Source organism: Myotis myotis, unplaced genomic scaffold, assembly GCF_014108235.1.
Source record: "Myotis myotis isolate mMyoMyo1 unplaced genomic scaffold, mMyoMyo1.p scaffold_m19_p_3, whole genome shotgun sequence".
Classification (NCBI taxonomy): Eukaryota; Metazoa; Chordata; class Mammalia; order Chiroptera; family Vespertilionidae; genus Myotis; species Myotis myotis.
Window position 1 is genome coordinate 5,926,539 of NW_023416335.1, and position 144,179 is coordinate 6,070,717.

General features: G+C 50.3%; 1 protein-coding gene across 1 annotated transcript; it reads right to left on the reverse strand.

The window, feature by feature from the left end:
- Nucleotides 1-6,687: 6,687 nt before the first annotated feature.
- ENPP6 (ectonucleotide pyrophosphatase/phosphodiesterase 6) lies at nt 6,688-80,373 on the reverse strand. The gene is made up of 8 exons (XM_036301576.1): nt 80,050-80,373; nt 46,147-46,326; nt 31,815-31,926; nt 22,735-22,876; nt 21,478-21,657; nt 18,450-18,587; nt 11,902-12,025; nt 6,688-7,533 (listed from the first exon to the last, which is right to left on the reverse strand). The coding sequence occupies exons 1-8, from the start codon at nt 80,288-80,290 to the stop codon at nt 7,328-7,330; spliced, it is 1,323 nt and encodes a 440-aa protein (XP_036157469.1). The 5' UTR covers nt 80,291-80,373; the 3' UTR covers nt 6,688-7,327.
- Nucleotides 80,374-144,179: the final 63,806 nt, after the last annotated feature.

Genomic DNA, 144,179 nt, shown 5'->3' on the forward strand with positions numbered 1-144,179 from the left:
GTGATGAACTTCCAGAATTCCTTCTGCTCTTTTCCTCTAAGTCAGAGCAGGCAGAACCACCTCCTTGTCCCCTGCTCTTGCCCCCCCCCCCCCCAGCCCTGTCCCTCCGGCCCTCACCTCCTGCTGTGGGAGTGCAGGGGCGTGGCTTTGGTGAAGTTCGGTTCCTGCTTTTCCCCCCAACTCCACTGAGACCAGATTTTCTGAAGCAGCAGGAAGGTGGAGGAGAGAGGAGAGGCATAGACAAGGCTTTTCCAGGAAGAGGACTCCTCCCTCTGAAAGCTCCTCTCCACATCCCCCTGCCACCAACTCCAAACCCTTCCAAGCCATAGGGAAATGACAGTGCAGGCTGGTAGTGGAGTCCTGTTGAGAGTCACAGGAAACATGGTGAAGACAGAGCTCATTTATCTTCTCTTCTGTCTCCCCATCTGCTCCACTTCCCCTTGTTCATGGCTAACGAGGGGGCCTGCTGAAATTCTGGGAAAGAAATCCTTGCCCCCTGAATCTCGTGTCACACAGCTAGTCATTTGTCAAATCCTGCTGCTTTCCACAGAAACGCTTCCTGCCTCAGGCTTTTCCAACCCATCGCTAGTATAGGAAGCTCTGTCCAAGCTCAGAGCTTCTGATCAGTGTCCTGATCTTTTCACTTTATTCATCCATTAATCCATCTATTCATTCATTCATTCATTCATTCATTTATTCAGTAATTCATTCATTTATTCACCAGATAATTACCCACTGGTTTGTGGCAGATGTCATTGCTGCTCCAGACTTTGTTTGGAGACTCCAAAAATGAGAAGACACAATCACAGCATTCTGTTTTGCTTATAGCCTATTTGGAGATACTTGAGAAAAAAAGTATTGCAATCCAGTGTCAGGGGGAGAGGGTTGGGGGCAGGGGAGGCGGGCATGGGGGACATAAATAGTTTGGAGACTTGACTTGGGGGACACAATACAGTGTACAGATGATGTGTTAAAGGACTGTGCACCTACCCGAAACCTGCGTGATTTTGTTAACCAGTGTCACCAATAAATTCAATAAAAACAAAAAAACAAAGCACTGTGATCTGGTTTGTAATAAACAAAACAATAAAAGAATATGGAGGGGTTTGCAGACAATCCAGGCTAGGGGGAAAGTAAAAGTGAGTTAGACAGAGTGGGATGGGGCTCCCGGACGTGGGGACCATGCTAGAGCAGAGAACGGCACATGGGGCCTCGGCAGGATGTGGAACTTAATTCCACAGGAATGAGAGACCAGGGTGGTGTTTACTCAGGTGAGTAATGCGATCATTTTTTGCTTTTACTGCGAGATAATTATACAGACAAAGAGCAGAGGGTGGAGGGCGGACATCCAATGGCCAAGAGCAAGATCCCAAAGGAGGCGGTGGGCGGTGGGTGGTGGGCGGTGGACTAGGTGCCATCAGAGCACAAGCGGGTGAGCTTTTGCCTCCAGCTCCTCTGCTCTAGGGGGCGCCCTCTCTCATCCTGCGGCTCCTGTTTTCTGACACTCTCTCCAGGCATTGCCTGGAGCAACCAGAACATTTCATTGCACAGAAATGAGAATTCAGTTCTGCTCATAAATGGAAGAAAGGGAATGAGCACCTTGTGAGTTCTGTGAGGAGGTACAGTGTCTTCCTTTCTCTATTTCCCCCAAACACGGTACAGCACCTGGTATGGAGGAGGAGCTCAAGCAATCGTGGCTGAATGAGACTGACTCCGAAAGCAATTGGAATGGCGTATTCGTTTCCTGTGGCTGCTCTAGCAAATTTCCGCAAACTGGGTAGCTTAAAGCAACAGAAAGGTGTGTTCTCACCATCCTGGAAGCTAGGATTCTGAAAGCAAGGTGTCAGCAGGGCCATGCTCCCTCCGAAGGCTGTGGGGAGGCTCCCCCTTGCCTCTTCCAGCTCCTGGTGGTGCCACTGATCCTTACAGATGCATCACTCCCAGCTCTGCCTCCATCACCTGTTCCCCGTGTTTCCGGGTCAAATGTCCCTCTCCTTATAAGGACGCCAGTCATTGGCGCAGGGTCTACCCTACTACAGCATGACCTCATCTTTACTTGATTACATCTCCGAAACCCAGTTTCCAAACAAGGTCCCATTCATGGGGACCAGGGCGTTGGTGGTATAGTGGTGAGCATAGCTGCCTTCCATTCATAGGGACCAGGGACCAGGACTTGGACATATCTTTTTGGAAGGAACAATTCAACCCCTACAAAGGGTGTGACGTGTGCTATTCTTCCGTCCCTGTCAGCCTGAGCCTTCTCTGGAGGGACTCATTCCACATGGGCAGGTGTCCCAGAGGCAGCTCCGTGATGTCAGACAATTGCATCACACAGTCAGCATGCTCTTTCAAAACATTAGCATCCGTTTCTCAAGTATTTGAGGGCCTCCTCTGTGCCCAGCTCTGCTCCAGGATCTGGATACACAGAGATGAATAAGCCAGACCTGGGCTCTGACCTGATCCAATTAAACTTACTTGACTGTGTTTTCAACTTGACGAGACTATAACAAACTGTTGGCAATTACATGACAGGTTTCTTTCCTTTAAGAGGAAAGAAAATGAATCATTCTTTTGCTTAGAGTTAAATAAGACTCATAATTGGGAGAACCTTAGTTCACAGAATTATGCCTTATTTATGAGGGCTTCTGGCAAAAAATAGTGAAACCCAATTTGGAGTGCCCTGCACCTGAGCTCAACAGGGAGACCAGGGCAGCCAGCAGTGCTGGAGGCGGGGGGAGGGGGAGGCTGGGGATGGGGCACAGGGAAGTGAGCTGTATGGGGCTCCTTTCCAAGGACCAGATGATGGGTGGTCCCATGTGGCCCCATGTGGACCAGGCCATGCCGGGTCCTCCTAAGTCACCTTGGTGACCCTGGAACCACCACAGTGATGCTCCTAAGAGCTTGCCCTGGCCCAGGGAGTGTGCTGGGTGGCTCAGGAAAGAAAGGCCCTCACAGGCATTCAGCACCCAGCATCTGAAACTCGTGGGGGTTGGTCTTTGCACCTTCCGACTTGGTCCACCAGTCATCTCCCTTCCTATTGGCTGAGGAGCACTTCCAGGTGCAAGACCCGCGATGAGAAGACAGGGATTGGCAAATGATGTCTCTGAAGGACTTGTATCAGAACATATAAAGAACGGTTACAACTTAGTAAAAACGGACAGACATTCAAGTAAAAAATGTGGACAAAGGACTTGAACAGACATTTCTCCAGCAAAGATAGACAAATGGCCAATAGACACATGAAGATACTCAGTAAACCACCATGAGAGATCATATCACACCTACCAGGATGGCTGTAATTTAAACAATAACAAGTGTGGGTGAAGATGTGCAAAGTCCGGAAGCCTGCTGGTAAATTCCAAAAGGGTGCAGCCAATTTGGAAAACAATCTGACAAGTTCCTCAACAGTTTAACATAGAGATACCATGAGACCCAGCAATTCCACTCCAGGCATATTCCCAAGAGAAACGAAAGCATATACCCACAAAAACTCACCCATGAATGTTCAGAGCAGCAGTACTCATAATATCCAAAAAGGTGTGTCCATCAACTAGTGAACAGATAAATAAAATGCAGGATACCTGCACAATGGAATAGTATTTGGAAATAAAAAGAATAATGATTCATGCTAATAATGAAGACATTATGCTGTGTGAAAGACGCCGGCCACAAAGGACCAGATTGCATGGTTCCATTTTTATGAAATATCCCGAAGAGGCAAATCTGTTAGCACAGAGCCGAGTTGAGTGGTTGCCGGGGTGGGGGTGGGAGGAGATGGGAGTGACAGCGAATGGACATGGCGTTGCTTTGAGGCTGATAAAAAGGTTCTGAACCTGATGGTGGTGATGGCTGCAGAGTTCTATGAGCATGCTAACTGGGAGTTTTTTATGGCATGTGAATTAAATCTCGATAAAGCTGTTACATTTTTTAAAAGTAAATATGCTCAGTATATTTAAAACCTAATTTCCTTCCTTCTCTCCTTCTTCCCTCTCCCCTTCCTTTTTTCCTTCCATTCTTTTTTCCTTCCTTCTTTCTGTCAAATGTGTAAGGCTGGGCTGGAATATGTCTAGCTTATGGAATGAAGTATAATTACCGGTTGGGTGATAAGGAATCAAGCCCAATGTGTAAAGTTTATTTAATTTGAGGTACTAAAGACAGAGAATATCTGAGGTGTAAGCAAATCATTTTAATGACATTTATTCTTTTTCCTCATTCAACACATATTTATGGGACATTTATTAAACATTTGAGGCACTGCACTCAATGCTATTTTATGATTTCAAAGCAACACAGAAGTGGTATTTCCATGGCATGTACCTGAGACCAAGTTCCCCATGTCTATAACCCGTCTGCCAAGACTACGCCCACCCTCCCGCGCTGACTTGGTCTGTCACGAATTGCTTAAAAAGAGTAAACATGCAATCATATTTGGAAATCCCCTGATATTTACAGAAATGCAAACCACTTAGAAAATCCATAAAATAGTTGTGTCTTGAACAAGAGCTGGTCTGATAGCACCGCTGGGAATCGTAGACCCACAGGGAGGAGGGGGTGTGGGGAGGCCCACGCTGCCTTTTCGCTCCTCTCCCCTCACCGGGGTGAACAGATCGGCTTTGGTTTAAGGAGGGCTGGAGGCCCCAGGAGAAACGGGTGGGTTATGAAGGACTGTCGGGAGACTCAGGTCTACCAGGGTCATTGCAGCACCATTTCTGCTGAGAGCAAACCCAGACCTTCCATCAGTGTGACTGCAGTAACACGCGCGGGGCCCCACCCAGGTCCTGCCAGCCTATGTCTCTGAGGGTGGGTCAGGGGATGCTTACAATCCCAGCACATATGCAAGCTGGTGGCTGGGTCTGAACTGAGACCTGACATGGATTTCCCAGATCACTTTAAGAGTAAAGAGAGCTGGAACTTTATCATTCAGAACTCTTCAAGGTGATAAAGAATTTTTCGGGCCTGTTCTAACTTATGCTTACATCTTCAGAACGTAATTGGATTGGGTTCTGGAGATGGTGCCTATAGACAGGGAAAGTGGCCATTCATCTCTTCGATTTAAGGATCTTCCTTCCCTTTATCTTTGTTATTGGCAGGGCAATCCGATTATCGCTATCATCCTCCTGGAATTAGCCACGGAGTAGTAAAATAATCCAGAAAAGGTTGTCTGTATGTAGTCCTCACAGATTTTACTTCTGTGGAACAAAACCATTTAGAGAAAGTAAAATTTTCCTGGGGGAAAGAATATACCTTTAAAACAAAAATTAAAGGGGGCAGGGAGGACGTTAGCCAAAGAATCTAGCCGCTAAAATGCATGCATTCTTTTAGGCACAAAGCTTTTTCTCCATTTAGGGGCTGAATTCTCTTAACTAGTTACCAATAGTCATGATTCCAAAAGTTCCTTATTCTCATTCATTGCTTCGGGAGTATTTACTGAGTAACTACACTTTGTCAGACAACTATCTGAAATCTGATTACGTAACTTGAAGGTTTTAGGCATGAGTGTGTGTGTGGGGGCGGATGAGGGGTGGGTGGGTAGAATAGAGCATGAAAGACAAATGCAAGACGGTATACATGTGTAGACCCCTCTTCATTTGATGACCCACTTTTCAGGGTCCTTGCTTCACAGGAAGGTGGGCCGGGCGGTATTCCTCAGCGCTCCGTCCTTTAAGGAGAGAGGAACCTGGAACAAGAGGTGCGCACTTCACAGCCGCTGCCAGTGTTGAGGGCACTGATTTGCTTTCAGCCAGACAAAGGCTGGTTTGCCTGCGTTCCCTTGGATCCGACGCTGCATTCTAAAAACACGTTACGTAAGCCCTTAGAAAGCTTGTGTGGAGAGGAAGTGGACGTTTTGAAGCAGGGACCCTCTGCTCCCACGATTCAAGGCACAGAGGCGGCTGGCTTCGCCTTCCGGAGTCAGGGTGAGCATTGAGATTAACAGCCTGGAAGGGCTTCATCGTCCCGAGGAGACGCGAGGTTGTTTTCCTGACACGAACGTTGCACCGGCAGATCCGCCTCGCTTAGCGCAAAGTCATTTTTAATGCCACGACGTGTGTCTATGACTCCGATCACTTAAAGATGCAGCTGTCCCTTGTGTGTGCAAGATCCCCTGCACCCGGCTTGATGATTAACTGAAAACATTTCAACCAGGCTCAGCGGCTCCTCTCGGGGCTCTAAGACCGCAGGTCTGGCAGGTGGCGGTTGCACCACTTTCCTAACAAATGGCCTTTTGGTGAGTGACGGGGGTTTGATTCCATCAGGTTCTCTCCCCCACCCCACCCCGATTTTCCTTGGAATTCTGGGTCACTCAGGGATCCACTTTGCTGTTGTTGTTTAACAAGCAAAGCTCCAGCACACGGACGCATAAATCTTATGCTTAATGCATCGCCATTCCAAGCAATGGACTGAGATTTCTGCACATGTGTCCACTCGCTCATCAGCCAGATATCTTTCCCAGCTGTAATGTGTGCCGGGTGTTGCTATAGTCTATGCTGTGTGTGGTGACCCAAAGAGTGTAGTCTCTGAGAAGGCCTTCACCCTGGCAGGCGGTGGGCCATCCATCCATCCCCCCCACAGCACCCAGGGGCTGCTACGGGCGGGGCCACAGGCCGTGATACCCCGTGAGAAGTCACGCAGAAGCCCCGTCCTACGCTAAGCCCTTCTGCTCCTCAAGGCGAGGGGGCCATTTCTATGCATCCCGACTTTGGGAGGGAAGTCATGCCTGCCGCCTTATTCTGAGTTCTCCAATCCTTCGTGATTTTGATTGACGGGTGGCCCAAGCTAAGATAACACGCTTTTGGGGTTTTTGTAGAAGATGGAAAAACTCCATGAGCTGGGACAGGCGCAGATGGTGGCCACAGCTGTCATGGGGAGCCTCCTTTCCCTGGGAAGGAAGGCACCGTCCAGGACCTGTGGCCATAGAGCCCCAGGCGGGCTCCTGGGTGTGCACGGGGCACAGGCGAGGGGCCGCTCTGTGCAGAGCGGGGCAGAGTGGGGTCCAGGACTCTCACACAATATTCTCTACAAGGCTGTTTGCTAGCGACAGGCCCTTGCTCAGACAGTTCAGCTGCATTTCCAAATGAAAAAGAAGGGACACACTGACATACAGTCGAACAAGTTTAAGAGCAAGATTTTCCTTATCTTCCGAAAAAAAATAAAGTTCAGATATTTGTTTTTAAGAAGTAGGGATTTTTATGTATAGAATCATCCAAGAATAAAATAGTTTCAATGTGTGTGGCCTTGATTGTGTTAAAGAAGCTATTATTCAACTAGGACATAAAACCTTCCCCCCGTGAAGGCCCCCTTGTCTGAGTGTTTGGGACACAAGGAGCAGCTACTGAAGGAGCAAGAGCAGCGTCAAGGCCAGGGCCAAGCCCCCGGGCAGGTGCCGCGGGGCCGCGCTGGCCGGGCCCTTCAGCATGCACACCACCCGGGACCAGGACCCGTTATTGGGCAGCGGGGCGATGCCTGCGGCGTGGCACATGACGTTGTAGACATCCACGGAGCGGATCGGGGCGGCCCTGAAGTTGGATTTGAAATCTGAAAGACACAGGCAAGCAAATAAGTTATCACAGTCCGTGACCGGGCAGAGGGGGGTGAGTCCCCATGTGGAGCAATCACAACTGGGCTCCCGGTGGCTTTGGGATTGCAACGCCAGCTCTGCCGTGGGGCGTGGAGTGTGCGGAAGGCCACGGGTTGTGAAAGGAAGTAACTTTCTATGGCTCCTGGAGCTGAGTTCCTTTAAGAGACAAATCCCCGCCCAGGCTGACCTTGAGCATAACTGTGCTCCGTGTGCCCTCTGTCTTCCTGGGAGGCAGAGGGCCACCTGCAGCTGCTCCTTCCTGCAGAGCGCTGAGCGCAGCTGTGGCCAGAAGCTCAGCTGTCCTGCTGGGCTTGCCAAACCCCGCTAAAGGTATTCTTATCTTTCCCGACACCTATCGAGCAGGCACTGGTTGGCCAGGGCGCCAATTTCTACAGCAGAGATCCCATGGCAACTCAACGATATTTCTTGCCCTGGCTGGTTTGCTCAGTGGTTACAGCCCATGGACCAAAGGGCTGTGGCGTCAATTCCCGGTCAAGGGCACATACCTTGGTTGGGGGTTTGATCCCCAGTCCCAGTCAGGGCACCCGGGGGAGGCAACCAATCGATGTGTCTCTCTCATGTCACTATTTCTCTCCCTCTCTTCCCCTCATCTCTCCCTTCCACTCTGTCTGAAAAATCAATGGAAAAAATACCCTTGGGTGAGGATTTAAAAAAAGAAGAATGTCTCTCCACTTTCCAGAGGGCCCAGGGCTGGCTGGAACGTGGACCATACAGCCTCCTGGAGCTGGCACTCAGAGCAACAGCGATGGCTTCCTGATCATGTCTGGAGGACCACGGGAGCCTTCCCTGGAGCCTTTCGCTGGCAGATAAAATAGCTCGGCCTCGTGAGGAAAAGCAACCTGAGGCTGGGGTTACAGAGCCGGGAAGGGGCCGGGGGTCTGATGGCAGGCTGTGCTTCCAGAAACCCAGACGCTGCCCCGAACTCCAGCGGGGACACAGGCCTGTGAAGGTGGGGCTGGCCACTCCTAGCTGGGTGACCTCGGGGAATGGGCAGGGAAATGGTACCTCATCGTAGCTCCAGGCACGTTGTATGTGCTCAATACGTGGTAGCTGGTGCTATTAGCAGGCATGTGGAATTTGCGAGGGCAAATGATGGATAGAAAGCAGTCCATACAGCCTCTGGAGGGCTCACTTTACTTTTGAGCAGGGAAGCTAAAAGTCAGCATCGTCTCGGGGGACAAATAGTTTTTAAAAAAATCCAGAACCTCCCGGGAGAGGCAAGCGTAAGGCTGCCCCGGGATGCCACCCTTCTTACTATCAAGGCAAGTCGTACACGTAAACAAAGGTGGTGGCTGTACTTCCCCAGAGGTGATCCCTCTGCAGCCAAAGAAATCAATGGAAAGGTCGCCCCAGTGATGGGAAAGCAAGTCCTCTCCCTCCTGCTGACCTGCCGTGAGCCTGGGTGTGCTGATCACACTGCCCCATCCCGTGGGGGCCACACCCCTGCCGTGTGTGTGGGCGGGAGGCTGTGGGAGGTGGCAGACGCTGGTAAATCCAAAGTGGGCCTTCCCAACACCCACTTCTTTAACTCTTGACGGAAACATTGAGATAAACTCTGCAGACAGAAGTGTTGGAGATAGAGCATCCTTTTATGTTCAAAGTACAAAATCAAATCCTGTGCCCATAAGCAGGAAGGAGAACTCGGTTGTCTTTCCATTTCCACCGGGGTCATGGCTTCCTGTTCTGCAGGGCTGGGACGTGGGGCCCAATGATTCAGGCTGGAACGGGAGCTTCTGGAAAATTCCTGAAGAGCAAAACCATACCCCACCCAATTTGTGAGGACTCCGTCCGCCAAAGCTCTGCTAGCTCCAGGTGGCATTCTGAACCGGCCTGGGAATCTGAGGCATTCCCAGGGGTTGACATTTTTCAGATATAAAGACTGTTTCTCTCAAAGCAAGGAGGTTCTCAGGCTCCAGAGGTGCCTGCAACCTAGGGCTGTTCTCTGAGTCCGCTCACAGCTCACTCAATCATAGGCCTGCTGTCTTGGAGTTCTTTGGGGCCGGATTAGGTGGTTCAGATTAGAAGCTGGGATTAACCAGAGACAGGCTACCTTCCTGAATGATTTCCCTCTCTCTTAGCTGGGCCAGACTCCCTGACTTCCAACCCTGCGTGCGGGCAGCCACAAGGATACCCGGCCTCCTCCCTAAGCGAGAGGCACCTACAATTAATCAGCAAGGATGTGCCTTTATCTCAAAGTGCAGCGAGAGAGCTATTAATGGCCTTGCTCTTAAATTGTCTTCTGAGTAAACAGCCCGTGTGTAAAGCTGTTCAATCTTTCATGAGAAGCGGAGATGGGACGGTTGGCGGGGGCTCTCCCGGCTCTATCTGCCTGGGAACATTTTTGCAACGAGCCCCGGCGGTTTGCATCAGGGGTCGTCTTTCGGTCTATAAAAGACTCAGGCTTTTAGTAGTCAAGGAGCCCGGGATGGAGGCCTTTGCTAATGGACAGAATCTCCCCCACCGAACTCAACCCGAAGCTAATGCAGCTTTTGGTATTTTGTTTAACATTTTTGGTTTGCTTCTGCTTTAAAATATGCCCGGGCCTTGCTCATAAACACTCCTTCAACTGACAACTGTTTTGCATTCGTGATCTTTTTTTCTCTCTGGGGAAGGGGGAGGTGGTGGTTTTGAACGAAAGCCCGGCTGTCTGGTGCTCTCCCGTATAAAGGCTGTGGCCCTGGAGTGTCTCCAGCCTAATCCAGCCGTTGACCTCCAAGGAGTCCTCGGGGTCTCATCACTCACTCATCCAGCTCTGAGCTGCCTGGATCTGGCAGGGGCCGGGCTGACAGGGAGCACCTGAGAGCTATTACTTGGTTGATGGCAACATGCTGGACACCCTCTGCACGCCCCCGCCCCCCAACCCCGGGCCCAGGTCCTGACCCAGTCAGGGCTCCATAAATGCTTGCTGCTACTGTTTCTGATTCTCCTTTCAGCATCGGGAACTTGGATCCCACGTGGGAAAGGATTCGGACCCACGTGTTCCCTAAGCTCAGGTTGCCAGAGGGCCCTCAGAGGGTGCAGACACTGACACTTCGGGTTCTCAGCAACTGTGTGGGGGGTAAGGGGAGTGAGCCACGGCAGGGGGTTGATACTCGTCTTTGTCTTGCTGCATCGGGAAGAAGAGCGGGGCTTCCAGGAGTAACCTCTAGCTTATACTTTAAAAGGAAAGCGTGGATTTCATGGATGGAAGCATTTTGATCAACATCCAGAAAGGGGCATTTGGAATGTGGGTATGAGGGTCGGTTGGGTGTATTTAACCGGGAAGGGAGGGGGGGCAGTAGCGGGAAAGAGAATAGCTCAGGAGCCAGTCAACTGACTGGTAGGGGCTGTTGAATGCTCTTTATCATTATTATTATTATTATTATTATTATTTTAATCTTCACCAGAGGATATTTTTCATTAATTTTTAGAGAGAGTGGAAGAGGGAGGGAAAGACAGAGAAACACTGATGTGAGAGGGACACATTGATTGGTTGCCTCCTGTACGGCAGGGCCTGGGCCAGGGAGGAGCTTGCAACCATGGTACATGCCCTTGACCAGAATCGAACCAGGGGCCCTTCAGTCTGAAGGCCAACACTCTATCCACTGAGCCAAACTGGCTAGGCTATCCTAATTTTTTTTTTTTTTTAAAGAAGGGGGTGTCAGGTAGTAGTATGATCCTCAGAGTGTTGATAAACTTTTGCAAAATGTGAATTTTCGGTGCTCTGAATAATTAAAGCAAATGCCCAAATAGGCCCTCTTCACCCCTGCTCTCTGCCCGCCTTAGAATTCATCTGGTCGAGGAAGACACAGTACATTTGCTTTCATCCAAGACCCCCCTCGTCATCCTGGCTGACTCTCAAAGTCAGCCTCTGGGTCATTTCCGAGGCTGCCCTGGAGCGCAGGTTGGCTTCTGGTTGCCCTAAACGAGTGACCCCCGCAGAGCTGGGTGCCCTCGACAAGGAAGAAGTGTGGAGAGCCAGGCCGGGGAGCAACCACGCCAGCGCTGAAACTCGCAGCTGTCAGCACCCGGGCGTCCGGTAAGCGTTCCCGGACATCGGATGGCTGTGAAATCACATTCTGATGAATTAAGTGAAAAATGAATCGCAAACATGTGGAACACATTTTCCGGGCTGCACTCAAGGTTTAAAATTTACAAGGAAAACTATTCGGCCACATTTGCCAAACCCAAGAAGCATTTGAAAGCGAGCCAGCAAGAGATGTTTCACGGAGACCGGCTGGGTTTGCTCAACGTGGCTCATAAAGCAATCGGCCAGCCTGCCCTCCGCCACGAGCCCCCGGGGACGCGGCCTGGGGAACGCCTACCGGGTCCGAAGGCCAGGAAGATGCCCCTCATGTCCATGAGCTCATTGTCGTATCCGTGCCATCCGCGCTGCCAGCCTGCCCTCTTGCCAGTGCTGTTCATCCAGAACGGAAGCAGCTCTCGACTCTGAAACCAACAAGGCAGTTACTTCCCGGGTCCCGACACTGTGGTCAGCGAGCACCTGGCAGCCGTGGGACTGCCTTCTCAGCATCGGGCCATCCTACCCCGGGAGCTCAGTCCCCTGGAGGCCGCCCACACCCGCTCTAGCCATGCAGGTGTTCTCTCCCTCAGAGCTGAACTGTACCCTGCACCTCGTAATCAGATTTTGTTGTTGTGTTTTTTTGTTTTGTTTTGTTTTTATTAATCCTCCCCCGGGGATATTTTTCCATTGATTTTTAGAGAGAGTAGAAGGGAGGGGGAGAGTCACAGAGAGAGGCACATGGATTGGTTGCCTCCCACAGGAGCCCTGACCAGAGCCGGGATCCAGCCTGCAACCGAGGTATGTGCCCTTGACCAGAATAGAACCCGGGACCCTTCAGTCTGCGGGCCAACGCTCCATCCCCTGAGCCAAACCGGCCAGGGCCATAATCAGTTTCAGAATCACTAAATATAGCACGTTTGTGACCGAGGAGATGATCACGTGTTCCTGCGGGATAATAGAAAGTACATTTGGCCCTCACCCCCGGTCCCTGGCGCAGAGCTCCTGACACCCCTGGACGTTCCTGAGTGACAGGATCTTTGTGTTATTCACAGGCAGCCTTTTGCTCCCTCACCTGAGTTTGGGCTAATGGCCTGACCTTGGGGGAGGGACTGGTTGCTTCAGGAGGGACCAGCCCTGTGCGGAAAGGGTTAGACTTGTCAGCCTTCCTCTGACCTCTCAGGTGGAGGTCAGGCCCGTGGCCACTGCTTTCATCACCCCTGCCAACACAGCGACACCCCGTATGAAACCCGGGTACCACATGGCCCAGGAGCTTCTGACTGACGAACTCATTGGTGTGCTGGGAGGGTTCCCCCAACAGGGCCGAGCATGCTCTGCACCCCTCCCCCCAGGAGGCGTATTTTCACGGGGCTGGTTCTGAGTTGTATCCTTTAGAACAAAACTGTAATCATAAGTGCAGCGCCTTTCTGAGTTCTGAGCTTCATTCCAGTGACTTATCAAACCGGAAGCGGGTTGTGAGAAGCCTCACATTGTAGCCAATCAAATACAAGTATGTGTAGGCTGGGGACCCCGGACTCTGGCTGCCATCTGAAGGAGGACAGGCTGTGGGATCGAGCCCTTCACGTGAGGGGGCTGCTCTTAACTCGGGACAGTGAGTAGCAGCATTGAACGGAATTGCAGGACACCCAGTTGCTGTCAGAATTACTGGGAAACACGGCATCTAATCTAATCATCTCGCTTTTCTCGCAAAGCCCTTGGAGCCCAGAGGTGGTCCACTCTGACCATCTGGTGCGCCTTCCGCCACGCGCACAGCCCTGTCCTGCCTTCCTCTGGCCCGCCCTCCGGAGCAGCTCAGAATCTCAGCCCCTCCTCTCCATGCAGGGACACGTTTGAAGGGGGCACTCACGCTCCTCTTACCCAGGCATCGTAATCTTCATTTCCCCCATGGGGATGGGTTCCAGGACCACCCTCCCCTGAAACCCTTCTTCCCTCCAGAACTACATCTTCTTCTCCTGCAGGTGCTTTCTTATGAGACAGAAGGCGTGAAGGTGAGTCCTGAGGAGGCCAGAGCCAGGCGGACACACTGAGCCCTTCATGGCCCACTGGACACTCATTCCTGGGAGCCCAGCCATCCTCTTACTAAGCAGGTACAATATCCCAGAAAGTTCAAACGCAGTAGGTAGAATTGGCTGGTTGTGGTGAAGGAGTAGAAGTAAAACAGCTCACATACCAGCAATGCACAGGCCGGCGCACAAGACTATTAAGAGTCCCATGTAGTCAGCGTGCCATGCGGTTCACCAAGAACCAACACTGCCATTCGCCACATCGCCACAGCATCCCAGCAGGGATGGTATGTCCCTACTCTGTAGTTGAAGAAACCAAGGCACACAGGGCAAGGGGAACTGCTGTTCTTAAAGCCGCGAGAGGCAGGGCTGGGACTGAAACCCAGGTCACCTGTCTCCCGTCCTCACGCACCGTACACTGACCACGGCCAGAGGTCCCTGAGCGCTCCTGCAGGCCCTGGACATGAGGCCCTCCCTGTCCCTTGCCTCCTCACTCCCCGGAGTGGCGGCCAGTTATAAAGTAGAGAGAGAGAGACTTTGGAACTGGTGGCCGTGGGCTAAGTCTCACCTTGCCACTTCCTAGCCCCGTGATCCACCTGAGGCTCAGGTTCCCTGCGGAGCCACACACCTGCCTCGAGAGTGTTTGGAGGATGACATGGCCGCGTGCTCAGTGCCTGACACACGGCAGGTGCTCAGTGAATGGCTGTGGCCGGTCCCAGATGCACGGGCAGTGGGGCAAGGCGCTCTGGCCATGCCGGCCGGGCAGGGATCGGGTGAGGCCTGAGCTCGCCTCTGCGTATTTAGCTGTCAGATCGCATTGCACACCATCCCCTCTCAGCCCATAAATCGCCCCTGGCATGACTGCTTGCCAAATGGCACTACTTCACTGCCTCTCCGTTTCCTGAATCTCCGTCACCCCTGTCCCCCCTCCTCCAGCTGCAGCTCGTGTTTTTCCATGGGAATACTTTCCTCACATCTTGCATTTCTGACTTGCTAGACTGTTGCTGTTCCTTATCTGTCAGATCCTGATCTGATGATCAGGATGTGCCCCAGTTTAGTTTCGTCGCAGTCAGGGGGCCGCGATTCCTGGACGCCAGGTAGGACACTGGGTTGCTAGCGACTTCCCCGGTTATGAGCCCCACAGGACACGAGGACGCCGAGACAGAGGCACGGGGGAAAGGGAGACGGAGACCAATGACCCGATTAAAAAATTCCAGTCGAAATTCCACAAATACAAACACACCGGGTCACAGGGAAACGCACTAGTTTCTATGACAGTGACAATCCGTTCCAGGGACCACTGTTCTCACTGACTTTCAAACGTGGTGATATAACCCGGCTGCTTCTGCAAGAAGCTGGCCATTCCTGTAAGTGACCTGATGGAATGTGTGACGTGTAGAGCATTGAAGGAAGGATTGTTGCTCCTCCTTCCCACCGAGCGGCTTTCCCCATCGTCCCACGGTTCCTACATCCCCCTCCCGGTGCTTGCGTGGGAGGCAGCGCTAGCAAGGTGTGGCTCATAGACCTGCTCCAGAGCGCGAACCCCCGGGCTGCCCATCCGCCAGCTGCCGGTCAAGGAGCCTGACCCCCAGCTGGTGACATCCTAGGGAAGTGCCCAGACTCTTCCGATTTGGCCAAACGTGAGATGGGGTAGGACTGGGGTGTGTGTCTGTGTGTAGCCATGGGAACTCAGAGGCCACACGGGAAGCTCTTATAAAAAAATAATTGTTGGGTACGGAGGTCCCCCAGCATTGGGATCCTTGGGAACAGTTGGGTTGAGGCTCCTCGAGGCAGGGAGGGCTGTGTGAGCTCACCTGGGAAAAGCCACAGATGAAGGCAGCCAATAAACCAGGCTGCTGGAAGGAGCGAGAGCAATGGAGAGTCATCTGCTCTCGGTGCCGGCCTGAGGTCATGCCAATCAAATTCGGTGACCCGAATCCGGTCAGGTTAGAATAAATAAAAAGGTGAGCACTGACCTCGGTGTGTGAGGGGTCTGGGGAGTGTGGTTTCCCTTACGGACCACTGTCGCTCAGAGTCTGTGGCATCGCCATTCTACGTGCTCTCCCGAGAGGCCCCCTGTTGGCGAGGCTCCTGGGGCCCTGTGGGTGGTGGCTATGAGCCTTCAGATGTGTGTTTGCCACAGGCCACTGCAAGGAGATGTCCCTCTGCCTGTCTCTCTGCCCCTGTCTCAGACGGCGCCCTCTTTCTAAAGCAGAACAAATGGTACAGGCTCTGGCCCTGGTCTGTCCTGGGAAGCCCATGGCCACACACAGCCTAATCCTGGAAATGAGAAATGCCAGACAGGGAAGCCAGCGGGTGGAGAGGAACCAAGCTCCCTGGGGGAGGGGGGAGGGAGGGTGTGGATGGGGTTTCTCTCCGCACGCCCCCTGCCCCCATCATGTTTATTGACGTGTGCCAGGGGTGCAGAGGGCAGGCCTGTGTGCTCAGACGGCTGACACAGACGACCCTCGTCACCACCAGAAAGCCAGCAGCTCCCAGCACTCAACACCCGCTTCTGGGAGCTCAATTAGCCAGGCCTGCACAACGCCACTCCGGCTGCCACTGCCTCCCAGATCGTCTTGATTTCCCCCATGTTCTGAGCCTAACTGCCCTTCATCCTTGGGCCTTAGAATTGAACCTGGCATTGCATACTCTTTGCCAGTTTTCAAAGTAAATCCTTCCTCTGGTGACACGTCCTGGCCTCCCTGAGACGCTTGGCCTGAATTCACTGCATTTCCCTTGCCTCCGAGGGTCAACCATGAGACACTGTGTTTCATGGTCTTTCGCCAGGTTCTGGCCACATCTGGCCCCTTCTTACACCTGCCAGGCGGGGAAGGGGGGTGTGAAGAGGCCGCAGGAATCAGCCCGGGGAGCTGGGAGGGACCGGATAGGCGCCCTGCTAACGGGAGCAGGGGAGTTCCCGTGGCGCTTTCAACGCCTGCTCCCCATTGCAGTCTCGCTGGGCTACGAACAGTAATCTAAGTCAAAGGCCTGACTTAACTCCTCAGTTTACTTGGCTTCGGATTTACAAGCCACCAGGTGAACATCCTGCCGACCCAAGAACCAACCGTCTCCACATTCAATTCATCGCCTTCGGATTGAGGAAGTCAGTCCTCGGCCTTGGCCATGTTCTCATTCCCGTGGAGGAAAACGGAACGTCAAGGTGCCACAGACCTGACCTCAAGGAGCTTCCACTCCAGGAGGCCAGAGAACAAAAGCTGGCAAACCCACCTAGCAGCTGGGGTGTGGCCAGGGCTTCACGGGAACTCCAGGGAGAGGACGTTAGGGACGAGCTGGTGCTTCATGGAAGAGATGGAATCTGAGTTGGGCTAAAGGACAGGTGGGACTCAGGAGAGGGCCCTCCAGGGACTGTACTGACTGTTCATTGGGATGATGATGTTACCAGGACCTCTGAGGGCAGGCCTGGGGGTGGGGGGTCGGGGGTGGGGGCAGGAAGCAAGCTGTGGGGGGGCTGTGTGGGGTGGAGCTAGGTCAGCAGTCGCACTGAGAAGCTGTGCGGTGCTGAGGGACAAATTAAACCTGCTTCCCCATCTGTATCTTTTTCAGTGACAGCACTCTAAGCCAGCGCTCGCCAACCTTTCGGACCTCACAGACCACCCGTGGTCCAGACCACTGGTTGGCAACCACTGCTCTAAGAGACCATTAAAAAAACCTGACTCCGTTAAGTCTTCCTGTTAGAGCAGCCACCTGCTTCGAGTCTGCAAAACTTAAGCTGGTGGCAAAAAGTTGGTATTTATACGGGAAAGGCGTTTGTGCCAAGGAAGCAAAACCATGCATGTTTGCGGCATGCGGCTGCAGGGAGGAAGGGGGAGGGATTCTATTTTACTGGCCCCCAACCAGCATCGATTTGTCCTGGCTCAGCCGTTTTCCCGATTGTGGCTAAACCAGCAAGAAGATTCCCCTGCCACGGACGCTGGACCCACAGGCCTGAGAAGCCGGGCTAAGGAATGAGAGGGGGCGAGCTGTGCATTAACCCTCCTTGATTACTTGCTTTTAAACACTCAAACGAAATTCTAGAGTTTTCTAACTTGGAAAGTGTCCAGCCCAAGGCCTTTTGCGTGACTCGGGAAGCTGGCTCCATGGGGTCAATGGGCTAGGCACCTACGAGACGGCATGTGTGTTCGACGCGCAGCCCTGGGAAACCCACTCCAGTGAGGCTGCTGGGGCCTCGGGCAATCGCACTCCAGGGAGCTCCAAACGGTGAGCAAGCGGAGAGAAGCACTTGGCTCTTAGAGGAGAGAGCGGGAGGGGCGGTGGGACCCCCTCGGCGGCATTTGAAACGACAAGACGTGGGAAGGCCAGTCTGTGGAGGGCCCCGCTTGGCCTGGGACCGCACCGCTGGCATGTGGGACCAGGTCTGCTCCGTTTCCTGGTGACCAGCCGCTTTCTGTCTGCGAGCGCACAGGGATGACTCAGTCCTCTGGGTGACAGCTCCCTGTCCGGGAACCCCACTGTTCCACACCCAGGCCCCACGTCTGCTCATCTGCATGGTCGATATTGCTGACCACCACACGAGGTCTTTCCGGCAGCTAAAATACTAGTCGTAGGCCTGCCCCTTCAGTGGCCTCCCTTCCGCTCCCTCTAAAAGTCAACAGGAAAAATATCCTCAGGTGAGGATTAACAAAAAATAAATAAACAAATAGAAGTCACCCAACCAAGCCTCTGAGTCTCTAAAGAAGGAAATAGTGTTATGAACGACACCTAAGTGAAAACAAAATCTCTTCCGTGTAAAGGCTGAAGAGCTAGTACCTGTCGTTGTTTGGCAGCATTTGTCTGATGCATAAGTTGTCGGATATTTTCTAATTACCTCAGTTATGAACCATCCTTCATCCGCCAGTAAGGTCAGCGGAGAGACAAACTTCCCTTTCTTGTAGTAGAACCTGCTGGGAATGGCTTCCTTCTCGTAGACAGTCATGTGCTCCACCGTCCGCAGCTTGTTGTAAATCTGCAGAGAAAACCAGGGGTGACTGGGGTTGCATCCTTTGTCGCACGAATGTGAATATTTAATGCACCTGGAGGAGACGGAGGACTTTATAAGACTAAAAAGAAAAAGAAAAAAGAAATTCCTCAAACAGCTGATAGACTTGACTCTGTCAAAAAGAGAAACTTCTATATGTCTCAGAAGACAAGGGGGTTTACCTTGTAAGGCTGGAGATCCACATGCCCATGACCTAGGGGTAAGTGAGAACCCTGGTACATGTGCGCCTGCAGGTCGGTGGAGGGATACGTGCTGCAAACGGGAGCAGCCCAAAAGCCTAGCAACAGTGAGATACCTGGATCGAGGGGTAAATGGCAGTGAAATATTATATAGCAACGAAGAGGAGCGGATTACAGCTACACAGAACACCTGAATTTCAGTCTGAGACACACACACACACACACAAAGCACGTTGCAGAAGAACACAGACAAGAGTTTTCCTATTATAGAAAGTTCAAGTAACTACAAAAACTAATGACCATATTTGGTAAAACTATAAAGAGAATCAGGGAAACGAGCACTCGGAATTGAGGACAGTGGCTTTCTCTGAGGAGGCTGCACGGGTGATGGGGTCTGAGAAGGGCACACAGGAGTCAGTCACGACAGGTAACCATACTGTGCTGTTTCTCAGTGTATTGAATACAAGGTGCCGTCGTAATAGTGTCCTTCACACCTTACACATATTTTATAATAATTTTTGGCATCTACTGAATAACAAGTGAACAAACTACAAAAGCTTATTTATGTCAAAAGGGCTAAAATAAAATTAAAGAGAGAATGAGAAATTGGATCCCACCACGACCAAAGGAAGAGGATTTGTTCTTTGACTTGACCTAGAGCACGTCCTACCTCCACTCGCATCTGAAAAGTGCCAGTTGTCCGCCACTAATTACACTGCGAGTTCCCTGATGACGTGTAAACTCTGTACGCAGGCCCCACATCTAGCAGCAGCTTAACATGCTCCTGGCTAAAACGAAAACCCACTGGCTGACGCTGAGGAACTGACCGCAAACTGGAGTTTATCCACTCGCCTCTGAAATGAATTAGTCCTCGGGCTGTTTGGCAGAGGGTTTCCGATGGCCCCCGTGCGTCGTGATTTCCTTCTTAAGAAAGCCCACGCTTTGGGGAAGTGGATGCATGTGCAGGAAGCGTTTGGAGAAGGGAAACGTCCAAGGACACATCGCGGGCCTCACACACGGTCGTGTGCATCACATGACAGACTGTCACCCAAACATGGCCCCCCCTTGTGAATAATCTACCAACTACGTGAGGCAGCTGCCTCCGCCTAAGCATCCTGGAAGCGGCGCCTCCCTAAGCACCAAGTTGGAGGTGCAGGGAGGGCCGTCTCCGCAAGAAGCAGTCACTGTGGCGCCTGCCCCTGCGTGAGATATTCTCCCCGTTTTGTGTTGAGGGAGCTCATGGGACATTGTGCAAACACGTCTTCCCCTCCTGAGAAAAAGGCCTGTCCGCCGGGGGAGGGGCAGCGCTGGGGAGGGGGGGCTGTGGGCCACTGGTCCCTCAGCCCCACACTTACAGCTCTCAGACTCCGATGGGGTGGGCGGGTGGGGAGAGGGGTCTCTGGGCCAAAGAGAAGAGGCCGCAGTCCACCCCTGCGCTCCATCAATTCCAACAACCCCCCAGCACCCGTTGGCTAGTGTCTCGCTGCTGTGAGCATGGGGGAGGCACCAGGCCCGCCACGGCCTACTCCTGGCACCCACGGCGGGCTCCCCCCTAGGCCGCAGCTGGGCCTCCCCAGGAAGGCGCTCGTCCTGGCCCAGAGCAGCTTCTCTGGGAGCCAGCAGGAGCCCGAAGCTTACGCTGGGAGGCGGCCAGGCCACGTGGGGCCGAGCGGTCACCCGATGGTGCCACCTGCTCCTCCTCATTTTCTCAGGGTGCCTCAGCACCAGGTTCTCCAGATGTAATCGGTGTTGGGGAGAAGGGTAGGCAGAGGCCTGTTATCTCAGGGTGCCAGGTCCCTGGAGGGCAGTGACGGGGGAGCGAGAGGGTGCCACACCTGCACATGTGGAAGCTCAGCCTCACCCTCGCGGGAGCACCCCCTTGGATGGTGGTGATCACAGCCACACTCTTGCGGGAGCACCCCTGGATGGTGGTGATCACAGCCACACTCTTGCGGGAGCACCCCTGGATGGTGGTGATCACAGCCTCACCCTCGCGGGAGCACCCCCTGGATGGTGGTGATCACAGCCTCACCCTCGCGGGAGCACCCCCTGGATGGTGGTGATCACAGCCTCACCCTCGTGGGAGCACCCCCTGGATGGTGGTGATCACAGTGAGTGACACGTGTATTGTCCTTGCAGCGGCCAGCATGCCCCGTGCTTCCAGCAGCCCCGGGCGGAAGCTGAGCTGCGTGGACAGAGGGGCCTGGCTGGGAAGATGCCGGGTTATGACGGAGCTGGATGGGACCCAGCAGAGTGGATCCTGCACTGAGGAGCTGACGCACAGCGCACCCGGCCTCAGCGGCTCATTCGCCTGCTTGTCTCCAGTTCCCTGAGGGACAGTCCGACGGGACTGCCCCCAGAGAAAGAACATCTGCGTGTGCCTCTGACCCTGCCCGGCAGGTGAGCACCGGGCTGGTACAGCAGGCCCGTTGAGGGCTAAACACTCAGCCCGCGAAGCACTGGGCACCCCTTCTCGCCTCCGGTTGCCACTGAAGGTCAGTGCGGTAGGTCCCCGCACGCCCATTTTAGAGAAGAGAAAACAGAGGCAGGGGAGGCTGAAACCGCGATGGAGGTCACCAGCTGCTGCAGGACAAAGATCAAGCAGGAGTGGTGGCCGGACTCTATCCCCTCCCCTCCCTCGTCCACCTCCCTCCCCGTCTTGTGTCTTGTGCTCTTGCCTCAGCGTGTTTCCCGGGAGCTGGCCAGAGGCTCACGAGGGGCCCGCGGTCCTTCACTTGCTGCAGGTCCGCCAGGCTGATGTGCTGCTTCAGCTCAATCACTTTGTCCTTCCAGAAGATGTCGGTCATCCCATGGTCGGAGAAGATGATGACATTGAGCTTGTCCTGCAGCTCCCGCTCCTGTGGGTGGACAAAGGTGGTCATCACAGCAGGGAGAGGGAGAGGGACAGAGAGAGAGAGGGAGGGGAGGGAAGAGAGGGAGTGGGGAGGGAGAGGGAGAGCAAGAGAGGGAAAGGGAGAGAGAGGGAGGGAAAGGGGAGAGGGGGAGAGGGGAAGGGGAGAGGGGGAGGGAAGAGGAGGAGGAGGAGGGAGAGAAAGAGAGGGAAAGGGAGGAGAGTAAGAGAGGGAGAGGGGGAAAGGGAGAGGGAGAGAGGGAAGGGGAGGGGAGGGAGAGGGACAGGTAGAGAGAGAGAGAGGGAGGGGAAGGGGGGAGAGGGAGATGGGAGAGGGGAAGGGAGAGGGAGAGAAAGAGAGGGAAAGGGAGAGGGGAGAAGGGGAGGGAGAAGGGGAGGGGAGGAGGAGGGGGAGAAAGAGAGGGAAAAGGAGAGGGAGCGGGGAGAAGGGGAGGGGGAGGGGAGGGAGGTATTTTAAGCTACACATTGTAGAAGAAAGGACACGTAACCAAGTCTGAATTTCATCATCTAGCCTCCCTCCCTGAAGATAGTTCACACTGGGCAGAAGCACTCTGGGGAGGGGTGGCACCTGAGCCCCATTCCAATGGTGCTAAAGACGGCACATATGGCCTTTCACCCAGCAAAGTGCCCTCACTGCTGTCATCTGTGGCTCTTTCAACTTGCATGGTAACAGAACTGTCCCTCCCCCCTTCACAGATGTGCAAACTACAGCCCAGCCAAGTTCTGAAAAATAATGCCTTGCCTAAAGTCATTCAGCCAGGCCGTGGCAAACGAGGGGCAGAGCCCAGCCGGGCTCCCAGACATCGGCTTTCATGCAGAATAGGCCATCTCACCAGCTGAGCAGGCTGACAATGCCAGTCATTTCCCGCCCCCGGGCCTGGCTGTAAAACAAGGGGTCTCTCGGTCCCAAGGAGGGGTGTGTGAGGAAGATGGACTTCCCACAGCCTGGGGCTGGCCTGTCAGCTTCAACAGCAGGAGAGAAGATGCTGAGGGGTGTGATCGTCAAGGAGACAGATGGAGAGTGACAGGAGGGAGGGCAGCCAGGGGCCTTGCTCTCGGTCACCTGGATCCACTGGGCCATGTACTTGAAGACAGTGTCCACGGCCTTCAGGGCGTCTTTCCTCTGCGGCGACGAGGGGCCGTAGTGGTGGCCCTCCACGTCGATGCGCTCGTGGTATATGGCGGCCAGGTCGGCGCGGCCGTTCCTGGGGGCAGCAGGGGGAGAGTCAGCGCTGAGAGAGGCCCCACCATCTCCACTCTCACCCAGCTCCCAGCCCCTGGGCAGGCATCGGCATTCCCAAACCCGCCCTGAGGGCCGGCAAGGCAGTTGGCTCTAAATGACAAGGCGATATGGGACATGGGAGTACTTGGAATATGGGGGGGGGGGGGGACTCTCTAAAGGACATGATTGTCTAAGCTGTGCTGTGCCTCTGAAACAGGTACAGAATAATATGCAACATAAAAAATAAACAAAAGAATGCAGAATCTATGGTGAAAAATGAACAGGGTGGGATCTGCGGGGAGAAGCAGGAATTCAGCTCCAAGACACACCGGTCCAGCACCTTGGTGACAAGGGTCAGAGGGCATGTGGATGGGCCACTCGTCTCTGGCTGCTGTGGCATTGCCCGTCATGTCCAAAGGGTGGTAGGCGTGGTCACAGGCAGGGATGCTCTGATAGCGCCGCCCCCGCCACCTGCTGGCATGGGGTCGAGGGGGGCAGAAAAATGAGAAGCAACCCTTTAATTAAGGGGGGTCCCATCACTGCTGGGCGGTCGGGAAGCCTCTAACTAAAACCCCAGACTGTGTTTTCACTGATGGGCCAGAGCAAACTTCACCACGGCCCATGTTCAGGGCCTGACATCAGCAGACACTCCGGGACCCTTGTCCTGTGGGGACGCAGGAGGGGTCAGCTCCAGTGGACAAAGAGGGAATCCTGCAGTGACCACACCTCTGTGGGTCCCAGGAAAAATCCCCCCTCTTGGCCAGAGTACTCAGGTAAAACCAAAGCTAGTTAGCCCTCGAGGCTGGGCCAGGAATGACCAGGAACTGGTGATGGAAACTGGAGTCAGGGAGGGAAGAAAAAAGCCTTTACGTGGCGTGTGCCACCCGAGTTTCCTCCTCAGCCCTGGCTCTGCCCAGTACCTCAGAACAACGACGATGGTGCTGATGGTGGTAATAGTAGTAACTGATACAAACTGAAGCAATGGAGAGGAAATGAGAGCTAATTGGTTCGCTTGGACTCTACAAGGGTTAATAATTAACACTCTGGTGGAATGCCTAATTTCTCTTGAAAAGCAGCTTTATTAAATGCACACCACACACACACACACACACACACACACGCACTGTGGCCTGGTCTCTCCTGGTGTGGCCTCTCCACCCTTGGGACATGAGGAATGAAAGGCTAGGTGTCCTCAGAGCCTGCTGTGCCCGGGTCTAGCATCCACAGGGGAAGCTAGTGGCCTCACAGCAGTCCAGACAGAGTGGTTTACGTGACCAGCCCCAGGTCTCAGGGGAGGTGCTGCCTCTTCGGGAAGCTGACCGTGATGCCCGGGCCCCGCCGGGTGGCCCTTCGGGCGCTGACAGGGCACTCCAGGTTCATCTCTGGTTATGATTTTTCATGTTGACTGTAGTTGCCCAAGTATGTGTGTCCTTCTCACTCTCTAAATCGTGAAATTCTTTTGCCCTAGGGGTGGTGACTCACTCTCCTAGCTCTAGCCTAGTATCCAGCACACAGTAGGTGCTTTAAAACTGTCAGTTGAGTGTATAATAATAGTAATTGCTCTATGAATGACAGTTTTCTCTGGGTCAGGTGCTATGTTGAGGGCTTTTATAGACATTATCTTATGTAATCCTCACAACAGCCCTCTAAGGTAGGTATGTATTGAACAAAGAGTTCAATACAGTTGCCAGCATCACACAGCTAGTGAGAGGTGTATGGGACCCAAACCCAGGCGGGACCAACCCCGTCACCCTGAACACAATCACTGAAAACTCTGAAAAATCTCAACAGCCCACAGCACATTCTGCTTAATCCAACTGATCTTGGGGAAACGGTTCTTGTTCTCTTATAAGAATCCCACCAAACCCAAGAAAGCTGATGTGAGACACGGCAAAGGCAGCACCGTGAAACGGAGGCGTTTTCACTTCTCCACGTACAGACTCCAGGCTGCGGCCGGCCACGCCTTCAAAGTCTGGAGCTCCGGTGAGGAGCGTCCCGACCGAAAAGCATGTGGCTACTTTGCAGATGAAGAAACGGACCAAAGAGGATGCTGGGAGTTAGGCAAAGCCTCCCAGATCTGAGACTGGCCCAACCGGGCCTTCTGAGTGTCCACATCCACTTTGTTCACTGCACCGTCCCAGAGAAGGTTCTGGTCCTGTAACCTCGCTGAAGCGCCATTTCTTTGCCATGACCATGCCTCCTTTCTGCCCGTCCACCCCCTTCCTTAGTCATCAAGCCCTTCGGACGTCGGGTTCTGGTCAGCATCACACTGTCTTAAGGACAAAGCCTCAGGCCTGTTGGCCACGCAGAGTTTCCATCAAGCTACAGGTGACATCTGGACTTCCGTTGTGTCCGCCCCAGGCCCACGAGAGCGGAAAGACCCTAGGGACCACCCCTTCATGAAACCAGACAGCACAACGCCATGGCTGACCTCAGGACCTGCTGCAGTGATCAGCTGCCCTGGCCCCACCCGTCAGTAGAGCCCACGACCCTGCCTCCTTCAGCCACCCCGATGAGTGACTCCCCTTCTATACAGCCCTCCCCTGGACGCCGTCGGGGAGCCAGGCCTCTGAGCACGAGGTCACCTGTGAGTCTGGGTGGGCACCATCTCTCAACTAGTAAACTGTAATTTTCTGGGTTGTTCACTTCTGTTCGCATTTGCTTTGGCTTTTATGCACACAAGTGAACGGACCCCTTCTGGTTGGTAACAGTCTCTCTCTTTCTTGTGGTCGGACTTGCCAAGGGGGCCCCACTTAAGGACGCTGTGATGCTCTCCTGCCTGCCCTGAGCTGGGCGTCACAGTTCTGCTTTCAAGGTAAGTGGAATGTTGCTTTCTCTTTTTATTTTTATTTTATATAAAAAAAAATTTATTGATTTTTGAGAGAGAGAGAGAGAAATGTCGGTTTGCTGTTCTACTCATTTATGCATTCATTGGTTGATCTTTGTATTTGCCCTGACCAAGGATCGAACACGCAACCTTAGCACATTGGGACGATGCTCTAACCGACTGACTACCCAGCCGGGGCCACTTTTCTCTTTTTCGAACAAAAATAAATGGGCCCTTCTTTACAAATGCCATGACCACCGTCCTACACAACGGGGACTGGGTTAGGTTGTTATTTAGGTGTTTCCCACAAGTGATGTTGTCACTAGTCACACTCACTAACGTGCGAATGACCAACCCTCACTCCTGCAGCACCTAAGACAGCAGAGAACAAGTCACTGAGATCTCCAAGCGTGTCGGTGGCGGGGGGACTTCTTGCTGGCCCTGATGCATTTTCACTTATTCCTAAATTTGAGGTCCAAGGTCACGACACTGAAGGGCGATGGTGCTTCCTCCACCACCATGCTTGAACGTATGGAACCTTCCAGAAAAGTCATGCCCTCAGATAAGCCTCAGCATGTAGCTGTGCTGTGCACTTGTATAGGCAGCATCCCAGATGTGCGACCTGCACGGTGTGTCCTGTGTGTAGGTGTGCACCCTTCCAAGGTGGGGCTTGTATGAGGGGAACAGTTCCCAACCAGGACACTGTTGCAGTCAAGTTCAATGAAATGCTTTTAGGTCATTTCGTCTTCGACACCTCGCTTCGCCGCAGCAGCCAGGGGGCTGGTTTCTTTTAGGCTATTTGCCATATCCACAAATCTCCATGTGATCAGAAAGCCAGGGCTTCCCTCAGAGGCACCTGATGGCTCTGTGTCAGGAAGCTGTCAACTCCAGATGCCGGCAACACCGGCTGCGGGATGCTTGCGAGTCAGGGATTTATGCACGTGCCTTGCGTGAAGGCTTCGATGCTGGGGTCTCCCTGATTCATTAGGGACCCACGTCTTCCAGGCTGAAGCTCTCGCCTGCTTGCAGTCTAGCTGACAAATTCTTGGTCGCCAGCTGTGTCCCACCTGGGCCTGGGTTCCATCACAGGCCAGCTCATTTGTAACGGAGTGTCGGGTGAGGAGAGATGGGTGGGAATGTCTGCAGGTCCGTTAGTGGCTATTTATGGCTTGAAGGTCCGGGAACGGTGCCAGAGGACATGTGGCCGTCAGCCCAGTTACCTGAGAGCTAAAGGGGCCCCTAGTCCCGGGGTTTCAGGGACACTCAGGTCCCCCATCACCTCAGGATTCTGTCCAGATTTTTTTTCAATGTAAAAAGTTCATAATGTCACATCCATTTTCCTTACTGATGAGGGTCGGAAAGAGAAAGAATTAGGGCGAGAGAAACGGGGGAATTTCAAGGAATGGTGGACGTTACTGACTGTTCACAACAGCAATCCGAAACTTAGAAATAAGGCCAGAAAAGCAGCTGCCTGTCCTTGCGGTGCGGCACAAGGCAGCGTCCGGTAAGCTGGCTCTCGCTCCCCAGACTTAACTATGGATGAGTGCCGACTCCAGAAACGCAGCTGCTAACCTGCTGGAAACTGACGAGATGAAAGTACTTTTGTCTGGTAGAGATTATGGTCTGAAGATCCTCGAAGTTATTAAGCATTTCTGCATCTTACAATAATTGTATCCCATAATTCTCGACCATCCTTTTCCTCGTCCGTGTTTCTTCTGTTCTCCTTTCAACCCGTCTTGTCATCTCCTGGGTCCCTCAGAAAGAAATTAACTTGACCTGCTGCATAATTCTCATACACTCGTGTAGTGAGCACATGGCGAAGTTTCATTAGGAAAATTATGCTTTGATGGGCACCCAGAACTAGACACATCTGGGGTCACATGCAAACCTCCTTCTCACTAACCCGGAGGTCTCTAAACCGCTCTACGCCTCAATTTCCCATCTGAAAAGCCTCCTCAGAGCCTCCTACCTGGGTACTGAGTGAGCTGGTGTTTGTAACGTGCTTGCCACACAGTAAGGGGGAGGCAAAGGGGAGAAACACCCCCATTTCTGTTCCACGCAGACATGTGTCCGGCTGGCATTGCCCTGTGTGTCGAGCAGGGAGGGGACACCAGTGTCTACTGAGCCTGTGTCCCTGCCCCTCTTCCTGGGGCCCCTGGGGAGGAGGGACAATGACCAGGACACTGGAGCTGTCGCCACAGCCTGCCCTCACTGCACCCACGGCCCCTCGTTGTTGATCAACATTTTGAGAGGTCACAGCGGTCAGTCTTCCCAGCCCAGTGGGAGTGTCCAGGCCCCTGCGGGCCTCCAGGCTGGCCTGCCCGCTCACCTGGCTGCTGCCTGCCCGCACCCCGCCCAGCTCCTGGGGCTTGCTGGGCTCCGCATCATACACCTTCCCCCGCCACTAAAGCACGGACATGCTGCAAACAGGACTCCGGCGGATGGATGAAGCAACGTGGATCTCGCCTGCTTTCTTTTTAGACAGGGACGTGGCCATGGGCAGGAGGTGCCCGGGTGTCCCCTTGAGCGGTGTCAAGGCACCAAAGTACCAGCGACCGGGGCTGCGTGTCGCTGAGCGCAGGAGACAGCGAGGAGACCGCCAGGCCCCTGTGCCACCGCCACCCGCACGAGCCCAGGCTAGCAGCGGTGCGTGTGGACGGAGGGCTGAGAAATGCCTGGGAAGCAGATGTCACTCACTCCACACTCAGGAGAGGCCCCGAAAGACAGGGTCCCACACCCCATGGGGAGGACTGGGCTCTGGTCCCAGCGAGTCGAGGAGGCACGCGTTCAGCTGTCAGGAGCAGGCTCCCTTGTAAGGCGTGGGGTGAGGGGGAACACCCAGAGTGCCCACCCGCACGTAGAGCGAGGGTCGCTGGCAATTGAGCTTTGACACAACCCTAGCAGGTGGGTGTTGATGACATCAGTGCTACACGTGCCCCCCCACCCCCACCCCCATGCCGAAGCTGTCCACGTGCAAAGGCAGAACGACAAGAGCATGACTCGGGTCGGTAAAGGGCGATGAGCACTGGAGGTGATGCCCAGGCCAGAAAAGGAAGCCGGGCCAGTGCTTCTACACAGTCACGCAGTGTCTTGGCTGACGTGGGCCCTTCGCTGACAGGCTGTCCCTGGCGGGAGCCCACCTTTAGGACCTTGACCATTTCTCCTGCCTTCTGTCAAGGCCTTATCTCTCCTGTGTCTGTTCCTGCTGCCCCTCAAACTAATAGCAGAGGGAACAGACACTAAATAAGCAGCACTGACCACTGACCGGGAGGCGTGTGTGTGTGTGTGTTTGCACACTCATGTGTGAGAGCTCTAAGTGCTCTTCATATTACAGCTAGGATTTGAGACAAAGCCGGAAAAAAACAGAGGGGAGTATGGGGCTCTAAACACGCTTCGTCATTTGGGGCTGATGGCAAGGTAAATACTTATACATTTTGCCTGAACACACGCACCAAGAGAATTGATGATTCCTTTGAGTCACACTCTCGCATGAATGAGCTGCAACTTGCGAAGTCATCTTGATTGTTCTAGACCAGTGGTTCTCAACTTTCCTAACGCCGCGACCCTTTAATACAGTTCCTCATGTTGTGGTGACCCCCAACCATAAAATTATTTTCGCTGCTACTTCATAACTGTAATTTTGCTACTGTTATGAATCGTCATGTAAATATCTGATATGCAGGATGTATTTTCATTGTTACAAATTCAACATAATGAAAGCATAATGATTAATCACAAAAACAATATGTAATTATATATGTGTTTTCCGATGGTCTTAGGCGACCCCTGTGAAAGGGTGGTTCGACCCCCAAAGGGGTCGCGACCCACAGGTTGAGAACCGCTGTTCTAGCTGGGACAAATGTTGGCTCACCACTGTCGGTCCTTTGTTCTGCTTTGTGAGCAGGAAACGAGATGTGTCCTAGTAGTGCGGAGACTGGTTGAAAGAGGTTTCCCCTTTTTCTTTGGGGGGGAGACTAAGTCATCCTACTGTCTTCCGAGGGCAGTAAGCATCACCTGGCCGATTACCCCTCTCCCCCGCCCCCTGCTTTTGTTTCCTCTCTCTCAGGTCAAGTCCTGACTAGTTTGGGGACAGTAGATCCCACTCTCCACCCCTATACAGGGGGCCATTTCGGTGGCCCTGTTCGATGCTGCAGTATGAGGAGCCCACATGGCAATTGCACTGGCCTGGCCCCATCCTGCTCTGGCCTTCGCCACCCGGCGCCAGGGCATCCTTCACGCGGCGGCCATGGGAACGCCATGCCCTGGAGGCCAAGGCCGTCTACAGAGACGCCTGCAGTGCTGGGCAATGTGTTAGCCCAGAATCACCATGTGGAGGCCTCGCTTGGGGCCACTTTCCTGGGCCTCCAGTTCTTTGCAGTGTTTTCTCTCTACAGGAGCCCAGCGCCTTTCTAAACACACGCACACACACACACACGTGCACACACATCACTGCCACCGCCAGCACCACCACTACCCACAACAACAAAACACCATCCTCCCCATCGCCGAACGCTGTGCTCCACGGTAAAGCTGTGCCTCCCGGGTGCCATAGCTGTGCCATGATGCCTGGAAACGAAAAAAGGAAAACTTCCCTAGAAACAGGAAGCGGAAACACACTTCTCTAGGAACAGAGCACTGTCCCTCCAGCAGCAGGTGGGCCTCGGGCCAGCGTGCAGGCCAGCGCTGAGCTGGGATTCCCGTAGCTGTGTGTGCGGCGCTTCTCTACCTGTGAGTCCCTGGGCGGTGTACAGTGGGACACCATTCAGCTGTCAAGACAAGATAGATGCAAAAAAGATCCCACTGCCAAACAGTGTTGCATAACTGGGAGGTGTTTGTGTGACAACTATGTTCCACATTTTCATATTTGGCAAGGTGGCAGGCTGTAGGGAGCGCTAGCATTTGTGCGTGCTGGAAACAGCCTCATGCAGACATAGACCCATCGAAAGTTCCAGCTCATCTGCTACGCCTGCCGCGCCGTTCTGCTTTGTTTGCACAAACGAGGCTGCCACACAACATTCCAGTTCGTCGTGCGGGTGGTGTTCCAGCACTTGTGGGCAAGGAAAGACCGCAGAGTAGGCAGGAGGCAGATCACAGAGCACATCCCAGTTACAAATCATGTGGAGAATATTGACTTACAGGGGACTTCCTCCAAACCCTGTCTCCACTCCCCTCCACCACCACCCCCTCAAATACCCTAAAATTTTAATTTGTTCCTTCTCAGCTTTTAAGTATTTTAAATCTATTTTCTCTCCAACCTGTCAATCAGAGCCTAAACCCTTATGTGCCCAGAGTTCCCTCTTGATAGACTTTCGTGGAAGTGGAATCACTCTAAGAGACAGCAAAGGCTAGCCTGTTGTCTCCTCCTTTCAGCTCCGTGGGGGTCACTGCTGCTCCCCATGATGCCTGCGGTGCAGGTGGCAAGAATGGGATTCATGCTTGGCCAACGCTATCTGAGGCCCGTTCATGTGGCCAGTGCCTATGGCTTGAAGGCTCTTGGGAGCTGCCCTGCATGGAAGTCCTTCCATGGTCTCCACTCTGAATACTATGGGTCTTGTGCCTTGACCTGCCCAGGAGGCCCCCTCAGTAGCCACGGTGACCCCAGGTCCAGCCCTAGAAACATAAGAGCCCCAACATCCTCAGCTTCTTGGTGGCTAATTTTTCATGGAGATCACCCCACCTGGCTACCCATCTTGATGTCACATCCAGGGATTTCTGAGACTGACTTGAGGCTTTGTCCTGACTTGCCTTGTAGGTCACATTCCCTGACAGACTCGCATGTGCTATTACTAATTTTTGCATTTTCCAAACTGCGTGTTATGGTTTCATGGGAGAGAAGAAAATAAAGCTCTATCTTCTGATGTGCTCATTGCTTTGTACATTTCCAAGAAGAGGGTAGGGCCATTTTCCAGACCTATTTCACGACAGATCCTCCCTTTTGGCCGAATACATGTTGATATCTTCTGAGATACAAGCATTCACCAAATCACGGCCTACATTCCACCTACACCAAGCCTTCTGAATTCACGTTAGCATTTATCTTTGGTCCCGGAAACCAGGAAGAACAAGGGTATGGCTAAGAACCTGGGGCACTTACTTGAAGGAGTCGAGAGCATCGCTGACTGCGTTGGCAAAATTGATATCCGTCGGGGAAGTTTTATATTCCAGGCAGTAGGTGGGTCTGACACCAAGAATCTCCACCTCACAGCCTAAGAAGGAAAGAGATGGTAAATGGTTACTTTCTTCAATGGCTGAGGTAGGGTGATGAGCCTATTTCAGGACGGAGGCTCCATTAGTTAAAAAAAAAAAAAATTGTTGTTGTTCATTTTCAAGAAATAAAAGAACTTATTGCTGATAAGTGGCATAGTTAACTGTAATTTTGTTTAACTGGAGCAAAAATTCTCAAATGTCATTCCCATGCAACACCAGTGTCCCCTGACAGGGACTAGCAAAAATTGGTTAATAACTGTCTTTCTCAATTCCCACATTTGAAACAAAAAATTAATTAGTACATAGAAATGTCTCCATTAAAACATTTTTCCTGTAGAGTTTTTCATAACCACTAATTCTTCTCTTGTACTATTGCCTATTCTAGAATCAGGTATTAGGTACTATCTGATTAGTCCAGGAATAATAAAATAAGCATTCCACTAGTCTGACTGGACTTAGAGGGACTGCACTAGATTAGCAAGCCTAAAAATCACTGAGCGATAGCAAGGACTCGGAGCCGTGACCTTGCCTCTCCCCAAATGAAGCAAAAGAATAAAAGGCATTCAGATGGTAGGGGCTGCTGTGGCCTTAGCTTCTCTGCCCTAGCCCCCTGGGAGGTAGGAGCAGTTGCCCTGAGGAAGAGTCACCCAACCTTCTCAGGACATAAGGCAGGAGAGGGCTGAGCCATTTCAGTTTGAGTTAGTTGGGTACATTCATTGAGCACCTACTATGAACTAGTTGCCATGTTCAGGCGAGGTGGAAACAGGCATTTATCAGCCGGAGTCTCCAACCCGGAGCATCCCGGAGAGGAGTCCAGTGGGAGGAGACATACAGGAAAACAGTGTACTGCGTGAAGGCTGAGTGAAATGCACACTTACTGGGTGGTGAGGGGCACCTCCTCCTGGAAGCCTTCCTTGAATGCCCATGTTGGGCTCAGTCGCACAGACTGCATCTAGCCAATGCGTCGGGGGCTGGGAGTGAAGGTGGGAAAGAAAGGGACATCCCCAGCAAAGAGCGCAGCAGAAGCAAAAGTTCAAAGTTAGACACAATAAGGTGTGTGTGGAGAACTGTCAGCACAACACAGCCCCAGACAGGGGGTGTCAGGAGACCAGATGGCGAGCTTTCCTGTAGCCCAGGGAGAATGATTTCCAAGGTGGAAGTGAGTCAAAGTGGGACAAGTTGGGAATGTAGGGAGAAGGGAGTGTCTCTGTCAAGAATCACATTAACTCCACTCCTGGGTACGTCTGGTTACAGCTGGTAGCCATCTGGTCTGTAGCTGGTTACAGCTGATTTATTAGCAGGTGGGGCAGCCCCCAAGAAGAATTCCTTCATCCGGCATACCGGAGCAAGCTTGGAGTGCTCCGTGGAGACGCCATCCCGCCCTGGCTGATATCATGGGTGCAGGGAGAGCAAGCCTATCTAAGGGAGGCCCAGAAGCCAGGAAGCTGCCTGCCCAAGACTCGTTTGTTGGTATCTGCTTCTGGCACATCTGACATATAGTTATGTGAGTTTGCAAGCAATGGAACAGGCTAGAGGCCCTAAGAGTAAATCCTGCCTGTGGGCTCTTGGAAAATATTCCTCATTGGAAGAAATGCCAGTGGGATCTTGGCCAGTTATAGCACTTAAGATACCTGTGTTTCATCAGTTGAAGGTTAATTTGTGAATGTTTATTCTTCTCTCAAAGATAATTTAGTCAGCCAGGTATGAGTGGGCCCACACTTTGTATCTACTCTGTGCTCAGGGTCAACAACCCAAATGCAAGCAAGACACCGCCTATCCTACAAAAGATTACCAGCCTTACACAGTGTGGCCAGGTATCTGCGTCTGGCACATCTGACATATAGTTATGTGAGTTTGCAAGCAATGGAATTTTGACCAGGCTTTTGCAGGTAAAGCAAACTGCATTGAGAAGTTTTAACTTTGGGTGGCGGGCACACTCTGCAATATTTAGATCCTATACGATCATGCTGACCAAAAGCACTCAATACATTTCATATATAAAAAGCTGCACACTTTTTTGTGTTTGTACATTAATATCAAACCATAAGTGTTTTGTATAATAATTATGTTTGTTAATATTATCAATCATATATTCTTTTAATGCTTTGTTGGATTAAAATGAATCTGGATTTAATATTGGCATAGCTATACAGTTCACCTGAGAAATGTAAACTTGCCTGGGTTAAAGGATGATGTAAAAAAGTTTTATTGATTACACATAGAATTATATAGTAAAGTTAGACACTATGTGTGGCAATGTAGACCTGTAGTAACACTGTTATGGATGTTTCTATTTTTAAAAATTACAATGAATTTTAACTTAAGAACCATGGCAGCATCCTTCCAGAATTGCATTAGTGTCTTCGTGTCTTTCTCAGTTGCATAGTAGCCTGAGCAAAAGTCTCCCTCAGATAATAGGCCTTAAATGCTGTGATAGCCCTAGCTGGTTTGGCTCAGTGGATAGAGCATTGGCCTGCAGAATGAAAGGTCACAGGTTCGATTCCAGTCAAGGGCACATGCCTGAGTTATGGGCTTGGTCCCAGTAGGTGGCGTGCAGGAGGCAGCCGATCAATGATTTTCTCTCATCACTGATGTTTCTATCTCTCTCTCGCTCTCCCTTCCTCTCTGAAATCAATAAAAATAAAATAATTTTTAAAAAGCTGCTATAATTCCTTGATCCATTGGTTGACTCAAAGAGGTAGTGGTTCGAGGGAGAATATCCACTCTGATATTGGGAAGAAGATAACCAGTAAAAGCCAGATGTTCAGGGGCATGACCAACAATACGTAAAATCTTGAAAGGTATATTATTCTCCAAACCTACTTCTCTCCCTTTCACTGGCTTAACAAACCAGCAGGGCACCCAGGAAGAGGAGTGGGGTCATCGGTGACTTCTCCTGGCCCCTGCAGTGTACGGGCATGTGTACTTACTGATATGCTTGAAGGCCCTGGGGTTCCCGCTGTGCCAGATCACAAAGGGTTTCAATTTGCATCCTGCAACATTGCCCCCAAGCAAGACTGTTATCCTGTCCTTAAAAGCCCTGAAACCTGATACTAACTTGGCCTCCTTATGGATGAAAGTCATTTCTGGCATTCATTTCCAGATTAGGGGAGTTTTATCAACTTGAATATTTGCTTTGGCAAGTAATTATCCTCCACAGTCAGCTTATCTAGAGTTTCCCAAAATTCTTCAGCTGCCTTCACATCAGTACTCCAGACTAACCCCTCACGTTCACACTACGTAATTAATAACGATTCTTGAATCATTTAAGCCACCCAGCGCTAGCAGTCAATTCAGCATTGTAGGTGGGTCCAGCCTTTTCTCTCAGAACTGCAGGCGCTTTGCCTTGGCCATGGTCGTCACAGTGCTGAGAGGAAAATGGTCCTGTGGCTGGTCTTTGATCCGGGTCATTAGAAGTTTCTCTGTCTGATATGCGCCCTTCTCACCTTGGTCTCATGGCCTTCAGACCCTTTAATGAAGCAAACCCTTTAACAGCTTCCATCGCTATCTTATTCTTCAAGTTCGTAGCTATGGTGGAAGGGACATGTGTGGCTGAAGAGCAATAACCATCACTGATTTTCCACCTTTGTAGTCATTAATCACTTTTACTTCATTTCCAGGCCAATCACTCAGCATGGCCTCTTATTAGCAACACTAGTGGCCCGGTGCATGAAATTCGTGCATGGGGGGAGGGGCGTCCCTCAGCCCGGCCTGCACCCTCTCGCAATCTGGGACTGCTGGCTCCTAACTGCTGACCTGCCTGCCTGCCTGATCGCCCCTAACCACTCTGCCTGCCGGCCTGCTCGCCCCCAACTCCTGCCCCCCGCCAGCCTGCTCACCCCCAACTGGCCCCCCCCTGCTGGCCTGATCACCCCCAACTGCCCTCCCCTCCTGGCCTGATCACCCTAGTCACCTCTGCCTTGGCCCCACCACCATGGTTTTGTCCGGAAGGACGTCCGGAAGGTCTCGTGGTCTAATTAGCACATTACCCTTTTATTAGTATAGATTAGCAGTGAATTTTGTATACTTAGGGGCCTTGATAAATTTTAAAACATGAGATTAAATCAAGCACAAGAGAAAATAATGCAATCAAGAGACTCAATGAACCCACGATGTATGAGCCTGCTGCCAACCAAATACAAACGTTGTCAGTAGGAAGATGTAAAGAATAACAGATATAGAAGATGTATCTATATAAAATGTAATAGTTATATAAAGATATGAAGGATTTGAATATTAGTATCAATAAGCTGAATGCAAGTCCTGCAGACATGGTTACTTTGAATATAAGCTATACTTCCATGTGCCCTGAGACAGAACTAGACTCCTACCCAAGTGGACAGAAACAGGGGCAAATGCAATCCTTCTGCTCCCTTGTCCTGTCCAATGGCTTCTCCTTGGTGAAGTCTCAAAAGGAGAAGCAGCCCTAGCTGGTTTGGCTCGGTGGATAGAACGTCAGTCTATGGACTGAAGGGTCCCAGGTTCCACTCCAGTCAAGGCCACATGCCCGGGTTGCGGGTTTGATCCCCAGTAGGGGGCGTGCAGGAGGCCGCCAATCAATGATTCTCCTTCATCATTGATATTTCTATCTTTCTCTCCCTCTCCCTTCCACTCTGATATCAATAAAAAAATATTATTTTTTTTTTTAAAAAAAGGAGACGCATTTCCCTTACCTCGAATCTCCTAACCCAGAATGAATAAATGACAAGGAAAGCAGCCAGCAAGAAGTGACAGCCACGATGCAATAATGTGATGGGAACATGAGCTAGTGAACGGGTGGTTTTAGAGAGAGCAAGGCTAGTTTTGCTTCGTGAATTAGCGCGGGTGCTTGGTCTTGTTCTCCTTGGTGTTTATCTGATGGAAATCAGCAGACTGGAGGGGGTGCTGTATGGATCCCACCAGACAGTTCTCTGCCCAGGAGTCTGTGGGCCCCTTTCTGGAACTACCACAGGGGTCATCTGTGGATGTGGGTGCATGACTCACCCTCGGGGCTGCTGCCTCCAGGCCATTGCTGGGCTTCCCCAGGAGCATGGAGTCTGCTTAGAGGGGGTCATTGCAGGTCACTCCAAGGTGCCTGCCTCTCTGTGCGGGGATCTGTGGGGAGACAGAGGCGATGGCCTGGACCTCTCGGTTTCACAGAACAAATAGGAGCTTCGGAGTGAGATTCCGGTTTCACAACCACTCCAAGGGCATGTCTGCCTTCGCTCCACCTTGTTCCCTCCTGGCTCCCAGGGAAACTGGATGGGAATTACCCTTAATTAGGGTTCATTTTTAGGACATCGTCTCATCTCTGTCTAGAGTCCACCTTCCCACTGATATTTCCACCTGAGGCTGGGTGAGTAACCTCTCCTACAACCTCATGAATATGCCCTGAGGAGAAGACAGAGTTACAGGGAACTTACAGACAACCAGAGGGCCACCTTTGTGCAAAATGAATGAATGAATGAATGAATTAGACATTTTTTCAGCCCAGCCAGTGTAGCTCAGTGGTTGAGCATCAACCTATGAACCAGGAGGTCATGGTTTGACTCCTGGTCAGGGCACATACCTGGATTGCCGGCTTGATCCCCAGTAGGGGTTGTGCAGGAGGCAGCCGATCAATGATTCTCATCATTGATGTTTCTTTTTTTAAATATATTGATTTCTGAGGAAGAGAGAGACAGATTGGCTGCCTCCCACATGCCCCACAATGGGGACCGAGCCCACAACCCAGGCATGTGCCCTTGACCGGAATCGAACCTGGGACCCTTCAGTCCACAGGCTAATGCTCTATCCATTGAGCCAAACAGGCTAGGACTCATCATTGATGTTTCTGTCTCTCTCTCCCTCTCCCTTCCTCTCTGAAATCAATAAAAAAATATATTTATAAAAAGGCATTTCTGCAAAACACTTAACTTCCATCATCAGAAAATTATTTTAATATACCCATTTTATCACAACATCACTTGACTGCCATGGGCCACACTGTCCAAATAAATATGCAAATCAATGATGTCTACAAGGCAAGCGATGCCCTATGGATGCCTCACATCAAATCTTTTTATTTTACAGGTGAGGGCGGAAAAGCCACGGATGGGAGAAGTGAACGTCCCAATGTCTCCCTCCCTGCCGGCTGGTGGCCAGCTCTCCCAGCCCTGGGACATTCTCGCCGTGCCCACAGCTTCCCCACAGGAGCCTGGCTTCCTGGCAACTCTCTCCAAGGACCACCAAGGGGATCCCATAAAACTCACATTCCCCCAACTTCCTAGAGCACAGGTCTCACCTTCCAAGCGCTTGCCAGCTTTGATACATCTTGTAACAATAAGCCCCGAGAGCTGCATTTTCTGTGATGGGAGGCAGGTGTACAATTGTTGAATCCATGTCTCAAGAGAGCTTATTAAAGCAGCTAAGCCAATTAACTCACTTAGAAACATGGAACCTTTTCCAGGAAAACGCAGGAGCTTGTGGGAACAGGTCCGGGGCGACAGGGGGGCCTTTGATCCCCAGGGTCAGGAGGGCCCACGGGGCTGGGAGACCTCTGGCGGCGTCTCTCTTCTGATGGAGAAGAGGGTGGTGGGCGGGCCCCAGCACAGGATGCCGCTGAAGACCGGCCTTGTGTGCAGGGGCAGGGAGCCAGCCCAGGCAACAAAGGAGATGAGAAGCAACGCGTCCATTACAGCAGATTCCAAAGCCTCAACGAACGTGCCTCAGTGGCACCAGAGGTGACTAACGGGGAGCCGGGGTGAGAAGAAGCATGTGCCTCCCCCCCGCCGAGTCTCCGCTTAGAAGTCGGTGGTGACGCTACAGCAAAGCATGATGAGGGCCAAGGTGGGGTTTCCCCTCTGCACCTGCTGGTTGGCTTTCGGTGGGAAAGTCTCCGTGCCGGGATAGGGCCTGCCCTCCCAGGTGGAACCAGGTGAGGAATGATGCCCCTGGGGGCCCTCAGATAGGCTATTGGGGCTGAGGCAGGTGCTGTGCTTCCGATCACCCAAATCTTACAACTGATCACATGAGTGCAGCGAGCTCATGCTGGCCCACGGGAAGCCGTCTTGACCTCTGCCCCAGAAGGTATTCCCAACCAAAGCCTCCTTCTCCAAACGGGTGCTTTCCTGGGGTTTGGACCACAACAGACCGGGCCAACTCAGGATGCAACATGCTGTCGATTCCTCTGCTGCAGAGCTGAGCCCTGCAGCTGGCTGCTGAGCTCTGGCACCTGTCCAGGGACTCCCCACCCCCAGCCCCTCAAATCCGAGCCTGTGATCTCCAAGTCTGACAAATGGCCCTTTCCCATGTGTCTGAGGAGACCTTGGACCTGACCTGTGAGGTGGTTCTGGGTTACTTCCAGGAACCCTGGGACCAGGAGTGAGTGCTGTGTGTGGGGGCCCCGCAACGTCACCCCTCTGCCGCCCTGGGGCCAATAGCCAGAGGCCAGTCTAGTGCCCACACTGCCCAATGGCGAGTGCCACCTCTGCGTGTGGTCGTGTGTATGACGTACCCTGTCCGTGGTCTCTGCCTCCCAACCCTGACACATGAAAAAGCCAGGCTTTGGCCTCCTTTCCTTCTCCGATGACAAAGTGACCAGCTCCAGCTGCCCACCCCTTTTCTGGAAACACCCCCTCCTATCCCTTAGTTGCCCTGAATTTTCTTGGCGAGTTAAAATAGGGCTTGTGCTCACTCTGTGCTCTTTGCTGCAGGGTATGTTTGAATTCCTGATGTGAATTCAAGAATTTTTCTTTGGGGCTAAGAGTGAGCTGGGGGGGCGGGGGGGCGCACTCCCCTGTGTCTCATGAAAACGGACATAGGCTAAGCTCTCGTTCTGGAATCTGGGGCAGAGGATGGACTGAGCATCTACTCTGGTCAAATACTCTACATATCTTGTCTCATTCACATGCCCAGCAAGCCTGCGAGGTGCATCTGGTCATCCCTGTCGGACAAATGATGAAACTGGAGCACAGGTCAAGTGGCGGTCCCAGTGAGGAGGTGGCTGAATTGGTCCAGGAGGCACGTTCCGGCTCTTTTCTCTAAATTCCCCGGGGTTCCCCCAGTGCCCCAGCGACGTGCTGAAACACAGCAGGAGAACAGGAGGGGGCAGAGCTCTCTGCACACAAAGGGCTTGGTGGGGGAAGTGCCACCTCGGTCCCAACACGCGGAATCAGACAGCCGCCGGCCCCCACCCGGCTAGGAGAGGCACGGCAGAGGGCACCGACCAGGAGGTGTTTGGCACCAGCCGAGACTGTGGCACAGCCTGGGAGGAGTGGGTGCCGGTAACGGCCCTCAGCCACCAAAAGCCAAGACTCCAGCATTCTCTACGAGGACAGGTTCACTACAGGAAGTACCAACTTTGGGCCCTTTTCTCCATCCTGTCAGGACCTCTTCCTCTGGATCCCCCTCCCCTGCTCTGGGGAGTTGCTGGCAAATGTGGGGAGGCCATTGGTGCCACAGGAGCACAAGACCCTCCCCAGCCTTGGCTCAATTTCTTAATCCCCAATCCAATCCATCAGCAGGTCCTGGAGATCCACCGATTTCTCACCACTTCTGTGGTCCTGGTCCTAGCTAACCTCTCCTCTTTCCTGGGTCCGAGCAATAACATCCTAACTGGTTGGTCACCCCTTGTCCATCCATGGTGGATGTCTACATTCCATTGTCCATGCTACAGAGCAGTCTTGTCAACATGCCAGTGTGATACTGTCACCTTCCTTCTTAAAGATTTCCAATGACTTCTTATTCCTCCCACGATGAGAACAAATTCTTCAGCTCCAACCAGAGAGCTTGGCCTGGCCTCAGCTTCTCTCCGCCTCACCCACACTCCATCCTCCCTCCCTTCTCAGTTTCCTCCGTGTGTCTCCCATCCCATCCAGGACTTCAGCACATGCTGTCCCCTCAGTCTGGATGCTCTGTCCCACCCAACACCCTCACTCTCGCTTCCCCACCTTAGCCACCCTCTCAGGTGTTGAGTCACGCTCCCAGATGAAACCAGATCCCTTATAGATGATGCCATGATGCAATATGCTTTCCATGATCATGCCTTGAACAAATGCACCTTTACATTTACGTGGGCTAATGTGAGATTATCATCTGTCTCTTTGACTGGATGGTAAATTCTCAGGGGCTGAGAAAAGCCTGTAGCTGGTTTTGTTCATAGTTGTCTCCTGAGAGCCTGTTCCCGGGCCTTGAGTCACACCCTTGTAAGATGTTTTATGAAGAAACACATTTTCTGTGATTTGTGAAGAAGGCAAGTTCATCCCTGGATTTCTCTTTAAGGTTTTCCAATTCCATCTGGATGCCGCTGAGAGACTCTGAGCTCTATTGGCCAACATAAGATCATCTTACAAAAGAAGGTTGGATGTGGCTGGGTAGCTATGAAAACTTTCCAACGCTGCAGGAATTGCTTCTGCAGACAGCAGTGCAGAGAGGCAATGCCTCCTCAACTTCCCTGCAGCAGAAATGGTTGCTGTTCATAGCAGCACTATTTACAATAGCCAAGATCTGGAAACAGCCCACGTGCCCATCAGTAGATGAGTGAATAAAAAAGCTGTGGCACATTTACACAATGGAATACTACGCAGCTGTGAAAAAGGAAGGGTCTCTTACCCTTTGCAACAGCAGGTATGGACCTGGAGATTAACATGTTAAGCGAAATAAGCCAGTCAGAGAAAGACAAATATCACATGATCTCACTTATATGTGAAATCTAACACAATAAACCGACAAAATAGGTCCAGAGACATGGATGCATGGAACAGACGGATAGCAGATCTCAGAGGAAGAGATTAACCAAAGAACATATATGCATCTAAGCATAGCATATGGACACAGACAATAATGTAGCAAGGGCTTGGGGAAGGGGAATATCAATAAAAAAACAAGACTATTAAATGGTTGACGCCTAGAAATCCTGCTTCTGAAACTCACTTCTTTGGGAAGACCTCAACTCGAAATGCGAATTTGTCATCTTTTTCTTGCTGACACAGACAACCTTAGTGATGAAGTTTTACCAAAGTTACCCACACACAAAGGGAGTAATTCAAGGCGAATTCAACCCGAAGAGTCTTAGAGAATTTTGACCCACGCCTACTTTTGCCAGACATCATTAATGACAACAGCTTGTGTTTCATTGGATAATTTGGTGAGTTTTTAACGCATGTTTGCATCGCATTTAAAATATCAAATCAATTAGATATTATAGAGACATATGTTGCCATGGAAAACCATTCGGAATCCTCATCATTGTGGTCTCTTGTATTCCATGAGCACAAAGTTGTGAGTGTAGTATGTATGGGTGTGTTGATCTGGAAAGGGAATCATAGTTTTTATCCGTTTCCTAAAGAGTGTAGGAACCAGCAAACTACATACTCTCCTGGTTCTAAAATTACATACATCGTAAACTCTAATGACAAATTGGGGATGTTATTGGAACATTTAGTGAAAATTTGGATCCCTTGTCTTTGCAATGTCAAATATTGCCTGAAAAAAATTCCACTTGTTACCCAAGTGTTTGAAGTCACATACACAGAGTCAAACGGCTGGGCCATAATGGTAACGCACACATCTGTGTGATTGATGCTGGCTCCTGCTATTCCCTGAGCCTAAGTGTCTGCATCTAAGCACAGCCCAGCTGAAGGTTGTCAGGGATCCACCACAGCAGACAAGGAGAGGATGCTGTGAGCAATCCACAATTCCTGATCAATAGCCAATATGTGCCTCCTTACGTATCCTGATGAAATCACCTTGCTTTTAACAACTAGAACTTGATAGAAGCGGAGTCAGATACCCATGGTTAACTCCCCACCCAGCTCACCTCTGGCAAGTGGGTGAGGGGAAGCGAGGTGGAAGTGTGTCTTTCACCCACATAGAAGGTGTCTTGTTCATCTGAACACCTGCTCAGGACAGGAAGAGGCCAGTAGAAGGGTCCAGACAGCACCCAGCACCATCCCAGAGCCACACGGAGGATTGCCCTCACGTCCTCCTGATTGCGAGGCTGTAGGGAGTTAACATTGCAAAATGCATGTGGAACGAAGTGGAACTTAGATTCTTTAGGCTCTCACTCCAAAGAGTCTGAGCCACAGGCTCCTAAAAGCTTTCTATTTTTTGTTCCTTTTTTGTATTTCATGAGAGCCATACGAATGAGCTTAAAAACCACCACCACTGTGTAAGGTAGTACTGATGGTCCGGAAAAAGCGCCCTTCTGCTTTGGGTTACTCTCCACGTGAAGTGAATACGGAGCCTCTTCCTTCTCCCCCTCAATGAAATTCCTTGGACCTCAGAGCACAAGGACAGGGCAGGGGAATAAAATCCGTGAGGGAACCCGGCTGGCGTGGCTCAGTGGTTGAGCGTCAAGCTATGAACCAAGATGTCACAGTTCGATTCCCGGTCAGGGCACATGCTCAGGGTGTGGCCCAATTCCCAGTGTGGGGTGTGCAGGAGGCAGCCGATCAATGATGCTCTCTCATCATTGATGATTCTATCTCTCTCTCCGTCTCCCCTTCTCTCTAAAATATATTTAAAAAAATAAAAATAAAATCAGTGAGGGACACACCGTCAGCTCTTACCCTTTGCAAAACATTACTAGGCCCTAGTCATGCAGTTCCTGGCCAGTTTCTTTGGACCTTCCCAAAGGAATATTCCATTTCGGGCCTGGGATCATGTCCCGAGGCACATTTCTCCCTGCGCAGCTCAATGGCACCACTGGGTGGGGTAATAAAGGGTCTGTTTACAATATTCTCTTTCTCAGGACTGGAGGTGCGGTGTTTTGGACTCCCCACCACTGATCAATTTTTCAGTCTGCTGCTTTATCTACCTGACAGGAAGACTTGAACTCCTGCCATTTCTAAATTGCTCTTCTAAATATTGACTTAATGGCGAGACTCAGAGTGTCATAACACAGCTCACTGGCGCAATGAAGGTTTTCCAGGCCTCCTCGAGGGGTCTGCGCAACGTCCTGCGGGACCAGGGAAGGAAGAGGAGGATTCGAGAAGAAAAACAAAATTCAGCCATGTTTAGAAGAAATGCCACCGCACTTCGCTTCATCTTCCGGAGACAAATGAACGCTCGCCGTGCTATTAGCTGTGGCTGGAGGGGACCAGGGGGAAGGGGGGAGAGGAGAGCGGTGACCCTCATCCGTCAGCTGTCAGCCAAGGTGCCGGGCCATCCTGGCGGGCCGGGCGGCAGGGCCTTCGGAGATAGCGGCCACTCAGCCGCTATCTGTGTCTCCCGTTCCGTGGGACTGGACAGTGTGGAGGAAACCAGAGACTTTTCATCCAATTCTTATCAGGACTTCACCATGGCGAGGTCTTTTGCGAGTCCCCATGTAGGTCACTGGGGAAATTCTAGGAGGCTAGCCTTTCGGCTTCTTTCCTCCTGATAGTTAACACCATGAGCTGATCTTAAGGCGTCGCATCGCATTAGCTGTTGAACTGTGAATCAAAGGGAGCGACTGGCCCTTTCGTGCCCTTTGAGGAGCTGTTTTGGAGGAGCAACAAGATATTTCACATGCAAATTAGCTTTGAGGTTTTGTAGATACTTGGTGATATAGAAATTCAAGTTGTTTATTATCATTAAGGAGCCAGATTCTCCAGGATGAGATCAAGAATAATGCTCTGTGACTGCTCACGAAGAGCTCAAGTTCCAAGACCAGAGTGTTAGGTTAAGCAGATAAGCGTGGAAGAGGGCCCTTGGCGGAGGGCAGTGCTCTCCCCAGGCCCTTGGGTTTGCTCTAAGGTGGTCCCCGAGGCAGCACGCCCAACCTGCACTCTCCTGTGTCTGCATGTGGACCCGTGTTGGTTTGTTTTTTTGGTTTTTTTAAAATAATGATTTCTGAGAATGACCTCAAACTGCAGCACAAGCTTTTGGCCTCAGACCTCCCTGCATCGGGCTGACCCACGAGCTTGGCTGCTCCAGCAAGTCTGATCCGCCTGGCTGATGCACTGTCTTGTCTGCTTGATCTCACATCCAACTCCGTGAAGAAGTCGAGTCCCCATTTAACGGTAATGGAGCTCTCTGAAGCCCCTCCTTTGCCCAAAAGCTTCTTACCATATCAGCCAAGGGAGCTGCGACGGACACAATCCCAGGTGTCTTCTGGGGAAACTCTAGCACTCCCCCTGAAACTGTGTCTGCCTGTCCTTCTGCCCAGTTTTGGATGAATGCAGCCTGCTCCCGCCTTCACCGCTCCCCTGTACATGCCGGGCTCTGCTCTGGGGCACTTTCAGGGCACTCGCCACAGCATGGCTCTCCATCGTCTCCATCTGTTTGTGTTCTACGCTCCTCTGAGAGCTGGCATAGCCTGGAGCGCCCTGAGGAGCTCTCCACGTGACCACCTCCATCCAGCATCTTCCAAACTCCGGCTGAAGGCCACACGCTCAGTGTGGGCCGTCTGTGATTCAGCCTTGGCTTACTCATCCTCCTCTCCACTTTCTGTCGCCGTCCCCCACCACCCGCCATGCTCTCACAATTCTATCGGGCCGCTGCTGCCCTCCAACCCAAGCCAATGAGACCCCCTCGGCCGCTTCTCCCTATCTATCCCTTCATTTCTTCTAGACCCTCCCTGAGACCTTCTTCCACATGGCAATCATCGGCGCTGCACCATTAAGAATTAGGGAGACAGTGTCTACAGCCATGCCCATGGGAAAGTCAAATTGCACACTTACCTGAGAACAAATCCCACCAGTGGGAAGACAATGCGAGGTTGATTATCACTGAGTCCTCTCATCCTTAATGAAAGATTTTCGACTGCTGAGATGAGAGAATCCTGAAGACGCCTTAGAGAAGCCAGGGCAGCTTGCATGGTTCCTTACCTCATCGCAGTAAGTAAAGTAATTTAGTTTTTCATTGACTATTATTTCAAGGGGCTTCATTAAATACACTACTGACAGTTGTAAGTGCTTTGAATCATCTTTTCAACACCATAGAGGAGCTCAAAATCTAAAGAAACGGTATGCCAGATTCTCTTGCCAGGCAAGTAAGCACGCCGTGACTATCTCTCGTGTGTATCTAAGATTTAGCGCCGGAAAAGGCATGATAGACTACAGCAGCACTGCTGAACCAGGGGGATCTGGAAATGGCATCGTGCCTGGTCTGGTGTTAGAGAGTTCAAAACAATTTTTTTATACAAACATGCTCAAAAGCAATCCTTCTTGAATAAAGATCTCATTTTCCAAACCCTGGCCTGGTCTTCACACGTGTCACCCGCATCCTTTGTCTTTGGAGACTCCACGTTGTTTTGAGATGTGGGTGGATGTACTCACCTGGCCAGTAGTACATGTGGACCTTCCTTTTGGCTTTGGTCAGGGTGACCCAGAGAGGTTCTGATCCATTCCACCAGAGAGGCATCAGGCTGTCTTTGTTGACACCGATGTCAAATGACTTATTGCTGTTGGAGTCCCACATGTAGTTCCCGGTCATCTGGTGGACCTCAGAATGTCTGCCTGCAGTAAACAGAACACACGCTGTCGTTATTGTTCTGGGATTTTTATATTGTACTAGTGACCTGGTGCACGGATTCGTGCACATTGAAAGGAAATTAATTAGGTGGTGGGTGGGGCGGTACTGGGCTAGACCAGCTGAAAATGCCCTGGAGCCAACATCCCGTGGCCTCTCCCCAGCGTCTGCAGAGTGTGCAGGGTCCCTCTGGCAGGTGGGGTCCCTCTGCCTGGCCTGCAGGGATTGGGCTGAAACTGGCTCTCTGACATCCCCTGAGGGGTCCCAGAGTGCACTCTGCAAAGTTGTTATTGTACAGGGTGTGGAATGCAAACACAAGTGTGCAGTAAACGAGATTCAGGGCTGACAGCGCCCCAGCAACAACATAACCCACGGCCGAAGGTGGAACCACCCAGGGAGAACTGCCACTGCCAAGTCACTACAGCTCGGCAGCTTCTCTGTTGAACATCTGCCCCCTGGTGGTCAGTGCGCATCATAGCAACCAGTTGGACAGGCGGAGGAACACTTAACATATTAGCCTTCTATATATATAGATAGATTTATATATATAGATCTTTGTTTTCGGTTTATAAAAGCTGTTCAACCACACTTAGGAAGTATAGAGCAGCATAAAGATTGGCGTTGGATTTTTTTTTTAACATAGATGTTTCTTCTCTCTCAGTTGTACCATAATGGCACACAACAGAGTGAGAAGTCCAATAATTGATCGAGGATGGGATCATTTTGTGTGAAGTCAATCTGCCAAGTCTAAAGCTATTTTTAAGTTAAACTGAGGATGCTGTGTGCAAAATGTGACCCATTGTTCCTGGCTTGAAGTCTGAGTATGAATCTGAGTGGAAATGGCAGACTCCTGTGGGACTTGGGTTAGGGTCTCTCCCGAGCACTCCCACACCCCTTCCAGCTGGTGATCTTCCTGCGAGATCACAAGCAGATGCTATGGGGCTCGTTCCCTTTCTTCCTGTAGAAGGAAAGTTACCGCTTCCACACTGAACAGTGACAGAACCTGTGGCACTTGGAACAGAACGGCGAAAAATAGATTCAACACCAAAAAACAACGGTCCAAATGGAGTGTTAGAGACACGGCGGTTGCTTCTGTTGGGCACGGCTCCGTCCCAGAAGAGAAGCCAGAAGCGAAAGACACACGCGCTTGGACGCCTCTGAAATACGAGGCTTAAATTATTTATGCTGCGGCAATCTGTTACATCTTTAAAGTAAAAATAACACAAACATTGGCAAGTGCATCAAAAATTGCTGCAATTTTCGTGAGCGTCACTTGGCACGGGATGAAGCGTGCTTCCTCGAGCTGACTACGCTCAGTCAACGCGGGCTTTTGTTTGTTTGCTGCTGCTGTTTCTTCTTCACTGTCCCCACCCCAACACACACACACACGTACACACACACTTAATTTTAAACAAAAACAAGGAAAAAACATAAAATACAATTTTGAACATGTGGAAACCCCACATATCATAAAGGAAAACCTTTTATTCCATCACAGAAGCCCGGGCATTGCACAAGTCATGCTTTGACTTTAAAGCCCAGAGACCCACACAGGGCGGGTTCTTTTACCCAGAGCTTTTCCGGAACCAGCGCTTCGTCCTTTTATGAGTTAAAGGTCTCCGCGTGTAGAGGGGAGTTCTTCCAACAAGGCCCCCTCGGCCCCTGTTTGGAAAGTGGGTTTCACTCTCCTGGTGGCTTGAGCATGGGGTGGCAATGGGAGGCTGTATTCGTCAAGGGCTTACTCCCATCACCATGCGGGGCTGGTCCCCGGCGCATCCCTCCGGCCTGGGAAGCTTGCCTGGCGAGGAGGCAGCAGGAAATGGAGCCCCACCTCCTCGGCGGCTCTGTGGCTTCTGCTGAGCGGACTTTCCTTCCGCGACGGGTGACGACTGGCAGCTGGGCCTGTGTCAGTCTGAGCTGCACGTGCTCGAGCTGGTTTCTCACCTGCCCTGTCTCTCTCGCTCGTTCGTGTGTGTTGCCAGGGTGAGCGTGGTGGGAAAGAACAGAGCAAAACAAAGTGCTGGCTTCTGCAGCCCACAAGCTCTGACCTCAGTGTTCCACCTGGCCCTCTCCTTTTCTACATCTGCAACTCTTCTTCTTTATAAACATATGTTTTTATTGGTTTCAGAGAGGAAGGGAGAGGAGGAGAGAGAGAGAAACGTCAATGATGAAAGAGAGTCACTGATCGGCTGCCTCCTGCATGCCCCACACTGGGGATCGAGCCCACACCCCAGGCAAGTGCCCTGACTGGGAATCGAACCATGATCTCCTGGTTCATAGGTTGATGCTCAACCACTGAGCCACAATGGCTGGGCCACCTGCAACACTTCTTGATTTTTCTATGCTTGCGCTCAACAGAGAAACCCTTTGCTCAAGGCTTCGGTGAAGAATTTCCTGATGCCAACACACACCACGCCTCAGGTGGTTCTCAGGTGTGGTGCGGAGGTCAAAGAAGAACAACTCTGTGGGGCTTTAAAATTTGTACCAGGAGACCGAGTGCTCACTGTGAAAAAGGGGGGCAGCTCCTGCAACAGTTAAATGTTTTCCTCCTTTTTTCTCCCTTCTCCCTAACACACAAGAGTTGGTAAACACTTAGGTTCCACAACCAGTAAGTAATTTTTCATTATACAAAAGCTTTCCTAATTTCTGGTATATAATCACTTTTACAAAGTAATACTCATCTTTAATTTCTAAAGCCATTCATTGTGTTTTCCTGGGTCCATGTGTGCTTCCATTGGATGAATGTGGCTGTGTCTACTAGATATAAAAACAGCTGGTTGAGCCCAGCTGGTGTGGCTCAATGGTTGGACGTCAACCCATGAACCAGGAGGTCACGATTGATTCACGGTCGGGGCACGTGCCTAGGTTGCAGCTCAATGCCCAGTGTCTCTCTCATCATTGATGTTTCTATCTCTCTCTCTCACTCTCTCTTCCTCTCTCTGAAATCAATTTTTAAAAACAGCTGGTTGAAACATGAAAAATAAACTTATATTTTAGGCACCTCAATTTATTCCAAACATGGCAACATAAATACAGTTTACACATACTAATGAGGAGCTGGAGACGATTCTTTTAGGACAGATAGGTTTTCACAGAGGCAGCCCCCGGGGAGTTGAGTTCCGAGTTGCAGGCAGGCCTCTGTTCCCCCGCTGCCCCCCCTTGCTGGAAGTCTGGCTTACAACTGAACCAGGCTGAGGGCAGTCTGTCCAGCTCAGGAAGGTGATGGGTACAGTGGGGAGATGCCGGCCAAGTGGTCAGACAGACAACTACTAGCCCACTTCACAGGTGAAGCCACTGAGGCCCAGAGAGTCTCACACTAGGAGGGGTAGTGGACTCAGGCTTCAGCCGGCAGCCTGGCCCGGAGCCCTGGCTCTCCGCCACTGTGACCTCCTGCATGAATCACAGTGTAGGAAGTGGCACTCAGTACAGGTCCCAGCCCTTTGCAAGCCCACGGGAAGGGAGCCGGTGCCCACACGCTGGCTCTAATGCCATCTGCCAACTCCACCCTCCAGACAGGATGACTGCGGACCAGCCTGGTCCAGGGGTGAGGTTCCAGGGCTCCGCCTACTCAGGTAGCAGCTCACCTGGGCCAATGCATGGAGGCGCCGGAGGCCTAGTGAGGCGCAGGAGGGGTCATTACTGAAGGCAAAGGCCTGAGCCCATTTGACAGGTGCCTGCTGATGGCTCAGTGAAAAGACGACCTGGCAGTGTCTGGCCACCGGCCACGTGGTGGGGACTAGTGCTTCCAGCTCCCATCTCGTCGGGCCTCCCATCACCCTAGGAGGCAGACAAGACCATCCTCTGTGCAGGTGGGAGAACTGAGGCTCGGAGTGGCTGGGTGACCCGGCGCGGGCCACGCAGTGGGCAGAAGAGCAGAACCCGGTCCAGCCCAGGCCTCTCTGCCCAGTCCACACCCTCTGGTACCAGCGGCCCTGCAGCCACGTTAATAGCAGGGCCGGGCCGTTTTAATAGAAATGGCCTCAAAATCCAGGTCTGCTTTGGAGACTCTCAAGAAAGTAGCCGCATGGAGTTTCCTGGGTCTCAGAAAGCCAGCCGCACTCCTGTCTCCTGCAGCCCACGCTCATGCGCCGTTAGCGTAAGTATCCTAACGGGGGGAACGCTGCCAGCCCAGGGCACCAACAAAGCAAGAATCTTCCGTTCCCTCTCCCTCCGGAGAGAGTCCAGCTGTGGAAAGAGTTGTCCAAAGCCCTGAACCCTTCGGGTCTCACGCTAAGGAGTGCATTTTGGAGATCGAGTGCATAAACATCACCTCAAATTGACACGGCCTCCGGAAGCAATCGTACCCCGATTCCGAGCCGGCGGCCTGAGCGGGTCCTAGAAGGCAGGCTTTCCCAGGACCAGACTCCTCTGAGCACTTTTCCCTGAGTCTTTGGCGGGTCTGAAGCCTGGTATAGACCCTGGCCAGTACATTTTCAAACAAATACTTTCTATCCAAGGGACTCGAAAGAATGAGCAATGCCCCTGCTCAAAGCCCCTGGCTCACACATCGAAATAGATGTGCTTTACAGATCGCCTCTGCCGGGAACGCATCTTATTTTCTTCACTTGTCCGCAGGCAGAACTTGGCGCGTTAAAGACGTGGTTGCAACTGGGATCTGCATGTTGAGAGAGCAGCTCACAATTTGCTCACCTTCACAGGCAGCTGCCGCGGGATGCGCCAGACGCAGGCGAGACTCGAGTTGGAATCACAGAGATTGCAAGACCGAGATAGCAGGCTTTGATTATTGCGGGAGGTGCAGAGGCAAAAATAAGCCGAAATGTTAAGGAGGGGGAGTCCTTTGATTAGAGACATTCATGCTCCCACTTTCGAGGTCACTGGACTCAAAAGAACGCGCTGATTTGTTTCTCTGGCGGGCGCTGGCTTGGAGCCATTCCTTAACGACTAGAATGCAGGAGAGGAGGCAATGAGTTTCCCGCACAAGGACAAACATGTAAGATTTGGAGTTTTTATGTAAACACGTTTTGGTTTGGGAGAGTGACTTTTTAGCAAAGCTCAAGAAATGTCCAGATAACTGAGTCCACCCTCCCCTCTGTGCGGACTTAGAGGCGAGCTTGAGTTACTTCTTTGGAGACGGAATCTCTTTAGGGCAGTGGTTCTCAGCCTGTGGGTCGCGGCCCCTTTGGGGGTCGAACGACCCTTTCACGGGGTCGCCTAAATACATCCTGCATATCAGATATTTACATTACGATTCACAGCAACATTACAGTTATGAAGTAGCAACAGAAATAATTTTATGGTTGGGGGTCACCACATGAGGAACTGTATTAAAGGGCCGCGGCATTAGGAAGGTTGAGAACCACTGCTTTAGCGGCACATTCCCTCTGCACCGAGTGCTCCCAGCGGCCTCTGAGGATGGGAGGTAGCTGGAGGAGAAAGGCTCCCTCGTGGCCATATAGGTCCTTACACACAGAGAATCCACCAGCACCTCTGTCCTGACCCTCCTCCCTTCTCCCTGGTGATCAAGTGCCCACCTTCCCCACCCTCCACTCCCTCCTGTCCCTCAGGGACATCATTCTGGCTCCAGGCCTCACACTACTGGGGCAGTTACTTTGGCGAAAAACAGTCTCCAGCCCCGTCCCATCCTGTCTGCTGTGGGCAGGCGGAGGCCTTTTTGCATTCTCTTGGGGGGGGGGGGGGGGCGGGGAGACATGACTGGGGAAGGGGAGGGAGGTAAGAATGGGGAGTTCAATTCAGTAAAAAAAAAGGGGGGGGCGGGGCACACTTAGGTTTTGGATCCAAGCCACGCTCTCCAATCTAACGGTACAATTGGTGTAGAACCTGGGATGACCGATGGGTGATCTCCGGCAACACGGACCAGACATCAACATATTATTGGAACAACCGCTAAGGCCAAGAGCTGATACAGAATGATCAAACCCAGCTGTTCGGGAGTGCGAGGCCATCAGCAATACCAGGGCTCTATCTGGTGTGAACCAGCCCAGCCACAGGCCTGGCCCGCCTCGTTTTTCTTTGCTAGAGTGTGTGAGGTGGGATGCCGGCCTATCTACCCTCACTGCCTTGGGCCAGGTGTGGCCACAGAGAAGTGAGGCCAGCCCCTCCCCCCCCTCCCCCCGCCCCGCCGAGTCATGGGAAGAAGAGAACTTAGGTCATCGCGGGGGCCACAGCTCATCTGTTCTGATCCATGGCCAACACGTGAACAAACAAACGGTGTTTGGAATCGGCGCGTGCCTCACTTGATGGTTTGTGCAGAGCACCCCCTTTGGGTGCTCTCAGCATGTGTGAACCGTGCTGAAAGATCTTTTGCCTTTGGGATGGAAGCGCGACTCAAATGCGCAACTCACCACCATGCTTCTGATGGTTTCCCTGTCCAGCCAGTAGACTCCACTGGCATAGAGGATCCTGAGTGAAGGTTAGAAGCACCGGGCAGGGTGAGAACAGGCAGGAAGGGGGGGCGGGAGCTACGAGAAGCGTGGGGCCCAGCAGAAAGCATTTTGGAGCCCAACACACTAACGTGTGAATCCTGTGCCCACGGTGGGACCTCACACGGCACTTAACGTTAGTGGGAAATGGAAATAACATGCTCTCTCGCCGGGGCCAGTCATTTGGGGCAGGTAACGTTTCACACGGTGTCTGGAACATTTGGGAAACGCCACCTCACCCCCCTTTGAAGGGCGATGTTATCAGCCGGATGCAGTGATCAATGGTTTCCAGGGAGAGAGGAGGCTGGGCAGCCTGTTTCCTACTTTGTATTTGTACAGCACAGTCTGGGGAAGACTCTCAACATTCTTGATGGGAAAGGAAGGAAGCCTTACCGCATTTTGCTCCGGACAGTTTGCCAGAGGTGAGTCCCAAATTCAGAAAAGGATTACCCGGCTCACCTTGGGAGAAAGGGCAGCCCCCTCCCACCCCACCCCACTACCACCACCCCCACCCCACCCCTGCGCCGGGGAAATGCCTGGCCTGACACTGCCCTCTGCTGGCGGCCACAGTACTCACTGTTGGAAGGGGCCCCGGGATTCTTAGAGCTGCCTGTGAAGATGCTAAACCCGCCAAAACTCCAGACTGAAGCAGAGAGCGAGGCCAGCGAGGCTGGGCGACCGCGCACCCAGGCAGCCCCCGCACCCAGGCAGCCCCCCACCCAGGCAGCCCCCCACCCAGGCAGTCCCAGGGCTCCCACAACCTGGGAAATGAGGATCGCCTCTGGACTTTCCTCTCTCTGCGTCTCGTGTTGCCCTCCCCTGTCCTCGTCCACCCCGCTCCTGCGTGGTTACACGTCCCTTTTCCAGATTTGCTGTTTGGTGTTTTATTATCCCCGGCTCCAGCCCTGCATCGCCCTCCTCTTTTCCCTTTTGGTTAAGGTCAGCGGTTTTTTACCCCAGTCGGCAATGGTGCTCCAGTGGACACTTAGCTTCCCTAAGACCCTTTGTCCTTCTAGCCACCCGGCCTGGGGAGATCCCTCCCCCTCCCCCAACGCCTCTCCCACCTCTCCCACCTTTGGGCTGCAGTGTGTGGCAGAGAGTGGACATTTGTCTCAAGCTGTCCCCCCTCCTCCTCCCCCAAACACACACATACACACACACACACACACACACACACACACACACACAGTGGCCCCAGGATCCAGGCGGGGTGGGTCAGACCCTGCCCCCTCCTTCCTCCACTGGGAGGAAAGGCCGCCGGGGTAGACATGCTCCCTCGGGGAGAGACTCAGGCTGTGGTAAAGGTGAACCCCGGGACATCATCACATCACGGCCACAGGAAGGAGCAGCAGAGAGGGAAGAGGCAGGAGGAGGCTCAGCTCCGCCGCAGCTCCACCTGGGCCTCGGGGTGCAGGAGCCACAGAGACCTCTGCCGGGAGCAGCAGCTGGGATTCGGCCCCTCGCCCCTTCTTCACTCTCACAAGTCACCACGTCCCCCATAAACACCAACAGCATCCCAAGGACAGCCTCTCCAAGTGGCAAGTGTCACCGTGAGTGCGACGTTAGAAAGCCTGTGAAGCAGCCAAGCGGAGCCGCACGCTCTCTCCCTGTGCGGGGGGGGGGGGGAGGGGGGGGCAGAGACCCTCCTCAGGATAACACCCATGCACCACCCGCTCCCAACTCACACGAAACCGCATCCGCGTTTGGATTTTCAAATAAGGCTGAACACGGATCGAACCAGAAAGAAAAATCAGACAAATCCAAAATCCAGCCTGTTCACAGGACAACGGGCTGGGCTCTCCAAGAATTCCAACATCACGCGAGTCCAGACAAAACACAAGGGCAAGACGTTTCCCCTTCGTGGAGAGCAAGAAAACATGGCGACCAAATGCACTGCTTGAACCTTTCGGTTTTTTATTTTTAAAAAAGTTATAAAGGACCCTTTTTGGGCAATTGAGGACATGTGGTGACACCAGAGAATATGCCATACACGCTGAATTATTTAGGGGTGAAGGGTCGTGATGTTAGCAATTCACTTTCGACTGGTTCTGAAAGAAACACACACACACACACACACAACAAAACAAAAAACCTGAAACCTATATTTCTCAAGTGACAATAAAGTGAATGTGCCAAATGTTAATGATTAGGGAATCACAGGAAGGACACACAGATATTCCTAACAGTCTGTCAGTGTTCCTGTAGCTTTGAGATTTTTTTATTATAAAAAATGGCTGATAGCCATATGATGAAATACTGTTCAGCACAACGAAGGAACAGCCTGTGGTTACATGTGGGTGAACCTCAAAAATATTATGCTCAGTAAAAGAAGATCCAAGAGACCACACATATGGAATAACTCCATTTGTGTGAGATATCCACAAAAGGCAAAGGTAAGGACACGTGAAGTACATGAGTGGCTGTCTGGGGCCGAGGCGGTGAAAATGGGAATTGCCAATAATTGCGAGGGATCAGACCTCTCAAAGGACGAGACCATGGAGGTGAGGTGAGAACGAGAAAAGAAGGTTAAGGACCAAACTCTGAGCCGCCCCAAGGTGATGGGGCTGACAGAAGAGAAATCAGTGGAAGTTTCTAGAAGTGAAGTTGAGGGGAGGGAGGAAACTCCGCGCCCAATAAAGAGATGGTCTCTAGAGGGCTGGAATGTCCAAAGGTAACACACCACAGAGAGAGGTGGGAAGACGCCATCGGATCTGGCTATCGGCAGGTCGTGGGTGGATGCAGGAAAAGCAGTTATGGTAGAAGGATGCCATTGAAAGTCAAGTTGCAGTTCCTACATTTGCCAGCTCTGGTCGGAGCTGAAGCCGCCTACAGGCCTCCCCGCTTCCGCCCTCACCCAAGTTGGTCCGTGTTCCCATGCCCCCTGGCCAGCGTGGCCTCTCTGAAGTGAAAGTTACGTCACACCACTCCCTGCTCAAACCCACCTCCCTAAGGCATTCCCTGCACTTAGAACAAAACCTGAAGTCTGCACCTCGACCCACAGGGACCTGATGGGGCCTGTGGCCTTCAAGACGGAGATGGAGAGGAGAGTAGACACACGTGAAATTTACTGCGGGAGGTTCCGGAGGACGGGGAGGGAGCAGAACTACGGAGAACCCCTCATTTGTGCGGGTCTGACACTGGTGGAGGCAGATGGAGAAGGAAGGGTTGGGGAGAAAGGACCGTTGCAGTTCTGAGAAATCTGGGACGGATTGTAGTATACGTGTTTGTTTCCGTGGCCCTGCCCAGGGAACGCAGTTCCATGAGGCAGAAACGTTGCCCTGCTTGGTTCCTGTGTGTCTCCGCGCCCTGATGAGTGAACCTCTGGGCTGGGGCGGGAGGCTTTCTGAATAGATGATGAATGAATGATGAACACCTGCAGCAAGTGCCCTGAGAGTATTTATTTAAGGAATGAATGAGACAGGCACGGCTCCGTGAGCTGCGGATAAGGAGTAAGACAAAGTCGTGCTGTCATGGGCATACGTTCTTTAATAAAATAAACGACTCAGTATTGGGTGCTGGGGTCTAACTAATCATTTGTGAAAGCGGGCATGAGTCCTTCCAGTTAACATAAAGGGAGCATGTTCCTGTAGGAGCCAATCCCAGGACTGGGTGTAACATGGCCAGTGGGCCCAGCGGTCTCTGATTTTATTCTAGGGCTCACGCTTTGATTCCAGAAGCCAAGCGTTGTGCCTGAAGCCCTCCCCAGTGCTGCATCCTTACGTAAACGTTAACTGGGCTCGCCTTCTGTGGGCTAAATTTCAAGACTTACAAAGCAAACATTTTCTTAAAATACCAACCCAATTCTATTTAACAAAGTCAAACATTGTCTGAGGCTTTTGCTCCCAGTAAAGAAAGTCACCTCTCCCCCAGCTTCCACTTCCCGTCCTCCCAAGGCCACCTGAGGCCTGGGAGCCCACACTCCTTCCTGCCGCTGGTGGGCACCTGGCCACTCTGTTTGCTGAAGTCACTAGGAGTCCCCTCCTCGGGGCCACACGCGGGCGTCTCCTGTAAGACGGAAAAGGAATACAGAAGAAGCCGCAGGTGGAAGCTGACCCCAAGTAGCTCCAGAGGCCTGAAAACTTAAGAACAATGTGCCCTCAAAAAGACGCAATTCTGAGGACCAACGATGAAGAAAATGCATCGCCACTTAAATGGTGGAGACAGTTCTGAACAAAATAAACTAACAAACAAAGTAGAAACAGACTCATAGATCCAGAGAACAAACGGACTGACAGCCGTCAGAGGGGAGGGACGGGGGGGCTGCAGGGCTGGGTGGAAAAGGTGAAAAGATTGAGCAAAAACAAATGAAAACAAAACCCATAGACACAGACAACAGCATGGTGAGGAGCTGAGGGGAAGCGGGCGGAGGGAGGTAGAAGAGGTATAGGGGGCATTCATGGTGACGGAAGGAGACTGGACTTGGAGTGCTGAACATAGAATACAATATGCAGATGATGTACTGTAGAACTGTACATCTGAAACCTATTTTTTAACCAATGTCACTCCAATAAGTTCAATTTTTTACAAATGTAAAATAAGTAAATAAATAGATAAATACATGGTGGAGACATTTGAAAATGCAGACATGGCCCTGCCAACGTGAGGTCCACTGTAAACCTCCCGGCCACTCTGCATCTCACATGCTTCCTCATGTCATAGGAGAGATGTTGCCTGGAGAAGCCAACCCCTGGCTTTGTGAGCACTTGGACTTGACACCCATAAGATCTAGAAAGATTGATCGGAATCGACGTGACAGGTAGGGTGACTAAGCGAGCAAATGTCCCCGCTGTTCTTTTACAACTTAATCTCCTGGATTTCCCAGCTGCGCCCCACCGGGATGGCCCCGAGCCCACCCCTCGGGCTGTTTCCCCGGCTGAGGCTTGGCGCCCACGGCTCTGCGTGCTGAGCGGCCCGCGGCCCGGCTAGAAAGTGGATTGGAGCTGATGTAATAAATCATCCCTCATGGCTGTGCCAGAGATTTCTCCCCAACGCTGCCCTCCTTCCGTGGCTGCTCCGGTGAGCGGGAGGGGGAGGGGGCCCATTAGATATTTTGCTAAAAAGACGGAAACGCTGTTCTTCGAGGAAATGGGTAGTGAAGGGTGTGATTTTAAATAGAAATTTCTGGCCCAGGTTTCTAATCCCAAAAATCCTACCTCAAGCCAGCCTATTTCTCCCCCTTTTTAAATCATAGCTCGGGGTGTTACCAGGGTGAGGAGCGTGTGCAAAATTCTTCACGCTTGGCTTTTGTTTTTGTTTGTGAAGATAAGAAATCCAGGAGATTAAGATGTAAGAGAACAGCGAGGACATTTGCTCGCTTAGTCACCCTACCTGTCACATTGATTCTGATCAAGTTTCATTTGGAGGACATGCTGTGAAGAGGGGCATGAGGTCACATACCCACCTTGCCTTTCATGGACATGAGCCAAGGCCAAGGACATGAGCAAGCCAAGGTCAGGAAGTTCAGGGGAAGCAGGCCAGAGGTGGTCACAAAAATAGATTAAAAACAGAGACGATGGCCCAGCCAGCGTGGGTCAGTGGTTGAGTGTCAACCTATGAACCAGGAGGTCACAGTTCAATTCCCGGTCAGAATACACACCCGGGTTGTGGGCTCAATCCCCAGTGTGGGGCATGCAGGAGACAGCCAATCGATGGTTCTCTCTCATCACTGATGTTTCTCTCTCTCCCTCTCCCTTCCTCTCTGAAATCAATAAAGATATTAAAAAAAAAGAAGAAGATGATGATAATGTTCAAATTCACTCCTTGGGGCCCTCATCCACCTCATTTTGTCAGGAAAACAAAACCTAAACCTAGAAACACCTTGAGGCCATGAAGTTGAGTTACCACCACAGCCCAGACTAGAACCCAGTCTCTTGCTTCCGGCCTGTTGCTGACCTCACCCAGGTATCTTCAAGGGACAGCACAGAAGTGACCAGACCAGAGCCCAGGAAGGGGCCACCTGAGGGGAGAAGTGGCTGGGCTTGGCAGCGAACTGGAAATAATATATACACTGCGGCTGAGTGGATCCAAGGAGGTGGTGTTTGGCAGAAGCAATGCCTTTTTATTTCTGGTCGTTGAGAAACCCATATTCTCCCGCCGCCCACGAAACCACCTGGCCGTGGAGCTGGGCCAGCGCAGGAGGCCTCTCCCGCCCACGGGCCTGAGCGGCATCGCTGCTGAGGACTTTTCCAGACTCGTTATAAATGGCCTCAGCTCCCAACCCTAAGTCTCCTGGGAACATGAGAGCCGTTGTTTTAAACCACCAGAGCCCTGGGCGACTCACCAATTTGGAATTCAGTGAAAAGGCAAACCATCATAATTTTAAGTTGGGTGCCTACTTGCCTCTTAAAATATTCGGGTTTGCAAAAGACTTAATTATACCCATTTCTGCTTCGTATTCTTAAATCCTGGGCTGGGTGTGGACGGGCCTGGGGAGAAGAGGCAGAGAGGGTCATGGAGCTGTGTCGGAGGCGACCCTGGCCACTTCCGTGGGCTTTGTCATCTGCTGGGGGACAAAAATGACCCCCTGGACAGACGGGCAGCAGAAACCCTTTCTGTCAGGCGTGGGGGTGGGATCGGAAGAGAAAGGCTTACAAGGACACTGGCTGAGATTTAGGATAACGCCATTTCCGAGTAACTTGAAACAAATACAAAGAGGCGTGTACTGAGTTCCTACTCAGTGTCAGGGGGCATGAGGCACCTGAGTGGGAGGTAGGCGACTGGGCCCTGCCTGGGTGGGACCACCAGGCCCCCAGGCCTCAGAACCAGGGGCAATCAGGAGGGACAAGGGGGGGGGGGGGCGGGTTGCAGCTCGGTGGGGGGTCAGCTCCCAGATGTGGTTTATCAAAAGAGGCCTGTTTAAGCCCTTTCCCCCAACTGTTCAGCCTGGGCCGTTTGAGATAAGTAGCTAAGTGTCTGAGGTTGAATCCTCTCTTTTATACTCAAACCCAGAAGCGCTAATTGTTTGCATTGTCCATTGAGACACACAAAGGAGGGATTAAAACAGTTGGTTGCCCATGAGGTGGCTCAGTCTGGAGGAAGCCCGAAGGCAGAGTTGCATGCCTACGGGTGTCTGTGTGTGCGGACATGTGCCATGTGCGGGCATGTGCCATGTGTGGGCATGTGCTGTGTGCAGGCATGTGCCGTGTGCATAACACAACCACCACCAGGCTGTCTGAGGGCCAGGCGCAGAGGGTGCTGCCCTGAGAGCCATTTCCCTAAAAGCGGGCGGGGAGAGGCAGCGGGAGGTCATGGGAGCACATGGCAGTTTGACCTCACCGCTCTGTGACCTGAACAGTAATTTGCTATGGCCCAGCCTTGGCCTCCTCGCTTGTAAAATGGGTGTCACTGTGCCCGCCGTACAGGGTTTCGTGAGGATGGATTGAAATAGTATTTGAAAGCGCCTAGCACTGAGCCTACAGACACATAAACATACACATACTTAGACGCCTGGGAAGTACACATTCTGCCCCCTGCTGGGCTGAGTCTGGCTGCTTGTAGGTAACAAAGGAAGGCTACAGGCATGCCGCAGGGACAGAGGCCACCTGCGGTCTCCTTGGTTCCCGTCTCCCAACCGGAGGCCATGGGGTAAAAGCTGAGTGATGCCTGGGGAACAGCAGTCTTCTGTTGGGTCCTGACTTACTCACTTCCTGGCTGGGTGACCTCAGGCTCGCTACTTACCCTGTCTAGACTTGACATCTTTTGTTTGCAAAAAGGCCCTCCCATAGCTCCCAAGGTGATTAGAAAGATCAAGCAAAGGCATCAAGATTAGAAGGGAAGAAGCAGCTGTCTTGTTGGCAGTGTGGGCGAAAGGGGCCACAGCTAACCTGACAAGCTCAGGGAAGGCCTGCATGGCAGGGTCTTGCAAACTCAAAAGACCTAAAGTAACCACAAAGGATGGCCTGAAATTAAACTTGAACTGGAAGCAGTTATGGTAGGTGGTCACCTCCTAGACCTGTGTCTTCCCTGCAAGGTCAACTTTTACCTTAACTGAGCGTCTTGCTTTTTTGCATCTATGATAACATATCATTGAAATGTCAGGGCAACTTGTAACTTCCCTTTTTTCCAGACCCCTCAGGGCACAACCAAATGTCCTGGGTGCCAGGACAGATACCACAAAGTCCTTCATTGTTATTGTTATCATGTTAATTGTTGACTGTTAACTATCCTGCACCCACCTCAGTAAAAGAAGGATGTGTCGCCCAACTGACATGGCTCAGTGGTAGAGCTTCGACCTATGAGACCAGGTCATGGGCTCAATCCCCAGTGTAGGGCGTGCAGAAGGCAGCTGATCAATGATTCTCTCTCATCATTGATTCTCTCTCATCATTGATGTTTCTATCTCTCTCCCTCTCCCTTCCTCTCTGAAATCAATAAAAATATGTTTTTTAAAAAGTATGTGTCTGTAATTTTACTCTTTATCCAATCTCAGGTTTCCCCGCTTTGCTTTCTCCCACCTCTCTCATCTATCACCAGTGGATTTCATGTAACCCACCTATGTCTCCTCCTTTGATTGCAATGTAAAAAAAAAATAGACGAAAAACCGCCTTTCTCTGAGCATTCTCCCCAATCAGCTGAGATTCTGCTTCCCACCAATTGTTGACAGTTTGGCTCAAATAAACACACAAAAATTATTTACAGGTTTGAATGTTTTTATGTTAACTGCTGGAATTGTGACCTTGTATATTCTTATATCAGAGAATCCTAAGGAATCCATAAAATACCATTAGAATCATTTTTTTAAAAATTCGTCAAAGCAGCCAGATACAAGATTAACACCCAAAAACCAATTGTGTTTTTATATGCTGAAAAAGGAAATTAAGAATTCTGTTCACAATGACATCATAAATAATAAAGTGCTTAGAAATATTTCACAAAAGTGTGAGCCTTGTGCTCTGAAAATCATAAGGCATTGCCGAAAGAACTTGGAACCTGACTAAATGGAAAGATATCCCGTGTTTATGCATCAGAAGACAATATTATTAAGAAGGCAATACTTCCCAAATTGTTCTATAGATTCGACACAACTCCTGTCAAAATCCTAATTGGGTTTTTTGTTTTGTTTTCAGAAGTTGACAAGCTCATCCTAAAAGTGATTTGGAAATTCAAGCAACTCAAAATAGCTAAAACAATCTTCAAAAAGAAGTACAAAATGGGAAGAATTATCCCAATTTCAAATTTCCTACAAAGCCAAGTAATCAGGACAGTGTGGTTCCAGCATAAGGATGGAATACAATTGAGGGCCCAGGAATAAACTAACTTTTATGATCAGTTGATTTCTAACAAAAGTGTCAGAAAAAAATTCAGTGGGAAAGGAATAGACTTCTCAACAAATGGTGCTGGGACAATTGCCTCTCATTATACACAAAAAATTAACTCAAAATGGATCACAAACCTAAATGTAAGCACTAAAAGTATAAAAGTCTTCATGATGTTGAGTTAGGCAATTATTTCCTAGATATGATACCAAAAGTACATGTGCATATATATACACACATGACTTCATCAACATCAAATGCTTTTGTGCTTTAAGACACTCCATCAAGAAAATGAAAAGACAACCACTAGCCAGGAGAAAAGTATTTGCAAATTAAAATCCCTAACATATATCCAAAATATATAAAGAACTCCTACAACTAATAATAAAAAGACAAATAACCCAATTTTTAAAAATAGATAATAGAATTGGAAGACATTTCTCCAAAGAGGTTATAAAATAGCCAACAAGCTCATTACATTAAGTGCATTCACTCATTAGGGAAATGCGAATAAAAACCACAAGGAAATACCACTTACACCCAATAGAGTGACTATCATATAAAAAAAAAAATGACAAATGTTATCAAGGTTGTAGAGAGATGAGAACCATCATGCATTGCTGATGGGAATGTAAAAATGCTACAGCCAACAAGCATTAGCAATTTCTCAAATGTTAAACAGAATTAGCATATGATCCAGCAATTCCCCTTCCAGGTGTGTACCCAGGAGAAATGACAACATATCTCCACACAAAGACTTGTCCGTGAATGTTCACAGCAGCATTTTTCACAGCAGCTGAAAAGTGGACACACCCATGTGCTCATCAGCTGGCGAATGATGTGGTCTGTTCATGCATTGAAATGCTTCTTGCCAATAAAAGGAATGAGGTATCGATACAACATGGATGAACCTCAAAAGCATTATGCTAAGCGAAAGAAGCCGGACACAAAAGGACACGGATTCTGTGGTTCCATTTACATGCACTGTGAAGGCAAAACCCTAGAGAAATAAAGTAGATTAGGGCTTGCCCGGCCAGTGTGGCTCAGTGGTTGAGCATCAACCCATGAACCAGGAGGTCATTAGGGCACAGGCCTAGGTTGCGGGCTCGATTCCCAGTAGGGGGCGTGCAGGAGGCAGTCAACTGGTGACGTTTCTCTCTCATCATTGATGTTTCTGTCTTCTCCCTCTCCCTTCCTCTCTCAAAATCAATAAAAACATTTTTTTTTAAAAAAAGGAAGTAGATTAGGGCTGGAGGTGGGAATGTTGAGCACCTACAGGACACAAGGTCTCTTGGGGTGATGGAAATATTCTAAAAGTATATGTGGTGATAGTTGCACATCTCTGTGAACATACCAAAAATCACGGAATTGTCTGTGGGAGGTCTGTGTTTCTGAAACAACAGCTGATACCGCCTGGTGGGCACGCCTTCTTCTGGGACGTTTTATTGTCTCAAACTGAGCCCGTGGGAACTCACTGTGAGTGTGTCTCTGGAGGGGAGGGGAGCAAGGAAGGACATCTGCCTTTGGGAGAAGCAAGGAAGAGAGGAAGGCAGCACAGAATTTGCAGGACCTGGTGCCAAATGGAGCAGTGGAATCCCTTGTCCGCAAACTATTAGGAATTGCAAAGGGGTGGCAGCGGAGCAGAGAGCAAGCACGGGACTCCATGTGAGTGCCCAGGTCACACGCCACGAAGCTGGTCCTGGTGGAAAGGCACGAGGGAGTCAGCTGGGCCAGGGAGAGCCAGAAATGGGGAGTACTGCTTGGGGAGGCCCTCCGTGGGGAGCACTTGACAGATGAGAGACACAACAGGGATGGCTGGAATCCAAGCACGAGGTTTCCAGCTCAGAGCTGCAGAGTCTGGTAGGGACCAATGTGTGGGCATAGGGGGAACCAGGGTGGACCGATGGCCAGGCTGCTGCCAGTGCCTTGGGACTCTATATGACCCAGGACCTTTGTGTAACCCCAGAGGAGGAAAGGTCACCCACTACCCACCAGTAGTGTCTGAGACTGAATTTTTTTTTTTAATTTTACCCTTTAAAAAAAAAATAAAAAAAAAAAAAATATATATATATATATATATATATAATTATTGATTTCAGAAAGGAAGGGAGAGGGAGAGAAAGATAGAAACATCAATAATGAGAATCATTGATTGGCTGCCCCTTGAACGCCCCCTACTGGGAATTGAACCTGCAACCCAGGCATGTGCCCTGACCAGGAATAGAACCGTGACCTCTTGGCTTAGTAGTTGACACTCAACCACTGAGCCACACTGGTCGGGCCTGAAACTGAATTTCTATTGAGTCCAGTGGGATGGGGGTCAAGACCAGAATTGGGTTCATTTTTTTTTACTGTGGTAAAATAAACAAATACAACATTTATCGTTGTAACCATTTTTAAATGTATAGTTCAGTGGCATTAAGTACATTCACATTGTTGTACAACCATCACCACCACCCATCCTCAGAATTAATATCCCAAACTGAAACCCTGTCCCATTAAACACTCCATTTCCCCAGCTCACAGTATCCACCATTCCACTTCCTGGCTCTGTGACCTTGTCTAGTCTACCTACCTTATGGAAGTGGACTCACGCAACATGTGTCCTTTTGTGTAGTGTGTTTGACTTAGAATGTTTTCAAGGTTCACCCGTGGGTTTAGATTTTTGTTAAGAAAACCAAAGCACATACTATTTCTTAGACACTCAAGTTTGTGAATACAGATCGGTTCACTAATTCATTAATTATACCCTAAGAGTAGCTTACATTCTTGTCTAATTCTGAGATTTTTCTCTCTCTCTCTCTCTCTGATCTCCACACAGTCTTGCCCTCTCTGCAGAGCCTATCAAATCCTTGAGCCCAGGTTCATTCTGGCCCTGAGGCCCAAGGGCTTGACTCCAGGTTCCCACATTCTCGCCTTAGACTCGGATGGCCTCCCTCAAACCCACATGCTCAGCGATGTCAGAGTAAAAAGAATAAATCAATCAATAAATAAACAAACAAACAAATAGAAAGAAATGTCAGAGTAATTGTCTATTCCTTTCCCACTGAATTTTTTTCTGACACTTTTGTTAGAAATCAACTGATCATAAAAGTTAGTTTATTCCTGGGCCCAAACTCTCCTCATTATTGCCACCTGTCCGAATCCTGCAGGCTTTACCCAGACACCATCACTTCAGCGAACCTTCCCTCCTCACCTCACAGCCTCAGAAATGGGCTGTGCGTCCCCTGTGCCTATTCTATTCTGTCCCGTGCTTGTATTTATTTCCACATGTATTTATTTAGTTGCTCCGTCTCAATTACAAGCTCATTCAAGACAGGCAGAGGCCATGTCCCAGTCATCTATAGAACAGCCCCTCTCACAAAGTAAACGTTCAATATAGCCCTCCATGGAGAATGTCCATATACAAATGTACTGTGTGAATATACGCCGACATTATATGTTGTAATAATTACCAACTTCGGTAGTTCTGACAGTCAGCAGTAAAGGCGTCCATGAATACTTAGATTAGAACACAATCTCCAAGCCCCACCCAGCTCTGAAATGTTACTACCTGAAAGTCAAGGCCTTTTAGAGGAGGGACATCTTGTTGTGGAAAAGAAAGCTGGGTGAAGGGGAGCTGGACCCGGGCTGCAGCAAAGCAAAGGGGAGGACTGCGCGTTCCCAGACAGGCCTCCAACAAAAACAGAGGTGACCGAGCAGAGGTAGAGAGATCAGGCCCCCAGGGGGTTCGCCACTGGCCCCTGGTGACCTGCAGGTTGGGAATCAGTCCAATGTCTGCTGATGGAATCACAAGGCAAGTTTTCAAGGCCCCCACACAGTCAAACAGGTGGTTGGGAAGTGGGTAAATAACACCATCTTTTGTTTTCATCTGATTATCTTGGCTTTCAGCTTCATGTTGAAATGCATGTTGACAGTCTGAGAGTGAATTCTTTGGAACAAGATTCCCTTATCTGTTTCATCAGAACTTGGCGAGACCATGTCCGGAGTTTAAAGAATAGCAGCCGGCCTTCCAGTGTCACCATGGCCCTGGGAAGTAGGGAGGACGGCTGGGCGGAGTCCAAGCACCACCCCAGCATTCTAAGTGGTTCTATCTCCTCTCTGACCAGATCTGTGATAAAATCTACAAGAAAGCTTCCTGGAATCTCATCTCCACTTCAGCTCACCCATCCTGGAGATGTTAACGGGGTGAGAGAAGAACCAGAAGCAACCCCTGGAGGAGCCCACCATGGAAGAGCAGAGAGCTCAGCGTCCAGCGGAGAGCTCGGGCAGGGAGGCGGCCTGGGTCCACAGGCAGGCAGGGTCGGAAGGGACACCTGGGCTTCCCTGCCTGGCCCCCTGAGGGAGGCCGGACCTGCCCGGACTCGGAGACCTGTGCTCGGTGAGCTTCTGCCCTGATCTCGCTGCAGGACCTGAGTCTCAGGGCTCGGTCTCCTGTGCTGCACAGTGAGACGAATAAACGCACTCGAATTTCCAAGGCATCTTCTGCTTTTCACATTTTGTAACTCTGAACGCCTTCGGGGGCAATTCTGGGTCAGGATACTGTGGGTTTGGTTACATATTCCCGAGCTCCTCTGCATGGTTTCCGTGTTATATTTTACCGACAGATGCATGCGGAAACGAACTCTGAAAGTCACAGGCAGACACGGCCAGGGAGGGCTGCCATGGTTTGGGACAAGGCCAGCTGGCCAAGCTGCAGGGGAATGGGCCAGACGGGGAGTAACCGGAACCTGGAATGAGCTCCACCACCGATCCCAGCTACACGGGGGCAGCCCTGGGTGCTGGGAGGCCATGAGGACAGGAGGAATGGGCTGTGGTGTTGCTCAGGGCCCCGACAGGAGAAGCATGCTCAGTGTGAAGGGGAAGAAGGGAACTTAGAGGCTCTGGAGTATGGCTGGGGTCTCGTTAGTAAACAGTGGACCCTCAGCAGATGAGGCGCAACAACAAAACCCTAGAGGCCAGAAGACAGACAGATGGCATGAGTCTTCCACCGTGGGGTCCGGCAGAAGTCCAGTCCCTGGCACTGACCCAGCGCAGTCCAACAAGCGCCAAGCAAGTGTCTCCTCCGAGCAGGCACTGGGCCCAGACGCTGACACTGCCCACATTTCACATGGCCCTGCCCTTGAGCAAGTGTAGACCACACGCAGGGTGGGGTGCAGGCTGGCCTGCAGGGGAGCCTCAGGGAGCCACCTGGGGAGTGGGAGCTTCAGGGCTGAAGGCGAGGTGGGACCTGGTAGGTTGCCCTAGTCCTGCTTCTCAGAGGAGTAGCTTCCGGGGGTGAGAGTGTTCAAAGGACAGTGACAGCGCCTACACCAGGGGCCTCCTGAGCCCTGGCTGTGCTGTTGGTAAGCCGGCAATACAGACCGAGCAAACCAAACATTGCTTTAGGCCCCCTGGGCTGGGGGGCACCATGTAAACAACCCTTTTAAGGTGATGCTATTTCCCTAAGTCACAAGGAGAGCGCAGTGGACAGCATGTTTGTGTCCTTGCACACCTCATCTATTGAAATCTGATCCCTAATGTGAGGGTATCAGGCTAAGGCTGAGCCTCTGGGAGGGGATTAGGTCATGAGGGTGGGGCCCTCGTGAGTGGGATTAGTGCCCTTATGAAAGGGACCCCAGAGAGCTCCTGCCACCTTCCTGCCACGTGAGAACTCAATGAAAAGATGGCCATCTACAGCCTGGAAGAGGGCTGCACCAGCACCAGCCCTGCTGGCGCCGCCATCACATACGCCCAGCCTCCGGAACTGTGAGGGATACATGCCTGTCGTTTGTAAGACGCCAGTCTGTGGTACTGTCACAGCGGCCTGAACTCAAACAGTGGCTTAGCCAATGCTAAGTTAAAATGTCTGCTATTCAACCAAAGATGAGCAAGTTCCACTGGATCCAGATAACTCTTTCCATTTGATATTTTGAACAGATAAGTCATATTGTTCAAAAAGAGAGACAGCTGCCCCATAGATTTGCCTCTCATCTATCCAGGGGTCCCTCCAATAGGAAACCACAGCCTAGTTTCTATGTACCTTTAAAGATAGGTTTTCCCTCCTGGTGGCCTCCAATGGTGGCCCCTCGGGTGCCTGCTGTCTCTTCCCTCCCTGGGGAGTCTGGCTGGATCAAGGGCAGGGGGAGCTGCCTCCACACACAGAGCATTCCTGACCACAGACTGGGGGACGGGTGTGAAAGACTTAAAATAACTGACTGTGGCCTGGCTTCCGGGAACATCTCAGCTGAGTGGCTTAGTGGCATTCTCCAGGGAGTGCTGGGACCAAGCACAAGGACCCTGGTGACTTCTCTGAGGTGCCACCGTGTCCTGAGGTGCCCTTGCCTCTCCCATCTCCCCTCTCCGGTGGACTCCGGGTGGGGTGTGTTGCAGGCCAGGGGCATAGCCTAGAGAGGGTGCGCCTCCTCTACCAGAGAGAGCACTGGGGCCCTGGAGGGAGTTCACGTGGGCGGGGAGGGCGTGCGTGCGTGGGTTTTCATTGTTCGGGGCTGAGGAGCGGGGTGGGACGGGGTGGGCAGCATGCTGCAGGCTGGGCCTGTGCTCTCCTAATGAGGCACTGCAAGCCAAACATTTGAGGTTTCCTCCCAAATTCCTCTGTTTGCTTAAGGTTCGCCTTCTGCCATGAAATCGGAGTGTTCTCAGTCCACCTGAACGCCAAGCCCTATGCATGCAGACAGAGGCTCAGGGAACAGGAGCGCAGCACGCGGGTGGCCTCGACTTGACTTGTGAGCATTATCTGGAAGCAGAGCCCACGGCCGGGGCCCCCTAGGGAAGCACTGTGGGTGTCTTGCCCACTTTATCCACAAGCACGGGACCTCCCTCTGCTGCCTCCCCGCCTGCCGTCGGCAACCACAGACCACGTTCTCCAAATGTACAAAGAGGTGGGCTTGCGACCATCAGGGGAAGACATGCAGGTTGTCACTGAGCGGCCCTTCCAATCACCCTCTCCCTCTGCCCTGCCGTGGCCCCAGTCTCCCCGGACCCTCCCCCGGCGTCCCCAGTCCTGGAGCAGAGGGCCTAGGCCAGTGATGGCGAACCTATGACACGCGTGTCAGAGGTGACACGCGAACTCATTTTTTTGGTTGATTTTTCTTTGTTAAATGGCATTTAAATATATAAAATAAATATCAAAAATATTAATCTTTGTTTTACTATGGTTGCAAATATCAAAAAATTTCTAGATGTGACACGGCACCAGAGTTAAGTTAGGGTTTTTCAAAATGCTGACACGCCGAGCTCAAAAGGTTCGCCGTCACTGGCCTAGACCATCCCAGCACACTCCGCACTCACTGAGCGCACAGCTAACCCCAGGGTGCCGTCTGCCCCGCCTCCGGTGGAAAGCAGTGAGAACTGAGGACAGAAGAGGGTGTGGCTCATCCAAAGTCCCAGGGGGTCGCGCAGACTAGGAGAAGGAACCTGGCCAGCCTGTCACTCCCCCGTGCTCACCCCGTAGGCTTTCCAACCTGCCTCCCATCAGACATTCTGGTGGGACCACCTGGGCGAACAGACAGGGCTGCACAGACCCAAGGGGACAGGCAGGGGACCTGGGCTCCCACACACCTGGAGCATTCGCCCCGCAGCACAGGGCCGGTGCCCTGAGGCAGATGCTCACACACATTCTCACCACCACCCGCGGGGCCCCCTCAGATCCCGCGGCCTCAGGAGGGCGTGCTCTTAGGGGCATGGATGGCCTGGGGTCGGGGAGCTACTTCCTCAAGTGCAAAGTACCCGCAGTGTCCCGACCCCAAGTCTGTGTGCGATGTCCGCCTGGCAGCCCTTGGTCCCAATGAGCCAGCCCACGCGCGGGCCCGGGCCCTTCCGCGGCCCCTTTCTCCTCCCTCTGAAAAGGGCTGAAGGCAGGAGGTGGCTATGATCAAGCACAATATCCTCCAGGAGCCAAATGCTCCAGGCAGGACCCAGAAAAGCCCCCCAGCTGCCCGCCCGCTTGGGAGATGGGAGACAATGGCCCCATTCACGACGGGGACTCTGAAACCCAAGGAGGTGCTGCTTCATGTCCCTGAAATAAACACTCACATGCTGACTCAGGCTCCCTCGGAATTCATTTCCAACCCCCTTTTACCCATGCGTGGCACATGGCACTCCTGCTGAAGCCGGTACCGAGAGGCAGGGTCCACCCTGCTCCCAGCAGCCTGGGCGGGAGGGCATGGGCCTGTCACTCAGGGGTGGGGTGGGGAGGTCAGCCCTGGTTCACGGCCTCGGTGCCTCTGGTGGGTGGACCTTCTTAAGAAGGGGCTTGCTCTTCTTATAATCAAAAGCTTTCACCACATTCAGAAACTTTTCCCACCACCCTAACCACTCCCTCTTCAGGCCACCGGTTCCCAGCAGCTGAACGCCATGTAGCAAGAGGTCCCTCCCTCTCATCACCATGGAAGCCAAGAGAAACATGCCTTCTGAGAAGTGGCCCTTCAGTGCCGAGAGGCCTGTTGAAGGGAGTTGAAATAATGACGTGCCAGGAGAGATTAGTCTTGCAAATTCTTGGAACACACTTTTTTCCCAGGGCATGAGCCAGCTAGCGCTTTCCAGGCTGCTGTGGCCCGACACCTCCCTGACCCAGCCTGCCTCTTTAGGCAGCTTGACCAGGACCCATTTAAGACAGCGGTTCTCAACCTGTGGGTCGCGACCCTTTGGCGGTTGAACGACCCTTTCACAGGGGTCGCCTAAGACCATCCTGCATATCAGATATTTACATTACGATTCATCACAGTAGCAACATTACAGTTATGAAGTAGCAACGAAAATAATTTTATGGTTGGGTCACAACATGAGGAACTGTATTTAAAGGGCCAGAAGGTTGAGAACCACTGCATGAAGTCCTCAGTTTTCAGTAGAAACCTGTTGTTAGGTGTCCCTGAGAAGTAAGTGACAACATTTAGAAAAAAAAAAAATCATGCAGATGAGAAGACAGACTTAATTGTGCTTCTGTGAGAGGTGCCCTCACCAGCTGAGTGGCAAACAGGGCGATAAGAAGCCCATTGCCGGGGGTCCCCTGGGACTCACAGGAGCAAATTCTCTTACCCCTGTGGGCATTCTACACATTTCTGGGCTCTCCTTTAAGACGTTGTCTCTGATCCCCTAAAGTTTCAACTCCAGGTAGATATCCTACTCCAACTTGAAATCTATTCTGATGAAACTTTACTTCCCCAATAAACAGTCCCCCAAACGTTCTCATCTCTGCTCATAAGAGTCCCAGACTCCTGAATATCTCACAGCCTCGGGATTGATTCAGGATTTCTTACTTTTCATTCTTCCCTGTTCACCCATTACCCGATCAGCAAGTTCTGCCTCAAGGGCACCCTTCCAATTCAACCCCTCGCAGCCATCAAAAAGAAAAGATGCCAAATGTTTCCAGTGGAAAAGGAGAAAAGGACGAGCTCATTGGCTTATCGTCCATTCAGCTTTCTTTTAAAAAAAACAAACACACACAAAAAAACCCATGTTTTCATTGATTTCAGAGAGGAAGAGAGAGGGAAAGAGAGATAGAAAGATCAACGATGAGAGAAAATCATGGATTGGCTGCTTCCTGCACACCCCCTACTGGGGATCAAGCCCACAACCCAGGCATGTGCCCTGACCTGGAATTGAACCCTGACCTCTTGGTTCATGGGTCAACCACTCAACCACTCAGCCACACGGGCCGGGCTCAATTTAGCTTTCAAAGCCTTCCATCAACTGAATGTCTTTAAAGAAACAAATGCATCCCCTCTAACCCTCTATCCCACACCTGAGTGCTGAATGGTTTGAGCACCTCCCGTCTTGTGAATGCATCTCTGACTTTGCTTGTGTTATGTCCCTCAGATCAGTCTTTACAGATTTTTTTTTTAAGACCTGGCTCAAAATTCATCTCTTACTAACAATCTTTCCACTCATCCTCAGTGTTTAGTTCTAGTTCCACCTTCTCATGGAAATGTTCAAGACCACGGTAACCCTCCCTGAGCTTCAGATACAGATATCGCTAATCCATTCATTTTAATTAAGACCCACAAGGTTCTTCCAAAGTGCAACAAGTACCCATTCCATGTCTGTGACACAGCGCTGTGATGTTAAAGATGATTCCTGCGCCCACTGCGGGGGGTTGAGGGGAGGTCGTACACCCCCGACTTACTGGCATCGAGTGAGCAACAGGACTTGCTGTGGCCAATAAAATGTTAGTGGTGTGACTTGTGACACCACTAGGCAGAAGTTTTAAGCACTATCACATCATTTAGCCATCACATCGTTTAGCCATTTTCCGTTTTCCCTTGGCCATGTGACCAGCATGTGTTATTTAGAAACTGCTTTTTCAGCCTGGGTCTCAAAATGAAGAGGAAATGGGGCAGAGTTAACCCTCAGTGCTCATGCACATGCGTGAGAGGTACCCCTGAGTTGTTGTAAGCCTCTGGTATAGTAAGCCTCCGGTTACTGCAACACGGGTTGGCCTGATCTTCCTGATACAGTGTGTAATGTGGAGAGTTTTCAGAATGTTGGCTTTACACGTTTCTCCTTCTGGCCTCACCACAAGCCTATTTGGCCAAGTTTACTTTCTCCATTCTACTGATAAATAATATCAACACTCAAAAGAACTGCTTCAATTCCAAAAGTCAGAAAGTCACATCATAGATGAGCTTAGGTCTTCTGCAGCAGACCCATAGCTCTTTCCACTACGTCAGGTGTTATGGGTCGAATTGTGTTCCCCAAAAAGATACATCGAAGTTCTATCCCTCAGTGTCTGTGAGTGTGACATGATTGAGAAACAAGGTCTTCACAGATGTCATCAAGGTAAGATGAGGCCATTAGTATGACTGAAAGAGAAGAGACACATACAGAGACACGCGGGGAGAATTCCTTGTGACAGGGGAGGCAGAGACTGGAGGGATGCAATGACACATCTACAGACCAAGGCAGACAAGCACAAGAAGCCAAGAGGAGGTGTGGGACAGTTCTCCCAGGAGCCTTCAGAGAGAGTGTGGCCCTGCCAACACCTCGATTCTAGGTTACCGGCCTCCAGATCTGTGAAGAAATCGTTTCTATTGTGTTAAGCAAGCCACCCAGCTTGTGGGAATTGCTTACAGCATCCCTAGGAAACCAACACACCGGGACTACCTCAATCTCAGGGCAGAAACCACCAGAGAGCCTCAGTACATAGGTTTGGGGGTGGCAGTAGTCTGTCTAGGAAAACCTTCATTCTATTAGCAGCCTAGTCACCATCCCACCTTTCTAGTTTCCACGAGCTGTCTTAACAACGTGCCACAGCTGGTGGCTTCAACAACAAAAGTCAGATTTCTCATAAATTTGGAGGCTAGAAGCCCAAAGTTAAGGTGTCATCAGGGTTGGTCCTTTCTAAAGCCTCTCTCCTCAGCTTGTAGATGGTCATCTTCTCCCCGTGACTGCTCATGCCTTCCCCCTGTGCCCCCCTGTGTTCTGATCTCCCCTTCTTACACAGACACCAGTCATATTGAGTTAGCCCTCCTACCACCCCTTACTGACCCCATTTTAACTTAATTACCTTTTGAAGGACCCTAGCTCCAAATACAGTCACAATCTAAGCATTGATTGGGGATAGGGACTTCAACTTATAATTGGGGGTGGGGGGGAGGGGGCACACAATTCAGCCCGTACACCATGTTTCAAATATCGAAGTAGCCTCTCACAATGCCCATGTTGACAGCTTGGCCGCTTGAGCAATCTGAGAACACAGGGTTGCCCTGCCAGACCCAGCCCTGGCCCGATAGCCAGGACCACACACAGCCTGGCCTGCGCTGTCCCCTCACGGCTGTTTGTGAGGTTCTGAACCACTGGCCTTGCTCACGCTTTGCTGTGCCCTCGGCTTTCATAGCTTCAGCAATCTTGGCTGGAATTGGGCTCTCTCTCAGGCTGTGCCGATGGCTAGCATTCTGGTTAAATTCCCAACAGCCAGGCTTTGATCCCTTACTTGGCACAGCTCCCTTCTCCTTTCAACCCTCTTGCTGCCTCCAACTTTATCATCAAGATTTGAAACAAAATCGATAGACACCGTTTGAGACATATGATCACTAGACATAAATGGTAACCAGTTCACCTCAATGACTGCTAATTGCTTAAATAAAACAAAGCCTAATTCCAATTTTTCCTTCTCAACATTAATTTAGGAAGATCTAAAAATCACTTACTTATATGTGAACTCTAAAAAAACAACACAAAAGAGCTAATGAAAGAAAATAGAAACACTCATACAGAGAACAAACTGAGGGCTGCCAGAGGGAAGGGGGTGGGAGATGGGTGAAAAAGGTCAAGGGGAATAAGAGGTACAAACTTCTATTTAAAAAACAATTAAGCTACTGGGTAGAGTGTACAGCACAGGAAATACAGTCAACAATATCACAATAATTTTGCACAGTGATATGTGGTCACTAGACGTATCCTGGTGACCACACTGTAAGGTATATAAAGGTAGAAGCACGGTGCTATACGTCTGAAACTAATAAAATATTGTGTGTCAACTATATTTTAATAAAAAAAGTGTTCAAAGAATTACAAACAAATGTTGCCATTGGCCTTAGCAGAACAGTGCCATGCCGCTTGGAAACATACTCGACATTCTAACGCATGATCTGGATGGAACACACCGCTGTTTTCCTTCCATGGAGTCTATGTGGAACTTTACTTAAATCAAATGTGGACTTAATTCAAAAAGAGAATAACCTTACAGGAAGATCCACAGTAATACTAACATAGACTGCACCCCAATCGCAGTCCCTCTGTGGTTGTATTTTTAACCACAGTGAAGTTGAGCCACACACAGCTCTTCCCGAAGAGAGCTCATGCCCCCAGTAAGACAGACTGACCCACACAATGCTCGTGGCTGTTTCTCCCAGCGCAGAGCCCACCTCCCTCAGAACGCGCTCACATGTTCCTCCGAAAGGAAGAAAAACCCCCTCTCCCTGGTCCTCTGTGGCATATTAGGAAACTACCCGTTGGTCTTTGTGCATTTGTTTGCTAGAGTTGCCACAGACTGGGTGGCCAAACAACAGAAATCTACTTCTCAGTTCTGGAGGCTGGAAGTCCAAGACCAATGTGTCGGCAGGTTTGGTTCCTGCTGAGACCTCTCTCTGTGGCTTATGGACGGCGGCCTCTCACAGTGTCCTCAGGCGGCCTGTTTTCTCCTCTTCCTAATTGGGCCCCACTCTAAGGACCTCGTTTTAACTTAATCACCTCTTAAAGGCCTGATTGTTATTTTTTAAATATATTTTTATTGATTTCAGAGAGGAAGGGAGAGGGAGAGAGAAATAGAAACATCAATGATGAAAGAGAATCACTGACCGGCTGCCTCCTGCACACCCCAAACTGGGGATCAAGCCTGCAACCCAGGCATGTGCCCTGACAGGGAATTGAACCATGACCTTCTGGTTCATAGGTCAATGCTCAACCACTGAGCCACGCCTGCTGGGCTAAAGGCCTTACCGTTAAGTATGGTGACACTCTGAGGTATTGGGGGTTGGGACTTCAGCACACGAATTTTGGAGGAACACGGCAGTCCTTGTCATTCATTTTAGAATATTAGTAGGTACTTGAGGTGTTTCCCATCCTCAACGTGAGTGTAGGCGCTCTGAGTAAAAGGCCCTATTTTAGGATCCTGTTTCCCCAGGGAGTCAATGGTTTGATGGATTTTCCCGATCACTATGGGAAGTTGTGTCCTGATACAAATATAACTTGAAGGAGAACATAAAATCAGCTGCAGGGGCATCATGTCAATGACTGGGCTCAGTTTCCGAGCTTCCTTCCACATCCTGTGACTGTTCATTTCCCATCACCAGCCACGTGGCTTCCCATGAAATTCTCTTCCCTGGGAGTTTCAGACATTTGCTGCCTTCTTATATGCAGGCCTCCCAAGACATGCCATCCTAACTTGTTCTAGTTCCCTCCGTATGGCTCGTGTTCACATCTGGTGGCACCTGAGATCCTGGCCTGATTCAGGCCCGGAAGCTGGGGAAACTGAGGCAGTGCAATGCCTTTTGCCTCAAGTCTTCCCGAGTCACCCGGACGCTGAGAGGAGTCAACCCCAGGTCTTCCAGCTCCAACCAAGGCTCTTTCCAAGAACCCAGGCTTCCTCCTCCCACTAAGAGAAGAACACCAGGGCCTTGTGTCTATGGGCAACAATTCACGTAATGAAGTGAGATCGTAGTCTCGCCTATGAATCCTGGGGAACCCTGAAACAGCCTCCCTTTCAGTACCCAAAGCATCTAGCATGACTCCTTTGTTGGTTCATAAAATGCTCAAATGCTCAAACCATATGTTCAAGTATAATTCCCCATGGTTATATTCTTCTTTACATTAAAAAAAAAAAAAGAGGAGTTTTTCAACATCGGGTAGAAAAATAAGCATGAATATTGGGGAAAATGGTCTGCACTTAGCCCTGAGTCGGTTCCAGGACAGCAGAGCTGACACCAGCTTCACGGCCTGGTCTCTCCCTGCCTTCGCTTCATCAGTCGGTACCAGAAAGCCCTGCCCGGAGTCATCCGCACATGAACGCAAGCCTTGCTAGACTTGTCCTGTGTTAGTATTGCTTCTAGAAAAGGGGGAAAGCCGGCCTAAGTTTCAAGCAGTCTTTCCCATCAGAGTATACATTTTACCATCTAAACATACATAGACATAACACGGAGCTTCCTGGGGGTAACATCAGTTTGAAAGTGTGGTTTGGGTTGAAACCCAGATATCAACCCAAGCTCAATTAATATTTGACAAAGGAGGCAAGAGCATACAATGGAGTCAAGAGAGTCACTTCAATAAATGGTGTTGGGAAAATTGGACAGATACATGCAAAAAAAGAGAAACCAGATCAACTTACACCATACACAGAATAAACTTAAAATGGATAAAAGACTTAAATGTAAGTCGTGAAACCATAAAAATCCTAGAAATCATAGGCAGCAAAATCTCAGACATCTCTCATAGCAATATGTTTACAGATACATGTCCTAGGGCAAAGGAAACTGAGGAGAAAATAATCAAATGGGACTACATCAAAATAAGAAGCTTCTGCACAGCAAAAGAACCATCAACAACATGAAAAGGGAGCCCACCGTATGGGAGAACATATTTGGCAAAGATACATCTGATAAAAGGTTAATATCCAAAATATATAAGGAAACTCATATCCAAATATCCAAAATATATAAGGAAACTCAACAAAGGGAAGACAAACAATCCAATTTAAAAAATGGGCAAACGACCTAAATAGACACTTCTCCAAAGTGGACACACAGAAGGCCAAGAGACATGAAAACATGCTCAAAGTCACTGATATCAGAGAGATGCAAATTAAAACGACAATGAGGTAACATCTCACACCTGTCAGAATGGCTACCATCTACAAATCAACAAACGACAAGTGCTGGCGAGACCGTGGAGAAAAGGGAACCTGAGTGCACTGCTGGTGGGAATGCGGACTGGTGCACCCACTGTGGAGAACAGTATGGAGTTTCCTCAAAAAAATTAAGTATGGAACTGCCATTTGGCCCAGTGATCCCACTTCTAGGAATATATCCTAAGAAACCCGAAGCACCAATCAGAAAGAATGCATGCACCCCTATGTTTATAGCAGCACAAATTACAATATCTGAGATCTGGAAACAGCCCAAGTGCCCATCAGGAGATGAGTGGATAAAAAGCTGTGGTGCCTCTACGCCGTGGAATACTATGCAGCAGTAAAAAAGAAGGATCTCTTACCCTTTAAGACAGCATGGAGGGACCTGGAGAGTGTCATGCTAAGTGAAATAAGTCAGACAGAGAAAGACAAGTATCACATGATCCCACTCATATGCAGATCTAAGTAACAAAATAAACTGATGAACAGAGTGGGTCCAGGGACATGGAAGCATGGAACAGAGTGCTCAGAGGGAAGGCGGGGGAGGGTGGGTGGGTGGGAGGTAATCAACCAAAGACCTTGAATGTATATATGCATAACCCGTGAACCCAGACGATAGGGTGCTGAAGGCCTGGGGCGGGGTGAGGGGATGGGGCCGGCTGGAGGGGGTTAATGGGGGGAAGGGGGACATATGTAATACTTTCAACAATAAAGAATTATTTTTAAAAAGAAGAAGAGGAGGAGGAGGAGGAGGAAGAATAAGAAGAAGGAGGAGGAGGAGGAGGAGGGGGAGGAGGAAGGGAGGAGGGGGAGGAGGGGGAGGAAGGTAAAGATGAGATCTTTGTCAAGCACTTTGGGGCGCTGCACGGTCCACCATGGAAAGGACGCGTGACAAGAGCCACCCCTGAGCCTGAGGCGTGCTCTGCGTGGCGGGGCTCGGTGCACATCACTCCTGGTGCGAACGTCAGGAATGGGGGTCCCACAGACAAAAGCCCGTGCCACGGGCCTGGTCCCTCTGTGCAGATGGCAATGGCCCCTTTTACTCCCTGGAGCCTGACTTTCTGAAACGGATTTTGTTCGTTCTGCACGGAGATCGGGGGACTGCACGTGGCAGCTATGAATGGGGCCTCCCCGCGAGGCTCCGAAAGCAGCTGGAGGGGGTGGTCTGCGCGTGTGAACCTCCCGGGACAGAGCTGCAGTCGGGCTGCGACACACAATGGCATCTATGTGTGCCCCGCGGCCTGCACACGGCTTCCCGACGAGGGGGGACGCGCGCCCAGCGGGGACCAGCAGGCTCTGTCCCCCCTCCTCACCGCAGAGAGGCTGCTGTTTGTCTGCTGGGGAAATGTTTTAAAATCAACAAATGCATTGTTCGCTTAGGCACAGCCTGGATTTTTCCCCCTCTCTCTGCCTTCATTTCTAGTTCTCCAATGTCTCTTTCCTCTTTAACTTTACGGCATTTTTATGTGCCTGTGCACAGAGGACCCACACATGAAGTCGGATACGTCAATTGTCTTTGCAGACTCCTATGGCTGTGCTGGGCTGTGGGGATCCATGATGAGATATGGAGTTCTCGTCCCCTTCCCACGCACATAACTGACAGTGTTCCCTGTGCTCAGAGCACATGGCCGAGTTCAGCCATCACAGCAGTAACAGTGCGTTCTCAACAGCCCCCCTGACAGTCTGCTAAATTCTTTCTGGAGCGCCTCGCTGGCCCCCACAAAGGTTATTGGAAAGCCAACCGGAAGCCAGGAAGCCGACTGCGAGCGCAGAAAGTCCCCGCTATGCAGACGGGGCGAGACCATGGAGTCACTGACACTCCGCAATCCCCAACGCAGGTCCCCTTGGGCCCAACCCAGCGTCCTCGCACCCAGGCGCAGTCCGGGTTCGCTGGCGTTTTTGTTCTTTTTTGATTTCAGAGAAGAAGGGAGAGAGAGAGAGAGAGAGAGAGAGAGAAACATCAAGGATGCTGGGGACCGAGCCCGCAACCCAGGCACGTGCCCTGACCGGGAATTGAACCGTGACCTCCTGGTTCACGGGTCGGCACTCAACCACTGAGCCCTGCCGGCCAGGCTTGTGCTGCTTTGTTTTCATAACAGATGCTACAAGTTAAAAACGGGAATCTGAAGCCCACCACAGATTTTTCCTTCTCTGTGCTAGCTCACCTGCCCCCAAAAGGCCAAAGAAGGGCCAAGTGGCATTGCTGAGTGACACTTCGCGATCTGCCGGAGCCATCCCCCCCCCCCCCCCGCCCCTGCCCCCAGCGGTCCAGGAATGCACGTGGAACTTGCACAGCCCAGCACATGGATAAACAAGCCGAATGCCTCCCGGATGACAGATGACTGCAGAGCGAGGGGACGGGAGGAATTTGGTACAGACACACGAGGACCAATGGACTCTTTAAACCTGAACTTGGAAAACATGGAGTGCGCTAGAATTTTGAGCTGAAAACCAAATAACCCCCTTTTTAAATCATCCATCCACGCAGCTCTCCGTTCTCCGCTCTCTGAGAATCCAAAGCAGGTCGTGGTGAGAACACAACCATGAAAACAACCACCTCGGCCTAGAACACAGACTGACTTCCTGTCTGTCTCTGGGGTCCCAAGAGACTAGGGGAACCTGAACATTGGCATCAGAGTCCGAGGCCAGGCGCTGACGGACCCCTGTTGGCCGCCAGCACCCTCCTCCCCGCCCAGGAGAGCAGCAGGCACTCACCGGTCATCAGGGTGTAGTAGTTGGGATAAGAGAGCGTGGGGAAGTCGGGGGTCAAGTAGTCGGCTTTCACCCCCCGGCTCACAATCTCTTTCAAACCAGGCAGGGACTCCAGGGCCTCGTCGCTGATGTAGTCGGAGCGGAAACCATCCAGCAGGAACACCAGCAGCTTCCGGGGGGCAGAGGCCGGCTGGGCCAGGCCCAGCGCGAGGACCAGCAGGAGGGCCCGGAGCGGCACTGCCATGCTGCCAGGAGCCTGCCGAGCCGGCTGGCACAGCCGTCGCCTTGCAAAGACTGAGGATGGGGAATCTGTAGCTCTTCTCTCTTCTAGGGGCTGGACCTTGACTGCTGGCCTTCCTGAGCCAAGTTCACTTTCAGAATTTAAAGGTACAGCACCGTGTTTTTTTTTTTGAGTCCTATCTGAGCATTTATTCCAAGCAGCAGGTCAGCCACAGAAATCTGCTCTGCAGCCCCCCAGAAGCCAGCTGCTCATATATATATAGGGTAGGACAGCGATTACATAGGGAAGCAGGCGTGACAGGCCTGGGGAAGTGGGAGGCTGGGGTGGGACCCCCTTGTTTGGGCAACAAGGTTGTTCCTCTTTCCGTGATAACAGGCAGCTCTTGAATGGATTGAACCCCATTCCAAGGGTGGATTCCCCCCAGGCCCAAGGTTGACTCCCAGGTCCCCAGGGCACACAACTCCCAGCCAGGTCAGAACGTCCTTTCTGTAATCAAGGCAATCACGGTTAAAGGAGCAGGATTAATATTTCCCATCACCATAGCTAGTCGCCAATACTCTTTTTTTTTTTTTTTTTTTTTTTTTTTTTTTTTTTTGCCCCTAACATTTCCCCATGGCTATTTCTATCATCTCGTATCTACGAGATTAGTTTTAGATGAAAAGTCTCATCGGGCTGGACCACATCTGCTTCTGCCTTGAAAGCAGCTCCCAGGGATGGAATACAGCACATGCGGGGTCCTGGATATGTTTTCTATCAACGGAGGATTGTCAGGAAGATTAAAGCAGCACATTCCTTTAAATTCCTCCCAGCCCTGGTTATGCCCCAACAGCAAACAACCTACTGCTGCCTGATTCTCTAGGACTGCCTCCCTCACCTGGCTCAGCTCCTGATGTATCCCGTGGATAGCCCTGGAGGTGGCATTCAGGGCTCTTACCTTGCTACACACCAGCCGGGTCACTTCCACATGAAGGAAGGCTGCGAGTCCCAGCATCACAGACGTGGTCCCAGCACTACATCCAGCGGGGCTCCACGGGTGGGCACGGCATCGCAGTCCGGTGCAACGGCCGAGAGAAGTCTCTTTTGGTTCGGACCCTTGGTGCTGTTTCTGGGGCTCCAAGCTGGTCGGTCATCTGAAGGAACAAGGCCTCCCGGTACAGCACCCATTTTTAAAAAACATCCGTGCTCACCCTTTACTGGAAAACCAGGAGGCTGACGCCTTGAGAGAAGCTGGATCCACAAAAAAACCCGGAATTAATGCCAAGGGAGACGGTGCAACCTTATTATTTTGGGTGAATGTTCCAGAAATACAGGCGCCCACAGAGAGGCGGAATCTTAGAAGATGACAGAAGGCCGCACGGATTTTGCACTCGGGTTCACCCAAGGGAGGAGCCCAGGGAAAGGGCAATCTTTTCATTTGCTGGCATCCCACTTCTTTGCTCGATTTAAACTCTCTTACACGTTGTCACCTAACAGTTTAGGAATGCAAACCTCTCCACTCCGTGAATAAACCAAACTCCGTGGGCATGTGTGTGAACTTTTCGGCAAATCCCTGGCCCTAGCACTCGCAAACCGATGGTTTGTCTGGGTCTCGGACACCTCTGTCTCCGATGCCACTATCTATAGTGTGTGTTGCTTTATTTTCCAAGTTGCTGGTGTCCAAACCCATCCACGGGAGGGAGTGGATCTCAGCAGAGCTGGAGCACCAGAGAGGAAGTTCCCACATGGGCCAGCAGGGGGCACTGCTGGCAGGTTGTTCGGAGGCAGCATTGCCCTGGAGGCAGGCAATGAGATGGAGGCCGGAGGGTGGGAGTTTGCGATGGAAAGGCAGAGCTGGGAATGATGCAGGCTCCACCCCAGGACAGGTGGAGGCTGAGCAGGGCTCAGTGAAGTCCAGCGAGGCACAGGGTGAGAGCCTGAGCACTAAGTGCAGATTCTCACGGTGCCCCGGGCGGCGGAAATGGAAAAGGCTGATGAAATGTGCATGGCCCACAGCCGGTGCTTCACATGTGCTAGCTGTGCTTCGCATCACAACGTGGCTTGGGCCCTGGTGAAACGGGCAAGGCTCAGGGCCACGCTCCACAGGGACCGAAGGCAGGCGGACAGCAGCCACCTGACCCGGATCAAGTCTGAAAGCCTCTCTCATCCCGCCCTCTGCCCGTGCCTTCCCTTCTGTTCTCCCGTATTTGGAGTCTAGCCCTCGCCCGAGACACCCGAGACCACCCATCACTTTCTAAATTGTGTGACAAAAAAGAAAACACACGGCCAAATTCCCATCCCCGTCTCCGCTGACTTAGGCACCAGACTTCATTTTCCCCATGAAAATATCGCCTTTTACCATTAAAAAATAAGAAAAAGAGGGGCGCTTATTCTTAATGTGTGTTACCTTGAGAACGCGGTGTTATTTACATTTCTTTGAGTCTTAGGAGATTGTTGTTATTCTAAACAGAAAACATAAAAGGGGTGGAAGAGGGACAGAGGGAGGGAGGGGGGAGGAAGGCAGGGAAGAAGAAGGGAGGGGAAGGCGCTGAGGAGCTGATTCCATGCCTGTCATTGTCACACAACCTAAAGAAGAGCTTCCTCCTGGAGTGAGTGGGGAGGGGGCAGCAGACAGGCCCAGGTGTTTCCGAAGCTTCCGGACTGTGAAGATAACAGCTCAAGGCCGCATAGTCTGCCTTGGGGATGACCTTGGGGCTCACTTGGGGAGAGGTGAAGGATTCTTTTTTTTTTTTTTTAAATATATTTTATTGATTTTTTTACAGAGAGAACGGGAGAGGGACAGAAAGTCAGAAACATCAATGAAAGAGAAACATCGACCAGCTGCTTCCTGCACACCCCCTACTGGGGACGTGCCTGCAACCAAGGTACATGCCTTTGACCGGAATTGAACCTGAGACCCTTCAGTCTGCAGGCCGATGCTCTATCCACTGAGCCAAACCAGTTAGGGCAAAGATTCTAAATCCTAAAGATGAATACAAAAGGGGCACCCACTTTCCTCTGCTGCTGGAGCGGGGGGGCGGGGGGGGTGCAACCCAAAATACAGCCCCCCTGAGCGCCTGATCCAGCTGTGAGGAGGCCAGCCCTTCACTGACTCGCTCTCCTTGGAGTCCACAGGCCCGTAGGTCCCCAAGGCCCCACCCATCACACTGTGACGTGTCTGGGTGGCGGCACTGCTGATGTGCCCTGTATTGTTTTATGATGATCGTATGGTTTTATGATCATGTTTAGTAGTTTCTCTAAGGTTTGGGTCAACATGATTGTACATGAACGTCTTTATCACACAAGCCAGCATGTGAAGAAAGAAACGTTTAAGATGGGAGTCCCATCAGACTCCTGGTCGTGTACATTGTGACCCAGAAGAGGTTGGAAGTGAAAGCTCAGCAACAACAAGCAAAGGCACTCGGCCAGGAAATGGGTTAATATTAGGTGCCCAGAGCCTGGGGGCCCAAGGCCTTGTTTGTCCGTAGGGGATGCCCTCAGCTGGGGAGGATTATCGGCACCGAACATGGAAGAGTGCTTCTTGCCACTTGTTTTCCAAGGGTTGGCAATGCTCTAAGGTCATTGCCCGTGGGGGTTTCACGTAGATAGTGCAGAAGAACGAGAACTTTCCTTAGAACGTGGGACCACCTTTGCCCCGGGACACGCATGAGCTCCCGGGAATGTGCTGCGCAGGTCCGTCAGCACTGCGGCCCCTGGCCTCCCCGGAGAGGCACTGAGAGGGGAGGGACGGGTCCTAGGAGAGAAAAGATGGGTTCCAGGGCCTGGGATTCTAGCACTGGACAACTGTGTGATTCTGGGAAGGTAACCTTCCCACACTTCGGTTTTCACCTCTGAAACGTGATGGAAGGAAGGTTCAAGGTGCTTTCCAGCTATAGAATCGATGAGGTTCAGAAGCTGTGATCCAAGTCAGCCATGTTGGCCAACATCAACCTTCACTGGTCCTGTTACTCCATCTGTTTGCCCACCCGTGTTGGTCCTTCTTGGCTCATGTCAACACGCTCGTTTCCTAGAAATCAGCAGTCTTAGCTCCTCAAAGTCCTTGCCCCAATCCCAGACCAGGGCGAGTGTCCCATAGGCCCTCTTTCTGGTCAGGCGTAGGAACTAGAATCTTGATACATTTTCAAGGACTAAAACCCTACAGAATATGTTCTAGACCAGGGATGGGCAAACTTTTTGACTCGAGGGCCACAATGGGTTCTTAAACTGGACCGGAGGGCCGGAACAAAAGCATGGATGGAGTGTTTGTGTGAACTAATATAAATTCAAAGTAAACATCATTACATAAAAGGGTACGGTCTTTTTTTTTTTTAGTTTTATTCATTTCAAATGGGCCGGATCCGGCCCGCAGGCCGTAGTTTGCCCACGGCTGTTCTAGACCTATGAACATATTCTTCTAAAATTAAGATGAAACAAAGACATTTTCAGAAAAATGAAAGCTGAGAGAATTAGTCACCAACACACTTGTACTATAAGAAATCGGAAAGAATGTCCTTCAGGTTTAAGGGAAATAATACAAGGTAAAAAAATTAAGACCTACAGGAAGACAAAAAAGTTATCAGAAATGGTAAATATGTGGATAAATATAAATGACTATATATTTTTCTTTTTTTAATGTCCTTTAAAAATAACAGTTTAGACCTAGCCAGTTTGGCTCAGTGGATAGAGCATTGGCCTGCAGACTGAAGGGTCCCAGGTTCAATTCTGGTCAAGGGCACATGGGCTCGATCCCCAGTAGAGGATGTGCAGGAAGCAGATGATCAATGATTCTCATCATTGATGTTTTTATCTCTCCCTCTCCCTCTCCCTTCCTCTCTGAAATCAGTAAAAAATATATATTAAAAAATTGCTTTTAAACAAAAAAAATAACAGTTTAAAGTAAAAATAATAACACTATGATGGGACTTACGACATAACTTATGAAGAATTAGAAGATAAAAAACAGTAGCTTAAAATTCAGGGGGTAGGATGTTTAAATGGAATTAAACTGTTGTGACATTTTTTTCATTTACAAAGTGGGGAAAGTCAGATATAAAGAATAAAATGTCAAGTGATCAGATATTAATTTTAAGTAGATTATAATAAGGATGCATATGTTAATGCCAAGAGAAACCTCTAAAAATAATACAAAGAGGCATAGCTAAAAAGCAGATGGAGAATGAAACTATATCAATATAGTAAAGGCCATATATGAAAAACCCACAGCTAACATCATACTATTAATGAAAAAAACCATTGAAACCTGTAAAGAATTTTTGTGAGTTTATTTGAGCCAAACTGTCAACATATGCCAGGACGCAGAACCTCAATGAATTGAGACAGGGGTGGGCAAACTTTTTGACTCAAGGGCCACAATGGGTTCTTAAACTGGACCGGAGGGCCGGTACAAAAGCATGGATGGAGTGTTTGTGTGAACTAATATAAATTCAAAGTAAACATCATTACATAAAAGGGTACGGTCTTTTTTTTTTTTTTTTAGTTTTATTCATTTCAAACGGGCCGTAGTTTGCCCAGGGCTGAATTGAGATAATGCTCCGGAGAATGGCAGGTTACATCTGTATTTATACATTACAATCAAAGGAGGGATGTAGGTGGGTTACATGAAATCCATTGGTGATAGCCCCCGGGGATTGGATAAAAAGTAAAATAATAGACACATACTTAGGTGGGTACAGGAACAATTAACATGATAATGAAGGAATTTGTGGTATCTGTCCTGGAGCCCAGCACATTAGGTTGTGCCCCAAGGGGTCCAGAAAAAGGAAGGGAAGTTACAAGTTACCCAGACATTTCAAAGGGTATGTTATTATAGATGTAAAAAGACAGATAGGCTCAATTAAGGTAAAGGTTGACCTTGTCAGTGATGATACCGGCCTAGGATGTAACCACCCACCATGACTGCTTTTAGTTAAAGTTTAATTTCAGACCATCCTTTGTGATTACTTTGTGAGTTTGCAAGACTGCCATGCAGGCCTTCTTTGAGCTTGTCAGGTTAGCATGTGGCCCCTTTCGTCCACAATACTCAATGGTGCCAGGTTAAAATCTTTCCCTCTAGTGTCAGGAACAAGTCAAGGATGCTCCTATTCAACATAGCGCTATAATTCTTACCCAGAGCAATAAGTCGCAGGGGGCGGGGGGTGGGCATCTAAATCCAAAAGGAAAAGTTTAATTTCCTTTGTTTGTAGAAATATGATTGTATATATAGAAAATCCTAAAGACTCGAAAAAGTTTTTAAAAAGCTATTAGAATTAATAACAAATAAATTCAGGAAAGTTGCAGGATAAAAAGTTAACATACAGCCGAAACCGGTTTGGCTCAGTGGACAGAGCGTCGGCCTGCAGATTGAAAGGTCCCAGGTTCGATTCCGGTCAAGGGCATGTACCTGGGTTGCGGGCACATCCCCAATAGGAGATGTGCAGGAGGCAGCTGATCGATGTTTCTCTCTCATCAGTGTTTCTAACTCTCTATCTCTCTCCCTTCCTCTCTGTAAAAAATCAATAAAATATAAAAAAAAAAGTTAACATACAAAAACCAATTGCATTTATATGCATTAGCAATCGAGTATCTGAAAAAGAAATAAATAAAGCAATCTCATTTATAATACCATCAAAAATAATAAACTACTTAGGAATAATTTAACTACAGAAGTGAAAGATCTGTAGAATGAAAATTACAAGACACTGATGGAAGAAACTGAAGAAGGCACAAATACATGGGAAGATATTCAACCCTCATGATGAGAAGAATTAATATTGTTAAAAGGTCCACACTAGCCAAAGCCGCCTATAGATTCAGTGCAATCCCTATTGAAATCCCAATGACATTTTTCACAGAAATAAAACGAATCCTAAAATGCACGTGGAAGTATTAAAGACTCTGAATAGCCAAAGCAACCCTGACAAAAAGAACAGAGCTGGGAGCATTACATTTCCTGATTTCAAACTTGTTTCAAAGCTACAGTCACCTAAACAGGATGGTATTGGCGTAAAACAAACACATACACCACTGGGTTGAATGAGGAGCCCAGAAATAAACCCACACAAACACAGTTAACTAATATTTAACAAGAGAGCCAAGTCTACTCAATGGGGGAAGGATCGCCTCTTTCATTAATGGTGTTGGAAAGCTGGATAGCCTCATGCAGAAGACTGAAATGGAACCCCTATCTTACAGCACTCGCAACAACTAACTTGAAACGGATTAAAAACTTAAACTTAGGACTCAAAACCATAAAACTCCAAGAAAAAACACAGGATAAAAGCTCCTTGACATTGGTCTCGGCAGTGATTTTTTTGGATATGACACCAAAAGCACAAACAGCAAGAATAAACAAGTGAGCTGAAGCAAAGCAAGAAGCTTCTGCACAGCACGAGGAACAGTCGGCAAAGTGAAAAGGCAACGTGGAGAACGGGAGAGAATATTTGTAAATCACCTGGCTGATTAGAGGTTAACATCCAAGCTACAGAAGGAACTCAGTGCAATAACAAAAGAATAATATAATTTAAAAGTGGGCAAAGGACTTGAATAGACATTTTTTTCCAAAGAAGACATACAAATAGCCAACAGCAGGTATATGAAAAGATGCTCAGTGTTACTAACCATCAGGGTGAAAAGGAAAATGGGGGGTTGGGGGGCGGAGGGCTTGTAACCTAGTTCAGTATCTGGTTAAAACTGTAGTCTTCTTCCCCCCTCTGACTGACTTGGGCGGAGCTGCAGAGCCTAACCCCAGGGCCCGGCCCCAGCTGACTTGGGCAGAGCTGCGGGGACCCTCAGGGGCCGCCACAGGAGGAGATACATAGGCCAGGGCCTTCCCAGGAGTTCAGTTCAGTCTTTGGATCTGGAATTCCTCTGGACTAGCCGATCTGCAAAATAAAGGTTAAACTTTCCTCCTTCAGAGTGCGGGCTGATCGTTCTTCCATACATCCTGCCACAACAGAGATACTATAATAGAAGCAAAGATGTTAAGTAAAAATGCATGCTATATAAAAATTGAAAAGAAAATACCAATAGAATCCTTATATGTTATTATTTTTTTAAAATATATATATATATATATATTTATTGACGTTTTACAGAGAGGAAGGGAGAGGGATAGAGAGTTAGAAACATCGATAAGAGAGAAACATCGATCAGCTGCCTCCTGCACACCCCCTTCTGGGGATCGAGCCTGCAACCCAGGTACATAACCCTCTCTACTGGAATTGAACCCGGGACCTTTCAGTTCATGGCCCAACGCTCTATCCACTGAGCCAAACCAGTCAGAGCTATTTTTTTTTTTTTTAAATAGCTCTGTTTACCACAAAGGCCTAGAAACAATGACATCTTAATACAAATGGGCTTGCTGTGGGAGAGACAAGGAAGAGGCTTGTCCCCACTCAAGTTCATTGTTTTTGATGGTCACAAGGTAAGTGCCTTTGGTAGCTGGGGAGATAAATGAGCTGAGCTCTGCACTAGCCAGTTTGGCTCAGTGGATAGAGCATCGGCCTGCGGACCAAAGGGTCCCAGGTTCGATTCCAGTCAAGGGCACATACCTTGGCTGCAGGCTCCTCCCTGGCCGGGCCCTGATTAGGGCCCGTGTAGGAGGCAACCAATCAATGTGTTTCTCTCACATCGATGTTCCCCTGTCTCTCCCTCTCTCTTCCACTCTCCCTAAAAATCAACGGAAAATATCCCGGGGTGAGGATTAACAAAACAAAACAAAAAACAAAAAATGAGCTGAGCTCGAAGGCCAATAACTAGAAGACCACAATCTGCAAGTAACATAATTACATGTCAGTCAAGATGCTTGACTGTCGTTACTTGGTCATGAAATTGACAGAGAAAAATAGATTAACATCTTGTTATGTTTCTAAGAGAACTAAATTGCCAAAGAAACCACAGACCTGGTCTGCAAAACCCTGTGATGATTCAAACCCATGAGTCATACCCCAGGCACCCCGCACAGCCTGGTGAAGGGCAGACATCACAACACCTGCTTCCAAGGTGGCCAGAGGGGAAACTGGACAAGAGGCAGAATCAGGGGCCAGGGAGGACGAGGGCCACGGAGCCCCTGCCAGAGGGCAGCTGGCGATGCCGGGTGGGTGCCCAGGGAACTGGCTGCACACACACCACGATGGGGAGACGACGCTGTGCCCAGACAGTGGCGGCAGGGGCTGCCCTCCTGCCTTTTCCTGAACGGGAGTTTGTGTAGCAGAATCTTGTTTCTACTCCACCATGGGGTCATTGGGGTCATAAAGGGAGGGGGGGTCCGTATGTAGCTTGTTGGACCCCAGACGCCCAGCTGGACCTGCTTGAAGGACTCCCCATTGCCCAGAGTTCCTGGACGGCGAAGCGGATGGGCCTCTGCCCGTTTCCCTCGGGGCAGGTGCCCTCATTCTCCATGAAGAAGGCTGTGCGTGCGTGAGTTAGTGCAGGAAGGTTGACTGCGGCTGGAGCGACTGAACGGTCCCCTGTTATCCTGTCTCCTCTTCCTCTGAGGGGTAGCTGGGCTTAGAGCCTCCTAACTAGACACCCTACTTCCCAGCCTCCCATGCAGGCAAGAGAGGCCGTGGGACTAGATTTGGGACGTGAGTGGGAGTTACACCTGCTTAAAGGCAAATGGGTTCACTCTGCACTCCCAGGCTGTGGGGAAACGGGGTGACAGGACAACCTCCGTGGGTCGGAGACAGGAGCTCAATAGCAAAGGGTCCCACCAGCCTGAGTTCCTGAATGACCTTGTGGAGCACGATGGGCCTGCCGCCCCAAACTACCTCCCAACTTTTGCAAGCTTACATGAGAAAAGTACCAATAAATTTCCATTTCAGTTAAGCCATTCTATGATGGCACCTTTTTGTTACGGCGAAGAGATGTGCCTAGTACGTAGGGACTGTTTCCATAGATCCATCTGTATTTTAAGAACATGTATGTTTTATTGGCCATGATCCCCACGTGTTTTCACAGTTAGTGATCTTGTTTCTTTTTCTAAGTCATGGCTGAAAAATAAGGGGGCTGGTTTTTCCAAGGTGCATGATACATCAGAGGGAGACCCCTTTATCTGCTCAAGATATAGAAGCAACACAGCAGCACATCCACCCCCTCACCCCTGTGGGTGTGAGGTGGTGCACCCCAGGTGTGAGTCAGAATCTCTGCATACGTGTGAGGGGGAGAAGGGGAGGGTTTGTGTTGTTACCTAGAGAAGCCCCAGTCTGAGACGTGTCACACTGAGCATCCCGCTAACGTCACTGGGCATCGCTCCTACGGGCCCTGTCCGCAGTCGCTCCTTCCTGATGGGCTATTTGGCACCTGGGGTGGGTTCTGCTCCATGGCGCCCCCAGTGGGCACAGGTGATCACCATATTGGATGCCCTCCCCCAAGGGAAGCAGCCTCTACTACAGAATTTGCATATTTTTTTAAAATATAAATTTTTTATTGATTTCAGAGAGGAAAGGAGATGAAGAGAGAAACATCAATGACGAGAGAAAAATCATTGATTGGCTGCCTCCTGCACACCCCACATTGGGGATCAAGCCCACAACCTGGGCATGTCCCCGGACCAGGAATCAAACCGTAACCTCCTGGTTCATGGGTTGACACTCAACCACTCAGCCAAAAATATGGCCGAGCTACATTTTTAAACTATGAGGTGTCAGCAGCAAATCTGTGTCGGGGAGCCCAGAGCCTTCTAACAGAGAAAACATAGCCTGATTTCTACTTCAGAGCAATGTTGTCAGGGGACACGTGGTCACAACAGGGCTTGCCTGGGTAGCTAGGGGCCACTGGTCACACCCCACGCGACAGCACTTGCAGACTTGAGCCTATGTGATTCTGTGTTCTTCCATAGCATCCGTTCTGACAGTTTAGTGGCCTTTCCTTCCACAAAGAATTTTGATTTAATGTTAAGCTGCCAATGGCTAGGTTAGGAGGCCCTTGCTTCGAATGGCCTGGGCGACTGTGGAAGAGGGAGCCTGGGGAGGTGGGGGAAGAGGTTCACTGAGCTCAGCACTGAGGGTGCGTGTGGGACTTGCCCCTTCATGGTCCACCTGTGAGGTCAGCCCTGGATCCCATTCATAAACAGTAACAGCGTTTTCATCTGTCTGTACCCACAGCCAGGAGAAAGGGCCTCAGTTCTTCAAAGAGCTGTCTCCCTCTAGTGGCCAAAGATTATTATTTTATTATTATTTTTTTTTAAGATTCAAGCCTGCAAGAAAGCATGAGTCACAGAGAAAACCTTCTTATTTTGTGGGGAATAGGTGCATAGTCCTTGAACTTGACAATATAATTATAGCACATAATTTTATAAGTTTCCTCACCATAAATCCTGGAGTGATACTATCAGTTTCAAGGGATGTTGTGAGATCTAATCTGAGCATCATTGCATGAGAGCAGCAAAGCTGTGTTGGGACAGCAAAGCTGGGAGGTAGGCCAGACTCACTCCCTGCTAAGGAACTGGCTATGCACAGCAGCAAAGATGTAAATAGGCAAACAATTGTCATGGATTGTCACTTCCAAACTGTTGAAACCAAGACCATTCAAATCTTCAAAGGTCAAGACGATGGATGGCAAAGGTATGCTGTGTGGATTGGACTGTCCCTGGGATGCCCTGTGGGGGCAGAATCATGGCTCTCCCACAGGGAAGTGAACGAAGCAGGTGGAAGTACAGTTGGAAGGGAGAATATCCTGGATGATCAGGGAGCATCCAGTGAAATCACAGGGCCCTTACAGGTGAGAGAGGAGGTCCGAGGGGTGTGCTCTGAGGACGAGAAGGCCTGGACCTGGCGGCTAGGTGTGAGGAGGGAGGGAGGGAGCAGGAGCCAGGGGTTGTGTGCAGCCTCTGGAAGCTGGAAGGGTCCAGGAAACAGATCTCCAGAGAGTCTCCCAAATGAAAGCAGCCCAGCCACACCTGGGTTTCCGCTGCTTGAGGCCTATTTCGCACTTCTGAGACCCAGGAGCACTTCTGAGACCCAGGACCGTAAGACAACACACTTGTATTGTTTTCAGCCCCTGATGTGGTTGTATTGTTTTCAGCCCCTGATGTGGTAGTAACCCATTACAGCGGGAATAGGAAACCGATTAGTGCCCTTATTGCTATCCTGGGGGAAATGCGAGATACTATCCGACCTTGAAGTTACTTCCTGCCCAGAAATGACCTGACACATGCCTTGTACCTGGGGCTCAGGAGGCTCAGATCTGAGCCAGAGAGGCTCGCATTGAAGACCAGGCGCCCCGCGGCGTAGCTGTTTTATGCTCCTTCCCACCCAAGAGGGGAGGGCCCTGCCTTCCTCCCGGGCCCGGCTGGCAGTCAGCGCATTAGCCTATCACATAGGATCCCCAACAATCTCGCTGGTCCCCTCCAGCTCCACACATTCTAGGAATCTGTGAGTCCCTAGCCCAATGATGGTGAACCTTTTGAGCTCAGCGTGTCAGCATTTTGAAAAACCCCAACTTAATTCTGGTGCCGGGTCACATATAGAAATTTTTTGATATTTGCATAGTAAAACAAAGACTTACATTTTGATATTTATTTTATATATTTAAATGCCATTTAACAAAGAAAAATCAACCAAAAAAATGAGTTCGCCATCACTGGCCTAGCCTTTCAAGCAGGTGATAAAGTAACAAAGGTACTTTTGCTTCTGCAATTCTATCTGTTCCCTGACGCGTTCCATCCAAGCAAGGCCCAGGGCTGCCGGCTTCCAGGAGGCGTTTCCAGCCGCATCGCACCCAGCTGCCTGCAAGGCCACCCTTTCCTTCAGCTCCTCTGCCCCAGCGGGAAGGCTGCCGGCACAGGGACTACAGGTCACGCCTTTGGCTTTTGTAACTAAGCCTTCGATAAACTGGGGGACTGGGGCCTGGAAAGTGGGTGCTGTAGCTCATTAAACCCCAAGACCCCAAATCGCTTACAGGACTTTCATTCCCCCCCCGCCCCCCGCACCCCCGCTCCCCGGCTGGGCTCCCTGGAGTGCCAGGCTGGTGGTGCGTGACCGTGGCTGGGGTCCCAGCACAGTGTGTGCGGGGAGCCACTCCGTTGGCCCTGGCTGAGTCTTTGGACGGCTCTGCAGTGGAAATCCTCGCTCTGCCTGTGAAGTCCCTGTCCCACCTCATTCCAGGCTTAGAACCAGCATGGAAAGTTGACTCCGGCTTTGATCTGACTGCATCTTGTTCCCATGGAAACCCAGCCTGTCCCATAAGCACCATCCCATAGTCCTACGGCCCAGCCCGCCTTCCACTAGCAACTTTGGATTTTCACCTTCCCGGAGTGTAAGCTGCCCTCTGCCTTTTAGGGCGGGAGTCACTCTGTGGAATGCAGACTGTCCGAATGCAAAGAACTCCACAGAGAGCCAAATCCCGAAGAGCCATTTTATATCCTGTGCCTTCGCAACAGGGAGGCCCACACAACCGTGAAGACAAACTCGGTGCTTCCTCCAAGAAGGGTCCCGCACACCTGTGGCCGGAGGAGCTGAGATGGCAGGCAGGCTCGGCCGTGGGATGCTGCGATGGAAGGGTGACTCCTGCCACAGCCTTGGGGAGGCCGTGGAGGCAGGTAGCCTCCCGGGATTGAACACTGTGTGTGCACTTCAGGGCAAAGCAGCGTCTCCAGTCTGAAGTCACAGGGGCTCCTAGGAGCTCAGGTCCAGAGGTCAAGCAGAAGGTCACGGGAGTCACCTCTGGCCCACCTGGGGCACGCCAGCCTTCTAGACTCTGGTTCCTTGAGGCCTGGGCACTGGCGGCCCATTCCGTTAACCCGGTCAGGCTCCGTGGCTGTCTTGAGCGTGTGGTGTATAGCATTAGGATCAGCCCCGCCCTTACCTGGGGGCTGTCCCGCATGGAGCAGGGCAGAGAGCATCCGGTTTCCCCTTCCTGGACCTGGGGCTCCAGGAGGATTAATTACGATGTTGTTGCTGCTGCAAGTGAAGGAAGCCGGCCTTGAATTCGTTTAGGCACAGCCAGGACCAAGGCCTGGGGGTCCCGAGAGTCTAAGCCAGTCGTGGGCAAACTACGGCCCGCGGGCCGGATCCAGCCTGTTTGAAATGAATAAAACTAAAAAAAAAAAAAGACCGTACCCTTTTATGTAATGATGTTTACTTTGAATTTATATTAGTTCACACAAACACTGCATCCATGCTTTTGTTCCGGCGCTCCGGTCCAGTTTAAGAACCCATTGTGGCCCTCGAGTCAAAAAGTTTGCCCACCCCTGGTAAGCCCAGGGCTCTCCCTGCCACCAGCCTCCAGCTGCCTCTAAGGACCATGGGACAGCGGCCAAGAGGCCCCTGGCCCTTCCGCCTTCTGTCTGATCACATGCCAGGAAGGGCCTGTCGTCCTCTCCAGTCCTAAGAACCACACACAAGGCTCCTGACCTGGGGGGCGAATGGACGCTGAGCTCCAGCTCACGCAGGAGTAGAAAAGGAAAGCAGGAAGAAAGCCAGTTGGGAGAGATGCTCCTTGGAAGCTGGCGAACTCTCAGAACTGAACTTCAGACGGTAGCACGAGAGCGGACACTAGGCGGAGCTCTATGATCAAAATAAAGGCGATCCCTCCGCTCTGAGCTGGTGTATGCGGTTCACCTCAAATGGCCTCATCTTGACAATATCAAAGGTTTATTGTAAGGACTTGCTCAGCAAATGCACTGGCTCCCATCCACATTTATTGCCAATCTAAAGTCTACAGTCTATGCGCTAAATGTTTTCATTTTGGTCCCTAGATTATTGTGTTAAAAGTAAATACAGCCGAAACCGGTTTGGCTCAGTGGATAGAGCGACGGCCTGCGGACTGAAAGGTCCCAGGTTCGACTCCGGTCAAGGGCATGTACCTGGGTTGCAGGCACATCCCCAGTGGGAGATGTGCAGGAGGCAGCTGATTGATGTTTCTCTCTCATCAATGTTTCTAACTCTCTATCTCTCTCTCTTCCTCTCTGTAAAAAATCAATAAAATATATTAAAAAACAAAAAAGTAAATACAATGCAGGTGTGAATGTGTGTGTGCATTCAAAACTAAACCAAGCCCTAGCTGGTTTGGCTCAGTGGATAGAGCTGTGGATAGAGCCTGTGGACTGAAGGGTCCTGGGTTCAATTCCAGTCAAGGACACATACCTCAGTTGCAGGATCCTCCCAGCGTGGGCCCTGGTCAGGGCTCGTGCAGGAGGCAATCAATCTATGTGTTTCTCTCACATCGATATTTCTGTCTTTCCCTCTCTCTTCCACTCTTTCTAAAAATCAGTGGGAAAATATCCTCAGGTGAGGATCAAAAAACAAATAAACAAACAAAATTAAAACAGAGAAGTTGCAAAATATGTATTTATCTCAGCAACAGATATGTGTATGTTTAAAATATATTCCAACTTATAAACTACACTAGAAGCCTGGTGCACAAAAATTTGTGCACTGGCGGGGGGGGGGGGTCCCTTCAGCCCAGCCTGTCCCTCTCACAGTCTGGGACCCCTCGGGAGATAACGACCTGCTGGCTTAGGCCCACTCCCCTGGTGGCAGATGGCATGCCTGATCCCACAGTGCCTGCCCTGTCTCCCCCGGTCGCAGATGGCAGGCCCGGATCCCGCACTGGGGTGGGTCTGCTGCCCACCTCGGGCAGGGCGGCATGGAATCTGCCTGCAGTATGCAAATTTAATGGCCATCTTTGTTGGGTTAATTTGCATACTCTTCTGATTGGCTGATGAGCATAGACAAGGTACGGTCAATTAGCATCTTTGTCTTTTATTAGTGTAGATAATTAATATAACTGAGTGACCAGATTATTATGACCATTCCATCAGTACCTCGTTGGGCCACCTTTTGCCTTCAATACTGCAGCGATTCTTCTTGGCATTGAGTCCACGAGATGTTGAAAGGTGATGCGAGGAATCTGACACCATGCCTGATGAATAGCACTGTCCAGTTCTGTGAGATTTGATGGTTGTGGAACCAGCTGCCTGATGGCTCTTTTAACTTCGTCCTACAAATGCTCAATTGGATTGAGATCTGGTGATTGTGGGGGCCACCTAAGCAAGGGAAAGTCTCCCTCATGTTCTTGAAACCACTCCTGCACAATACGAGCACCGTGGCATGGCGCATTGTCTTGCTGGAAGAAGCCATCTCCATTGGGATACGCCATCAACATGATAGGATGAACTTGATCAGCAACGATACTTAGGTATGTTGTGCTATTCAGACGTTGTTCCACACGGATTAAAGGGCCCAAATCATGCCAGGAAAACATGCCCCAAACCATAACACTGCCCCCACCAGCTTGAAGGGTTGTACTCATGCATGTGGGGTGCATACTTTCATGCTGTTTCTGCCAAATTCTCACTCTGCCATCTGCATGATGCAACTGGAAAAGTGATTCATCGGACCACATGACTTTTTTCCAATGTTCGACTGTCCAATCCTTGTGTTCCTGTGCGAATTGGAGATGTTTTATCTTGGTAACTGCAGACAGCAAAGGTGTTCGAACAGGCCTTTGGCTTCCATATCCCATACGATGCAGTGTACGGCTAATTTGCCTACAAATGTCAGGTGGTCACAATAATCTGGCCACTCAGTCAGTATGTGTGTGTGTGTGTGTGTGTGTGTGTATCTCCCCTATGTATATATAGTCAAAGGCTATTAAATCACGTTGCTTACCCATATCTTCAGAAAAAAATCACTTCTATTGTCGTGGTAAACAACCTGCTTCCCTATTTATAATGGTCTGGCCCTCTAGCAACTTCAGCATGAAATTATAGCTAATTTGCCTACAAACGTCAGGTGGTCATAATAATCTGGCCACTCAGTGTATACTTGATATAGTATGTACAATTACACATAGTATGTACTTAAATATTTTAAAATATATTTTAACATGTAAAATATAGATTTGCTGTATTTTATATGCAATTGTATATATTACATATTTAAATTATTTATGCTATTGAGTGATAAATACATGCTTTGTAACTCCCATTATATATTAAATATTAAATATGCTCTGTTATGTTTACATGTAATATAGTAAATATATTTTATATGTACTGTAAAATATTAATAAACATATATTTAAAATTATCTCCATTGCTGAGTGATAAATGTGTGTTTGCTAACTCTTCTGGTTCTATTTTCCCATAATAATCACCCAAACCCCTGAAAGAACAGAATAGCGTTTTTTTGGTGTGTTTTGTTTTGTTTTAAAGAAACTTTTATTTATTTATTTTGTTTATCCTCACACGAGGATATTTTTCCATTGATCTTTTAGAGAGAGTGGAGGAGAGCATAAAAGACAGAGAGAAACATCGATGTGACACATGCCTGGGCTGGGAGATTCGTGCCCTTGACTGGAATCAACCCGGGACCCTTTGGTCCGCAGGCCAACACTCTATCCACTGAGCCAAGCTGGTTAGGACCAGAATAGCGTTTTCATTGACCCATACAAGGTATTTAATTCTATGTTTCTCTAGCCCATATCTGTTCATAGACAGTTGAAAATAGAAAAAAAAAAGAGAGTAAAATGAAAGAGGAATGGGCATTCACGATTGTTCCTCGCTTGATTAAAAGAGAAAGCTGGAAGAGAAGGAAGCCTGCTGTCGCTCAGAGGAAGAACGCTTACACGTCGCCACAAACACGAACACAGACGTCCTCTCCTGAGCTCCCTTCGCGCTGGCCTCTAACTTACCGCTGAGTGAGGAGAGCACGTATTCAACAGCCAGTAGTAATGCTGCTTCGAGGAAAACCAAGTTAGTGTCACACATAGAAAAATCCATTTGTGGTTTTCAGTGAGATCTGATCGTTAACCCTAAAACGCAACTTTTCTCAGCCTCCCCGGGGAAAGCACGCATGTGCCCGTCACCAGATCGAGGCTCACTGCATAACCTAACAGAAAACGGGCACGGCCTCCATCAGCGACCTCCCGCAGAGCTGGGTGGAGGGCGCCCCTGCTCCAGACTTCTCCACATCCCGGCTTTCACCCGGGAAACAGACCTCGAGAAGCTTGGAGGATATTCCGTACATCCCTGCAGGCTGCCCCTCATCCCAGGACCAGGATCTGAACACGGAGACAACCAGAAAGTCACCCCACAGTTCCTCCCGGTGATACAGTCTCTCTTCTCTTGGGGACGTTCTGAGAACAGCACCCTTGTGAGAGCCACTCATTCGATTCCCCTTTGGATCTGTGTTCATTCAGAGACAGGAGTTCTTCAAAAAACATGTGCTGAAAATAGGAGGAACTGGCGGTAGCTCATTGCATCTTAGGAAAAACAGCGCCCGCAAGGACAGCTCTCTAAGTAACAGGAGAGCAGGGGAGAAACCTGTTGGCGGTGTCTTAGCGCCTAAGAGTTTTGTGTACTCCCTGGATCAGGGCACAGCGTCCGAGAACCGATAGACAAGGTAGGAGACGTTGGCCGTTCGGGAAGATAGAGATCCTATAGGTGACTGTCGGCCGAGAATTGGGGACAGGAACTCGGATTGTCGGCCTGCCCGTGCTATTGTTCTGAGAATAGGACTCCACACGGAGGACATGACCATGGACAAGCAGCTCGTCCTACCTCTCATCAAAGACTAGCTCTACACAGCTGTCACTTCATTCAAGGATGGGGAAGTCAGGGGGAAAGCCCTATAGGGGAACCTCCTTTTGTGGCAAAAGGGAGAGGGGGGTGGGGGAATCTATAATAGTATCAACAATATTTTTAACAGCTACAGAAAACAGGAAAGGAATTCCGCCTGAATGACCCAGAAGAATCATATCTCCAAAAACATTCTCCTGCAGGATCCAGAAGATCCAACCCACTGGCATGCTCTGTGGGATATAAGAAGATATGGCCTCTAATAAACAAAAGCAAGCAAGCAAACAAAAAAACACACATAGGAAGAATAAGCAGAGATGGAAACTGAGTAATAAACTAATGTGTTCAACAAATATTCATTCGGAGCCCTCCATGAGTCGAGCCCTGTGCTAGAGGCGAGCATACAGTGGTGAGTGAGACGGACACTGCTAGGGTTCTTGTTCCCGCATCTAGAAGGTTCAGCAATCTGGAGAAAGGCTGTGTGTGTAACTTAAGAGTCCAGAGACGAAGCATAATTTTGAAAGGCATTTGGGGGTCAGAGGAGGCTAGTTAAAGAAACTTAAGTTCTCCTCATCTCAGGACCCCATGCTTTTTATTAACATAAATTGTCCTAAGGCGAGGCAGAGATATACACATCAAAGGTTCAGGGTTTCCTATACAGAGTCCATTGTCAGAATGGAAGAATTAGCCTATGGTTGTTCAGGTGTTTGGCCAATAGGAGGCAATAACATGTAGATTAAGATGCCCTGAGCTGTCTGGCAGCAAACAATCATCCCTTTTCAGGTTTGGGAAAATGCCCTCAGCCATTCCCAACAGGTGACAACATATGTGGCTCAGCCCTTGTTGAGTCCCCACGTTCCATCAACCTTTTGATGAAACTCTTGCAATTATGACAAGCTAGTATTGGCTTCCGGCAGGACATAATGCCTTTTTAATGCCACTTATACTTTGGTGGCTCACAGTCAGTAAAAACACAAATCGAATGCTTGGCATGTGGCCGCAGCTGCTAAGCAAAGGCAGAGGGTGCTGACTTGGGGAGCACAGGGGGGACCGACTGCAACAGAGACGTCAGGGAAGCGTGCGTAAAGGGTGGTATTTCACCTCAGCAGCTCTGACAGGGCAGCTGGGAGCATCAGTGGCCACAGTGCCTTCAGGGCAAAAGGTTCTGCAGCTTGAAGAACCGAAGGAAAACCAGCGCGCCCGGCGAGTGGGACAGGCGAGTTCAGAAACGCAAGCATGCCAGCTCGCGCAGGACTTCCCAGCCCGGAAAAGCACTGTGGCTTTTAAGTGCAAAAGGCATCACTGAGTGTGACTACATGCAGCATATATTTATATGCACCTATGTGTTGTATGTATACATTTATACATACACAGTTGAATATATACACATACATTAGATACTACTGTGTAGAGAATGGACTAGAAGAAAAATAGAGGAAACAAAAAGACAGACGGTCTTAGTGTACAGATGAGATGATGGTGCCTTGAACAGAAGAGATGGCAGTGAAGTTGGAGACGAACTGATAGTCTAAAGAAATATTTTGGAGCTGGAAATAAGTGTTCCTGTTGATGGGCTAGAGACCGTGGTTGGCAAACCGCGGCTCGCGAGCCACATGCGACTCTTTGGCCCCTTGAGTGTGGCTCTTCCACAAAATACCACGTGCAGGCGCGCACGTACAGTGCGATTGAAACTTCGTGGCCCATGCGCAGAAGTCGGTATTTTGTGGAAGAGCCGGTATTTTGTGGAAGAGCCGGTATTTTGTGGAAGAGCCACACTCAAGGGGCTAAAGAGCCGCATGTGGCTCGCGAGCCGCAGTTTGCCGAGCCAGTTTGCCGACCACTGGGCTAGCAAAAGATGTAAGGGGCAGCAAGGTTCTATGCTCACTCCACCACCATCACTCCCAGCCCATGACAAAGCTTATCACGAGAAGCTGGTAAAATTCTGTAAACACCTGCGGACCAGCCTCGCCCTTCCTTCTTCCCTGTACCCAGGCGGCCGCCTCACCTGTGTGCTAGATCCCATGACCTCTTACCCACTTAGAGACACCACTCAGCAATCCCCTCCCCCGCTCCAGGATCTCTCCTGAATCATTACTGAGAGCATTCAACCAGCTGCTATTTCTCCTACCACCCATCTGTCTCTATTGCTCCATCTACCAATCATCTGGGTCAGGCCGGGCGAGGGCGTGGCGGGAGCCCCTGCCTGGAGGAGGAAGAGCTGGCCAGGTAGAGTAAGGCTGCTCTCATGCAGTGGGCGAAACCGGGGCAGAGCGTGGCCCCAGGACTGCCCCACCACCATCCCTCCAACTTTTCAGGCGGGTTCTGAAAGGACGAGAACTCCACTTGGTGCAGCTAAATTTAACGGAAAAGGCAAAGAAAGGGTTGGCTGGGTTCCAGCAGCTGGGCCTGTGCCCTGAGCCCGCGTCTGCTTGTGAAGAGACTGTAGATGCCGATCAGAGGCCTATGCTCACTCGCTTCCAAGCTTTCAACTGTTGCCCTTTTCCTTCTTGTTCTGTTGAACAGTCTTTATAAGAATTTCCCAGTTGTCTTGACTAAAATCAGTGGGAAAGGATACTTTTCTTTTCCAGCATTTGCCCTGTGACAGCTGAGATGAGGTCTCGGTGGGACCGGGTGTGGTGGCAGTAGGATCTGGGAGAGCATGGGGAGTGGGGTGGAAATGCCGGTGGGGCAGGAGAAAGGGGGGTGGGGGGGCAGGGAAGGGCAGAAGCTGGGGTTGAGCTACTCCCCACCGGCTTGCGTCTCCCCCGCTGGAAGGGGGAGGGCCTCCCCATCCTCCCCCAGAATTCCAGGAGTGGATTTACACGTTGGGAGAGAAGCGGTGAGAGTTTACCGGGTGCCCTGTGCAGGGCATGAGTCCTCTGGGATGTCAGGTGGCTACAGCTGGCCCCTGGAAATCAGCGAAGTGGGCAAGTTAACCACCGTCACAGGTGCCATTCCACTCCCAGAACTTTGAGCATTGTGGCACCCCACCCAGGCCTGCCCTAGGAATGCCCAGGCAGATTCTCCTAGGCCCCCAGCCCTCCCTCCACCTTCAACTCCCTGTTTTCTATGTATACAGGGCCTGCTCTCTCAATTTGCAACCATATTCTGAGAATTTCACAACAAGGTCCAATGGAGTCCCTCCCACCTTTTGTATAAAATATTCGAATTCTTTGTAGATACTCCTGGCCTTGAGGAGAAAATTGAATGCCGGGAACTTCTGGGTCATTTCCTCCGTATTAGATGTTCACGCGTGGGTTGTAGTCAACCCACAGCGAAGCTTTGTGGCCATCACACATGAATGTCACAAAAATAACAGACATGCACTTTCACCTTCAGGAGGCCACCAGGAACCAGGAACCATGGTAACAACCAGAGGTGCCCTGAACGAGTGTGGTGGGTTCCTCCCAGCCCTCACATGGACTCCTTCTCTTGCTCTCCCTTCTTCTTTTTTCTACTCTTCCCTCTTTTTCTCTATTCCTTCCTGTCCCCCACGTGCTGGAATGGCGGCCCCAGGAGGGCAGGTAGGGGTTTCTTTGCTTTGTTCCCTGCTGTGCCTGCAGGACCTAGAACAGTACCGTGCACACAGTGGGAGCATTGCTTGGTAGATGGATGGATGGATGGATGGATGGATGGATGGATGGATGGATGAATGAGGAAGCTAACAGCCTGGCATATTGTCACCATCATCACCTATCTAGTGAGCATTCATTGATATGAAATAAAAATTTCCTTGTGAATCTATACAGTGGGGCCTTAACTTACAAGTGTCCCGACTAACGAGTTTTTCGAGATACAAGCCGTCTCATGGCCGATTTTTTGCTTTGAGTTGCGAGCTAAAATTCGGGTTACGAGCCAGCTTCAAGATACCCCACCGCTAGTTGGCGCAGCGAACGTCACAGTGAACGCCACAACATCAGCCCAGCATCACGTGTCTCAAATTGATTTGACATACGAGTAATTTGAGTTACGAGCTCCGTCACAGAACGAATTAAACTCGTAAGTCAAGGCCCCTCTATATTTCCGGGTCCGTTCACTTCTCAGTCACTGCCAGGACCTTAGAGCTTTGACTCCCGGGTTACCAGAGCTTGGAGACCTTGAGGCCATATGCTTCCTGCGTGGTTTCCACGGAGAACCTGAAGGGTGCTGGAGGGCCAGTAGGTCTTCTAGACTTCCGCTTCCTCTAGCTCCACAGCTATCGGGGCTGTAAAATTGCCTAGCAGAGAGTCCGCAATCTGCGTCTATCTGTGGCTGTCGTAAAGTGCAGCTGTCCTCTAAGGGCAAGGCGAGTCCCTTCTCTCTCCCTCAACCTTTAGATCAGCTCTCCAAACATTCCTAGGGTGACTGTATGCCCCTGTACAGGCTTCTGCAGCACAGGCTGAACACCACGAGGAGAGCTTGGTCTAATCCAGACACTCCACCAAGCACTGCCCGTGTGTTTTCTCATTTGAACCGCATCCGAATCCTCCGGGACACGCACTGTTATTAGCCCATTTCACAGATGAGGGAACTGAGGCCTGCTCAGGTTAAGTGACTTGCCCCACACCACAAAGTTAATAAGTAGAGGAGTCAGGACATGAGTTGAAGCCTGGCACTACAGTTTGTTCTCTTATCTTTCAGAGAATATTCCAGGCGAGGGGACAAGAATTAAGCATGGGTGCTTGGGTTTTGTCAGAGTCTTCATCATGGTCGCCCTTCTGAGAGCAGACGCCTCACTTGTAAACATCTTGCGTGTTAACACTGCAGGCAAACGTGATTTTTTGCTTCTGCACTTTCTGTTATAAGCATGTAGGACCCGTCTATATTTAGCATAGATGAGTGTTTGCGAGTGGTCTTGGAAATCCAAATATAATTCATCTTGTTTCTGAGTTACAAACAACCAACTTACAAGGGGAGTTTTGGTCTTTGGCCTGTTTATTAAATCAGGACTTTCTGAACTTTCTCCTAAGAGAGGAGAGGAGGAATGAACAGGTACATAATGTTCATTAGATGCCACCCTCCCCACAGAATAATCCCATCTGGCCCCCTAGTCCATGGGGAGAGGCGCTTCCCCCATTCTCTAGGTGAGGAATGGAAGCTTAGGCACAATGAGTGGCAGAACCGGGATCTGGACCAGGTTCCATCACCAAAGCCTGTCTCCCTGGCTCCACTCACACAGCTGGCGATGTCCCCCCTGAGCACCCTGGGGCAGGGCTGAAAGTGGGCACCACCCCAGACACTCCCCAGGCGAGGAGCAATCGTGTGGTCAGGGTGCCCAGCGTGTCCCTGATAGCGGCTGTTGCGTGTTTAGTGAGGCCGCCCACAGCATCGAAGTGCACGCTGCTTGAGGAACCACTGCTGATGACCTTCAGCATGAAGGGGCCACCTCTGGCCAGTGACAAAGATTCGCCTCGTGCCCAGCAGCATGGCTTGGTGGTTAAGCATTGACCTATGAAACAGGAGGTCACGGTTCGATTCCCTATCAGGGCACATGCCCAGGTTGTGGGCTCCATCCCCGGTGTGGGGCGTGCAGGAGGCAGCCAATCAGTGATTCTCTCTCATCACGGATGTTTCTATCTCTCTCTCCCTCTTTCTTCCTCTCTGACATCAATACAAATTATATATATATATTTTAAAGAGATCCCCAACTTGACCTAACTCCAGCCAGGCCCCTCTGAGCCCTCTTCTCAACTAAGCCTCCAGCTTGGCCTATAAAGACTTGAACAAAACATCAACGTCGTGTCTAAGAGCTCAAGGCCGCATTCCTAGGGTGACTGTACGCCCCCCTTAAAGAGCCCGAGAACTCAAGGCCAAAAGAACTGACTGTTAGTTCCAGCCGACACCGGAGGCAAGCCTTCGCCTCCCAGCCCCTGAGAGAGGGTGGGAGCCGAGCTCTGATAGCTGCCAGTTAACCAGCCCAGATGGGCTCCACATAAACCAATCCCACTCCCGTCTCACTCTTTGTAATTTTTCACTTCCTCGCTCTACGGGGCCCCCACTCAGCCTCCTCCCCAGCCCCTCATTCTCCCTTTAACACGCTCAGTTACTTCTGTACAAATCAAAGTGGAGTCCAGTTCACGCTGGGTTCTTTTCCCCATTACAGTGGCGTGTTTCTCATTAAAACTCATCCTGACTACCTCAGCGTCCAGCTTTGTTTACCTTTGACACCTGCCAGCTGGGGCAGACAGAGCTGTCCCCCACCCCATTGCCTGTCACTCAATGCTCCCCGGACCCTGCCTGGCTGCTGCCTCCACTGCCCAACCTCAACACCAGTCTTGGCAACCATCACCTGCCTGCACGCCCCCGTCCTCCTGCCTCCTGCCTCTTCTTCGCCCCTTCCTGGGCTTCCACTTCTCCTTTCTGGGAAGAGAAGTAGAAGTCGCCTGAGCTAGGCTGTGGCATGAAATAGTCAAGTGTTGGGGCTGGCTGTTTGTTCCAATCACTGAAACAACTCCCCGACCCCGACCCTGAGCCTTCCTCTTTCAAATCTTACAGAGTTTGTCCAGGGCATTGGGAGAAAGCAGCACCCTGCTCAGAGCCCAAGAACCGGGAGCTGCTGAGAAAGAAGCTGCTGGGCACTCTGGCCACCCTGCCTCATGCGGCCAGAGCCGCCTCTGCAGGGCCCGCACCCCCTGTGGGAGGAGAGGACTCCGTGGGGAGGGAAGCAGGGGTCCTGGGCTCTTGGCCACCTGGTGGGGGAGGAATTCAAGGCTGGCTTCTTCAAGTCAGACTTAGAGCCTGATCTTCAGAGCCACTTCATGAATCCGCAGATGGGGTGTCAGCTGGGAGTTGCCATGGAGTTGGGTAATTGCCAGGTGTCTCAGTGTTTCCTCCCAGCTGTGCACAGGGCCTGACCCATCTCCGCTTTCACGTTTTCAGAAGAATAGGCGGCGTCTCCGGTGTTGCCGCGGCATTAGTTGGTGGTGAGTGCTGAGGGCATAGCCCGGCATCCGAGCCAGGTCTCCCTTGTGCATTCGGGCAAGCGCTTTCAGTCTCCAGACCAGAGGATGTTCCTCTGTAACGTGAGGTTATGTGGGTTACGACAACCAACGTATCTTTACTCTTTAAAATAATACTTGAACATTTCACATTCTTATGTTTTCTTAGTACCATGCTGGGCAAACCGTAGTAGAATGAGACCTTGAGTTATGGGGAGGTGACATAGGAGTCCTGGAGAATCCTGGTGCCCCTTCAGACCCATTTTCATGTCATATTGCATCCAAAAGAAACGTAAATTCAATCCCAAAAGCAGTGAAACTTCATTAAGTCCCACTAATCCCAGAAGTCGCTCTACTTGAAATGTCTCCTCTTACTCTCTCCCTTCCCACTTGCCATGTTTGTGAGCTTTCTCTCCCCGCAAGGGAGCCTCCTGAGCGTCTCTGCCTGCACTCCGCGTGCGTTTCTGCGGCTCTACACGTCGCCACGGGAGGGGAGGAGGGCGAGGGAAAGTCTCCATATTCTTGTTTCTGTCGTATGTGAATCTGAATGCACAGGTAACCATATCTTCCCAGAAGATACTGTTTTACTAAAAACTTAAAAATAAAAATAAATAGCAGTATGAGTCCTTGACCTTTCAACACAGTTCCTCTACTTCCTCAAGGCAGTTAGAGCAGAGCTTTCCAAGCGTTCCGAGCATTGGAGACCTCCTGTGGGTCCTGCTAAAATGCAGGCTCAGATTCAGTAGCTCTGGGGTCGGCCTGGGATCCTGCATTTCTAATAAGCTCCTGGGTGATGGCCAGTCCTGAGGCCTCACTGTGAATGCTGATGCTTGGACCTCACTCTGTGTGGCGGGGTTTAGACGAACTCATTGCCACCCCTACACGTCAGCGGGAATCATTTCCATTGCTGCATTTCCCATCTTACAACGAGGCCACCTGAAGGCCGGCTTGGCCTGTGACGGCACCTCTTCATAGCTTTGAGCCAGAGCTGGGCTGCTCTGGCCCACGGATAGTCTGTTGGGGACGGTGCCACGCGAGGCCCTAAGACAGACGGGGACATGCTGACAAGGAGCTGCGGGGCGTTTCTGTGAGGATCTTTATGAACCAAAGATCTGACAGCTGCAGAAAACGATGTCTCGGTGGGTTCATTGGGAGACCCAAGAGCATCTGTTTAGGACAGTGGTCAGATTTCCTTGTAACATGAGGCGGGGGCGGCCTGGGTGACTTTTTTTCAGTAAAAGAGAAAAGGCCAGAGTCTTGAACAAATAGGGACCCACGGAGCTACTCTTTCCTCTGAACCTGCCCAGCCCTCACTAGCATCCCCTTCCCCATCCTCCTTAGAGCCGTGAACTGAAAAGGGAGGTTGGCGCATTCGGCCTGTAGAAGAGATTACGGGATCTGAGGGCTGAGGGCTGAGGACCAGGAGGCTGAAGTCCCATGAAGAACAAGAGCTGGTGATGGGACCGCTGGCCAGAGGACCTTAGACGGGGAACCATCAGCCACTGCTTTCTTAATGCTATAAAACCGAAGGAGGCCACACAGGAAGGGACCTCGGAGACCATCTGACCTAACCCTCCACATGCAGGCGGAGAAACTAACATCCAGGCAGTCGGGTGACTTGCTTAAGGACTTAACATGAGCTGGGGCTTGGAGCTGGCTCTGAGTTCATGGTCTGAGCGCTTTGCTGTTGACCCTGCTGTTCCTCACATGCGTTAGCTCTGACACACGAAATCACATATAAAAACGGTTCCCAGGAATTAATTTAAACCATGTTTCTGAAACTGTCCTGTGACCAGGAGAGCAACCGGCAGAAAGGGCATTGCCAAGTCCCCCGGGCTCTGCTGTGGCACCGGTAAGAGGTATGCTTAGACTCTCACCCCCAGGAGCATATTTCACTCCCACAGTCAGGGGATGACATAATTCCCATTTTACAGATGGGCAAACTGAGTCTGAGATTAGGTAGATTGCTGTGGGCCATACGTCTGCTGGTCTGGGATTCGGCCCTGGGCCAGCCTTCTCCCGGATCCTGTGCTTCTCCCCACCCCTGCCTGATCCCTCATCCTTGAGTGTGCCTGGAGCACTGGCCAGGGGCTCTAGGAACAAGACTGATTTTCCTAAAATCCTGGGAGGAGGAGGAGACTGCAGGGACATGGAACCAGAAGCTCGGCTCATGGGAGAACCAAGAACCAGGGAGGACAAGGGAGGGCCTCCCTGGCAGATGGTTTGCTCGGGGACCAACATGCACTCACAGTGTTTCCTCTCTGCTCCTGTTTCTATGAAGGGATTGTCGAGGTACTTTCCAGCAGCTATTCTAGCCTCTTGTTTTGATGAGCTGGAACAATGGTGGTTGTGTGGGCGGCGGGAGCCCCCTTTCTCACCTTTCTTTCCTGCTTTCCTGTCCTCACCCTGGGGGCCATAAGTCACCCGTGAAACAGCCCACGCATATAGCAGGTCTGGGCAGTACCCAGGCTGTGGGCCAAGTCCACGCAGCAACCACGCAAGGTTCCCTGCCCTTTCTCACATGGCTGGTGCCTCGGCGGAAAGGCGGGTCTCTGCCATAACGAGCACATCTTTGCTCAACACCGACCACCAAATTGGGGTTTTGTTGGAGCTGCAGTGAGGTAGTCAGCGTGAAGCAGTTTTCTGCTGGGAGAGAGATTTTTCTCCATTTCTTTAGTTGGTCAAAACCAGATTAGATGACCCAGGTCATTGTCCACACAGATAGAGAAAATCCACCCTCCCCTCCCCTCACACACACACTCTAAGCCTCTCTCCCACCCCTACCCCCGTATCTCCCTCCCCCATGTCCTGCCTTACACGGAGGATGTGAGACAGGGAGGGAGTGAAGGTGAGAGCCGGCCCTGTAATGAAGGGGCTACAGGAGGAAGGGGAAGGGACCGCTTAGAAGGAGAAAGTCTGGGGCTTTGGTTACCCCCTCTCAGGACCAGCTCTTGAGCAGGAAGAGAGGAGCTTTAGGAACTCCCCCATCCCTGACGGAGCTGGAAGCCCAGGAGGGAAGATGTGGGTCCTCAGAGAATGCCTGCCTGCATCTCAGCGCTTCTGGGGGCCCGGGGCCTGCAGGTGGTACTGGGGTCCCCGCATCCCGGTGCCCCAGGGGACACAGCCGTGCTGAGAAGGCCTCAGCCGGCAAAGACCACGAACGGCTTTGGCAGAGCCTTGGTGAATGCAGACACCAAGGCCAGGGGACACACGGGGTCCCCCATGCCCCCCCTCAGAGGGACCGGAGCCGGAAGCAGCCGCCCAGCCGCTTTGTGCTCAGCCTGGCTGTTACTAGTGGACACAAGAGGGACCAGTGTCTCCTGGGCCACGAGGTGGCGTGAGCCCCGCCCGCGGTCCTGGCACAGTATTGATCGCGCCCTCCTCTCTCCACATGCCCTGAGCTGAGCTGACACGAGTGGCTGCAAAATAACATGATGGAGAGGGTGCAGCTTGGGTCCTAGTTATTAAATAGAAACAGTCACCTCTTGTCCAGGGTTTCTCTGTTTGCTCGGCTGCAAGAACACGCTGGAAGGGGGCGAACAGTGCTCCTCGCGGGTGGGGCGGAGACGGGAGCTGCCCCGTCCGACATGCCTGGTGTGTACCAGGCCCGTGTTTTCAAAAAGAAGAAACAAGTGTCCCCTGTGGAGGGTGAGTGATGGTGGACACTCCACCCAGGAAGCTGGCGCCATCCCCAGGAGGACCCGGAGGTGATGGAGCCGTCATCACACTAACATCTCAGTGCACTGTGACAGAAGCTGCCCTCCTCATGGGCCTTCGAGGACATTCTCAGGACCCCAGGGCGGCAGGCAGAGCCTGGGACCCTCATCCTGCCGTCAAGCTCATAAAGAGGGAGCCAAGGTCTGCAGAAGGTGGCACCTGGGGCACCCCTGCAGGAGCACACTCCCCCAGGGGCACTGCACTCACCCCTGCAGGAGCACACTCCCCCCGGGGGCACTGCACTCACCCCTGCAGGAGCACACTCCCCCCGGGGGCACTGCACTCACCCCTGCAGGAGCACACTCCCCCAGGGGCACTGCACTCACCCCTGCAGGAGCACACTCCCCCCACGGGCACTGCACTCACCCCTGTAGGAGCACACTCCCCCCAGGGGCACTGCACTCACCCCTGCAGGAGCACACTCCCCCAGGGGGCACTGCACTCACCCCTGCAGGAGCACACTCCCCCGGGGGCACTGCACTCACCCCTGCAGGAGGGAGGGAGGTAACTAGGATTAACCACGTAGGTCTGAGGGAAAGGGAAACCGCCCTTCACGGAGTGATGGAGACCCCAACACATACAGCGTGCTCCCTAAATGCCACGCACAAGACTAGGCTTCCAACTGAACCTTTCAGCTGCCCTGTGACTTGCTGCATTTCATCGATTCTAAGGCGCGTGCTTCCCCTCCCCCGACTTCGACAGCTCTGAAGCGAAGAGCCCCTTAAACTCACCAGCCTCTCACAATCACTGTTTGCCAAGTAGCAGCCCTGAAGCAGTCATTGTCGCTTAAAAACGCTGGGACATAAAAGTGTCAGCAGCAGCGCTTAGCGTGGCTCGGCGGAAAGTTCTAGAACTAACAGAATAACACGCCTCAAGCACGGATGACTGTGAGGAGGAGCGGTGAGCAGGTGGGCTCGGCGGCATTTCTGAAGGAGGAGGCAGGCGTTGGCTGATACTACATCACTGTAAGCCCAGCTTAAGAGCCAGACCCATGGCTTTGGTTCCTCGATGGGTCATTTTAGGAAATGCTGCATCACCAATGTGGTTTGATAGAAATAATAAGAAAAAAATTATCCAAAACTTTGAAGTAAGGGCGGGTGGCATACCTTTCAGTGTGCTATGCATCACTTGTGTAGCGGAATGTACTTCTGCTTCATGTGCGATGCGGGACTGGGTGAGGGCCACGGTGTGTGAAGTTACATGTTAACGGAGAGGTCTTTGTCCGGTTGAAACGCAAATGATCTTCGTCTGACAGAAAAGCAACGACAAGGCTCCATTGCCCTGTAGGGCACAAACCAGTTATAAACCGGTTTGTTTCTAACCTAGCAATCTGCCTCCAACGTCGTTTCCCAGTGCACATACCCTCTCCTGCAGCCTCCTCTGAGCCAGGGTTACACCCGCTGGTTCCGCCTCAGGCTTGGACATGTGATCATGCTACACCCGCATGTGAGTCGTGTTAGACTTTTTGAAAAGCTCACACATTAATAACCGAGTGGAAACGCGATTTAAAAGAGTTAGACTCGGAATGTGAAGGCGTTTTAGAAAGGCCTTCGCTGACTTATTTTACATTTACTTTGTTTTTAGGTTCTGCAAAAGGTGATTAATGTTAAAAATATAATTACGTGGGAGAGAGAACTTTCAGGACATTTAAATAAAAATCCTAAGTGCAAGGACCATCCTCTAGCCAGCAACGGTGCACAAGGAGCCCAAGAAATGAAAATTAGCTGAAGCCGAAGGGAGAAGGCTACAGTCTTCATGGGGATCAAGGAGGGAGAAGTCCCAAATATCTCCAGCCCCGAGGTATGGACTCCTCGCCAGGCCATGCGGAGGCCTGGAGCTCTGGGATGGTGGCTCTAAGTTAGTCTCCTGTGTCCCGCCAATGTCATTGCAAGGATCAGTACTGTGGCCCCCGTGGGCTGATGACCGTCCTCAAGCTTCAGTATAGGGATGGACTTGGGCTGGGTTGACATTAACAGTTTGTAGGATACATGTTTTTTTAAGACCAGGAGGTTTGAATTAATATGTAAATCAAACTCATTATTAATACTATTACATTGCATTTCAGGATAATCTGTGTTTACTTGGAATTTAATATGCTCGTAGTGATAAAGAAAATTTGCCCTGTCGAAGGATCTAAATAATGAGCCTCGTGTTTACAGTTTAAAGTGTGTTTTGAGTTATTTGCACTTGTGATTTCAGTGTAAAGAATGATACAATTTTTTAATTTTGAAGACAATACTGAGTCATTTTAGCAACTTAAAGTGCCTTAGTTATATGCTTACCTGATTTTAAAAAGTTATCTGAGGTTTCGGGAGTGGGTGAAAAAGGTAAAGGGATTGAGAAGTACAGATTGGTAGTTACAAAATAGTCATGGGGATGTAAAGTACAACATAGGGAAGCTATCGTTAAAAATATTGTGATAACTATATATGGTGCCAAGGGGATCACTTTGTAAGTTATATAAATGTCTAACCACCATGCTGTACAGCTGAAACTAACATGAAATAATAGTGAATGTCAACTATAGCTGAAACAAGTTATCTAAAGTTTTTGGGAAGACTTTTTATTCAGATATGCTCAAAAAGATATCTGAATATAATCAATTCATAAATAAGATAATGATATTTATGGGGATCCTATGACAAATTTAATTAGCATATTTTAAGTGCATTTTTCCATTTTTTTATATTCTGGTTTCTTTTTAAGTATTTCAGTTGCTGTTTGATAGACCTTCCCAAATAGTAAATATAATTACTGAGATGTACTTTATTAATAGATTAAAAATATGATTTGGAAGCTGAACTTTTAAATTTTAAGGAAGAGCTAGCTTATTTTTAAAATGTAACTTCAGTAAATCAGACATTAATTTTTATAGCCAAATAGCCCCTGAATAAAATTGGTTCAGCCATCAACTCCAATGGAGACTGCAGCCAAGACATCAAGAGAAAGTAAGACGCAGCAGGGCAGCAATGGGAGAATTGGGAGAAGCCCCCACGAGCAAAGGTGAGTCATTAGAGGTCAACGCCAAGGTCATCCACATCCTCATCTTCCCAATGACTATGTACAGGTGTGAAAGCTGCACAGGGAAGAAGGCTGATGGGGGGAAGAATTGTATTTATATAAAATATAATTTTATATTGTCCGATTGAAATGCAAATGATCTTTGTCTAACAGAAAAGCAAGTACAATGTTCCATTGCCCTGTAGGGCATAAACCAGTTATAACTCATAGTGATATGTGAGTTATATCATATTGTTTCTAACCTAGCAATCTGCCTCCAACATCATTTTCCAGTGCACATACCTTCTCCTGCAGCCTCCTTTGAGCCAGGGTTACACCCGCTGGTTCCGCCTCAGGCTTGGACATGTGATCATGCTACACTCGCATGTGAGTTGTGTTAGACTTTTTGAAAAGCTCACACATTAATAACCGAGTGGAAACGTGATTTAAAAGAGTTAGACTCGGAATGTGAAGAGCTCTACGGATACTCTGGACGCCAGAAGGACGAACACGTGGGCCCCAGAGCAAATTAAACCTAAAACATCACAGAAGACAAAAACGACAAAGCTGAAGCTGTCTTACTTGGGGCACATCATGAGAAGGCAGGGTTCTTTGGCAACGACAATAATGCTGGGAAAACAGAAGGCAGCAGGAAAAGAGGAAGACCAACTATGAGATGGATCGACTCCGTAAATGAAGCCACGAGCATGAGTCTAGGAGCCGAGCGGGGCTGTTGAGGAGAGAACACTGTGGCTCATCCCTCATTCATAGGATCACCAGGAGTCAGTGTCAACTTAATGACATGCAACACGCAATCTTTTCTACAGAAAAGGACTCTCCCCGCCCCACATTCACATGGTTGCCCACATTCACTGTTAAGTCGAGCCAGCCTGTGTAGAGAGAGAAAATGGACTAGCAGCTCCTCATCGTGTCACCTTCTGAACCGCAGTTGGAGCTCAATAAAAGACAGCTGCTGTACTTCGGGTGTCTTCTCCCTTCCTCCCTGCTCATTCTTAGCTTCCTTTCTGTCCTAAAAATTCAAACACTGGGTGTCACTATTGCTCAAAAGCACAGACCTAGTCTCAGAGTCTGGATATAAATAATTTAAGTAAATCCGTTGACAAATCACCCAGAAAAGTTTTTACTACGTTTGCAAGCTTGACAGTGGAAACAAAACAAATGTGTACCCAGAGTTCTGCACCTGGCGTACACCTGCCCCGGGCAAGTCTGCAGTTCTGTTAGGAACCCGGGGGAACAGCTGCTTTCTAACCCCATCGGTCCCTTCTAGGAGCCTCCTTCCCAAGCGAGGGACCACTTGTTATTAAAAAACAAACAAACAAACAAAAAAGCACGAGGGACTCTGGCGTGTTCGTCTCCTTCACGAAGAGTAGCTACTTCATTCAGGTTTAAAAGCAGGAGCCGGGAGAGGGATTCACACCGCAGAGGAGAGATGAAGAGTGACAGAAATGAGTTGACTCACAAGCTCATGGCTTCTAGAATTGGTCCAGGCACCTGACACTGCTTCCAGCATCAGAAATGCTTCTTCCTTGTTTTCCCCTCTTTTCTTCTTTCTCTTCTCTATCCCCCAAACCAAGGGGAGATTAGGATTTGTTTGTTTGCTTGCTTGATTATCTTAATTGTTTCAGCCGCAACTGTCCAATGCTTAGGACCCAGATTATTTTCCCAAATTGGACTCTCTATCCTGCCCCCTGATCTTATCTCGCTGCTCTTCCCACCCTCCACCAAGTAGAAGGGCCGAAGTTCTCTCAAGTTCCAGTGCTGCTGGGAGGTGGGGGAAGCATTGTCATTGTGAAGGTGCAAACCTCTCTGACGGTTTTTTCTCCCCCTCCTCTCTCTCTTCCCTCACTGCCACCCACTCCTTTTTTCTGTTCTCTCTTCTTTCTCTCTGTTCCTTTTTCATAATGTAAAATCTACCTATTCCAATAGAGTTTCCCTTTGGTTAATTCTACCACTTCATTTTCTAACATTCATTCTTGACTTTCAAGGGGGATCCTTGCCATTCTGTGGGACACTTCTCATGGTTTAATGAATATGAACCAGTTTCTTGATTAGCCAAAGGAAAGGGGGCTTGCAGGCATGCACCGCCCAGCTTTGCCCTCGGAAAGTGCTCTGTCCTCCATGGACCACGTGCAGAGTTGAGCCTGGATTGCATGCTGCTATCTAGCAACCCCCAGGTGCTTGAGCAGTTGGGGTCACACTCTCTACTCTTTGAAAAGAGCTTCCAACAGGAGAAGGCCATTGTCCTTGGCCTGAGTGAGTCCCTGCTGAAGCAGTTAGCGGGAGGGGACCAGGCCACCTGCAGGCTGGCACAACTAGTGAAGGATGAGATTCTGTGGGTACAGCTGGGCCGCTTCTGGTCTGAGCCTGGACTCCAAAAGGGTCCGGAACAAGGAGAGGTTGAGATGGATTCGCCCTCAGCAGCGTCATTAGCACTTTGCTTTCATCTTCCGCGCAGCTGCCTGGCCAAGCTTTCTTCTTCCTCAGTTTCTCCCTCCAGTGCCAAAGAGAGGGTCTGACATCCAGGAACACTCGGTAATGTTTGGGATGGATGGATGGATGGATGGGTGGATGGGTGGGATAAATCTTCACTGAGGAAACACCTGGAACAATCACTCTGTGAAGTGAATAAACAAAAAAAGCACTGGCTTGCCACACATTGTCAACAAAGCTTAAGGCTACAAGCTCATAGTTCATACCCCTTCGCAGTACTTTTGAAGGGGGCTGTGTAGGTTTTGTTTGGTTGGTTGTTTTGGATTTTTTTGATCTCTGGCTGCAGTGGTTGAGGACACAGTGTTCTCTATTCCTGACACATGGTCACTGCAGGGCTAGGCAAGGCCTTTCCCTTGGTTATTCATTACCTTGTGCTGTGGTTTCTCCTTCTACAGGCAGCCGGTAACTTTATGGTGAGAAATTTATATTAGTATTAGGAATATTATTATATGTTATATAATAACATATTAATATATTAGAAATATTATTTTTATTGAACTACCCAGGCTTTATTGAACCCTCAGATGTAGGTTAACATTCTTAGTGTGTATAAAGAGCTCTTATAAATCCTCACAGAAATAAAAATGAAAAACCTCACACAAACATGGGGGAAGTAAAGAAATAAGTCAATCGCACACAAAAAGTATAACCTGCCAAAAATTATAAGAATGTAGTCACCTTTACTCTTAAGAAAACCAATTTAAAATAAATGAGATGTTATATTTACCTATCACATTTTTAAAATTTAAAACTCAGTGCTGTAGAGAGTATTTTATAAATAGATTTGACATACTCCTTAGTGAGAGTATTCATTTGATTCAATTATTATAGAAGGGCACTTTGGAAAAAATGTACAACCTTTGAAGAGTAGATGATAGACACATGCATACATACGTACATACACACATACACACACACGCACACACACACACACACACACACACACACACACTGCATACCCTTTCACCTACCTAGCAACTAAACTTTCAGGAATGTGACCTACTATGGCCAATGAACTTGAGAAGATGCTTAATCTCACTAGGTATAAGGGAAATGCAAATAAAACACAAGAAAGCATGTTTAATCAGAGTCGCAACAATCCAAAGTTGGATCATATAAAACGTGGGTGAGGGTGTAGTGACAAACATACCACCCTCATCTGAGCTCTGGTGGGAGTGTTACTGTGCAGTCGCTTTGATGGGCAATTTGACAGTATCTGTTAAAACAAAATGTGCCTCCTCCATGATGTAACAATTGCACTTCCCTGAATTTCCCCAGAGAAACATTTGCACATGTGCACAAGGAATTTGTTTGCCCTAGCAAAAAACTGAAAAGAGTCCACATTCTAGGCAATAGGGAAAGAACTCAATAAACAGTGATTTGTCCTTATTATGAACTCTCACACAGCAGCTACAGGGCGCGACATGTGCTGATATGGAAGTGTTTCTAAGATATGCTGCCGAGTGAATATATGTAGCATGTTAGTGTCTGAGCACCACTCCCAGCATCACAAATAGGAACTATCCAGCACTATATGCTCTATTTAGATTCATAAAATATTTGTAAACACATTATAGTAGAAAGTTACACATTAGCCAGTCACAGTAGTTATTTCTGTAAGAGTGACAGTGACTAGATTGAAGCTGATCATAATGGGGAGTTTAGTCACTTCTGTAATGTGTGGGGTTGTTTGTTTTTTTACCAAGAAAGGTGTTCATTTATTACATAGGCATTTAAAAAATATTTAAAAGAGTGATCGCACAGACTTGGCTATGCTAATACTTTCACAGCGCTATTTGGAGTAGTGGAAAGTTGGAAGTAACCTGTCCAACGGCAAGGAATACATAATGGATGACAACACAACCATCAAAACATCACACCTTCCATCCATCCAGCAGGAGTGAGATATGAAAAGGGACAATGCCTAGAGCTGTCTTCAAGAACATTTCCTTCAAGGTGCACATGTCAATTCTATTTCCGTTTCATTGGCCAGAACTCATTGTGGCCATGTCTACATGCAAGGCAGTCTCGGAAATGCAGTCCCTACTGAGTGGCCAGGTATCCAGGTAAAAGTCTTGTTACAAAATGAATCCTGGGAGTCTCCTGGCAGTCTCTGCCACTGTCTACTTCAGGATATTATTTTCTTTTCCCTACTCCTTAATTACTTACACTTTAGGGCTCACATTGAGTAGTTGGCATGTCTTATGTGACACAGACCCCTAAGGGTTGGGAGGTCAATAGACTACACCACTAAGAGGCAAGGACTACACTAGATTATCTCTGAAGATATAAATCTTCTTGGAAATGTTAAAAAAAAAAAAAGGAAGTTTTGGCATACATGGATTCAATAATAGAAAAATACTGAAATGCAAAGTTTGGAAGCAACAGACTTAATTTCAATGTACGTGGAATAAAACAAGAACATTTGTGATAATCATCTTCACCTTGGCACTGTACAATTTTTCATTCCTTTTCATATTTTGAATGACTACTATACTTTATAATGAAAATAACCACCATTTGTAGAAAGTTGTATTAGTTTCCTATTCAAATTACCATAAACATAGTAACTTAGAACAACACAAATTTACTATAGTTCTGGAGGTCAGTGTCAGAAGTGAGTCTCCTGGGACTAAAATCAAGGTGTGGGCAGGGTTGGTTCCTTCTGGAGACTCGGGGAGAATCTGTTCCTTGCCTCTCCAGCTGCTAGATGCTGTCTGCTTTCCTTGGCTTGTGGCCACATCACTTCAATCTCTGCTTCTGTGGTCACACCACTTTCTCCTACTCTTCATCTGATTTCCTATCTGTTGCATGTAAGGCCCACCTGGATCATCCAGCATAATCTCCCCATTTTAAGATTCTTGACATAATCAAACCTGAAAAGTCCCATTTGCCATACCAGGTAACATTCACAGGTTTCAGAGATGAGGACGTGGACATCTTTGGGGGGGTCATTATTCAGCCTACCACAAACGGCAAATGTATCCCATAGACTGTGCTCACTGTTTTCTATATGCCCTCTCTAATCCTCACAACACCCCGTAACCTAAGTGTGATATGCAATAGAAGTGTTATAATCAGTTTGCTGGTGAGATATGACATAACAGGTGCCACACAATCTCTAAGGACTAAAGACAGAATCCAAAACCACATCTGCCCAAGGAAAGGTCATTCTCCCTTAATAACTATTGACACCCCCACTTTACAGATCATAACCCACTGGCATTGAAAACAGCCCTAAGCGGGTCGGGGAGCCATGAGTGACTCCATGATTCCTCCGCTCCCCCGCCATTTCCACAATTCTTCCAATTAATCCAGAAACCTGGGCCACTACGCATCATCTCCCTCCCCTTCATGAGAAAAAGCGTCCCTAAAATGCCGAGAACATACACACAACTATACAACATGGTGACACTTGAGACAGAAAACCAACTACAATGTTGAAGAAAGGGGACCTTTCTGGGGCACGTTCTGGGATTTCCTTGGAAAGGGCATGGCTGTGTTTCTCTAAGTGTTCTGTAGTTATTCCTATTTATGGTCTCAAGGGACACAAGCTCAGCCATTAGTGAGCTACAGGAGCTAGACTCCCCTTTCTCCAGGAAACAATGCCCGGAGGTTCTTTCTGCTTCCTCCTCGCAGCCATGGCAACCGTTGTTGGGTAAGCCATGGTTGCCAACTCCTCGAGTGGAATGAGATTTTTTAAAAACCTGTGTCAATCCAGGACAAACAAGAAGAGTTGTTTGTTTTTTTTAACCCTCCTCGGCTCCTTTATAACTATGGTGTTTCAGAAGAAATAGATACATATACCCTGATATGTCCCTTCCTACTACTTGGGAATATAATTTACATACCGAGATCCAGTCCCTTCTCCAGGTGGCAGCGAGCCCACCCGGTGACTGGAGAAGCAAGCGCCCATCCCCACGCCAGAGGAGGCACTCACTCCCAGGGGATACAGTCAATTAAATGCTGCACCCGCCTTGCCTCACCCAGACCCGCTCCCAGCCCCACCTGCTGTCTCCTCCGGGGGCTCTGTGAGGGGTGCATGTGTCCCTCAGGCCCCCCTTCCTCTTGATCTTCACCACAATACCCTTCTCCCTTCCTCATACTTGCCCCCCCGCCCCCGTTATTTCTATCCACACACTGACTCCACAGCCCACCCTCTGGGAACCGATGCCCCCTCCAGGTGCCCATCCCTGGGATAGCCCACAAGAAGGGATTGTGGCGGGCTTTTATGATTATTATACTACGATACTTCACTCTGTCCACCTCCACGTCCCCTCAACGATGGCCACAATATCAACAAACACATGAATGTTATGTTTCAAACAAAATGGGCCCAACCCAGGCCCACACGTGTCCAGCGTAGCCATCACTATTCAGTATGACTGATGGGTTTGCAGGCCTCTTTCCTACATCACCGCTGGTCACATCACCCTTGCCAACACCTGTGAGACAATTCACTTCTGTGGCTTCAGCCACCAAGTTTGTGGCACTCTGTGAGAGCAGCCCTAGCACACGAACACACGTGCAATTGCGTCTTCCTTTCTGTGTGTTCCGCCACTGCATCCATGGAGCCTGGCCCAGCAACCAGGACATATGTACTCAAAGGAAAATCCGTGCCTGGAGAACCAAGAGGAGACGGCCCTCACAGGTGTCATGATGTGATGGATGGAAGACACGGAGAAGGAAGAAGACATGTCAAAGTACGCGCGTCACGCCACGTCAGAAACACAGACCGTGGGGCTCCTGTGGGGGCCACGCCCCGAACTCGGGTGGGGTGGGCAGTGCTGGGCGGCTGGCTGGAAATTCCGCAAAGCCTGAATCCTAAACCATAGGTCAGTCAAGCAGAGCAAGAGAAACAGAACAAGAAGAGAACAAAACCAACCGTAAGAGGAGCCGGGGCTGCGTGGGCCCCTGATAATCCGGGGTTCGGAGAAGCTGGGCCTATGATCCGCAGAGTCTGGGAACCAATGAGTTCATCGAAATAGGGGAGTGGCCGGTGTGGTCAGGCTTGAGTTCTAGAAATTGCTCTCTGGCAAAGTGAGGACAGATTAGAGCGGGCGATGACTCGCCATCAGGATGTTCACCACTCGTAGTGGACATTACAAATCGAGGGGAATCTTTCTTTACCAAACCGAAACCTCAGGGGAGCCAGCACCCCCAGGGCCGGGCCTTGCTGGGAAAAGCTGTTAAGGTCTTTCAATGGCAGTGTATCTCCTCGCCAGATGCGCCCTCCTATTTTTAAATACAAACAATCCCCACCCTCCTAGAATCTGCCTCTGATTCTTGGAAATTGGGTAAAACCACATGTTTTTCATCATTCCTCAAAACCACGAGCCCGAGGCACCGCGTTCTGAGCCGTAGGCAGCTGGGCAGCGTTTCTGTCCCCACTCGGTTTCCTCTGGTGCCTCACGTACAGCCAACCCTGCAAGGTTAGGAGGCCATCGGGGAGAGTCAGGGCAGCCAGGATCCCAAGGGAAGGAGGCTGCCCAGACAGACCCTGCCCCAAAGGGCACGGAGGCAGGGGCGGGGTCCCAGATCCAAGGCCGTGGCACACATGTGGCGTCTGCTCAAAGCCAACCATCTGTTCTGGTCCTGTCATCTCAGTCTCCTTTTCATCACCCCGCAGAGGACGGCGGTGGCCCTGTGCGCTCGGCTCAGTAGGAAGGAAGCGGCTGGCATCACCCACGCTGCAGACTGCCTGGGCTCCGTCAGCGGCCTTCCACCCCCGGCAGCACTGTTCCAGCCACCCCGGCCCCATGGAAGCCCCTTAGCTGGACATGGTCTCGGCTCTTCAGGGGGTTCCCGGGACTCACTGGCCCCTGCTGCCCCCAAATGCCAGGGGGCCCATTTGCCGAGCGCTAGGTTGTGAGAGGGGCTGGTGCTGACTTTGGCATCAGCGCAGTGAGCCAGCGGGGCACCCTCACACAGTCCTCTGGGCGCTGCAGGGGCGCTGGGGAACAGCTGCAGGGCGGGGCTGCCGTGGCGTGACTCCCTGGAGGTGCCCTGCTGGGACGGGGTGGGGGTTAGGGCTTCCCTTCTCCTCCCTCTGACAGACCTTCAACAGTGTTACTGCTGATGCGATGGAAGCCACGTGTCCCCTCTCACTCTGGCAGGGGTGCATTCCAGCACCAGGGGTTTGTGCCCCATGCCCAGGGGCGCTTCGTGTGGGCGGCGGCACCCCTAGCCTGCCCATCAGGCCCGGGGTCTGTTCTGCTGCAGGAATCGTGGCCGTCCCGCCCCTGCCCACCTAACAGGACGCTGGGAGAATGCAGCGGGTCATGTAGCTCCACGCCGAGGGATGGAGGGAAGGGAGAGAGCGGGGCCCCGAGTCCATCACATTGCTGCCATGGGAGGGACTGGTTCACAGTGTGAGAGTAAAGGTTAAGGCAAAAGAACCTTCGACTTTGATGTAATCAACTTGCCGTGCAGTTTTTTAAAAATATGAACTGTTATCCATCTTCCAGTTGAGATATTTCACATTTAAAAAACCAAGACTTCCTTCTTTTCTCAACACACAGGGAGGCGGCAGCTCACGTCACAGCGGCTCAGGCCCAGGCAGCTCCTCCCGCTCCATGGAGCCACGTGCCCCAATCTGCCAGGATCCCCCGCCCCCGGTGTCTTCGCACACATGCTGCTGGCCCGGCCCCTGCAGCATGGAGTTGGGGTCAGGCCTACTCAGTGGACCCCAGACACTCAGTCTGGGGAGGGCTGGGCCACAGCCTGTCCTAGTGATTGATGCCCACGCATCCAGCGTGTGGCTGCCGTCCGTCCGCCTATCTGTCTGGCAGGCAGCCGCTCTGAGCCCTCCTGCCCGGAGGAGCAGCTGCGCAGAGACGCAGGCGCCCCACGGGGAGAGGAGGCGGCCGGCTAGGGCCAGGCTGTGCCGCAGGTTCCCCCACGACTCACGTGAGTCCAGGGGGAGCCAGGAGCCATTCTGCGCCCTCGTGCCCCCTCCCATCCGTGCCCACCACGGAGCCTGGCACAGGCACACGCAGTGGCACCCTGTCCATGGCGACGACTCCGAATAGTGGGAACAGTCGGCCCCAAAGGCAAGTTTAAGCGGCATCTCTTTCAGGAAACACACACGGGGTTTTGTAAGCGGCCCGTTTTCCAGGATTTTCCCCATCATGTTCTTAAACCTTAAGATTTTTGCACCTGTTCTGGTGTCTGGATGGACTGCGCGAGGTGGAGGATGTTTACAGAAATACTGAAATGTCCAGGCCTGACAACCAAAGACCAAGGACTTGTGGGGCCGGGGGTGGTTTCCAGAACCCTCAGACACCTGACACTGGGCACGAAGGAGACTGTGAAAGAAGAAGCAAGTATTTAACTTCTCTTTGCACAGTGAGTCACTCTCACTTGACCTCGAAATATCAAATGAGCCACCAGAAGGCACCAGCTTTGGAAACCCCAAGCGTCCTCAACCCCGACTGGCAGGGGCGTGGGCGGGCGGGCTCTGCCTCAGTCCCGCTCCCTGGGTCTAATGACTCCAACACGGGCTGCAGGGAGAAGCCCCCCCGATGTCATAGCCTGGCCCATGGAGGGCATAGGCGCCCCTCTCTGATACCCCCATTCCTCCTGCCGCCTCACCTGACCTACCCCCACTCTGCACAATGAATGCAACACGGAACCACTTAACCGCAAAGCTTCCCGCGTGTGGGATGGCACTGGCTGTGCACACACAGGACTCTGAGCAACCTGGCTCGGCAGGCACAGCATCCTAACCTGCCCTGTGGGAGTCGCAAACGGCACCCAGATCCTGGGCCGTGCCTAACCCCTGCCACCCAGAATCCTTTACAGCATTTCTCAGTTCCTCAGGTTTCACACCCGAGAGTGAGGCTCGGAAATGCCTGAGGATCCCTCTCTTCCCGACCAGAGGCCCGCCTCCCGAATTCTGGTTTCCGTCTGAGGACCTGCCACCACACAAGAATTCACGGCGGAAAGTCCAGCCACGTCCCAGAAGCCCAGGTGTGCCCGGAGGACCACAGCGCCACCCACGGGACAAGCACCTCCCAGGACAGAGCCCCACTATGTGTCCGAGAGACACGTGCGTGATGTCTGACCCTCACTGTTCCGTTAGAAGCATCAGTTCTGCCCACGCAGGGCTGGCGGGGGAGGGGGTATCTGAGCCCTGAAGAACTTTGTCAGCTGATGGAGCTCAGCGTGGCAAAGCCCGGGCCGCCTCCTTGAAGCTGGACCCTCCCAAGCAGGATAAGCTGGGCTCATCGGAGAAGAGGAGAGGCGGGATTACGGGGTGAAGGGTGGAGTTCAAGCTCCTTCCCTGTGACTGACATTGTCTCTCGCCCACTCGCCTCACCTGTCAGCTCTCCCCGGCCCCTGGGGAGACCAGCTGATGTCACAGGGCTGGAAAGCCCACTAGAGTCTCTCATAAAGCTGCTGCTCGCTGGCCCTGAGACCGCATGGAGGTGAGATGACTGGGAGCGAGTTCGACATGCACATCCTCCCCAGACGCTCAGATGGCCATCGAGGCTGAGGAAGGGCCCCAGGGTTCAAAGGCCCGTTTCTTAGGATGATGCCAAGAGAAGAAGGCCAGTTGGCAAATCAGTGATATCTGATGGGAGGCCTTTTAGAGAATCGTGGATAAATATGGCAACACTTAATCAACTTTTATTTCATCATTAATTCCTAAATAATGACTTATGGTAATAATTATTAGCAATCATTAATTAATTTTAATAGTATTGTTATTTAATAACTGCTTGTGATATGTTTATTGAATTATTAATTACAATTATTAATTAGTCATTAACTCTTCCATGTTTGTTAATTAGAGAATGCATAAATGATGCAGTGGGTTGTGGGAAGCCGTGGCAAAGGACAAAAAATCGGAGGGAGCAGGCAAGCGGGGGGCTTCGGGGAACATGATGACAGAGATCTTGGGACTAGAAAAGGGTTTCTCATCTAGGGTATGGGCTCTGCAGAGGAGTTTTTAAACTTCCAATCATTCTACCTGGTTTTTAAAAAATAAATCTTCACTGTGTAGATTTTTTTATTTGAAAAAACGATGGCCCCCAAGATGTAATCAGCTGGGGAAGTTTTATCGGGTGGATGTTTTCCCCTCCCGCGAAATTGAGGACCTGGAGGGTACACTACCCGCAGGGCCCGGGGGAGAGCTGGCGCCAGGCACACGGGAAATTAACTCAATCCGGAAAGTCAGAGGAGAGGAGGAATTCTATTCGCGTCTCTGGCAATCAGAGGGAGGCCCTCCGTGTGCTGTCAGCTAAGAGCCTCACACGGACGCCTGCCTCCCACATCCTCCCCCACACAAAGGAGCAGAGATCGTCACCCAGCAAGGGAATGCGCAGCCAAGAAAAGGAACGGCGTTCTGACACATGCTGCCCTGAAGGCATCATGCTAAGTGAAAACCAGCAGCAGAAGGACAAAAACTGTATGACTCCACTTTGTGAGGAACCAGCACAGGCAAATCCACAGAGACAGCGTGGAGTGGAGGTCACCAGGGGCTGGAGGCAGGAGGCATGGGGAGGAATTGCTTAGTGGGGACAGAGTTTCTGTTTGGGAGGGCGAAAACATTTGGGAAATCGTGTTGATGGTTACACAACATGATGAGTATAATTTATGCCACTGTATTGTAAACTCAAAAATGGTTAAAATGACAAATTTTATGTTATGTATGTTTATCACAATAAAAAATACAAAAATAAAAATGAATGAAAAGTCGGGATGTGTTGGGCCACAGAGTTGCACATGATTCTTTTGCTGCAAGACAGACGAGACCGTGTTTCCGAGCCCTCACAGCTCACTGTAAACTTCCTCTTCCAGCCGGACAGCCCCTCCCCAAACATCCTTGCCCAGATTTCAACTCTGCTTCTAGTCTCAGCCCCACTGCCGGGAGCCGGTCCATGCTTGCTGTTTCAAGGGACCTGGCATATATGGCATACTGTTCTTAATATGTTTGCTCACCTTCTTGGCACTATGTGTTTTAACCAAGGTCTCTGAGAAAGGTTGTTTCCCCAGGTAGGGATTTTCCCCTGAAGTTAGGGAGGGAATAAAACCTCTTAACTAAGTGCCAGGTGGGTAATTAATCACTTTAACTACGAACAATCATGCTTAAGCTACATAATCTTTACTCCCTGGAATGGAGATAAGAAATGCCCTAACCTTTGAAATAGAGATTGATAGGATTGAATCAACTGGTATAAATACAGATGTAATAAGACAGCAAGACACAGAACTTAGAATACGGAACCAAGAGAGACAGAACCTAGGCACAGAACCTACACAGAACGTTCTCTAGAGACAGAAGAACTTTGCTGGAGAGAACATGGCAAAAGATCCTGGACAGAAACTGGCCTCAGAACCTAGAGACAGAACCTAGCGAGAGAACATGGCAAAAGATCCTGGACTGAACCTGACTACAGAAATTGGCAAGAGAACCTGGCTGAAGAACCTAGAGACTGAACCTGGCTGGAGAACCTGGACAGAACCTGACTGGAAAACCTAGCGAGGGAACATGGCTACAGAACCTGGCTGGAGAACCTGTATAACCTGGCTGGAGAACCTAGCAAGAGAACATGGACACAGAACCTGGCTGGAGATCCTAAGCAGAACTTCTCTGGAGATCCAGACCAGAACTTGGCTGGAGATCCTGGCTAGAGATCCTGGCTAGGCTGCTGATCAACTTAACGCTGTCTCCGTGTCATTCCTTCTTCGCCAACTCTGTCCACACCTTTGGGGACCCCTGGACCTGCTGGGGTTGGACTCCGGCACCTCACCAAGAAAAGCTTTGGAATCCCAGAAACCCGTGCTGGGAAATCGGTTTGCTTGAAGCTTTCATTTTTGGTTTTAATAAAAAAAAATTGTAAATATCTTAAAAGCAAAATTGCTATTTAAAATAGGCTAAAACATAACTGCAACTCTTGGGAAACTTCATTACACATGGTATCGATGCCTCGCCCATGCTCTATCCATTTTTGTTTTCCTTTTTCTCTTATTTCGGAAAGTGAAAATAAAATGGCTTTGCTTAAATACAAAAACTAACCTGTCTTCTCATCTTGCTTACTTGCTTGTATTAGATGGTTTTCCCAAACTGGCTGAGACGTCCTCGAGATGGCTCACTAGCTAGGATGCTTAGAGAATGTCCGTGTTCTCGATAACCACCCACGTCGGGTTTGCCTTTTAAGTTTCAGGAGGCAAGAAATTCCTTAAAGATTTTCTTTGTAGCCCTGGCCGGTTTGGCTCAGTGGATAGAGCGTCGGCCTGCGAACTGAAAGGTCCCAGGTTTGATTCCGGTCAAGGGCACATGCCCGGGTTGTGGGCTCGATCCCCAGTGGGGTGCTTGCAGGAGGCAGCCAATCCATGATTCTCTCTCTCATCATGGATGTTTCTCTCTCTCTCTCTCTCCCTCTTCCTTCCTCTCTGAAATCAATAAAAATATATTTCTTTAAAAAAAAGATTTTCTTTGTAAATAAAGACTTTTTAAATAGCACTGACTAGACATTTCACATAAAATGGTGGAGCTTTTGCCCAAGATCAGTGCGCATGCCTTGAACTCGATTCAAGGTCACCAAGTAAGCCACGCCGAGAGGAGCCTGGGAGTGACAAAAGGGGGTGTGGGGTTTTCAGTTAACAGGCGGTGGTGGTGACTTCGATGTGTCAAACTGGCAGGGCCACAGTACCCAGGTATGTGATCGAACATTGCTGCGGATGTCTCTGGGAGGGTGTTGTGGATGAGACGAACATTTTAATCAGTGGATTTTGAGGAAAGCTGCTGCTCTCTGTAATGTGGGTGTGCCTCACCCAATCAGTTGAAGGCCCACATAGAACCAAAGACTGACCTCCCCCAAGCAGGACGGAACTCTGCTGCAGATTCCCTTTAGACTTGAACTACAACTTCCGCTCCTGCCTGAGTCTCCAGTCTGCTGGCTCACCTGCCAGCTTGGGACTTGCCCATAGTTTCATGAGTCAGTTCCTTAAAATAAATCTCTTTTTACGCACACGCAAACGCATCCTTTTGTTTCTGTGCTTCTGGGGAACCCTGACTAGCACCGATCCAACACCTCTCTGAGCCTCGCTCTCTTCATCTGCAAAATGGAGATTCTTATATCACCTTGAAGTGTCTGGGGAGGATGTACATAAAGCACATGCCATATCATGGATGTAAATAAAAGGTAGCTTTGCAGAGGGAGCACTACAAACAGGAAACTAAAGAAACCCTTCTCTCCCTTCCATAGCTCACACCTTTGCAAGTGAGATCATAACCCGGGGGGTGGGAGGGGGTGTCGCTACCACACAAACAGGGCTACAGGTTTCTGCTCTCAGGTGTGACGAGGACTGAAATGCACCACCCCAAAGCATTACACTCTGTGGTAAGGGTTGTTTTGGGCTGAAGGCAATTAGCTCTCTGCCCGCCCCCTCTGTCTAAAAGCAGGGCGTGAATTTCCATTTGGACAGGTGTGTCCCTTTCCCTACCAGGAAGAGACTTACTCCAGAGATGACTCTCAGCCTGAGATGCCTCTTATCCACATAATGAACCTTACTGAACAACCTTATTTACTTCCCAGAACTTTCCACCAGAAGCCCCAACCCCATTTTCCTTGGACTGGCCCAAGATAGTATATAAGCCCCCAAATTCTAAGACCCCTCCCCATTAACATTCCTTGGTGAAATTCCATGTATCAGTACAGAATTAAATCTGCTTTCTCTCTTGCTAATCTGTCTTTTTGTCCATTTAATTCCCAGGGCCTCCGCTACTGGGTATAGGAGGGGAGAAGGAAAACGTTTTTCCTCATGTACAGTATCATTAAAAATATGGGAGATCTTGCAATTAAGGCATGGCCCACCCTGAACGATATTCCCAATCTGCAATCTCGAGCCTGTTTCTCTCTTCCTGAATTGATGGTATGTTTACCTAGAGAAGACAATGGCAAAGACATTTAGGAAGGTAATATTGGCAGTCAATTGGGTAGAATGGATGGAAAAGTCCATTTAAGAGCGAAATGATCCATCATTATAGGTGGATGGGCACCAGCTTTTTCTTATTCCTGCTAGATGTTGAAATGAGAGGTGTTGAATAAAAAGCATGGGTCTTAATGTCAGAGGAGTCTTCAAATCCCAGCTGTGCTTCTTAGCAGCGATGGGCATTGGAGAGTTATGTATATTCTCTGAGCTCGAGTTGCTTATCTGTAAAATTCCGTTATGGAACATAATAAAAACACAGCAGATCCTGGAGCCACTGAATAGGTGGGTGGGTGAATGGTTGACAGTCGTTGAAAGAAAATTTGTTTACCAAGCCCAGGCTTAAAGGATCCAAGACCGAGACAACGGCGTTGGCAGAATTATGTTTGAATGGATGACAGCATAAATGGAAAAAAAGAGAATGATTTGGGGAAAGTTGAAAGAGCTTCAGAAATATCGACAGCCCCGAGTACGAGGGCTTGTTGAAGTATTTAAACCCCAAAGTGCTTCTCCAACCTCATCTTTAGTAAAGGAAGGGAGTTCTATTTAAGAGAATAAGAGAGAAAACCTCTATGAACCAGAAGAAATCGAATCTCTTCCGCACTCGGGGTGACCAGCTGGCCCAGGCAAAGCAGCGTGGATGCTCCTGGTGCCAGGGGCCTCGAGCTTCTGCAACTTGCTGGCCTTAAGATGGTTCTGGGTGAGCCCAGGAAACAAGATGCTTTGTCGGACTCCAGTTCAACGGTGTGGACCTCAGAGAGTGAGTAACACACTGTCGTCCCTGCCAGGGCCCGAGGAGGAGCCGGTCTGGCACACGGACCCGGGATGCTCCATATTCTGGTTTCCTAAGGAGCACAGGGGGGCTCTGGGAGCTGGAGGGTGTGTGTTCCCTGTCCGCCCTCTGCCTTCGCATGAAGTGAGAGCAGAGAGGGAAGGGAGCCTGCATTTTGAGTGGGTAATAAACACAAGCTGAGTGCGTGCTCTGACTTCTGCCCTAGAGCAGAGAGAGAGGGAGCTTTACACTCGCTGGCAGACAGGGGATTCTGCCTTTCCCTCTAAATCCCTGCCTTCAGCTCGGCCGTCCCAGCCTCAGTACCCAGGGGGCTTTCTTAGTTGAGTCATAAGGCTAACCTCTAGGCTGTCTCTAGAACTAAGAGGAAGTCCCCTTAGAGCAGCATTGGGTTTTCTGTAAGAACTTTTAAGAAATGTCATCCATTTGACAAAAAAAAATAAAAAATAAAAAAAATAATTAATATACATCAATTCCTTATGCTTATTGCTATTGGTTGTTTTTTCAAAAACAAACAAACCATAATATCAGGACCCTACCCTCAAAGATTTTACAGCCCGCTTGGGGAATCAAGCATAAAAATGAAGTATGAGCTATACTCAGTGGGCATGCACATTACTGGTTTTGAGAGAAGCGTGAGAGCACTAACTTACTGAGCATCCACTGTGTTCCAGGCCCTGGGCAGGTGCTTTCCTGTGCCCTCTGATTAAACTTCTCTGGGAGGTGAGAGATGCTGCCTACTCCTTACCTAGGAAAGCTCTGGTTAAGGAACCAGAGGGGGCTTCCCACCCAGAGCTTCTGGTTAAAACTCCAGGAACCTGCCCTAACCGGTTTGGCTCAGTGGATAGAGCGTCGGCCTGTGGACTGAAGGGTCCCAGGTTCGATTCTGGTCAAGGGCATGTACCTTGGTTGCAGGCACATCCCCAGTAGGAGGTGTGCAGGAGGCAACTGATGGATGTTTCTCTCTCATCGATGTTTCTAGCTCTCTGTCCCTCTCCCTTCCTCTCTGTAAAAACAAACAAACAAACACAAAAACAACTCCAGGAACCCTTCTGCTACACCAGTGATGGCGAACCTTTTGAGCTCGGCGTGTCAGCATTTTGAAAAACCCTAACTTAACTCTGGTGCCGTGTCACATATAGAAATTTTTTGATATTTGCAACCATAGTAAAACAAAGACTTATATTTTTGATATTTTTTTATATATTTAAATGCCATTTCACAAAGAAAAATCAACCAAAAACATGAGTTCGCGTGTCACCTCTGACACGCGTGTCATAGGTTCGCCATCTCTGTGCTACACCAAACCTCATCATACACTGCCCACGTTTTTAGAAAGAGCGAGCATCCGTTGGCTGCATCCAGACGCTGTCCCTGCCTTCCCTGCAGCGCGCCCCCAGCAGGTACCGCCGGGCCTATGGGCACACGTCCCAGTCAGATCCTCTCCCGCCCCGCCCGCCCTCGGGGCTCTCAAGTGGGATCTGCCTTCCTAAGAAAACTTCACATTTTTGTTTGCCACTAACAAAGACCAAAGGCCCTTTCTGAGACTCCGCTTGCTGCCCAGCAACCCCCCTGTGGAATCGCTTAGCCCGGGACAGTTTCTGTCTATGCTGGCGCTGTCTTCACAGAGTGAGCCCCACGCTTAGCTGAAGGCTGAGAAGTGACTCCAAGTTGAATTGATGGTAGCTTCCTCAACACGGCTTTTCACTGTGGTCGCCCGGGCCTGCCGGCTTCCTCCGCTCTCCCGTGTGTTCACGGACACTTGCCATGTACACATCCATGTGGCATTTGTACATTTCTCGTGATGAGTTCATGCAGACAGTGCTGTGTCACTTTAAACATCACACAGATAACACCCAGAACAGCTCATCTGGCAGGAATGCCTGGCTCTCAATGGATCGTCTTGTTAACGTGAAGAATAGACAGAAAATAGGGCGTTTAGAATCTGGAATTCCAGGAGCCTGAGGACTCCTGGTGGTCTCACCTCTTTTATGTGTGGGGCTCTCAGCGGAATTTCACAGCAGTTAAGGCAACAAGTAAGCATCCTCTTACTTAAAAGTGACAGACACAGAAGTAGAACCGCTCAGTGGGGTGTGTGTGTTACAAAAAAGTGAGATTGGGAGCAGAGAAAGGTACCCCACACGGGGGGCTGGTCCTTAAAGATATAAAAGGAGCAAATACATGAAATAACTGACTCCGTTATTAAAGCAATGTGGAGTGAGGCAGGTTTTCTGTGCCTTTTCGTGTTTTCTTTAAATATATTTTTATTTGATTTTGGAGAGGAAGGGGGAAGGAGAGAGAGATAGAAACATCAACGATGAGAGAGAACCATTGATTGGCTGCCTCCTGCACGCCCCTTGCTGGGGATCAAGCCCACAACCCAGGCATGTGCCCTTGACCGGAATCGAACCCGGGACCTTTCAGTCCGCAGGCCAACGCTCTATCCACTGAGCCAAACCGGCTAGGGCTTCTGTGCCTTTTGTAAGAAGAACACGGGGCTCAGGGAGGAGAAACCACAGCCTCGGGGTCGTGTTAGCCCAGGGACAACAGCCTAAGTGCCATTCAAAAGCCGAAACTGGCTGACCCACACGTGTTTACGTATAAACACAAACCACACATTTTTTTAAAGTGGTTCCTGGAGCGCAGGGTTCTCCCTTTTCAGTCACCCCTAGCTCAACACCATTTAGTTTTGTTTCCTAAGTCCTTCCAATGACACAAAACGGAGGTCGCTTATCTGAAAGGGTTTGATGAAGAACCAACATGTGGAAACAGGAGGGGTCATAGGAATGAAGAAAGTCTGCCGCAACCAAGGTCCCTGACGAGAGGTTCCCGCTGTTTCCAAGCCTTAGGCCCTCTGAGAACTTCCCTAAACCACGGGCATAAACACTCCAATGCGGGCACGTGTGCCAGGTGCCTGCAGTGGAGGTGGGTGAGGGCCACAGGTGCCCTCCCTCCACTTCCTTCCCAGGGGAGAGGTGACCACGAAAGCAAGACTCAGACAGAATTCAGCCATAAAAATAAGCATGTGGCCCTAACCGGTTTGGCTCAGTGGATAGAGCGTCGGCCTGCAGACTCAAGGGTCCCAGGTTCGATTCCGGCCAAGGGCATGTACCTTGGTTGCAGGCACATCCCCCGTAGGGAGTGTGCAGGAGGCAGCTGGTCGATGTTTCTCTCTCATCGATGTTTCTAACTCTCTATTCCTCTCCCTTCCTCTCTGTAAAAAATCAATAAAATATATTAAAAAAATAAAAATAAAAATAATCATTCCCCCCTTTAAAAAAAAAAAGAAAAGAAAAAGAAATCATTTAAAAAAATAAAATAAAATAAGCACATGGACACCAGCAGGCGCCGAAAAGTCGCAGAGCCAGCTCTGTGGACTGGAGGAAGTCCCGCTTCCCCCTGGCGCGCTGACAAGGCCTGCGACCGCTCTCGCTCCGGCGCGTGTGACCATGTTCTATCAGCGAGACCGAGCGCCTCACCCCGCGAGACCCCCCTGCACGCGTGGGCACAGGCCTCGTTTCCAGTCCGGAGGCGGAGGCGGCATTTGGGAGGACAGACACGGTCCACGAGGCTGTCTCCGTCATCACGCCCTGTGGGAGCCAGGCAGCGGTGTCTGATGCAGTGTTTTCATCAGACTCGCACACAGCAGTCCCTCTTACCCGGGGCTCCATTCCAAGCCCCCCGTGGATGCCTGGAACCGCGGGTTGTGCCAAAGCCCGCATGCACCAGGTTTTGTCCTGCGTACATCCACACCTATGATACAGTTCAGTTTATACATGTGGCACGGCAAGAGGTTAACAACAACAATAACTAAAGAGAACAGTGTAACATTATCCGGAAATGAAATGTACATGAATGTGCTCTCTCTCTCAGAGTATCTCATTGTGCTGCACTCACCCTTCTCAGGCGGTGAGATGGTAAATGCCTACAAAGGCGCGAACTTCGCTCAAAGGCAGTGCTCTCCGGCTTCCTTCTGGCATCTTCGCGGCCGGCATCGCTCGGCTCGCACCGTGGGGCCATTATTAGGTAGACTAAGGGGCCTTGAACACGGGCTCCGAGATAGCAGGACAGTGGACGCGATGGCGGAGACGGCCACAGAGTGACTAACGGACAGGGCTCGTCTGCAGCGTGGGGACCCGGGACAAAGGGAGGGGCCGCGGCCGCGCTGACCGGCGCGGGGCACCCCAGGTTTCATCGCGCCACTCAGAACAGCACACAATTTAAAACGTACAAACTGATTGCTGCTGGAATTTTCCACTTAACACTTCCAGATCGCTGTTGACGACAGAAAACTGAAACCGCAGGAAGCGAAACGGCGGATAAGGCGGGACTACTGCGGTCTGAACACCTCTCATTTCACCCGTGAAACTTGTTTCTGAGACCCATTAGCTACGCGGTAACGCCGGCGGTCATTACTGGGAACGAAGACGGGAAGCGCTTCAGAACGAGCTTTCCAGTTCCAACAAACCGCCCCTGGAGTGTGTGCGCGTGGCTAAGTAGGGTCCCTCCATATGAACTAAGCCCCTGGGTGTCCATTCCAGTCCCAGGGCAGCCGTCACCCTGCCTCGGGCGAAGCTCTTTAGCGTTAACTGCGGACAGCGTAGATTTTGTGACTGTGCTGGGTTGCTTCTAGCAGGTCACAGCCCAGACGCGGCACCGGGCCCTCTCTCTGTCCTGCCCTGTGGTCTGCAGTCTTTTTCAGACGCTACCCAGTCAGTTGTGTCTTCTCCAGCCCCTGCCTTGCACCAGCTCCATTGACCAGGTGACAGTGACCAGGGTTCGAGCTCAGCTCCATCCCAGGCTGAGGAGGTGATTTCTTTTTTGCCTCTAACATTTTGTTTCCAAATGTCCTGATTTTTTAAAAATATTTTTTAATTGATTTGGGAGGGGGAGGGGGAGGGGGAGGAGGGGAGGGAGAGGGAGAGGGACAAAGAAACATTAATGATGAGAGAGAATCATTGATAGCTGCATGCCCCCTCGTGGGGATCAAGCCCGCAACCTGGGCATGTGCCCTTGACCAGAATCAAACCTGGGACCCTTCAGTCCATAGGCCAACTCTCTATCCACTGAGCCAAACCAGGTAGGGCTGTCCTGATGTTTTCTGATTCACTATGAAAGGTACAGAATATCAGCCTCTCAAAATTCAATAATAAGGAGACAAATCCATTTTTAAAACGGACAAGATATTTTAAGACTCTTCACCCCAAAAAATATATACACAAATGGAAAACAATTACATAAAAGTGTGCTCAACAGCATTTGTCATTTAGAGGAATGCATTGAAACCACCATGGGTTCCCAATACACAACCTTAGAATGGTTGACATTCAAAAGACTGAAAACACAAGATTCGGCAAGAATGTGAAGGAATTGGAGCCCTCATACACTGCTAGTGGGAATGTAAAATAGTACAACCAGTTTGGAAAATAGTTTGGCAGTTTTTTTAAAAATATAGATATGCATTTATGACATATTTCACTTCTAGATATTTGCATAAGCGGAAGGAAAGCTCATGTCCATACAATGCTGGTACATAAATGTCGTAGAAGCTTTACTTGCAATAGTCCAAAACGGAAATGACCCAAATGCCCCTCAACAGATGGGTGGATAAACCAGCTGTGGTATATCCATACAATGAAACAGTCCTCAGCAACCTAAAGGAATAAGCTACCGATACACGAGACACTATGGAGGAATCTCAACGTTATGCTGAGTAAAAGAAGCTGGAGGAAAAAGAGTGTGTCATGTATGTTTCACTTATATAAAATTCTAGAAACTGCAAACTCATCTCTAGTGACAGGAAGCAGATGGGGGAAAGGAGGGGATGTGGGCAGGAGAGAGGGGGAGGAGTCGCGAAGGGGCACAGGAAACAGAACTTTTGATGGCGATGAATGTGTTCATCATCCTAATTGTGGAGATGGTTTCATGTGTGTATACATAAGACAAAACTTCCCAAATCATAGGCTTTCAATATGTGCACTTAAATATTGCACCTTTTATTGAAGGGCATCAGAGTTTGCAATCCCAAAAGATACCTCTTTGGGATATTGATTATTTTAAGCTGGTTATTAATATTTTTTAGTCCTCACCTGATGATATGTGTTTGGTTTTTATTGATTTGAGAGAGAAAGAGAGAAATATCTATCAGTTGCCCCCCATATGCACTCTAACTGGGGATCAAGCCTGCAACCTAGGCATGTGCCCTGACCGGGAATCGAACCGGTGACCTCTCGGTTCATGGGTTGACACTCAACCGCTGAGCCACACCAGCCAGGCTTGCCTAAAACATTTTAGACAGAGCATCTGCTCCAGGAAAGGAGTTCTCACCATAAGTAACTACAGTTTAATATGAACTAGTGTGGTAGACAGGGAGGAGCCTAGCAAGGCCCCTTTGATCAAAGTCCTCTCTTCGTCCCAGTATTAAAGATGGCCCTGCAGCATTGACTGACCAAATGGTTGCTTTTCCTGCCCTTGGAAGCCCCAGGCCACTGCCTACCCCCTCTTTCTCCTTAACGCAAAATGGCATACAAACCTCAACTGCCTGGTTTGTGCCCTGGGGTCCCATATTCTTACGGAACCCCAAATGCACATACACAATTCAACTTGGTTATTTTCTCCTGTTCATCTGTCTCGTGTCAATTCGATTAGTAGACCAGCCAGAAGAACTAAGAGGAAAAAGCAGGGACATTTTCTTTTCTCCCACATTATCGTATGTCAATGATCCTTCAATAAATCTCAAACACGCTCACACTTTGTGCTCAGCACACTATTTCTCCGGTTTAAAGGTCCCTGCTCTGGTTACCGCCAGCCTGGTTATTGGGTGAGAGATTCAATCTTGAAGTCAAGTTACAGCTCACAGCTGAGTGATTGGCTCTTCTAAGTGCTTGTTAAGAAAGGCCAGGCACCTCCAAGATGCTGAAATGAAAGAGGAAAGTCAATGGGAAAGAATCAGGGAGGCCACATGGGTGGGTGGAAAGTGGATGGGACCAATGTGGGCTAGAGTGGTCATGCTGGTATTTACAGATGGTGGCTTTAATCTGGCTGCTAATCTGTCATAGTGCATGACCTAGGGGCACCTGGTCACAAGCTTTAGAAGCTGATTCAGCTAAGGTTTGGGATAGACCAGTGGTCGGCAAACTCATTAGTCAACAGAGCCAAATATCAACAGTACAATGATTGAAATTTCTTTTGAGAGCCAAATTTTTTAAACCTAAACTATATAGGTGGGTACATTGTTATTAACTTAATTAGGGTACTCCTAAGGCTTAGGAAGAGCCACACTCAAGGGGCCAAAGAGCCGCATGTGGCTCGCGAGCCGCAGTTTTCCGACCACGGGAATAGACAACAACCAGCAGCTCCAGAGCATCTTTTATTATTATTATTATTATTATTATTATTGTATATTGTTATTGAGTTCAGAGAGGACTGGAGAGGGCGAAAGGGATAGAAACATCAGTGATGAGAGAGAATCATTGACCGCTGCCTCCTGCACGCCCCCTCCTGGGGATCGAGCCCACAACCCCAGCATGTGCCCTTAACCGGAACCGAGCCTAGGACCCTTCAGTCCGCAGGCAAATGCTCTATCCACTGACTCACACCAGCCAGGGCTCCAAAGCATCTTAACAGCAGGTCTCAGTAGTTTCACCCAGAATTTTCCTCCCTCTGGTCAAATCAAATGCCAGAGACTGCATCCAATTAGACCAGTTTGAGTCACGTGCCTGCCCCTTGACTAGGGGAGGGATGAGCAGTTGATTAGCGAGCACAACGAAAGGGATTTCAGACGCTATCAGCAAATGAAGGTAGAATAGATGCTTGATGCAAAAACAAAACCAAACCGACAAATGGCTACTGTACCAATTACATATTGTGTGTAACAGATTCAGTGACTGGAGACAACAATGACTTCTTATCTCTCACAAATCTGAGGCTTACCTGGGCGGTTCCCCTTCTACCAGTAGTTTTGTTTGGTTCCCTTGTGCAGTTGCATTCAGTGAAAGGCAATCGGTTGGAAGGTCCCAGCGGCCACACTCACATGTCTGGAAGCGGGTGCTGGCTGCTGGCTGCCGGCTGGGGCGTCTTGCTTCTTCTCTGCAAAGCCTCTCACCCTCCAAGGGGCCGCACCTGCTGCATTCAGGGATTTCCAGGACCTGTTCCAAGCGAATGAAGGCAGAACCTGCCAGACCTCTGGCTCTGGCTCTCACACATCTCTTCTGGAACATGGTTTAAGCCAGAGTGAGCCCCAAGGTCATTGCACCTTCGAGGGAGTGGAGACATAACCTGCACCCTGGCTGGGAGGAACGGCTAGGTCACATTGCAGAGAGGATGCATAACTAGAAAGAGGGGGCTTTGTAGCCGCTAAGCAATCAAGCAGTGCCACTAAAAATGTTTCATTTTCCTCGTGTATGAAAGGAGAGTGATAATACCTGACTCCTAAGGGTATTGTGGTCATTAAATAAAATAACATACTTGAAAGATGTTTTTCACCAAAAAACACGTGGTGAAAGAACATATGTTATTAATATCATTGACATTGTAGGCAGGCAGCCCTCAAAGCAGTAGTTCTCAACCTTGGCTGCACAGTAGAATCACCTGGGAATCTTTTTAAAATCCTGATTTCTGGGCCTTATCCTCCGGAAATTCTGTTTCTTTGTTACTAATGTTGTGGCCCCCACCCCATAACAAAGAAACAGAATTTCCGGGGGATGAGGCCCAGAAATCAGGATTTTAAAAAGATTCCCAGGTGATTCTACTGTGCAGCCAAGGTTGAGAACCACTGCCTCAATGGAAAGTCTCCGTTTAAAACCCTTGTGTTAGCCTCTTTTTGTTGGTGACAGCTGCAGTGCAAATGACCGGGAACTCAATTTGTTGTCCAATTTTGGGATAAAGCCTTGCTTATGGTTTCCTTCCTGTGAGCTTCAAAATGCAAGTGGAGGAAGGGATTAAATACATTGAAATGTTCATTTGATTTGCCTCAATGTTTGTCTCTAGCTTATATGTGTGTATTGGTCAGTGTCCAGTCAGCAAAACAGAACTACTTCAGGAATTTCAAATAGAGGGGCGTTGACATGGGAAACTGGCTGTGAATGTATCAGAGTGCCGGCGCAGAGAGAAGAGAACTGCCGGGAGCCGGTCCATGCTTGCTGTTTCAAGGGACCTGGCATATATGGCATACTGTTCTTAATATGTTTGCTCACCTTCTTGGCACTATGTGTTTTAACCAAGGTCACCTCTCTGAGAAAGGTTGTTTCCCCAGGTAGGGATTTCCCCCTGAAGTTAGGGAGGGAATAAAACCCCTTAACTAAGTGCCAGGCGGGTAATTAACCACTTTAACTACGAACAATCATGCTTAAGCTACATAATCTTTACTCCCTGGAATGGAGATAAGAAACGCCCTAACCTTTGGAATAGAGATTGCTAGGATTGGAATCAACTGGTATAAATACAGATGTAACAAGACAACAGAACCCACACAGAACCTACACACAGAACCTAGAGACAGAAGAACTTTGCTGGAGAGAACATGGCAAAAGATCCTGGACAGAAACTGGCCACAGACCCTAGAGACAGAACCTAGCGAGAGAACATGGCAAAAGATCCTGGACAGAAACTGGCCTCAGAACCTAGCGACAGAACCTAGCGACAGAACCTAGCAAGAGAACATGGCGACAGAACCTAGCGAGAGAACATGGCAAAAGATCCTGGACTGAACCTGACTACAGAAATTGGCAAGAGAACCTGACTAGAACCTGGTGACTGAACCTGGATGGAGAACCTAGCAAGAGAACATGGACACAGAACCTGGCTGGAGAACCTAACCAGAACTTCGCTGGAGATCCTGACCAGAACTTGGCTAGAGATCCTGGCTAGGCTGCTGATCAACTGAACTCTGTCCTTCCTTCTTCGCCGACTCCGTCCACACCTTTGGGGACCCCTGGACCTGCTGGGGTTGGACCCCAGCAGAGAACGCGAGCGAGCTCACAGATTAGTCACTGCAGGAAGCGGCTACCATCCTCAGGTTGACGGAGCCAAAGGAAAAATGGCCCGGGACGCACACTCGCCCAGTTACGGAGGCTGCTGGTAAACCCACAGCTTTTCCCTGCTGTGGTTGGAACTTCTTTCGGGAAACCAGGAGGCTGAACTCCCACCCACGGTGCCTGTCACTGAGCGGGGGCCGCTGCCAGAGCCAGGCTCTAGGGACCCTGAGTGAGGAGGCTGCAGGAGCACCAGCCTCCGCTGTTGAAATTCGACTCCTAAGCACAAACCCACACTCACCCAAAGGCTGATTCACTGCCAGACTTCGTTCAGCAGAAGCTGGGAAAACTTGGCTTCTCTCTTCCACCTACCCTCCAGACTCCCACCAGCGTCTCCCATTAGCAGAACCTCATGGGAAGCCAGCTCGCGGAGGATCTGGGAAATGTAGTTTTCAGGCTTCTAGCCCCTGTGGAGAAGGGCAGGGAGACTGGGAACTGAGTTGAGAGCCTACAGACAAATAGCCAGCACAGTGTACGACGGGCGCACAGATGTTTCACACACAGTGCTGCTGTGTGTGGGTATCTCCAGATGTTCCCTATTCGGGTCTGTTTGAAGCCAAGAGAACATATGTCGACTGTCTCAAACTTCTAATAGAACACTATCACAACACATTTAACCGTCCGATGATCAAACTCCTCTTCCTCCTCGCCATCTACTCCCTTCCTCCTTGGATTGGCAGGGGATATGCAAACGCTGGCAGACACTGCAGTTCACACTCCACTTTGCAAAACCCCAATGGAATCTTTCTAGCCTCCTGTCTTTTACCCCTGAGTATCTCCCATGTATACCCAAGGTAATCCCATATAATAAAGGCTAATATGCAAATTGACCGAACGGCAGAACAACTGGTCGCTATGATGTGCACTGACCACCAGGGGGCAGATGCTCAGTGTAGGAGGTGCCTCCTGGTGGTCAATGTGCTCCCACATGGGGAGCGTGGCTCAGCAAGAAGCCCTGAGCTGGGCTCATAGCTGGCGAGCACAGCAGTGGTGGCAGGAGCCTCTCTCACCTCCATGGCAGACCAGGCTGAGGGCCCCCCTGAGTACACAAATTTCATGCATCCGGCCTCTAGTATGTTAATAAAATTGTGTTCTTTTTTCTCTTGTTAATCTGTATTTTATTACAGAGATCTCAAGTAACAATTCAGAAAGGTAGAGGAAAAAATGATTTTTTCTCCCCTACACACATGAAGTCTGCTAGATCCATGATAACACCAAAGGTTATTCTATTGAACTGGCAATGACTGTCCTTTATGAAACAAGGTCACTTGCTCTTAAGACCCAAGCATTAGACTATTCTTGGATTTTCCTCTTAGGTTAATTGAGCCTGGTGTTTCCTTCAAGGGCTCAAAACATGCTGTTGTCTACAAGGCACGCCCAGAGATGGAGGCGTAGGAGGGTGTGATAGGTCAGAGCCACTCTGACAAATGCGATGTGGTCAGGGCTCAGGAAAAGCTCTGTCCCGGAATTAGCTTCACAGGAAAAATCAGGTCACGCTGAACAGCAAGGGCAGGCAGGCATAAAGATGGAAGGCGGAGTGAGGCTGGTTTTGGAAGTGGCGGTTCCGTGGAACCTCAAGTCGGCCCCTATACCTCGCTGAGTCACCCAAGGGGGTGCCACCTGAGGTAATGACAGGGAATGCAGCTGTAAGTGGGGTCATCTTGGGGTGAGGGGACGGCATGTTCCAAAGAAGTTGGAAGAAGGAAACTAGCATTACTGAGGTCCTACTATGTGATAGGCATGTCCCCCCACTTTCTCATTTTAATCCTGAAAACAACCTTATGGCATTAGGGGACCCCACATCTGGCAAGCAACATAGCCAGATTCAATGCCCTGTCCATTCCACTCACACGTCAATGCGGGCAAATCCATGGGACTGGCACCCCTTTAGGGGGCTGAGGGACACGTAACCTTCACTGGGCCTCTGTCGTGTACCAGGCACTGCGTGTGCGTCTGCCACTCATCATCTACGTTACCCTTCCTAAGCACCCTGAAGGGTAGGTGCTGGCGCTTCCATTCCATAGGGTAGGAACATAAAGTCAAACGTTATAAATGTGTGAACACAGGATTTCAACCCAGGTCTGACTTACTCCAAAACCATATTGTTTCCACGAAACTTCAGCCTCCCCATCTATGTTGGGAGTTAAGATACAATCATCTAAAGATCAAGAAGAGTCCTGGGCAGAGCACAAGAGCCAGGTGACTGGTTTGGGCAGAAGTGAGTATAAAGGAGAGGAGAGGAGGGGAGGGGAGGGGAGAGGAGGGGAGGGGAGGGGAGGGGAGGGGAGGGGAGGGGAGGGGAGGAGAGCCATGGGGCTGGGATGGCCATGCACGTGTCACCATTGTCTCACCCCTGTGTCCCTCGTCCCTGCCAGCATCTCTCAGGGATCCAGAGAGGCCGGGGCCACTTCCTTTTATTTTTTTCCAGAACCCAGTATGAATTTGAATTTGGGGTCCCAGCCAAACGTTTCTGCTGACCTCCCCACAGTGGGCCTCTTTGCTGCCTGCCGCTCCCTCTGCCCACACTCCGATCTGCTGGGCTCCATGGGGTAGGCGCCTCTCGCTACAAAGAGGCCTCCTCTTTCTCAAGGTCATAAATATAGCCGGGCAGGGCCCACGCCTGCTCTTTAATTGGTGCCCCTACAGACCCATTACATCACTGTGCTCCCGGGGGATGGCCTATAAATACCTCCTGGCCAACTGAAAACACACAGTGCCCTTTAAAACAATCCCCAGCATTTTCGGAAAAGTGTGGCCACTACAGTCCACTTCATTGGCTCAGTTTGGGATTTGCCAGCAACACTTTGAGTGACTACAAAGCATGGAGCAAAATGAAAGAAGCAAACCATAAATATATTATCATTTCTAAAATCTCTTCCTTTTAAAATGATGTTATGAGATAGCATTTTCTGCCCTAGGCAACTTGTAGTCATGCCCTCAACCCACACACCCTGCTCTCCCCCTCCTCCTCCTCCTCCCTTTCCTAAGAAGAAGAAAGAAGAAAATGGAGAAGGAGCAGGAAGAGGAGGAGGAGGAGGAGGAGGAGGAGGAGGAGAAGGAGGAGGAGGAGGAGGAGGAGGAAGGGGAGGAGGAAGAGGAGAGAGGGGTGGAGGAGGAGGAGGAGATCTTATGCTATTGGGAAATTGCTGGCTAAAAATTCCTTCTATCTCAACACTTTGTCCTCCTAACCTACATCTGTGAAAGGTCTCAGTGGTCAGAGCTTCGCACATTTAAGCCAAACAGAACTCAGAAACAGAGAGGAGAGTGAGAGAAAGAAAATGAGACCATCTGAGTTCATAAAATAAACTCTTTTAACCTAGTTTTCCATTCTAGGTAAATGCCCTCTTCAGAAAAATGTTTTCAAACCCCATGTTATAAAAAACCATTACTGGGAAGCAATGATCAAGGGATTTCCTCTTGGCAAGGAATGTGGATCTGTGTTTGGTATTTCACATCCACCCCATTTCAGCCGGGGATCAGAAAGGCAATAATGCCGGGCAAGTCCTCCATTTACAACAGTTACAAGATAGACATCCAAGAGCCTGAAAAGCTACATCCCTAGTGATGATTCTTAGGCGGTTTTAAAGACAGATTCCTTTGTTACTCTCAGAAAACTCCAGAGGCATTTCCAAAATGTCACTATCTTGCCTTCCTTTCTAGTTCCTCTTTCAGCTGTGGCCCAGCAAATGCTGCGGCAGAAGTTCCTTTCTCCCACGGCTCTGGAGTTTTCAGCTCCAGGTAGGAATGGATGGGTGGATGGAAGGATGGATGGATGGATGGACATGTGGGTGGATGTGCATGGTCCTCTGTCTCTGGCTCCAAGAGCCTGGGACTGAAGGAGCCAGCTACTTCTCAGCAGTGTCAGATTTCTGTTGACTCAAGAATCCACCCGGAAATCTGGAGCAACAGCCCTTGTGCAGCGATACCCATGCTCTCTCTTCCAGCTTATGCGCTGGTCAACACGTACAGGAAGGAAGTCACAACTTAAAAATAAAATTCACACATACACCATCGGCCAACATTTAAGCCTTCCTCTGAAGTCTCACCGGGCCCCAGACTGAGTTTTAACCGATGTCACGAACAGTCACGTGGATACTCGGACACCTGGACCGTCTCCTCGAGCCCGGCGGGGTCTTCTTGGCAGAGCTGCCCCAGCAGAACCCGGGGTGGTGTCCTCTGCTGAGAACACCCTCGTAGGGCTGGCTGGGAGTCCCAGCCCCGACTCCCGTCCATCTGCGTGGGGGTGCATGCCCCAGGCTTCATGCCCTCCTCAAATTCTGCTTGAGGAGGATTTGGACTTGCCTCCTGGACATTAGTGAGAGATGAAATAGCTTGTCATTGAGTCAGAGGAGCTTTCATGGAAGTTTCTGCCCTTCCACAAAATTACTCAAGCAAAGGCTTCCTCCTGTGGATCCTATCCTCCCGCACAGAGGTCCCTGGGTGTGGTGTGGTCACACTCGGAGCCCAGAGCAGCCAGGATTGGGGGTCCCCATGTCTCCACCCAGGGAGAAAGTGGGTTTTAATGCTTTGAAGTGAATGAACTTTCCCAAACTGCCCTTCAGTAAAAGATATGCCCACTTCTGATAGGCATATATATTTTCATTTTTTAAGCTCACTTCCTGGTAATAGCCAGGACTCGTGTAGATGACTGGCTCCTTTTTCTAATTCCCCAGGGAGCTTCCGTGGCTCTCCCGATGCCTCGATGCACTGCCTGTCCCCCGATGGCAAGGCTCTGCTGCCCAGAGGTCACCGTGAGGCCAGTGGCAGACCATCTGGCACCCAGGAAGTGGGAAGTCATCATTTGAATCCACGGATCATCTGGATTAAAAGATCGTCTATGAAGAGGCCTCTCTGTGTAGTCTAGCACCTCGTCAGAGAAGTTCTTTTTCTGAGTGTACACTCCAAACCATCACTCTGACCAAACAAAATTAAGTCAGACACCTAGCCCTAGATATGCCCTCAAAAATATTGCTCTATGCCTCTGCTTAGCCTCAGCCTCCTCCTGGCCCCTCTCCCCACCCCCTGGCTAATGCAAATTGTGTAATTATTTGCTGACCCAAGTGCTTTCTCTCCTGGCTTCAGAGTTCCCCTCTTCAGTGTTAGAAGTTGCATAAACAACCTTATCTTTTGGCAGCACTTTTTAAAAACCTAAGTCCTTTCTCTTTCCTCCACTCCCCCTGCCCGCCCGGGCAGTGCCAGTGCCAGCTCCCTGGCTCCCCAGCCCCGTCCTGGAATTGGGCACCTGGGCCTGACAGTTCTGCTAACCCCGTGGGCGGCGAGGGCTCAGGGGATTACGGAGCTTGGCTCTCTGTGGTGTTCACTGAAGGTCAAGGTCCACTGTTCCTCAGCCCCTCCTTTAGAACACAGAGGCCAACATCCTTCTCACCAAACCAGCTTAAAATCTGATACCTTGGAAGCAGGTAGGTGCGGCCGCACAATGATTCCCTCCACCCACCGGCGAGCAAATATTTACCCGGGCGGGGCTCGGGGC

Coding starts and splice junctions, on each gene's coding strand:
- ENPP6 (XM_036301576.1), bottom strand. CDS start 80,290: ATGGCAGTGCCGCTCCGGGCCCTCCTGCTGGTCCTCGCGCTGGGCCTG. Junction 12,026..18,449: donor AAGGATGGTTCATAACTGAG/GTAATTAGAAAA, acceptor TGTTGGTTTCAG/AGTCGAGAGCTGCTTCCGTT. Junction 7,534..11,901: donor CTTCCTGGCCTTCGGACCCG/GTAGGCGTTCCC, acceptor TGTGTCTTTCAG/ATTTCAAATCCAACTTCAGG.